Consider the following 134,764-nt stretch of genomic DNA (forward strand, 5'->3'; position numbering starts at 1 on the left):
TCAAAGAAAGCTAAAAAAATGAAGAATAAAAGTGATGAAGACAGTAGAGTATCAAGCAATTGAAGAATCTTTTGGAGAGGAATAAATAGTTTTCAATAGTTGAATAATTATTTTTCTTTTATTAGGATTTTATCTTAATCAACAAGATATTATAATACATTCATCACTTTTTTGATAATAATGTCAGAGTCTAGATCATTATATAGGATGAAGATAATGCAACTAAGACTCGGACCCCATTATGAGAAGTAGCATACATCTTTTACAATAAAGATGTGTTATCTATCACACATAAACCTTGGAAAATTATGATATAAACATGATATAAATATTCAATACCAAATAATCCAAGAAATAACCCAAACAATGCTCAAACAATATTTGCCTGAACTTAATTACTACACAGAAACACAAAAACATTCTCAAATAGAAAGCAAACTTTCATGCGCTGATAGTGCTTAGCCTCGAATATTGATCTGTTTCTAATAAAGTAAAATATCAAAGTTCTAATATACGAAGATAAAGTCAGAAACCAAATGAAAGTCAATATTCCTTCTGCCTAACACCGGTAATGCCTTCAAACAATCCCACCGCCTAGAGTTGCAAGCCCTTCTGAAGCCCTTATTCGTCGCAATAGCAGACCATTCCCTCACAGCCAAGTCAAAAATTGCCTACTCTGTAAGAATAACTTAACTCGGATTACCCTTTTTGCCTAAAGATTGAGCATCACAGACTGCAAGCCAGGTGGAAAAGGATCACTTACAGAATCAAGAATTGGAAAGCAAGATGATTGTCACATGTAGGGAGGATTTAGTTGATACGCTCTGTATTGACTACTTTCCAAGTGTATTGGTCCAAAACTTTCATCTTACCTAGCATCGTGTCGAACGAAATTACAAAGATTTGTAATAAGTTCTTATGGAGTGGGCCAGAGATGAAAAAGAAAATGCATCATGCAAGCAAGAAGTCTACATCTCTTACGAAGAAGGAAGGGGGTCTGAACATTTTAGATTTGAAGATTTGGAACAAAGCTGCCTATTGTGGCCTGGTGTTCAAGATTGTTTCCAAAAATGACTGCTTATGGTCGAAATAGATTTGGGTGCAACTCATAAAAATAAGTTTTTTTGGACTATGAAGATGCCAAAAGACTGCTCATTGGCATGGCGAAATATTTTAAACACTAGAGAAACTGCACAGAAGCTCATTGTTTACAGTATTGCTTCGGAACAGAACACATCCTTATGGCACGAGCCATGGTGTGCACATAGAATATTGTATGATGTGATGACCCAGTAGCAAGAAATAATATTCAGCTACCATTGGATGCAAAGGTCACCGGTCTTATTTCTAATGGAGAATGGAACAACATACTACAAGGTCTGACTCAAGGAACTCTCAAGGATTATATGACGATTCAGTTTAGTATGCACCTGAAGCAAGTGGTAATTTCAGCTCTAAGTCAGTATATGAAGCTTTAAATATTCCAAAGGATAAGGTGATATGGTTCAAATTGGTTTGGGGTAAACAAGTAATCCCGAAACACTCCTTCACTATTTTGGCAACTCTTTTCAGGCAACCTTCCAACTAAAGATAGACTTATTGAAAGGAAGGTCTTAAGTGCATCCTCATGTTTCTTATGCAATAGTTCTCGGGAGAATTTTAAGCATGTTTTCTTCCAATGCCCTTATACTTCAATTATTTGGTCTACTGTCAAGTTGACAATAGGACTACTTCTCAGCTCATTAATTCTAACAGGGAATGGATGATGTTAGTAACAAAAATAATGTTGAAGATGAGATAGTTAAAGTGTTCACATGTGCAACAGTGAGTTACATCAGAAGGGAGAGGAACTTTAGGTGATTTCAAGGAACATCACAACCAAGTCAAGTGGTTTCTGTAAGGATTCTAAGGGACATAACACTCTACCTACAAGGTCTACTCAAAGTGCTTGATGATACACCACAAGGGAGAGGGGGAATGAGCAAACTGGGCATCTTAGTCCAATTCAAACAAAAGCTATAGAAGCAATGTATCTGGATTAGACCTGGTGAAAAGTGGGTTAAATTCAATGTCGATTGGGCCTTATCTGACTCAAGGTCAAGATATGGTGGACCTATTCGAGACCAGGAAGATGAACTCAGGTTCCAATGGTCTGAAGTCTATAATCTTTCAGGAGTTACAAGCGATCCTCAAAGGATTACAAGGGTGTCTCATGCTCGATCAAAAGAAAGTGTACTATTAGTGGCCTCTGACTCGCTCATTGACACTCAGATTCTGACAGGTATCGAAAAACCACCGTGGTACAAAGCCTAGGCCATAGGTTTCAAAATCTCCAATACACACATATGTATAAAGAAACTAATCGGGAAGCATATTACTTAGCGAGTTTAGCTAAATAACAAGAATATATGTATTTTATCTCTCCTATTGATGAGCTTCTTAGCTTATATGTAAAAGAGGATAAGGAAGGAAAAGTGTACACCTATGGTCTTTCATCTTACCATAAAAATTAAACCACTAGGTATTAGCAGGTGCGTGTATTGATTTTACATTATATTGTCCATGTCATATATCCTAAAGAAAACTTTTGTTGTTTCAATGAGTCGGTTCCTGATGTTTCGACCAAGAAACAAACTACAAAGTGATTGGTCTACAGGGGTGCAATTTGCCACGTTGGGGCAAACAATAGGACCTAAGAAAGGAAGGTAAAGTTTCAATAGGAGTTCACATTGATCGATACGTCAAAATATATAAACAATGTCTGATAAATACTTTGTGTTTAAGAATTTATGGGAAAGGGGATAAAAATCTTCACCTATATCTTATAAACCTCTCCAGGAGTAGTGATCATGAACTAATCATAAATCATCATTCCATAAGTCTGCATTATTATTGAAGATGTAAAAGATATTAACCCCAACTCACATGCCCTCTCTCGAGTCCTTACTGAAGTCACATTTTTCAATTCATCTCCTTAAAAATGAAACGGTTTGTGGGGTTGAAGGTGGACTCAGAGTCAGGTTTTTATATCAATAATAATATACTAATTATAAAAGCAGAAAGTATGACTCAAGCATTAATGGAATAGTAAACATACTCTGATCATTTCAACGCTTTTAGACTGCAATTCTCTTAGCAAGTCTCTCTCTCTCTCTCTCTCTCTCTCTCTCTCTCTCTCTCTCTCTCTCTCTCTCTCTCTCTCTCTCTCTCTCTCTCTCTCTCTCTCTCTCTCTCTCTCTCTCTCTCTCCATTGACTATAAACAAGTGAGTTGTAAATTTAATAATCAATTCATTAAAACTATGAATGCAGATGTGATAAGTATATATTATTTGTATTAATCAAGCAAGATAAACCAAAACTAGAGCCAGTACATCTAATAGGCAAAAGAATATGAAAAATTAATTACTCTAGCCCTATAAAAAGAAGAAAGGGGGAATTCAGTGGAGATATATCTATAATCTGCATGAGGAAAATAGGACCTTAGTTGAGCAGGTGGAAGCAAAATGGGAGGAGGTCAGGAAGGATAAACTGATAAAGAAAGAAGATAGAAGGCTTAAAAAGCAAGTATCCAAAGTATTAGGCAGTGATAGTAACTGGGAGGAAAGGGAGGGGTGAAGGGTGGTGCGCTGGAAAGTTGATTGTGTTAGCTTGGTGGCTCTCTGTGGGATGCAATTGTTTATTTTCTTTTGCCTTTTGTGCCTTATTTGTTGTATTTCACCCTTAGTCCTGTGCTGCTGTTGCATTTTTTTTTTCTCTTTTGGTTCTAATTTGGTACCTTGGGAGTTGGGACTGGGATACTTGGTCTTAGGTTGTTAGCTTCTAGCTAACTTCCCAAGAATTGTTGTAATATTTGTGTGACAATATCAATTTAGTAACTATTATGGATCAAAAGAAGAAACAAAAACACAATATTGACTCTAAGTAGCATCATGAATAACTTCCTGAATTATTATACTCCTACAATTTTATTACTATCAATGTCAAGTTTTGATGTAGAACTGAACTTTATGTTGGAATGGTTGGGGTGGTTCTTTATATATTGTGTACTGGCTGAAAATATTATAATTCTGTTACAGAAGAGTTGGAAGTTCTGAGTGTGTTGCAGATTATTGTTTAATGCTTACTTTTGCTTTAATATGAAATTATCTTTGTTATATGGGCACACCATGTTTTAAAAATACTCCGTGTTGGATATGTATCCACGTGTCCGTGTCAGACACATATCGCACACATGTTGTATGTGATATTCCTCAATTTTTGGTATTTTGTCGTGTTAAACACTTCGTATCCGTGTTGGATACGGACACACGACACACGTATCCGTGTCAATGTAACTTAGGAAATTGTTAATGTTGTTGGTGAGTTCAAGTGGTGTTCTTATATTGTTTCAGTGACACTTTTTTTTCACTTTTCCAGGAATTGAGTCATTCTCGAAGTTAAGTGATTCTATGTACTTTGAAGGGGAGAGGAATCAACTTTACATCAAAGTTAATCTCAAGCTCCTTTGACTGGAAATTGAGAAACATCATGATATATCAAAAGGTGAAAGCTGTTGATCATGCCCTTAGAGTGACGTTCAAGTTCTCTAGGAATGATGTTCTTACACAGGGCACAAGGTTCAGTCTAGCATCCATAGTAGTAGCTGGATTGCTACAGAGTCAAAGAGCTCCCTCTTGCAACCAAGCCTTTCTTCCTAACACCAGTAATGACTTCAAACAATCCCACCACCTAGAGCAGAAAGCCCTTCTGAAGCCCTTATTCGCCGCAATAGCAAACCATTCCCTCACAGTTGAGTCAAAAACTGCCTACTCTGCAAGGACAACAAGGGCATTCGTAGCATCGACCGTCTCAACAGATCCTTATCTAAGACATTTTGCATTTGTCCATCTCTTCCATTTGAAAGCTGTCATAATCCTCTTATCTTACCAAGGGGATTATGTTCTTATTCGTCTTTTAGACCAGCGCCAGTCTTTACCCTAGTTCTTTTACAGCCTTTATTCCGCAAGTTGAATGTTGGAAATCCACCTCACAGGGAAAAAGGAGAAAACATTATTTGTACAATCATTCCCTCCATCAGAGCAAATTCAATAATGATTTTCTTCTAAGGCGAGCTGGCTAGACTCTTTCTTATGGAAATTGCGTATATAGAAAGAAAGAATCAATTCTTCTTCCTTTTGATAGAGAAATAGGACAAAATGCCTATTTGAGGGCAATAAATGAAGCATTGGTTATAGGAGGACCAAATTGGGAAATGGACTATTTTTTTTTTTTTTTTTTGCTAAAAGGTAATTGATTAAATGAATAAAATGAAAAGTTACAAAGAAAAAGAATAAGAAGAGTAAAGGTTGTCTAGTGTGAGTAACATCATATGTGTACCCACCTATTACATCCCAAAATTAAGTAGTGAAACGAAAGTAGGTAGTAAAATGGTTCTCTAGGTTTCTCATGAAAAGAGGCCTTGTGTCCCACCATTTACTTTCACCCCTTTGTAGTGCTACACCATGTCTCGAGCAATTGTTCGCTCCTAAGTTAGTTTCTCACCATGTTGCTGTTACATTTATCCATGTGCCTTTCTCCTTCAGCTGCTTCCATTTTGCTCTAACTTTCCAATGTATTGTGTCCTCTTGAAAGGCTTTAACCACTGAGGAAGAGTCTGATTCAACCCATATATATTTCTAGTCAAGATCCAATACTCTCTGAATTCCTTCGATAATGGCAACAATTTCTGCCATATAGTTAGTTGCAATGCCTAAACCCCCTGCTGCTGCCCCTAAGAAATCCCATTTGTAGTCCCTTAGAACTATTCCCCAGCCTGCCATTCCTGGATTTCCCCTTGAGCTTCCATTTGCATTAACTTTTATAATCCCAGGGGTTGGGGGGAGCCAATAGCATTCGATAATTTGAAGGGCTCTTCTGAGTTTATGTGGAAGATTGAAGGTGTGCAAAGCTTTCATGTCAATCATGCAATTATTCATAGTACCTGATGAGCTGTGATAAGCTCTGATGATGGCTCTCCTGGTGAGGAAGCAAATAGTCGAAAAACTGGATTTCTTTAGATCATAGAGCACCTTATTCCGATTTTTCCACAAACTGACCATGCTTTTCAGCGAACAAGCTTTCCACAAATCCAGGATCAATGAGCTATGGTGCTTGCTTTGTTGCATAATATCATTGAAGGATTCGATAGATGGTCAAATGCTGAAAATTTGCCGTGCATGATTCCAAACTCTCTTTGCCAGAGGACACTGATACAAAATGTGGTCAAGGGTTTCTTTGTCCTACCTGCAAATACAGCATCGAGAGGCAAGGTGCGTTTTCCTCTTTTGCAAGTGATCATCTATTCTCGAAGCCCCCCTTATTAATTTCAATGCAATGCCTTGCGTTTTGGGGAGTATCTTGGCGCTCCAGATGAACCTGCAACCCATATGTTTCACTGTTTTTTTTTATGTCCTTGTGGGCTACTGCGACCGAGAACATCCCTTTGCCATCAGATAGCCAGATTCTTTCATCCACCTTAGATTCATCAGGTTGTTGGAGAGACAGGGGATTAATACCGATTGCCTGCAGCACTTGTGAAATGTTGCTTGAGAATTCCCAGTGCCTACCTTGAATGAATTCATGTAGTCGCCCTTGAAACTTCCTGATAGTTTTACTTTCTGCTGGGAAAAAATTGCAAATAGGTTTCTGGTGTAGCTAGTTCTCTCACCAAATATTTATTGAAGAGCCATTACCCACTACCCATTCATGAAGTTCGGACATTTCCTTTAGGGCCCATCTGATGCCCCCCCCAAACTGTCGATGTCTTGTAATCAGTCCATGTGCCTGACCGATTTGTGTATTTTCCTCTCATAAACTTCGACCAATTATTCTCATCTATAAGAAGTCCCCACGCTTGCTATATGAGCATTGAGAGATTGATATCTTTCAGTCTCCGTATGCTTAAACCACCTTTCTCTAAAGGTTTGCATGTTTTTTCCCAAGACACTGTAAAGGATTTCCTTTCCGCAGGATTACCACTCTAAATGAAATTCCTGATGATACTCTCACATTCTTTGATCACTGATTGTGGCCATCTGTAGATTTCCATATTGTGGGCTGGAATACTATTTAGAACATGTCTCGCTAAAACAACCCTTCCTTGAAATGATAGCATTTTCCCCACCCAACCTGCAGCTCTTTTTCTAATCTTGTCTACTAATGGTGCCAATGTCGCTTTTGTCACTCTACCCATGATTAATGGCACTCCAAGATATTTCTCCGATAAGCTCCCTTCTTTAACTCCCATTGTTTCCTGGATCAAAATCTTCCTTCTGTTTTGAATTGGGCTTAGAAAAATCTTGCATTTCTCTTTATTTATTAACTAGCCGGAGGTGTCTTGATACCTATTAAGAAGCTTCACAACTTGCTTGATACTTCTCATATTAGCATTGCAGAAAAGAAAGATATCATCCACAAACATTAAGTGTGAAGGACTACAATACTTGAAATTTACCACTATATGCTGAATCTTTTTCTCCAGAACTAGTCTACTGATGCTTCTGCTTAGGCAATCTTCCGCAATAGTAAAGAGCAATGGAGAGAGAGGGTCTCCCTATTTTAGACCTCTTCCCGCAGAAAAATTGCCTTGAGGACCTCCATTTAGCATGATAGACATTGTGTTGCTTTGGAAGAGTACTTGTATCCACATGATCCATCTTTCATTGAACCCCACATGTCTGCAAACTGCCCACAGAAAATCCCAGTCCATCGTGTCAAAGGCTTGTGAGATGTCCAACTTAATTCCAATGCTTCCACCATGTCTGAGAGTCTGCAATTCATTCACCAGCTCCGATGCTAGACCAATGGCTTGTTGAGAATTTCTGTTAGGGATGAAGCCATATTGTTCCTTGCTGATGATTCTTTCTGCTATTGGATACAACCTTGTGGCAAGAATCTTTGTGATGACCTTGAATATGAAGTTAGAGAGGCATATAGGCCGAAATTTGCCTAACTGATTGGCATTTTTTTTTCCTTTGGGATAAAAACAATGAAGTTGGTATTAATACCAAAGGGCAATCTAGATTTTATGAAGAAGTAGCAGATGGCTCTTATAAGATCATACCCTACTATATCCCAACAGTGATGGAAAAAATAACAGGAGAAGCCATCGGGGCCTAGGGAGTTGTTTGGGTTCAAATGAAAAAATGTCGCTTTCACTTCCTCTGGTGTTGGAATGGAGGTGAGTAAGTCATTATCCTCAGTTTGCAAGTCCTGAGGCATATTATGAATCAGTTCCCAGTCCATGATATGATCCACCTTCCTGAATTTGTCAGAGTAGTGTTTGACAATATGTCTGTCAATCTCCTCCTGGCAGTGAAGAGTGATGCCCTCCTCATTCTTCATTTCTGTAATCAAGGACTTGCTTTTGTTTCTGTTGGCCATAGCATGAAAGAATCTTGTATTTCTATCATTGTTTTTATCCCATTTTGTTCTTGATTTATGTTTCCAAAACTCTTGTTCCTACTGTAACAGAAGCTCCACTTGATTTTCTTGATCCACCATGTTCATCATGAAATCCTCTGTAACATTTCCACTTTCAAATTGCTCATGCATCTGCTCTAACTTCGTGGTTTCTTCCTCTACTTTGAATCTGATATTACCAAAAGTGTCTTTATTCCACTTCTTCAGAATTCCCTTCAGTCTCTTCAGTTTCTGTGTGAGGATGTAAATTGAGTGTCCCATTATTGGCGCCTGCCAGCTATCCATCACAACTTTTCGAAATTCTAGATGGGAGCACCACATATTGAAGAACTTGAAAGGAATGTTATTGGGTCGAGGGATACAGATACTGCCACCCATAATAGGGGAGTGGTTAGAGCAAATTCTGCTCGCAACTTTATATTTCCATCTTGGGAATGTGGATCCCCAGTTTGCATTACATAACATCCTGTCTAGCTTGCCTAGAATTTTGAAATCTCCAACTTGCTTATTCCACCAAGTAAGTTGAAATCCACTATTGGGAACTTCCATCAGATGGTTATTGCTCATGAAGTCTCTGAAATCAGTCATGGAAGCTGCCATGGGATTATTTCCTCCTCTCTTTTCTGAGACACTTAAGTATGCATTAAAGTCCCCGAGAATCAGCCATGGTAGATTTAGTGAATTGATGGTGGATAGTTCTAACCAGAGATGTCTTCTTTGAACATATAGACAATGAGCGTGCACTATGGTTATGAGAACATTGTCGACCATCACTGTAATATGATGATACGAAAAATGGATCATAGTGGGAGTTGAAACTGAATCTTTCCAAATGATCCATAGATTAGGAACTCTGTTTGGATCTGAATTGGGATTGGAGTAAAGAGCACTACTCATTCCCAAAGATTGAAGAAAATTAATGGGGAGATCATTAGGATAAATCATTAGTTCTGCAATACCCACAATGTCCGGTTCCCATTTGTTGATAAGCTTGGACAGACAGTTCTGAGACTTGTCATTTGATATACCTCTAATATTCCAATATATGCACCTCATTGAGAATATTGGATATTTATTCGGTTTGATGATGAAAGTCACCTTATTCTTCCCGACCCCTAGTCCTAGATCTTGATCTGGACCTGGTGGCAGGCAGAGTATGTGGCTGCAGTTGCCATTGTGGTTTGTATCTGTCTTTGCTAATTTGAAGTTGGTCTTCCACTTCCTCTTCAATCATATCACTCCAGTTCGATGATTGTGGAGAGTTAGGATCAGGTGGTTTAGATTTTAGTTCCCTAACTTGTTGCTTTTGAACCAGAAGGTGCAGAACTTTCTCCGTTTCAGTGTCTGCTATGGTGATTCCCACTGGAGTCGTATGAATCTGAGATATAGGGTTGTCTCCATTGTGCGAGATGATCAGATTCTCCTTTCTAGTATGAGGTGGTGTTTCTACTGTTGCTAAGAGCTCCTTTTGAGTAGTCACTTCCTCCTCTCGAATCTGCTGAGAGCCAAAGACCTCAACTCCCGATTCCATAATTGCTTGCTCCATGATTTGATCTGTGGAAGAGTTCTCTTGCTCTTTTTCAGTGTGCTGATCATTTCCATTATAAAGGGTATGCGAAACTACTTGCTCAATAGGAATACCTCGAAGATCAGTTCCAATACATGACGGAATACTTGCCTCATGGTCTGAGACAATTTGTTCCTGGTCCTCTATAATGTGAACTTCCTCCACTTCTCCTAACCCTTCAAACCTGTTATGGACATCCCCCCCCTCTATTTTTCTCCAAGTCTTTTGGTCTCCAAATAGTCTCTCCTTGCTTGCTGCTCTCCCCTAAGTTTCTTTTCCTCCCCTTTCTCCTGCAAAAGTTTTCTCCACCAGGTTCCGAGGGGTGGGGGGTGGGGGGTGGCATCGACAACCACCTCCTTATCCTTGTTTACCTTATCTTTATCCTTGTTATGCTGCATATCCTTTCTAAGCTTCCTGCACTCCATGACCAAATGGCCAACAATTTTGCAATGCGTGCACATTTTTGGTAATTTCCCAACCTCCACTATTTGCCAGAAATTGAAATTCTTAGCCTTAACGTAAATTTGATCCGGAATTGGCTTCGACAGATCCACATCCACCAAAATGTTAGCATAGTATCTATAATCTCGATTGAGTGTTTTCTCGTCTATTTGCATTGGATAACCCACTCCACGAGCAATCAACATAAGGGATTCAGGCTCCCAGTATTCCTGTCCAAGTCCCGGTAAACGAATCTAGACCAATCCATGAGATTGTCTTTGACTGTCGGGGTTGAAATTAGGAGTCCATTGGCTGATTCTCATAGGATTTTTATCAAAGTCCCAAGACCCTTTTGCCCAAACTCTATTCAGGTCATTTGCATTCGAGAATCTTAAAAATAGAAACCCCTTACCAATAGGTGTAATGAGCCACTCACCTGTTGGTTGGCATATTTGATTTGCTAAAATTCGAACTCTATTAAGTGAGACTTTTTGCAGGTCTATGCATCCCACCAGACAATGTTTGCAGTAAAGCAACCCTTTCTCATAAGCCTTATCTGGTATGGTGACAGCGAGGCATTCCCCCATTTTTTCTGGAATAGGCAACTCTTGGAATTCCACTGGCGCCCTAATTTGTTGCTTTGTAGCATCCGCATAAGACAGCCTCTGCGTTTCCTTGTGTGCTGATTCTTCAGCTCGAACCTCATTGATGTTGGATTGAGATGGTTTTAGTTATTTCTCATTGGTCTTGTATGATGGATTCTCAAACTCATAGAGATCCATGATTGGAACTTCCTCTCCATAACTTTTACTGTTAACAACAAAGGATTTTACCTGAAAAAGGAAGTAATCATGAGCTTTGAGAAGAGAAGACAAATTCCTTAAGCTTTCCAGAACACCCACTGTACCTCAGTGGTGGATTTTACCCAAAAGCAAGGAACTTAAGAGAGACTCCAAAAAGACTAAAATTTCCAGAACACACATTGTTAATCAGTGAGGGATTTTACCCGAAACAGATGGAAATGAGAATTGAGAAGAGAGATCTAATTCCTTAAACTATCCATAACACTCACTGTTAATCAGTGATGGATTTTACCTGAATAGGAAGGAAATTTAGAATTGGGAAATTTAGAATTAGGAAATGGACTACCTAAGCATTCAAAATAATTAATCAAAATTGGATGAAGATTAGCGTAGTGTTAGATCTATCAAAAAAAAATTAATTGTTTTCGAGCTAAATTCTATATTGGATGAGGATTAGCATATAGTGTTACATCCATCAAACTTATGTTTATCGATTATGCCAATTTTTTTGTTTATCTATCCTTTAACATATTATTATTATCATGAGACTACTTTGAATAAGAATTAGATTGAGGTCTTGCAAATAATGCAATAGCTATACACACAAGAAAATATTAAAAAAAATGAATATAGTACCATACAGAAACCAGAGTAATTAAAAGTGGAGAATCCATTTGAATTATATTGTTCTATCAGCACCTACTAAGATTATTTAAAATACTGCAGGTAAACCACATGGATACCATAGATGTGGACACAACTAATTGCAAATCGATAAATGCTAGAATGATGATTAGTGAAACATTAACTAATGCGTGGAATACAATTGAGCAAAATAGACTCTGTTACAACAAGAAAAACAAGAATACTATTTCTTATGAAGACTACAAGGGATTGACATATGAGACGTGTGGTATAAGAATTTCAAATAAAGAATTAAATTAGTCTATAATGACTTATAACCTTCTCTGTAATGAGTTCTCCTATGCTCAGAGTTCTTCACTCAATTTTAAATCCATTAGAAGAATCTAGCAATTAAGAGTAGATGCAAATCTGCAACTCTTTCTCTGGAAATCTTACATGTACTATCCTAACACCAGATGGTTTGAATCTATCTGACAAAAGCTATAGCATGTGAGTCAGGAATAAGCCCAAGGGATGTGAATCTTCCTTTTCTCGATCTTATTGTTAATGTTCTATCTGAAATAGATTAATGCGCTTTGTTCAGGACCTAAACAAAAGCCGCACATGACACCATATGGGCGGAATGAAAGAGACGAGGAATGAACATTCACATCATAAAATAACTAGAGCAGATATAGTCGAGGAATAAAAAGGCTTCCTTGCATAGTTTTTAATATACATTAGATATAGTCCACAATCATAAAAAGAAGCTAGAGCGGGAATGAGTACGAGACTGAAAAATAGGATCTATCAAACTCTTGCACCAAGTTCTTGATTTCCAGAGGTCATGCTTTTTGAATACTTCCTACAAGGTAATAATCATGGCTTGCGCTTTATAAAGCTCATAAGGCTGACAAGGAGAGAAAGGCAGAGTTATGTGGGTCTTTCAGTAGGTTACATGCATGGAATACTGATTCTGCTCAAGGACACCATTTCTACCAAAGACAAACTTAATACCATAGCAGGGTCATTTTCCTTGCTTGGATCGATTGTACCTCAGGATGAAGGTGTAGTGAAGAAGTTGCGAAAAGCTGGATGGAAACTAAGAAAACATAAGTGTTGCTATCCAACAAGTCCAACCCTCTTCCACACATTCAAATCTAACGTATACTACACAAAGACAAAATAAAGTTTCAAGAGACTATCGGAAAAAATAAAAACTAAATATTATCTCCAATGTCTACTTCTTTGCTACACCAACCCATCCAACCTTTTCTCACATCTTCCTCATGTTCAGTTTCCTCATCCCAACTCACCAATCTTTCCTTCTACTTAAATCCATCTATAGAGAACCATCATGGCCATAAAAGACCAACAGTAACATTGAACCTCAAGAAAAAGAAATCTTGGCTCGACCCTTATGACTATGGAGAGGACCCTAAAATGGAAAGGGGCTTACTATATTATGAGGGAAACCCAAATGTAAATGCAGTAGGAGCTGGACTGATGTTATCAGAAAAATTCACACCAGATTGTTTGAATATATCTAACGAAGGGTATAACATGTGAGTTAGGAATAAGCCTAAGGGATGTGAGTCCTGCTTTTCTCAATCTTATTGTTAGTGTTATATCTGAAATAGATTAATGTGCTTTATTCATGCAGGTATGCTCAAATGCTTGATTGGTTGGGCATACCACGTAATAAAGTAGCAAGGAAGTATACAGTCTAATTCCCAGGCCTACTTAGAATTGGTTTAGCCCAATAATAAAAACCATGGAAATAACCTGACTTAACTGGATTTCCACCACCATAAGGACTTCTTCTACTAAAAGAATCCTATTAATACTGAACTTCCTAAACAAACCTATCTATATACAAAAGTAACGATCTGCCTAACACAAAACAAAAACACTAATTATCGATATATACAAAATAAGAATCCTATTAATACTAAACTTCTAATGACATAAGAAAACCTAATCAATTAACCTAAACAAACCTATATATATATATATATATATATATATATATATATATATATATATATATATATATATATATATATATATATATAAAACCAACGATCCTCCTAACACAAAACAAAAAACATAGGTAAACTTTCTGTTTTTTCTTTTATTATGATTTACATGTTGAATTCGATACATTAGTTTTACATATATAACTGAGTTCTTTTTCTTTTCTTCATTGCATACAATAGAAGATATTCAATCAAAGCTTCAGAAAGAGTTAACAAAAATGGATAAGGTAAGTTTTTTTTTTTCCAGTATCATATTTAATAATTTTGTTGATTTCTCTCTTATGATTCAACGGATGATAAAAACAAAAATGTTAATATTAAAGTTTAAACACATGAGATATTAGCGTAAGCCTGTAACGTTTTCTTTTTTATTATTCTTTTAATTCAAAATTATATTGAACTATATTGAACTTAAGACCTCACAGACTCCCTAACTTAATAATACCAAAAACATCATACCCCATTGATAACATTAGGCCACTCCAATACAAAGTCTGAACAGTAACATGTTAGGATTGTTCAAAGAGCCTTTCGTCGTCGTATTTATGGTTCTAGCTTCTAGCCTTCTTCAAAAATCTCCTAAAAATAAAATGTCATTGAACAAGCTTAAACGAATGTTATAGACCTTGCTCAGTGAAATCAACTATACATATTGTGCTAATTCTGAGGTGCAACTCTATATTAAAAGACTCCCTCTAAATTCAACCAAGTGGGCGATATGTAATATAAAAAAGTGGAAATTTCTACATATGGATTTCTAAAACCAAACATAATAGGTTCAAGGCAATAAAACGCATCTTTATTCTTCTCAATATTGTGAAATCAGTGAGACTGTGGGAGAGACAAGTCTCGAGTTGAACCTATTGAGTCAATCAATCCAACAACACAATTATTTTATCTTAAAAATCTTCATCATCAAATCTTCCATTATATCATTTTCTATACTCAACAAAGTGATAGGGAAGAGGTGCAACAAATAAAACCACTGCATGGGAGACTGAGCACCTATAGTCTTCTAAGAATTTTGTCACAAGATTAAGAGAATTTGCACAAGTGGCTCTCAATGCAATTCTCCTACTGTACATATGCAATTCCCACTACTTTGGGGAAGACCACGATGAAGACACTCTCTTAGATCTTTTTCTTTGAACTATAAAGCACCCACAAACAAAAACTATATAATTGAACCAGCTCTCTGGCTACTTTTATCACCATTATTGTCAGTTCTTTGGCTCCCACCAAACTCCTCAAAACACATATAATTCACTACATACTAATAAATAATGACATCTCCACTCATTTCAAAAGTCATTTAATGAAGCTAATTATTAACTCATTGAAGGCATAACTAAAAAACAATAGCATCCCCCACTCACTTCAATATCTAAAGTGGAAGCTTATTATTCACTCCCTCATTGCTAAAAAAAAAAGGTTCGCTTCTACCATATAGGCATATACAGGAAAAAATACAAAACTTAAGACTTAAGACCATACCAGTGCTAGCACAAGTTCTTAAGACTAAAGGAAGAGTGTAATACTTTGAGATGCTTTTAAAAAATTTACATGATTACATATTTTGTGTGTTTCAACTATAATTTTATTAGAACAAAACAACAATAAATTAAACCAAAACCTTAAACAGGTGCCAATCAAATTAAGGTTTTTGTATTGAGTTAAGGATTTCATACGAAACTTAAAGTAATGGCATACCTTATCTTCATCTTTGATTTTCTACATAATAGTCAGCATATTTGAACCTTAATAGAACACGAAGTGAGTTTTTGATAGTGAGAGAGTTCGAGGAGAGAGATAGTAGAGAGACGTTGTTTATACAAATCCTATACCTGTTTTAGTTTAGGATGAATCAACCCTATTTTCTGATGAGAGGAATTTTTGGGGCAATTTAGTGTGAAATGAAGCAAAATTTGCGTGAGAAAAAAAGGTAGCAGAGTCAAATTTGAATAGAAGTTGCCCACTTAAAACATATGTTATAAAATTTGTTGGGCCCTAGGCCCAATAGTAAAGGTAGAAGTTTCAAAACTCAATAACTTCTACTAATTGAAAAAAAAAAAAATGAGCCCAAAAAAATATCTAATTTAAGATAGGGTGATTTAGCTTTAGGTCCTCCAATAATATGGGTATTTGCGTTGGATCCAAAGTTTTTCGTTTCTTAGCTTTAGGTACCCTTACCGTTAGTTAACCGTCATTTATCAAGTTTGACAGTCTGTTGTGGTGTGTCTGCTGTCATGCCCTTTCAAAATGCCTTAAATATCCCTCACACGTTTTGCACGTGCCCACACCATAAAACTCAAATTCCATATTTCAAATTACCTAACACGTGTCATAATCGTGCCTCCTAATAGAGTGAAGGCTGCAAACAGGGAGAACCTCGCTGTTGAAGATTCTCTTCGGAAGTGGAGATCTAATCATGGCCAAAATATCCAAATTTAAGATATATACAAAACTAGAATCATACGAAAAGTGAACTTCCAATCACTTAGTAAAACCTAATCTATTAACCTAAAAAAAACAATTGCACTACACATATCGAAAAACCAGGTTGCCTATTTTATTCCTCTTCTCCGTTATTTATAATTATTTTCTGACTTCATTTTATTATGTATATTGCAGATAATGGCATATGAAAATTACATCTTATATAAAAAAAAAATTGCTAAAGGAAATTCTAGAAGCAGGACTTAACATTCAACAAGATCCGGTCTGCAACACAGAATTAAAGAACGGACAATTCAAAAGCACTGTAACATTAAAGGTACCAAAAGACTTATTCTTTAACAATGAAGACATCGTAGTTAAAAAAATTGATGGAAGCACTACATATTATGTTGCAAAAGCAGAGGATTCAGCAGCTTTCCACGCAATACAATTTATAAAGGATGAATGTGATATGGAAATTGAAGACTTCAATTTCAAAGAACTTATGAAGAAAAAAAAAGAGGTTGAAGAGAAACAGAATCAACTCGACATCCTCAAAAATATTATGCTAGATTGTTTGTTGATGATAAACACAACAAAGATAAGATATATTGTCTTGAAAAAAAATTAAAGGAATGAAGGACATGGAGAGTTCCATAATAAAGAAAAGAAAACTATGAGGATGAGTACTTGAATACCAAAATTTTATTATGTTGGTCACATAGTATTTTTTTCTATTAAACACTTATTCTAAACTTTATATATGCATTAATTTTATTTATTTACTTCATTTGTAGCAAAATAATGTTGTTTTGAAATAAGAATGTAGTTTGAAGTTTTGAAAGAAGAATGTATAGATATAGACTTGCATTTATGTCATATTCGTAGTTAATGTGCTATTCGAACGGTAGCATTTTTAATATGGAGAAGTAACTGTAAAAATAATGTCAAGCAATGAAAAAGAACATCATCTGCCAATAACTAAAAGGGTTAGTTAGACTTACCCCATTACTAGTTGCATCTAGATTTCTAACGAGAGATGAATTTTTTTCAGATGAAGAAATCTGACCGTTGGATCACTCAAATGGGAGGGGGTATCACTAATATTTTTGAAAATGGGGGGGGGTCTAACTAACCCTAACTAAAAAAAACTATATTTAAAAATATATGTGGGCCTAAAGGAATACCTAAAGATCAAGAATAGTGCTCTTTTATCTGTTTCGTCTTCAGAGATCTTGACCAAACCATTTTCCGTATACTTTACCAGTAGCCACGTTATATTAGTCACAAACCCATTTCCCCTAAACTCATAGTCCTCACTCTCTGCTCTCTTGGTTTCATATTCATTGTAGTCTTACTTATCTACTATCGTAGACACCATGGATGTGTAAGTTTTTTTAGTCAAATATTGTTTTAGTTCAATTGTTTAAGATACTTAAGAGACAAAATGGGCTAAGTTGTACATGTGCATATGTTAGGGACTTGGGTGTTCTCTTTCTCCTAATTTATGTTTTGGCTGAATTAAATATTTTATGTTTGATTTGACAGGTTTAGTATGAGTAATATGTTAGAGTATGGATAGGAAAGACACAGAAATGGATAGCAAATTAAAGTCCAAGGCTAAAGAGTTTTAGAGAGTTGGTGTTAGTTTATTTGTTTTTGTATGACACTTTTTTATGTTTTGACTTGTATGTCTTGATACTTTTCAAGTTTGTGTGTTTCAGTCAGTTAAATTATTTTCTAGCTTATGGTGATCACAGTGTAAAGTTTCCTGTCCCTTTTCTCTCTTAGTAGAAATCAAGAATATGTCAGGAGTAGATTTTTTCAAGTTGTTGTTGTGTTGTTGCAGGTGCCGACTAACAAAGTTGGTAAAACCTTTGGGTGATGATACCAGAGGTCTGGGGCTCAAATCCCGCCAGCATCAAAGAGCTACTGATCTAATTTAAAACAGGCTTACCAAACAAAAAAAAAAACTTTTGTTGCAAGTCTTTATGATTTGCTATCATAAAAACACATAAATTGTGGACTATAATTAGACTGTATACTATGCACATATACAGTCTATACACCCTTCATCTATACACATATGAGTATAGAGCTATATATTGTAACTATATACAACTTTTTGATGAGGTAAACCGGCCACATGGATACCATAGATGTTTATACGATCTATGGTATAAACACTACTGCATTAACCACTACTGCATTACCATATTCAAATACATTAGCTCTAGCTAGCTAGTACAATATATCATATTTGATTGTAAGGTAATGAGCATGGGTGTTGACGCAGGCCCGCTTGGCAGTTCTGTTGGAGTGTTGGTTCGTTTTGAGCCTGATAATTGTAGTAGGATCTTTATTCAGAAGGCACGTCCAAATTACTTGTTGATTCCCAATTGCATACCTTATCAGTTCAACTTGATGACAACACATATGATGTTGATCCTGTCCCGCATTTCGGTGGAATGTCATATGTTGGTCCTTGCAAGGGAGGCAATGGTGTGTCTGGATATGCATAGTTCTAAAAAGAGAAGTTTGCACCGAAGTTTTTTTACTTTTTTTTAAGTTGAAAATAGCTTATACAACCAAGAGAGCAGAGAGTGAGGACTATGAGTTTAGGGGAAATGGGTTTGTGACTGAGGTGTAAAGAATGATGAGGGAAGAACTTCTACACTTTCACCGAAACAAACTTCAAACATTATAAATTCTTTTTTTTTTTTTTTTTTGTTTAAACAATTAAATCTCAGTTCACGTCGTCTTCCAATGACAAATAAAAGAAATGAAATAAACCGAAAAAACAAAATTGAAAATAACCAAAGACCAAACCAAAATAACATAGCCCATTTCAAAGCTTATAGACAAGTGTTTACAATATGTCTTATTTTCAAAGCAGTAAATTTACACCGACCCACTTATTTAACATTTTAACCTACTATTTAAATCTACTGATGTATCAAAAGTCCTAATAAGTGCAAGTTTATACATCAAAGTTAAGGTAGTTGTTAATTCTAATAAGTCAAACAACCCACCATTCGTTAGACTTAAAAACCAAACTCATTCTAAGTATTCCCTGGTATAACAATGAGAATTTAATTTGGCCTTGCAAAACACTATTTATGTTTCACAAACGGAGAAATTATATGATAAAACAAAACATGTGGATAACAGTTACACAACCGGGAGAAGACAAAGAACCGTCCACATCAAAAAAATTTTGGAAAGCCAATATAATATTCATATCTCATATATAGCTCTACATAGTTACTAATAATTTTCATAATAATTTAATATATTCAACCACAGAACCACTCTCTGTTTTTCCATAATTTTTTGTCATAAATCAAATTAATTATATTTGTTAAGCTATTGTTTTCTTTTATTAATACTATATTGTAGTATTAGTGTTGACATCAAAATTTAAAACACTATAATATTCTATAGTTAGTGGAGTATTGAGTATTAGCTAAACTTCAACAAACATCAGTGAGAATACGTCACCCTTACTAAATTTATTTTTTTTTTTTTTTTTTTTGAAAAATTGATAATGTGGGGGAGTTGAACTTTGCACCTAAACAAGATAGTCCAAACTCCAAACCAACATGCTACTATGTGTTTCTTGTATAAGAAATTCATTTTGATATAAAATACCAATTAATATTGAATTAAAACATGTATTTATTCATTTTATTATTATAATTATTAAAAAATTTGTTAAATAAATATCAATCTTTCCGACCGAGTCGAACCTGGATGAACCATTTTAACAAAAAAATCGGTTCGGTTTTCAAAACATTGCTTTCGGTCGACTAGAATGATTTCTGGTCAGTAACTATATATGAGACAAAAATAACAGGAAATCTAAATTAAGGTTGCCTGTTTAGGGTGTACGGTTTTTATTAGGAGAAGAGCTAAGGTTGGTTTCTAAGCCAGCCTTCTTGGTCAATGAAACTTATATCAGCCAGTTGTGCTGCATCTTTGTCGCTGAGTTCTTTTATCCATGACACTCTCTTTGATCTGTTGGATCCACTTCCACTGCACTCATGCTCTGCGTAAAGTATCGTCTCCCTGATTTTAACATACATATTATCAAACAAATCACTTTAAGACCTAAATAGCATGAAAAAAAAAATTCTAAAAGTTAAAGGTTCAATTAGATGGATAGAAATTCGTACTCATTGCCTGTGAAGTTCCAAGCATCCCATCCTAGGGGAACCACAACGTTTGATATATCTGATTGGTAAAACATCACCCTTGAGTAACGTCCCCACGCCCTTCCTAGAAAGGTCGCACCACATCCAAACACTCTGCAACTCTTAAATACAAACCCAGTGTTCTCTTTTGGGCTGCTTCTACTTTGAGCCGTTATGAATCCTACAAAACCAGGACCTAGAACTTCTCCAGTAACATGTATTGAACAGCTCTGCATATGAATGAAAAGTTAAAAGGTTCAATTAGCATACGCAAGATTCTTAACCTCCCCGCTTAAGCGTGAAGAAAATCAAAATATTTCAGGAACATCTTTGATGGTTATCCTTACACTACATTCCTTGTAATTCTTCTGGACATATAAAATTATATCTACCACTACTGAAGGAATTACAGACCTCGTAAATTGACTGACCATTGCCAAAGATGAAATCAACAGCTCCTTCAATATAGCAAGACCTAAAATAATGGCGGCCTTGCTTATCGTATAAGGTGTCCTGCACTCCATAGAAGCTACATTTATAGAATGCAGACTTATCCCCTGCTATAAGAGCTGCCACAGCCTTTAAATGTCTAGGATTCTCGTTGTATGCAGTGTTCTGTTTGACATATACCAATGAAGTTACAAATATTTAACACATGGAAAAGCACCAGCAGATAGGGCTTCTTTTAGATATAATTTCTTTATTCACCGTACCTCTCATCTTACTTCCAAGGAAATAAATTGCGGCGTTTACCTTGAAACTAATGCTTTTAGCAACAAAATTGTCAGCCAACACTGCAAAAGTAGGCTTCTCAATATCGTCATAGTCATTCCAAAGGATTGTCGTGGTCGCACTCTCATCACCTTCAAGAATAATATAAGGCTTATCCTGTGGAATCACAACCTTCTCTCTACAGGCAATATTCTCTTTTAGCACAATAGTAACCAAAAATTTTTGATACGAAATCAGAAGAACAATAATTAAGTTTAACTAAAGTGGCATTGTATATCAAACTGAATTAATATAGGAGCAAGTCGGCATGCATGAGACACGAAATAATATGCTTAACTAAGGTGGCATTATACATCCAATGAGTATGAAATACTTGAATGTATATGTGGTAGATATGTTGCGAGGATTATCATCATCATCACGGGGATATCATCATCACCAATAATCAGCCTTTTAACTCATTGTGCATGTTTACTGGTGGAAGCATGACTGCACGAGTACAACCAAATTTACACAATTACACCTGTCCCCGCTTCTAATATGTATGTGTTCAGAAAGTATATAAAATTAGTACCTATAGTCTCCGCCCTTGACGTACACACGTATCCAATTATCATTGTTAGAAGGAACGCTATCAATCGCCGATTGTATCGTGCTGTAGTCACCATTACTGCCAACAGTGATAGTCTTTATAACTGTTTGATCAAGTTGTTTGGTAGGAACCACCCATGACTCGGCGCTCATCGCACTAAGAACAATAACGACAGAAAGAAAGACAAGCGCGGAGGATTGAAGATACCTCATTGTGAAAATCATAAAATTTAAGAAAGCAAAGTTATTTACTCACTTTGGGTCTTACAACACTGTATTAATGAAGAATGCGGAATATTTATGTAGTTTGATTTATAGAAGGAACTCTCCCCTATTACTATTTTCAAACCTTCCTAATCAGAAATCATTTAAACTGGAAAACTTCTTCTTTCATGGTTCTAGTTATGTATTGTAATTGGAATATGTGCATATTAGAATAGTAACAGTATATAATTGGATATATTATTGCACTATTGCACTACACCATTTGTGCAAACAGGAGGGATTAGGCCATTTATGTTTGGGCCAAAATTTTGAGACCGGCTTAACATAAATGGGCCGTAATCCGCTCCTGCTTGGCCCAAATGGTGTAGTGTTGGAGGATCAAGAAATGAGGCTCAGTCCCTTGGTTCTAACTCGGTTGAGTATAAACTCTCTCCCATCGACCCATATCACATAACTTCCCTATTATTTAGGTCTTGTTAAATAACCTTCCTGTTTTCCAAAAAAGAGATAAAATCTGGTCTGTTTTTATTTTCCATTTTATTTTATTTCCTTTTTTACCCTTTTGGGATTGAAAATTTTCCGACTACATATATATATATATATATATATATATATATATATATATATATATATATTTGCATAGTCATTGGAGCGATAAAAACTTAAATTTACATAGTAATTTTTGGGATTGAAAATTTCTCTCGACACCTGACATAATATATATAAATGTATTTTTATATAGTCATATATATGTAAAACTATATTTACATAGTCACTAGAGCTATGAAAACTTAAATTTACATAGTAACTTTTGGAATTGAAAATTTTTCGACACCTGACAAAATATATGTAAATGTATTTTTACATATATATATATATATATATATATAACTATAATTACATAGTCACTAGAGCTGTGAAAACTTATATTTACATAATAACTTGATCTATATAAATTTAAATTTACTCAGCAACTTTACCTATGAAAAATTAAATTTTCATAGAGAAAACAGGTCGATTATAACTTATGCAAAATTATTTGAAATGAACAACAGCCCAAAAAGATTTCATTTTTTAATTGAAAAAAACTTGACTTTCATATTCAAAATATTCAAAGAGATTTCATCTTTGAATTGAAAAAGTAGACAATTCTCAGATCCGGTTTTGAGTGGAAGAAACAAAATTTCTAAATCTTGATATTGTTTCTCAAATCTAATTTGTTTGGTTGAAGAACAACAAATTTCAAGAGAAATTGATTGAGAGAAAGAAAAGAAGAATTTCGTATTTGAAAAAAATGAAAGAATGAGAGAAAGTGAGAAAGGAAGAATTTCGATTGTTTTGTCATCTAATCTTCTATGTTAATTTGGTTTCGCAGGATATCTTGGGTTTACAAGAAGAGAGGATGCGGCGAGAAAAAAGAGAGAAGATAAATTTGAGATCTAGGGTTTTATGTGTGGGGGGTATTTTAGTCAGTTTGGATATTTTAGAAAAATAGGGGGTTTTTATGGGTTAGTACGTAATGAGGGGGTTTTTATGCCAGGTATGTATCAACCAGGGAGATTAAACCCAAAATCTGGTTGGAGGATTCCCAATATATTATCAATTAAGTGAAGTAGAGCGAGATCATATCATATCCCTCGAGTGACACATCAATAGGTCAAATAAGTGGGTCAGTGTAGCATTACTGCTTTTATATATACAGCCCTAAACATACGCAATTGAGTCAGAGTATATTCAGTAATCATTGATTGGATACTCCAGCAGACACAAATTGAAATATGCACCTACAAAATATACTCCACTTGTACAAGAAAGCAAGCTAACTAAAAGGTTCGTCAACAAAAGGGAGTAATGTATCTCTCTAAACGCAGATTATGAAGATCATATGCCCAAAACTAATAAGCTTATCAGGAAAATGTATCCCTCTAAATGCAGATTATGAAGATCATATGCCCAAAACTAATAAGCCTATAAGGAAAATGGGCCATAAGCAGGACTGGGTTCCTAGTTAGTTAATGTCTTAGGAGTTAGGACTAAAGGTCACATACACATTTTCCAGTCTACAGCCCTATTACACCCTCTATGTGTATATAAACTCCAACTTCTCAAATTATGGAATCAATGACCTGATAGAAGCAATTAAATGAGAGAAGTACCATGAAGGGATTTAATCTCGATTTAATATAATTTTGGATAACTCTAAAGGAGTCTGAGATACTTTGTTCAGGTTAGTGTTCTGACACCCCTGTAGTCTGATCTATATGGCCGTAAGTTTATGGTATAGAACTGAGTTTAGACTTTATACTGCATTACTGCCCCTCTATACCTATTCTAGTTCACCATGGCAATCTATTATATATTTCCTCCACATCCAGTGCCTACAGTACTGATATAGAACAATCAAAACCAATAGTTATATGGGATTGGGGTTGCTTGCTTATTGTTGATGGTGAAGCTTAGTTATTAATGTGATTCGTTAATTGTAGGTGTTCCATTCAACTATTGTCACTCATGCTTCCGATTTGGACATAATACCTACAAATGTCGAACAAAATCTCAGAGTATTCGAACAATATCACAAACTATCATGTTGCTTGATACTCCACCAATGAATCCGACTTCAACAACCATCAATCTTCTTGCAGAAGAGGAATATAGTCACAATATTGGGCTTTCCGGTGGAACGGCGATAATTCTCCAACCAGTGCATGGAACCCATCCCATGTGATGGACACGTAGCACTATCTGAAAATATCACGCAATCCTTCTTTGGATCCTATGTGGAGCAAGCTCCTAAACCGCCACTATCCGCCCTCTTAGGCAAGTCGAGCCCAAACAAATCAAAGAAGAAATTTAAAAGCCCAATAAACAAACAGCCCATTCACCCATCTAACCAGACCGACAAAACAATAGCAAAAAGAAATAAACTACTCCCAATTCCACCTCATTCCTCTCTCCCCAATATCACCACCAACAACCCATCTTCTTCAAAACCAAGAGCAAGTCGCAAATCAAAAGCAAAATGAATACTTTTTTACCCAAAACCACCAAAGAAAATAAAATTTCATCAGAATCCATATGGCACATCTACACCATCTACACCAATTCCACAAGGGTGAACAAACTTTCTACACACCACTCTCACCACCACCACAGCCCCCAACTACAAATCAACCAACCATCGATTACCTCAACTCAACTATCATTCCCACGGCATATCCTCTCAAAGCACTTGCAAATCTCGCACATATTTCCAGGGTCACGGATTTTACAATGGAAATAATCTGGGATCTATTCCATAGCCTTACAATCACAAATCTGCTTCAATCCCATGGTTACATGATACAACCCATTTGGAACACCCCAAACTAGGGAGCTGGGACCAACACTACCAACAATCACTCAAGTCCAATAGGCAATTTCTCCCTGCCTCCGATTCACTACCTACCAACACCGACTACATAGTTTAATCAAAGTTATACAAGCTATGAAGTTGATATGCCAAACTACACCCATTCTCTCAGCAATTTTCAAGATATAGAACAAAATTTGCCTTAGCTTCTCTAAGCATACCAGTGTTACTTCCGATGGAAACTGATTCACTAAGCATTATGTACGACCAGGTACACACACTCGCCCCATCTTTCCTTATCAATATCTACATCATTCATACAGATTATGCGTTCCTCAATCTCCATGACTTTTCTATTATGCTCTACCATGCTCGATATACATCTGTCTATATACACTTAGTAATTTATCTTTGGCCAGACTTCTATATTATCACCCCCGGATTTTGTTTCATATCCCCCTTACAATATTCATCCTCTGTAATATATACTATTGTGTTTCCCATGATTTTCTTTAATCCTTCTTTCTATAATGATGACTATTCTGGCTGTATTAGTAGTACTGATTACCTGAACTATAATATGTCTCTATGGTGTATAGTTTGTATAGCATGTTGTGTCCTAGTTACTTTGAATGTTACTTAAACCGGTTAGTGACTGAAACCGCACCGATCACCGATGGTTGTTATATGAGGACACTCTCTTGGAACTGTAGAGGTTGTAGTAATCAATCTACAGTTCTACATCTTAAAGATTTGATTACCAACTTAAATCCTGACATTCTTTTCTTATCTGAAACAAAAGCATCTCAGATCACCATATCATCTCTCGTACACCAACTTCACTACCCCAACTATCACATAATCCCACCTATTAACCTAGCCGGTGGGCTTTGCCTGCTTTGGAAATCCGGTGTAAATATATCAATCACCGACTCTACCAACAACTATATCACCACTGCACTCTTGTAAATAGAGGTCATCCAACTGCTTGGGTGGGTTGCTACTTCTATGGCATCTCATAAAAACCTTCTAAAGATATTAGCTAGAATCCTATAAGAAAACTATCCAATTTAAATCACCCAATCATCATCATTGGAGACCTAAACATTACTCTTTCATCGGAAGAACATCTCGGAGAAAAATCATATGACTTCAATGATGGGGAACCATCTCACACTATTATCAATGATCTGGGTCTAATTGACTTAGGTTATAAAGGTTACCCCTTCACCTGCTCAAACAAAAGAGCCTACCCCGACAATATTCAGAAGAGACTAGACAGAGTACTAGTAAATGATGACTGGATCCTCCTTTTCCCTGATTCGATTGTCCAACATAAACCTGCAATTTATTCTGACCACTACCCCATTCTACTTGACACCACTCCATTAACAGCTCACACCCCCAAACAATTCCACTTCCAGTCTACGTGGACCAAACACAATGACTACCAATCACTTATCCAATCAACTTGGCACCATCCACGTTTTACTCAAACACATGCCAACCATCCTCTTCCTATCTGCAAGAAACTTATCTCAAACAAAAATGCTCTAAAGTTCGGAAAAAAAAATAGTTTTTGGTAACATTTTTTACCAGATACCCATACATGATCTCAAAATCCAACTTCTTCACATCCAAAAACTAAATCCCACAAGCTTAAATCTCTCTCTCGAACGTGAAACTTGCATAAAACTCGACCGTCTCCTTGAGAGTGAGGAAAACATTTAGAAACAAAAATCGAGAGATCAAGATATAAAAGAAGGTGATAGGAATACAAAATACTTCCATATCAAAACCTTCCATCATAGAAAAATAAACAGAATTAAGTGGATCAAACGGAGTGATGGGTCTTGGACCCAGTCCCCTAAACTTATTGGTGAGCAATTTGTCAGTCACTTTAAATCCTTTCTCACTGAGATGAATCATGTAAATATCACACACATTCTGTAACGCCCGTATTTTTTAATACGTATTTTTCTATTTAATTAATTAATTTAATTAATTATTTATTTTCAAAATTCGTCGGATTGGACTCGGGATACGTGGGCCTGGTTTTGGGCCCGAGTCGGTGTTGGGCTTGGGTTTCGGACCCAAGTATATAAACACTTTTCTAGAAAATAGGGTTCATAAAATAATAAAATATATTAAAAATGGAGGCGCAGAGATGAAAGTTTGGATTTACGGAGGGTGGAGCCTTGACGGTTGGACGACGAGGATTAAGTAGGAGCCGTTCGCAATTGAGTAGCTATTTTGCTATATCACCGGATTTACTGATTTTATATTATATCGGTGTATAGATTTCTGTTTTTATATATTGATAAAACTTTCATTAAAATTGAATTAAAATCTGTTGAAACTTCGAATTTGGTCGTGGTCGACAAGCTTTATGGCCGTTAGGCGGTTAAAGCCCCATTACAAAATCGGCGATTTTCCTTATTTTCTGTTTACACTCTTTTTGATTTCTTGTGGCTTTGTTTGTTAATGGGGATCAAAACCCGGATTTGTGGATCGATGTTCATCTGGGGTATATGAGTTTGAAACTGTTAGAAAGTTCAAAACTCTTTGGAGCTTTGTTCATGGAGGCGCCAAATGAATGAATCCTACGCCATCATATTATGTTGTTGGGTTTTGGGGTATTTTGTTGGTTGAAATTGGTTGATGGGCGTCGGGATTGAAGTTTAGATACCGTTGAAGCTCTCAAGAGGCGTCAATGGCGGACGCCATTCTTGAGCTACATCAAAGTGGTTGTGTTGTTCTCGCTTTGTTGTGTTGAGTGTATTGTTGGAGGTGAGTGGGGGTTGAGTGGTCGTTGGAAGCTTGAGGCCGGCCATTAATGGCGGCGATAAAGCTTTTAGATCTAGTTTTGGAGGTGAGGAAATCGTGATTTGTTAGTATGGGAAGATTGGGTTTTTCCATATGAGTCAAACCGGGATGATGAGGGGATCTACGGTGAGGAGGAAATGGCTGGGCGCCACAAAATTGGTGGTGGTGGAGAGAGTTCCAGGAGGAAGATGACTATTTAATTTGGGCACGGGGTTTGGGCCTTAGTGGTCATTGGCCGGGCGAAATGTTTAAGTTCTTTGGGGCCAAATTTCTATTTCTTGTTGGGCCCGATTTTTAGTTAAGTTGTGGGCCGAAATGTTTTATTGGCTTGGCCGAAATTTCAATAGTGGTTGGACCGAAATTTCAGTTTAGTGTTAGTTGTGGGCCGAGTTCTATTCCGGATTTGGGCCAAACTAATTAGCTGTTTTTGGGCCCGTTTCTAATATTGTCTGAGGCCAGTCCATAGGACTTAAAATAGATCCAATTGGGTCAGGTAGAATAAATAAGTGGACTTTTAGACTTTCGGGTTTTAAGGTTTGGGCTTGGCCAGTTGGGTCCGAACCATGACCTTGGCCATGAGCCCATGAGCCATACACCTTTGTCCTTAGCCATGAACCATGGTATGACCTGAAACTTTTCGAACAAACTTGACGGTTTGACTTTGACTAGGGCAGTTTGACTTTGACCATCGACCGTTTGACTTTGGCATTGACTTTGACCTTTGACCATGGACGGTTGACTTTCACCTTTGACTTTGACGATGACAGTTTGACTTTGACCATGACAGGTTGAGTTTGACCTTGACCATGAGGTGTTGACCCTTGACCGTTGGCTGTTGACTTTGACCGTTGACTTTGACTGTGAATGTTGACTTTTCCAGTTTTTCATATGTTTGTTTATATGGATATATATAGTAATAAAATATTGTCCATATTGTATAACTTTGTGTGTCATTATCTAATTTAGATTTGACGTGAGTAGTGTGTAAAGCATATACATATTGGGCTTTGATTGTGGACTGTGGACTGTTTATTTGTGCTACGTTTTATGTGTATATTATATGGACACATATAGTAATAAAATGCTGTGGAAGCTTGTATAATTTGGTTGTCATTATCTAATAAAGATTTGACATTGATGTTGTGTATTTTGACACGTGACGATATTGAGATGTTAGGAGACATTATATTCCTAAGACGTTATAATAAAGATGTATGCGATACGTTGAAGCATTGTGACATGATATAATATGCTAGGATAGTTGTATTAATGCAATATCTTGGAGAAATGTATATACACTCCATTATTTTATATGTGAGATGCTAATATAGTATCGGTGAATATTTGCCCACGGGAGTGTGGTGTAGTGCAATAATATATTGGCACGTGAAAGAATGAAATTTGGTTATGAGATATAATTGAGATGTTTCTAGATATTATGGCTTAGTGCAATAAGGTAATTGACATGCACGTGATATAGTAGAAATGTTTATGAGTCATTAATGTATGACACTTGAATAAATTACATAACGAAAATCCTAGAACCCGACTACCACAACTCATGTGATTGGCCCCTTTCCACGCGTTGAGCTTAATCTGAATGGCCTTGGGCGTTCCTTACGGCGTTTGATTAAAATTTGAATGGCCTTCGGCGACCCTCCGGGCGAAAAATAGTGGCTTGATTATTCCGTTCGCAAAATAGAAATGATCGCAATATTTTTATGCCGAATAGTGGCGGTTTTACATAGATTTGGCTTCCGTGTGAGGATTTACGGTGTCGGCATCCATCCCGGGAGGTGGTTCGCACCTGAGTGGCTCATTATGTAAAAGGCATGTGGATGTACATGTTCGGCGTTGGGTTTGCGATTGTGGTAGCCGGAAACTAGGTAAGACATAGATCTGACGTGATTTTAGGGACACAAAAGAAAGTCTAAACTAATATAATTATGGTAATATGTTGGTAAATAATATATCTCTAGATAGATGATTGTATATGTTTGGTAACGTTAGTAGTTTAGTTATATCCTAAAAAAATACCTCGTGGAGGAACTAAATGCCTTATTGATGATGCGTATAGTTTGTTGTGTGGTTAGTGGGAAGTTAAGGCGCCTCAGTGGAGGAACTACCTGCCTAGATTATTGAACTTAAGGATGTTATATTAGTCGTTGAAAGTTAAGGCGCCTCGGTGGAGGAACTAACTGCCTTATGGACTGTGTATATATTTGTATAATTATATGTTGTATTTTAGGGCTACTCACACCAGCATTGTTTATAATGCTGACCCGATATGCATGTTTGCTTATCGGGTGTGTTCATTCAATGAACATAGTTGATAAGTTTTGACAGGTTTAGTGTTGAAGAAGGTTGGCTGCTGCTTGTGGTTTGCGTTAGCGTTGCATCTCAGGATAAGTTTTGTTTTCCCTTGAGGTGATATAGATTTTCAGTTGAGATAAGGTTATTTGCATTTTCAGTTGTAAATTGTTTTTGTAATGAAGATGACTGTTGTTTAAGTTAAAATTTTTATTGGTTTTAATTATCCGCATATTTTAAAATTGTTTATGGGTTTTTGGGAGTGGAGAGTGCGTCACACCTCGGAGATCGAAGAGTCGGGGACAAATAATGTTTTTTCCGAATTCTGTCGAAATTCGGGGTGTGACACATTCAATCTCTCTTTCCCTCCCCCATCTCCACCTCAGAAAATTCCAATATGCTCAGACCAATCGCAATGGAAGAAATCAAAGAGGTAGTCTTCATCATTGGTGCTCTCAAAGCACCGAGACCTGATGGTTACCCAACTTTATTCTATTAATCCTCATGGGATATCCTCCAAAAGGATGTTGTAAACTTAGTCACAAACTTCTTCTCTCTTGGTTTAAAGCTTGACAGTATCAACCATACTAATATAGCTTTAATCCCAAAGATTAAAAATCCGGAGCAATGTACAAATTTCAAACCAATAAGTCTATGTAATATTGTATATAAAATAATATCCAAAACTCTCTCTAATAGAATAAAATCAAATATCTACCCTTGCATTTCACCTTATTAGAGTGCATTTGTCACTGGCAAACAGATTTCTGACAATGTTATATGAGCACATGAAATCTTCCACACAAAAAAAAAAAAAAGGAAAATCTGGACTCATGGCTATTAAACTTGACTTGTCAAAAGCCTTTGACAAGGTCAATTGGTATTCTTTGCTTACTATTCTCAAGTCCATTGGTCTTGACTCACAACTTGTACATCTTGTTGAGCTTTCTATATCCTCTCCCAATTTTTCAATCCTTGTAAATGGTTCCCCACGTGGCTTTTTCAAATCTTCCAGAGGCTTCGACAGGGAGACCCTCTCTCACCCCTCTTGTTCATATGTTGCATGGAAGTTTTATCAAGATTAATAAACAAAAAATGTACATAACAAAACCATAAAATTAATGGTATTAAAATTTCTAGAGACAGTGACCTCTTGATTCTTGTCGGGTATGATGGAAGTTTTACCCCACAGCATTGCACACATCACTTGGCAAGTAGGTATAGGGAGTGTGACATACACATTTGGGAAGATTCATGGATTCCAAACCTAGCGGAGGGTAAAATACAAAACCATATACAGCCACACCACTTGTTTCTATCAGTGTCACAACTCATCAATCCCACCACAAAAGTTGGAACACATCCATACTTCACAATCTTTTTTACTCCTTCACAGCTAACCATATTAAAGGTATTTAATTGCCAAAAACAAATCTTCATGACAAACTCTTATGGAACCTCACCAAAAAAGGAAACCACACAGTTAAATCTATGTACAACATCCTCAGTCCCCCCACCAGCCGTCAGTGCCATCTCAAACTAAATTTAGCTTTTTAGCATAACAAACATTTACCCAGACACACCTTGTTTGCTTGGAAATGCTACTATAACACCTCGTTTATTTCTTTTATTTTTCCTAGACCATAATAATAATAATAATAATAATAATAATAATAATAGATAATAGATAATAGATAAAATAAAAATAGGATAGATATTAGTTAGGATTTCTTTCATCCTTGTTTTTCGGGGGGTTTTAAAACAAAAATGAGTTCACACGTAGAGTTTATTTTTACATAGAGAAGAAAAAATAGAGTTTTTCACATAGAGGAGAAGAGAGGTTTTTTGCTGGAGATTTACTGATAGCTGATATCAGCGGATAACAGGAGCGTCACAAGTGAGTAGTTATATTTTTTTTTTCTATTTTCACCGAACCTAGAATTTTACGGGTACGAAGAAAAAGCTTTCTGTCATAGTTTTTCGCTCAATATTTTTTGTTGTTCTGCTTATCCTTCTGTCGATATGTTTTTATCATCTTGTTAGTATTTCTAAAACTTGTTAATTTCTAAAACTTGTTAAATGTTAGTATGTTATTTTGCCAAATTACTATTGAAAGATTGAACTGTTGAAGCTTATGGTTATTAATGGAGGTGCAAGCCCAATAGAAAGAAATCGTCCTGTATACCTTTTGAACTCTTATTTATTGTGGGTTTGAACTCATATGGTTGTTGTTTTGGGTTGGTTTATGATTGGTGGTAGTGGGGGGTGATGGAGTGCTGGAGAGTGGGGTTGTTGAAGCTTGAAGGAAGCGTTAATGGCAGCGCGATTGAGTTTTGGAGTAGCGAAGGTTTTGAGTTTTGATTGTATCGAAAGGTTGGGTTTTTGGTGAGGGTTCAAACCGATGGTTTTAGAGGGGCCAAATGTGGGTGGTTGATGGTGGCTGATCGGTGGAGGGGTGAGCTATTGAGGAAAAAGAAGGAGAGACAGCGATCCTATTCCTTTCTCTTTTTGTTGGGCTTGGGCCAAAATCAGTTTATGTGGGCTTGAATGTTTTCTTTTTTCATATTTCACTTATGGGCTTGAGTTTTAGTTGGGCTTGGGAAAGGCTAAAGACTTTGGGCCTTAGTCTTTGGGTTTTTGGGTTAAATGAGTTTAGGACTGGTTGACTGCTGTTGACCAGGGTTGACTTTAACTAGTTGACCAAGTTTGACCTTTAACTCTGCTAATGATTAGGTCTATTAGGGTAGGTCTAGGGCTATTAGCGTGCTATATATGTGTGTACGTGTATTAGCTACTATGTGATATTTCAGACTTTTATGATATACAACGCTATGACACTTAGACATCGATATAATTAATAACGCGTAAACAATAATACAAGAAATAAGATACTCCTCTGTTTTCTAAAATAATATATGCAATAAAGTATAATAGTGTTCTCAACAAATTTACCACACCCTTTTAGAACTCTCCACCCCTCAAGTTTTGGAAATAAGATTTTATGACTGGTGATGTCATGTGATAGGTGGGCATTTATTGAATATGCCATAAATGTCCCGTTAGCATTATAAATGGGTATATTCATTGACTGTGCCATGAATGACTCGTTAGTGATATGAAAGGTATTCCTTGAATGTGGCAGGAATGACCTAAGGTATTCATTGAATGTGCCATGAATGACCTAAGTTTATATGCCCGAAGAGGCTATAAAATATGTGTATGAAAGCCTAGAGATGGCTATGATATCGTGGCATTCGGAGGGAGAGAGGCACACAAAAATGTGTGATTTGGCAAATGTGTGGAGTGCAAATCGTGGAATAGGTACTAAAGGGTGGGTGTATAAGAAAAGTAATCGATTAATTAATAAGAGAAATTGATTTGATTGTGCGGGTGTGCTTGGGCTTGCATTTGAATACTTATAGGATATCTACATATGTTATTTAGAATTTCTAACTTCCGTTTGCAGGAGGGTAGGACTTAATAATATTTTGTGTAGGGATGATGTCCTACCCTTATACAAAAGTGGATATCGGTAAGATTTAATTCAATTACTAAGTTATTAAAATGAGTTAGTATAATGAGTTAATAGAATGGAAAGTCTTGCTTGGGAAGAAACTATGCCGGTTGAAATGATAGAACTACCTATCTTCCAAGCTGAGAATGGTTAAGTTATGGGTACATATAAAGTGTTTGTTTAGATAATTAAAGTCTGGAAATATTTTTATGTTGTTAGTCTACTCATACCATCAAATTCCATTTTGCTGACCCATATATGTTTGCTTTGTTTTGGCAACGTGGGTGTGTTCTTGGGAACATAGGTGGAAGGTAGTGGAACCACGGCGTGTGATTTGGATTCTTGCCTAGAGCAGTCCGTTAGTTCTTTTATTAATTAGGTCCGATTATTATTGGAAGGATGTAATAACGTAGTTTACACATTCAGTATGACATGTGAATATGGTAGGAGTTGTTTGATATGTTTTTTTTTTTTTTTAAGATAGCCTATTAATAAAGTGATGGCGGATAAATATTTAGATTATTTATTTAAGTTGATTCTTTTATGATATGGCTTTTAAGGTTTTTGTATGTGTTGTATTCACCTCGTCATAGTCTGGGTTTTAGACAATTGAATATAGTGATGTTTGAGATATTTATATTTCAAATATTCACTTTGTAATAATTATTTAGAAATTCGGGTTGTGACAGCTACCATAACATCATCCCCACAAGACAACATCTCTCAACTCTTTTCTATATTCTTGACAAGACATGTCTACTATGCAAAAAATCATATGAAAGCTTACACCACATTCTCCTTGATTGTTGTTTTACAAGGTTGTTTGGTATAACACTCCTTGGAACTTCAGTCTAAACACTTGCAGTCACTTAACAACACAGGAATAGATCCACCACTGGTACTTCCCTCCGGCTGATTGGGAAATCGAGACTAACTTTTGGACACATACATGCCTTTTGATTTACAACACAATTGGCTATACAACAACTATACAACAACTCAAGCCCTTCTCTAGCAAAGTTTAACTTAGTAATGACTGATCATTTTGTGTAGAATGATAATTCCATGCAGGTCCAACTACAAATCCATAATGAACCCCAAGCAATTTGGAAACCCCCTGAAATAGGATACTATAAAATGAATGTTGCCCTAACTTTAGAGGGAAAGAGTTTAACGCTAGGTATGGCTACTTATTAAGAGATTCTAATGGGATCCTCATCACTGCAGGAATTGATAGAGGCTGGGCAACAGATGCTGAATCAACCGAATGCAAGGGTCTTCTCAAGGCAGTCATCTGGTGTAAGTAGTACCGATCCACAAATCTACTGATTGAATTAGATGCGCAAGCAGTTGTCTTCTTTTTGGAGAATAAAAATGAAAGCTTAACTCTTCAATGTAAAGCTACTCTCAGAGACACGTCTGCAACACTAGAGGAATTCACAACAACTGTTGTATATACAAGTAGAAGTGCAAATCATGTGGCGCACAAACTAGCTTATTTTGCTTTAACTATTTTACCTACTGTATGGATTAATGTAGTTCCAATATGGCTGAAAGAAAGCCTGGAGCACGACAAGGACAATGTAAACTCGTGTTGATATAAATAAAAAAAAACAAAACAAAACAAAAAATGACTAAAAAAAAAAAAAAAAAAAAGAGAGAGAAGAGAGAAGTTGTCTAAATTTCAAAAGCAATGACAAATTGGCTCGATCATCTAGTGGGGGGAGACCGTGGTTTTTTTGTGTGTATTTGTAACTAAATTGGGTTGACCGCGTTTTTTGTGTGTATTTGGCGGAGAAACACTAATTTCCCATCTAGTGGGAGGAAATCCAAATTGGCTCATCTAGTGGGAGGTAATACTCGTTAACCCAATATTCAAAACTATCAATTATTAGGGAAGGGTTCTAGGGACATATTTTATTTTGACACATAAACAAACTCAAAATCGTTAAGGCATTTAGAAGTTTTGGATTAGGCTAATATTTTGTAGATATGATCTCCTAATTATTCTAAACATTGTCACAAATAATATTTTGTAGATATGATATCCTAATTATTCTAAACATTGTCACAAATAACCAAAAAAATCAAAAAATTCCAAACTTGCCAAATGTAGTTAACAATTTACAAAATTTGGCTAATTGTAGACCGTTCATTTTCACCATTTTTGATACTATATTTGGCAAGTTTAGACATTTTTAATTTTTTTTTATTTGTGACAATGTTTAGAATAGTTAGGAGATCATATCTACAAAATATTAGTCTAATCCGAAACTTATAAATGCCCTAACGATTTTGAGTTTGTTTACGTGTCAAGATAAAATATGTCCCTGGAACCCCTCCCCAATTATTATTCACTTGCATTTTCTTCAAATAAACAATTTTCTACAATGATATCTTTGTGGTGTGCTTCAGTTTGCATGGTACAAGTAATATGTAATTAGCGAGTATTAGTTCAAAGCTCTGTTATCTGCTTCAGTTAAGGATGGTTTAAAAGCCAGCCTTCTTGGTCAATGAAACTTATATCAGCCAGTTGATCCGCGTCTTTTTGGCTGACTACCTTTTCCCATTTCACTCTCCCTGCAGTTTCGGATCCAATACCAGTGCAATTAAACTCGGCGTAAAGTATTGTCCCCCTGTTTCAAACATACACAGTAGCAAACAAATCAGTTAGCAATTCAACTTTAGCTGGTTACTTGTTCAAAGTCGATAATTAATTGTTTCAAGGTGGATTCGTAGGAATATAAAATTCTGAGGGATGACAATGGATAGGAAATCATACTCATCGCCAGCGAAGTCCCAAGCATACCATCCTTCACGAATCACAACCTCTGATAAATACGATTTGTAGAACATTACCCTTGAGTAACGTCTCCATGGCCTCCCCAAAAAAGTTTCACCAGTTCCATTCACAATGCAATTTTTAAATACAAACCCAGTTAACTCACTCGGGGTACTTCTACTTTGAGCTGTTATGAATCCTGCTCGAATATTCCCTGCAGTAACATTTATTGAACAATCCTGCATATGAAGAAGAAAAGGGGAAAGTGAGGAACTCAAAAGTAGTTCTGTTAGGATATGTAGGCAAGATTTTGAATTCCACAACTAGCTAGCTACTAGCAGTAAATTTAACGGTTATCCTTAAACGAAATTCATCTTTAATCAAGTCTTCTGGACTTATAATTATGTTTGCCACCAGTGCAAGACTTACATACCTCGTAAATTGAACGACCATTGCCAAAGATGAAATCAGTAGCTCCTTCAATATAACAAGACTTAAAATAATGACGACCTTCTTTGTCGTATAAGGTGTCCTGCATTCCGTAAAATCTACAATCATAAAATGCAGACATATCTCCTGCTATCAGAGCTGCCACGCCCTTTGGATGATCCGGATTCTCTTCGTATATAGTGTTCTGTTTGAGAAAATTATCATTCAAGTTACAAATAAAGATTCTAACTTGTAGGGCATAGATTCTAATTTTTTCATTCACCTCTTTAGTTGAGGGAAAAGAGCATTTTGTATTTACCTTGAAGCTAATACTTTTTGCAACAAAATTTTGAGCCAACACTTTAATAGTAGGCTCTTCTATGTCATCACAGTCATTCCAAAGGATTGTCGTGTTCATACACCCATCGCCTTCCAGAACAATATAGGGCTTATCATGTGGAATCACAACCTTCTCTCTAAAGACAAAGATATTCACTTTTTAGCACAAAAGGGTCCAACAAATAATATTGATTGTGAAATTTTAACAACAATCAAATAGCAATAATAGTAAATTAGTAATAACTAAGAAAGAGTTTATAACTATTTAGTACCACGTACTTTTTTTTTTTTTTCTAAATGGTACCCATATTTTTTTTCTCGCCTATTAGTACACCGAACTCTCAATTTGTTTCAATTTAATACTTCAGTCTCTTTTCCGTCTCAAGACGTCTAATTTCGCTAATGGCGAGCTCACGTGAATAGTCAATTTAAATAGTAAATCCATTAGCAAAATTGGACAGATTGAGACTGAGAAGAGACTGAGATACTAAATTGAAACAAATTAAGAGTTCATGGTACTAATACTAATATGCTAAAAAAAAATACGGGACCATTTAGAAAAAAAAAAAAAAAATACGTAGTACTAAATAGTCATAAACTCGAAAAATAATTATAATAACAATACTAATAATTGTAGTATATATGCGTCACATCTACATATTGTTGCTTATAGGCGTTTGTACACCCAAGTGCACACTGATCCCAACTCCCAAGCCCCAAAATGCATATATGTTCACATGTATATTAGAAATACCTATAGCTGCCGCCCTTTACATGTATACGTGTCCATTTATTACTCCAAGAAGGAACGGAATCGATTGCCGATTGTATTGTGTAGTAGTCACCATTGTTGCCAACAGTTATTATCTTTATAATGGCTTGATCAAGTTGTTTAGTAGGAAACAATCGTGATTCAACACTCATCACAGAAAAAACAACAATGAAGGAAAGACAAACAAGATTGAGAGACTGCAGAGAACTCATTGTAAGAGGTACTGAAAAGCTAAAAATCAACAAAGCAAAGTTACTACTTCGTCTTCTTTTTGGAACAAAACAAGAGTGTCATACTACTTGCGAACTGCAAAACCAGTGGTTTATATACAATGAACATTCAACATATATCTGAGCTATTTTGGTACAGTATATTATTTTGGCTGCAAGTTTTTTGTTTTTGATTTATATTAAAGGGAAATTTGTTATAACTGAATATTGCATTACTAAGCCTTCCTAATCATAAAAGATTTAAACTAGAATGGCCACTGTTCTTGCATGGCTCTAATGACATATTGTAATCAGAATCTTATATACTTCTATTTCTTCCCTCCCAAATCAGTTTATGTAATCACATTTTAACATTAATTTAGATACATTTTTTAAGGAATCCCAATTTTAGTTAATAACTAAATTAGCCAACCTTTTCTGGATCTCCTTTCATACTACTGAATCTCTTTAACCATTAAAGAAAATCACTACTAAAAATGGGTCTTTCATGACTGCCTAGAATCTGTCATAAAGACCATATCATGACCACTTTTGGATACAAAACAGTGTCATAAAAAACTGCCGTAGAAATCCCTTTCTAATGTCATAAAATTAGTCAAACACGTCATAAGAGTATCATCAACGCACTGCTAAAAATCATTTCTAATGTGACGGATAAAATATTTTTTGGCAATTTCGTTCACCAACGCTATGCCAAACACTCTTTTCTATCTCAGCAATTGGGCGGTGTCAAAAAAAAAGTTTATAGAAAATGTCATAAACAAAACTGCTGTAGAAATCTCTTTCTAATGTCATAAAATTAGTCAAAAACATCATAAGAGTATTATCAACACACTGCTAAAAATCATTTCTAATGTGACAAATAAAATATTTTTTGGCAATTCCGTTCACCAACGTGCTGCCAAACACCTTTTTCTATCTCAGTAATTGTCAAATTCTCAACCAAAATACTCAAAAATTTAGCAGCCACTTGCATGAGACAACTTTAGCCGTCCACATATTAGACGGGTCAAGTTTTGTTGTCTAGAATTTTTTCATTTTTTTAATTAAAAAATTAAAACAGCTCGATTTTGGACCGTTGGGCCCAAGATGTTGGACGGGTCAAGTTTAGCCGTCCAGAACTTTTTCAAATTTTTTTTAATAAAAAATTAAAATAACAAATTAAAACGGCTGGATGTTTTTGGGCCCAATGGATATATTTAGATCCGTTAGACTTCTACCCTATATATATGCATTGGTGCCTCACTCAATTTTCATCAATTCACTCATCTTTCTTCTTTCATTCTTCAACAAAATGTCTTCACAAAAGTCTAGAGGTAGAGGAAATAGGGGAGGTAGAAATAGCCAAAACCAAAGCCAAGAAAATAGCCAACATACCCATGTTCAAGGAAAGTCGTTTAAAAAATGTCACAGTCGTAGAAAATGAAAATTTATATCATAGTTGGATTTTTATTTCAGAAGATGCAGTTGTTGGAACTGGGCAAAATAGATTTGTTTTTTTTTTTTTTTTTAGAAAATTGCTCAAGAACTGAACAAGCTAAGAGATATGAATATTATATTGGTTACTCATTCAATTTTTTTGCAATGTAAAAACCCCACTTTCCATAAAAACGATAAAACCCTTTGACTTCTTTCTGTTTAATTGAAGTTTTGAAAGAATGCCCAATGAGGCAAAAATCATATTAAAGCTACATAAATAGCAAGGCATTTCCAATCATACATAAAGAGATATAATAAACACCATTTTAAATGCAAACCTATACTTGTCAAGACATTCCCAATACATATAATACAACAAAGTTTTGAGGTTAGCTCAATGTATTTGCATCTAGTTTATGTTTTCCAGTTAATTATTTTTTGATGTTGATTCAATGCATTTGCATCCAATTTCTGATTTCACGTTAATTTTTCTTTGAGGTTAGTTCAATGCAATTGTATCTAGTTTTCGATTTTCCGTTAATTATTCTTCTTTGAGGTTATTTCAATGCATTTGCATCCAGTTTTCGATTTCCAATTAATTATTCTTTGAGGTAAGTCCAATGCATTTGCATCAAGTTTATAATTCCAGTTAATTATATTTTTTAGGTTAGTTCAATGCATGTGCATCCAGTTTCGATTCCCCGTTAGTTATTCTTTGAGGATAGTTCAATGCATTGGCATCCAATTTCCGATTTCCCGTTACTTCTTCTTTGAGTTTAGTTCAATACAGTTGCATCCAGTTTCTAATTTCATGTTAATTATACTTCTTTGAGGATTTCCCGTAAGTTATTCTTCCTTGAGGTTAATTTAATATAGTTGCATCCATTTTCCGATTCCCCGTTACTTATTAGTTCTATTAGTTCAATGCATTTACATCTAGTTTCCGATTTTCCATTAATTATTATTCTTTGAGGTTAAATTAGTTCAATGTATTTGTATCCAGTTTTCGATTTTTGGCCAGTTAATTATTCTTCTTTGAGGTTAGTTCAATGCAGTTGGAATGAGTGAAGAACCATTTGTCGACGCATTGAGTATGAAACAATTAAGCAACCAACATACCATGACAGGGTTGTGGTGTTGGTTCTCATTGGCCCATGCAATATTTTGAGAGTAACAAATGGATAGGCAACGACTGCAATTCCAGTGACCAATAATCCTACCATGCAGATCATTATATTAAGGTTGTGAAAATTTGAGAATTTTGGTATGGAGTGATCGGTGTTTGGTCAATTTCCAATGTTAGCCAAACATGATTGTTGAGATGCTTATGAGGTATGATTTAATGGTTTCTATTAGATGAACTTGCTAATTAACTAATTCATGAGTGAAAGGCCGATTCATAGCGATGAAAATTACTCTAGTTTGTTTCGTCACTCTAATCAATTTAGTTGGAGTTTGCACCAATATATTAAACTAAGAATCGGACTATCTGATTAGAATAACCAAGATTCATGTCATTTATGATATATTGAGAGTTTGAGACCTTGATACCTTTTTAAAATTCCTTATAATCACTACCAATATATAAATTAGAAGTTTTTCATAAGAAATATAATTCCTAAACATATAATGTACCTTAGGATTGAGTATTATAGTCGATGAGTTGTTAATGAATTTGTATTATGAATTGAATTGCTACACACAACGACATCACTATGTGTATTTGCACATTTACAGTCTTTGCATACTTATGATACATTAATCCGGCTTATTGTCATAATCGTATATCTATTACTACTTTGGGACTGTTTAGAAAGAGAGAGAGAGAGGGTTTGGTTTCTTTGGTCTCTGAGTAATTGAGCCAGACTATCTATGTTGAACTTTTGGTAACGAATCTCGTTTGAAATCCATTTGTATATTTTTTTAGAGACATCTGCCATTAGAAGAAAGTCATGATTCAATTGGCAATTGTGCTAAATTTGTGCCATAATTAGCACCTCATGGGTGTACAATTCAAATACTAATGTTCTTCAAGAAACATGCTAAAATTATGAGAAAATGAGAAAACAAATGCATTAGTGGTTTAGTGTGCTCCAAAACTTCAAATGGGCAATGTGTATTTTAAGGTTAACATCCTTGAATATTAGGCTAATGGCTTAGTTAACATTAATCTTAGGTTAAACCCAAAATAATTTATTCATCATTTTTTTTTTATTTGGACTTTTCATAATTATTATTAGATGCCCAACAGATAGTATATATACAGTCTTGTTCTTAGACGTACGTAATTTTTTAACTTAAAATAAGTACGTAAGTTAAAATTTCATCTAGAAAATGAATTCAAACCTAATTTTTTGTGGATATGATTTATTCACCATAAATATCATATCCACAAAATTTTAGCTCATTTGGAAACATCTAATTTCGATAAAAATTGTTGTCATCTTTAAAAAGAAATCTAACGGTCTAGAAATGTTGAGTTTTTGCAATTATCTTTTGCCTAGGTTAGAAGTATCCAAATGATCTGAAATTTTATGGAGATGAGTTTTATGGTGAGTCCATCATATCTACAAAAAATCATATTTGAATTCATTTTCTAAGTGAAGTTTTACGTACTTATTTTAACTTAAAATAAGTATGTACTTCTAAGAGCGGGGCTAGCTATATTGGATTGGGCTTATGATATGAAAGCCCATAAATACAAATCCTATGTATATTTTGTATAAATATAACTCAATCATTAAGAATGTGAAAAAAAAAATAGATAATTAAGAAGGTGGAATGAAGAACATATTTGAACTCATGAACATAGTGTATTGAGATTGAAAGAAAGGAAAATTAATGTTTAAACTTCCACCGAATGGTTCAAGCCCAAATAAATAGTAGATATATTGGATTTTGTTTTAGAAGGCCACAGTCCATTCAATTATCTACTGATGAAGTAAAATTAGGCCCAACTTTCTTTTACTATGGGCCTCATAGTCACGAATTGCACGTGTCTTCAAAGTACCTTTTGACATTTGCACCAAAAATAATCCTTTTGATTACCAATTTATTTGTTTATCAATTGAGCTTCACAACCCCTACCTTGACTTTTTTTGTACGGGTTTCAACATTTTTTTTTCACTTGCTTGGTCTTTTCTAGTGATGTTCCTTCTTCTTTCTCTTGGTTTCTCTTTTAGAGCAGTGCATTTAACAATGAAGGGGATGGACCTCAATCGATTATGAAGGACGGATTGGAATTTTTTGTCTGAGTAACAATTACAACAGTTACAGGTATACTTTATTCTCTTATCGTTCTTTACCTTTTTTTATTATTATTTATTTATTATGATTGAATATTTTATTGTTATATAGATATCAAATATTTTTTTGATAAAGAGTGTTACGATCACGATAATCGATGATCGATATTGGGTTAATTCGAGGGTTTATTCACACAATTGTGCAAACACTTAAACAATTTCCATTTTGTCTTGAGACTCATTTACAATATATAGAAGCTACCCACGCACATAACTACCATAAGAACCGCCTACTTCTCCACTACACCATAACATAAACTACCCACACACGATATCCACTACTGATAGTTAGTTACACAAAATGCCTAGATAATAGGAACTACATGCTAACCTAGCTACACAAATCCAACAAATACCCCCATGAACACATGTACATATCATTGTTTATCAATCGGTAAGTTTATCAATTGATAAAGGCAAAAAGCTAGGTTGAGCACTATCAAGGCATGACAACTTGCTTTGTATTTGAGCATGAGTTTTCTGGTTCCGTGGTCATTAAGTTCAGGCAAATATTGTTTGAGCATTGATTGAATTGTTTCTTGGATTATTTGATATTAAATATTTAGATCATCCATATATCATCATTTTCCAAGGGTTATGTATGAAAGGAACACACCTTTTCAATACCAGACATAGTGTCATTCTTTTGCCTAAATTTTCCTGGGAACCCAATATAACATTTAACACAATCTATTATGTTCGTCTTTTGGAAATTGTGCTTTACAGTTGAGTAAATGTAAATTTGTGACGCCTTACAATCTTGAAACTATAATTTTGCTACAATCTGTAAAACTTTAATAAACAATTATGGTAGTAACCTAAACGTTTTTCCGTTAAGCAAATAGAAGGATCGAGTGCATGAGGAATGCTCTTTTTCTTTCTGTTTTTTCCTAGTGTCTTGCATATTTGAGGAGAGACCAACCTAATAGCAGACAAAGTTGCTAAGGTTGACTCGTCAAAATATCTTATGAGGAAACAAAGTGTAAAACTTGGGATGTACGTCCACATGTGTGTTGGATAAGGACTCAAGTCTCCAGTGTATCTAAAACACTTACAGAGATTGATCCGGATAAACAACAACTATATCTCCTTTTATGCCTATATATTGGGAATAGAAAACCCAACGTAGGTTATCTCTTTGATTCCTATGCTCATTCTCTCTTCTCTCCATTAATCATTGGCAAGCCTAACAGAGTTTTACTGTGTGAAAACAAAGTCACTATTCTAGTAATTGTGGCGACGACAACGAGACAGGATGTGTCTTTAATTGATACCGATTCCGCTTTCGTTGCCGAGCTTACTGCTCTATTTGGACAAAAGGTATGTGCACTATTTTGTCTTCACAAAGTGTCCTACATCTAAATTTTCAAAGGAAAAATCATGGTTAGATATGAATATAGTATCAATAACATTTCAATAGGTAATTTTTCAGTTGCATAAGTTAGTAATTGTTCTTGCTGATTTAAAAACCATCTAAAATGAAAACTCTTGTTTTTTTGCTTTATTAGAAACCTCCTTTTGGATCAAACTTGATCTTGTATCCCTTTCTTGGGGCTTTTGACCAATGTTATGTGATTCAATGGTTTGAAATTGGACTGGGAAGTTAATACTCACTTTCTCTAGAAAAGTGGTGCATGGTCAGTTTCTAGACGTGTATTGTAGCATAACTTAAACATGATTAAGTTCAAAGTTGTAGGTTACTGTAGGATTGTGAAGGGATTTATTGCTCCTAATTCCCTTTATATTAAGTTCAACAGGAGTATTTACATCACTTTTTTTATATAAAAACTCCTTTAGTTTTCCTCTTGTTTTGTTTGTTTGCCACATCACCATAGGAGATGTTCTGTTTCACTCCGTTGATCTGAAAGAAAACTCTTCTTGATCTTCTGTAATATATATATGGAATTAGTGCTATTTCAACATGCATGGAAATACACTTTGGACATATTTGCAAGCGATTGTTTTTTTAACTTATCATGCGTGAGCGAGGACGTGTGTTCTTGAACTCATGTTTGTAGCGTACATGATTGAGCAATGGGCTCAAAGCGTCAAAGTGCAATTTTTTTGCATAGGTATTATATTTTATACTTGCAATTAACTTGTTTCTTTTAACACTACTTCTTAGATTATAGAAACTCGTCAAAGTAAAGTATTGGAAAAATAACACCGAGTCAAAATTTTAACTTGCTTAGGAGAGCATTTTGTGTCATACTTTTAAATTTATGATTATATTTTTATATAATTAATTTTTCCAGGTGCCGGTGGGCCCCAACCATATACACTCCCTCAATGATTCCCTGTCAACAGAGGATGCTGCCACTAACTATGAGTTTGCATGGTGAAGGTTTGCACCGTTGGTGTGTCTGAGCGGAACGATTGCCCCAAGTTTGATCATCTCATCATTCTACTCATTGTTCCCAAACCACATTGCACTTGAAGAGCTAATAATTGAAAGGAGATAGTAATGAATCTCTAAAATCTTAATTCCGTTACTTTTTTTTTTTATTTCATGTGTTATTACTCTATAGGTTATATTTCCATTCTTAGATAATGATTGATCAGCCAGTTGGAAGATGTTGTTGTGCGCTATCTCGCTGGATTCACCTCTTTGTATTATGCTGTTTTTTGTATGTCTATATATTCTCCGTTTTGATTTCCTGTTATTTTATTTTTTTGTATTTTTGGAGATATTTTCAATTTATATTGGCTTGGGCTGCATGAAGAAATGGAACCTATGTCTAACAATGGACAAAGGTTTGTTTTCTTACTCTATATTCTCTGCTCTTTTCCCCTTTCTGTTCTAGCTATCTCGATGTATTCCAATTTTTGTATTCTGTTGTAATCTATCTCCGTGATGTATTCCGTTGTTTTCTCTATTTCTATATATTCCCTGATTTGATTTTTCGTTATATTGTCGTCAATGGAAGTTGGACTCAAGAAAGTGAGAAGTGGAGTAGTCTCAAGCATGAAGATACAGCTAAGCTAGGTTGTTTGAAGGTGCTTCAAGCAGTTCCCAAGTGCTTCCTGTGAGGTATGTGTAATAGCAAATTTATTTGGTTTTTCTACATGTCAAAGCTTGATAAACTACGCTTTTCTTCTAGCGAGTTATCTTATAGTTTGGTTACTTATTTGAAGTTGAACCAAGAAAGTGAGAAGGGGAGTAGGCTCCAGCATGAAGATAAAGCTAAGCTAGGTCATTTGAAGGGGCCTTCAAGAAGATCTGAAGAGCTTCAAGCTAGGTATGTGTATATTCCTATCTTCCAGCAAGTTCTTTTATAGTTTGCTTAATTGTTTGGTTCATTTAGGCATCTATGAATTGGTCTCTTGGTATATTTTCTATAGTCAGCATCTTTATAGAGATTAAGTATGTGAAGGTGACTTTGTTTATTTCCTTAGCAAGATGATAGAAATAAAGTCGAGAACTTACGAAATAATTATTATAAAAAAAAAAAATTAACTTAAAAGACATTAAAAAATAATTAACTTAAATTACAATAAGGTTGCTATTAAAAAAATGACTTTTAGAAAGTTATTCAGTAGTAGATTACTTACCTGCCCAAGCTTTTCCAAATCTTTTTGCACTTTTGCAAATCAGTCATAAGATCATGCAATTTAATCTCAAAAACTCTAGCAACAATTTCAGGAAAATCAACGTATGTATATCCAAGAGCAATCTTGTATCTCGTTTAAAAACAGGACCAATCAAAAAAAAAAAAAAAAACAATCTTGTTAATACATTTTCTAGGTCTCCACTACAAGTATTGTATCAATTGTCAAAAGTTTGATTTCTTCTCCATTCCTTAGTATAATATCCACTATTTTGATTAAATGCACTTTCAAGTATGTGTAGGTGTATTGCTATTGGGGACCATTGCTTTTTGGTCGACATACTTGCCTATTAAAAATTCAGAGAGAAGATTATAGAGATAAGCACTTGGTATCAAAAATACTTGGCATCATCATATATGTATCATAATATGATGTGGGATAAGTTTTTGGTTCTGTCACCGGTGGATTGTGGGTGGAAACATTCTACTTTGCTAAGTGTGAAGGTTTTCTTGAAGGAATAGAGGTTAGGGAAGCTTGGTAGGACTCATGTTTGAGTACTCAAATTTCAATTCAGGAAAACATTCACGGGTAAGTCAATCACCACTACTTTTTCAACTTTTTTTTTTTTTTTTTTTTTTTTTTTTTTTCAATTATTCTTTCCTTTTTCAATAAGACTCTTCTTCTTTTTCATATGTCAGGGGTTCTTCTTCTCTACTTTAGATACATATGAATGCTTGCATATACACGTGATGAGATCTAAGAAGGGCATGAGAAGGTAAGAAATTGGAAATTATCTTCAAGCTTAGATGGTTTGTTAAAACCACAGTCCGATTTTTGCTCATTGTAAGATGAAGAAGCACCAGTACTTGTTGACCCAAAAGAAGTTAAAGCAAGAAGATGGGGCTCAAGGTGGGTAAGTTGCACAACTTGAAGGATCAAAATAAAAGGCCACTTCAAAATGATGTATTATGGTGGAAAATATATTGTAATTGACAGTAGTTCATAAAGATATCAAATACACAAACCTTGAGTGGAAGCAATCTGTTTGAAGATAATGAGCACATTTGATTATATATGAACTTGACAGTTTCTAGAGTTTCTAAATATTCAAGCCTTTTGAAAATATGAAAGTGTGTGATTTAGATTAGGAATCTTTCGAGGTTAAATTTCGTTAGACTCATATTTTGCAGTTTTTTTTCTCCTATTTTTTCTTAATTCCCCTACTAACGTGGACAGCCCCATTGAGCCCGAAAAGGGATTGTTATTATATTTCACTAGTTTTCAAACCCGTCCTACGAATGGGTGTCGTTATATTAAATTATTCTAAAAAATATTATCAATTATACATAGCTATGAGATATATATAATAATTATATTAATTACTCATTCAAATTTCTTGCACTACTCTCAATAAAAAAAAAACACCAAACCTTGATAAAACCTATTGACTTCTTTTAGCTGTTAGGTTTAATAATTAAAGTTTGATTGAAGTTTTATAAGAATGCTCAATGTAGCGAAGATGATATTGAAACTACTTGAATAGTAAGACACTCTCAATCATAATAAAAGAATTATGATAAACACTATTTAAAATGCAAAACTATACTTATTGAGACATTATATTCCCCCTACAAATAATACAATTATGTTTCGAGGTTAGTTCAATTCATTTGCATCAAGTTTCCGATTTTCTGTTAATTATTCATTGAGATTAGTTCAATGTAGTTATTGCATCTAGTATCCGATTTCCCATTAATTATTCTTTTTAAGTTAGTTGATGCACAGATCAAGTTTTCGATTTCCCGTTAATTATTCTTTGAGGTTAATTTAGTGTAGTTGCATCAAGTTTATGATTTCTCGTTAGTTATTCATTAAGGTTAATTTAGTACAGTTACATCCAGTTTTTTATGTTTCTTTAATTAGTTTTTGAGATTAGTTCATTGCATTTCCATCCAAGTTCCAATTTCTCATTAATTACTCTTTCAGATTAGTTCAATACATCTGCATCCAGTTTCTAATTTCCAGTTAATTATTTTTAGAGGTTAGTTCGATGTTCAATGCATTTGCATCTAGTTTCAAATTTCTTGTTATTTATGTTTTGAAGTTAGTTCGACCAGTTACATCCGATTTCTAATTTCTTGTTAACTATTCTTTGAGGTTATTTCAATGCATTTGTATCAAGTTTTTGATTTCCTGTTAAATATTCCTCAAGATATTGCATCCAATTTCTGATTTATCATTAGTTAATCTTTGATTTTAGTTTTATACAATTGCATCCAGTTTCTGATTTTTGTTAATTATTCTTTGAGGTTAACTCAATGTAGTTGCATCCAATTTTTAATTTCTAGTTAATTGTTCTTTGAGGTTAGTTCAATATCAAGTTTCCGATTTTCCGTTAATTATTTTTTGAAGTTAGTTCAATGTAGTTGTATCAAATTTATGCTTTCCTGTTAATTATTCATTGAGATTAGTTCAGTGCAGTTACATCCATTTTTCAATGTTTCGTTAATTAGTCTTTGAGATTAGTTCATTGTATTTGCATACAGTTTATGACTTCCCGTTAATAACTCTTTGAGGTTAATGTTAATTCAATATATATATATATATATATATATATATATATTTTATATATATATATATTATATATTTTCTAGTTGTTAGTTTTTATTATTTAATTTTGATCCGGTTTCCGGTTTTTTTTTTGTTAACTATTCTTTGAGGTTATTTCAATACATTTGCATCTAGTTTCGATTTCCGCCAATTATTCTATGAGGTTAGTTCAACGCAGCTTTTATTCGATTTTTTTATTTTCTATTAATTATTTTTTAGATTAGTTCAATGCATTTGCATCCAGTTTTCGATTTCCGTTAATTATTATTTGAAGTTTGTTTGATGTATTTGCATACCGTTTCCAATTTCCGATTAAATATTTTTCAAGGATTTGCATCCAATTTCTAATTTATCGTTAGTTATTTTCTGACGTTAGTTTAATGCAATTACATCCAATTTCTGATTTTTAGTTAATTACTTTTTTAGTCTGGTTTATTGTATTTACATAAAGTTTCCGATTTTCTTTTAATTACTCTTTGAGCGCAGTTCAATGTATTTGAATCCACTTTTTGATTTCCTTTTAATTATCCAATGTGGTGTGTAATATCAACTTCAAACAGGACATAAAAATAAATTATGTTTGATTTACTATGTAGGATCATAAAAAATTATCTAGTTCCCGATTTTCAGTTAATTATTCTTTAAATTATACATGACTCACTATGTGGGATCTTTAAAGATTATGTACGAATGTGTGATGTTATATTAATTATTCTGAAAAATATTTGTAACAATATATGCAGAACTATTATATATGAATATTATATTAATCACTCATCCAAATTTCTTATAACGTGAAAACCCCACTATCCATTAAAAAAAAAGAACTCACTCTTGATAAAACCCCTCAACTTCATTTTATTGTTTAATAATAGAAGTTTAATTAAAGTTTTATGAGATTGCCTAATAAGGCAAAGTTTATGTTGAAGCTACTTGAACAGCAAGGCGTTCCCAATCATTCCTACAACATATAACATAACTATGTTTTGAGGTTAGTTTAATGATTCCTTCAAATTGGTGATCAAATTAAGGTCAACATAGATGGGGCTTCTAGAGGGAACCCAGATCCAGCTAGGTTGGGTGGATCCTTTAGAAATGTTCATGGTGATTTTGTCTTACTCTTGAGCAAGGGGTATCGGAATTGCAGACAACTATACAGCCGAGTGCATGGTTATATTGGAGAGTGTGGAGCTTGCCCTTTCAAAAGGATGAAGCAATCTCTGGGTGGAATCAGATTTGGCAGCAGCTGTCACAACTTTTAACTCATGGGGCAACCCTTGGCAACTCCTATGTAGATGGAAAATTTGCATGACGAAGGTGCAAAGCTTGAATGTGTAGCACAACTGGAGAGAGGCTAACCTAGTCGCAGACCAGGCGGCAAAATTTGGATCTTTCTTAGCTGAGAATGAGACTTTTGTATCAAATGGTAAACCTCCCATGGCTATATGAATGGGAGGTTCCATATGGTTGCTATTTTAGAATATCTTGAACCTACATCATATAGCATGTAAGTTCTACCACTCCTGTACAATTCTTTTATTTCGTTTTTTTCCTTAATTCAATTTACACTTACCGAGCAAAAAAAAATGTTAGTTTAATGCATTTGCATCCAGTTTCTGATTTTCAATTCCATTATTTATTTTTTTATGTTAGTTCAATGCAGTTGCATTTAGTTTTCAATTTTCCGTTATTTATTTTTTGAGGTTAGTTCAATGCATTTGCATCAAATTTCCTATTAATTGTTCTTTGAGGTCAATTCAATGAATTTGCATCCAATTTCCGATTTTCCATTAATTATTCTTTGAGATTATTTTAATGCATTTGCATCCAGTTTTTGATTTCTCGTTTATTATTCGATAAGGTTGCATTTGCATTTAGTTTCCGATTTTCCGTTAATTATTGTTTGAGGTTAGTTCAATGAATTTGCATCCAGTTTTCGATTTTCCGTTAATAATTTCTTGAGGTTAGTTCAATGCATTTGCATCCAGTTTATTTTTTGAGATTAGTTCAATGCAGTTGCATCTGGTTTCGATTTCCCATTAATTATTATTTAAAATTAGTTCTACGCATTTGCATCTTGTTCCCAATTTATAGTTAATTTTTCTTTGATGTTAGTTCAATGCAGTTGCATCCAGTTTCTGATTTTCTATTAATTTAATCATTGAGAGTTAGTTCAATGCATTTCCAACCAGTTTTTGATTTCCCTACAATTATTTTTTTATGTTAATTTGATGTATTTGCATCAAAGTTTTGATTTTCCATTAATTATTATTTGAGGTTAGTTTAATGCAGTTGTATCCATAGTCCGATTTCTCATTAATTACTTTTTAAGATTAGTTTAATGTTTTCATTTGCATCAAGTTTCCAATTTTCCGTTAAATATTATTTGAGGTTAGTTCGATGCATTTGCATCCAGTTTTCGGTTTCCCATTAATTGTTCTTTGAGCTTTGTTTCATGTAGTATTATATATATTTTAAAATATTTGTCATTATTGGTTTACCGTTATTTTTTTTTTAATTTTTTTTATACATGTGAGCTTGCATTACAATGAATGCAAAATTTTCTATTATATGTTTTGTGATGTTATTTTTTATATAATTTATTTTTCCACTATAATTTGTTTTGGTTTGGTGTATATATATATATATATATATATATATATATATATATATATATATATATATATATATATATATATATATTTTGCAAAACATGTATTTTGCAAAACACCAAACCAAAACATGTATTTTGCAAAACACCAAACCAAAACATGTATTTTGCAAAACATATATTTTGCAAAACACCAAACCAAAACAAATTATAGTGGAAAAATAAATTATATAAAAAATAACATCACAAAACATATAATAGAAAATTTTGCATTCATTGTAATGCAAGCTCACATGTATAAAAAAAAAATTAAAAAAAAATAACGGTAAATATGTCATTGTATATATATATTATAAAAATAGAAATTACATTATAGTATTGAAAAAAAAATTAATTGGAATATGTCATAATTACTGTGGTTTTTGAAATCATTAACAATGACTAAATGTCTAAATCCCAAAGTGGATGATGCCTTAAATCTATCCAACTTTATTTGTTTAGGCCCATATGGACATATAGTGCATACAATACAATTTTATTTGTTGTCCGCTTAGTTTTGAGTGTACACTGTTATTTATTTTATGATTAGTTGACTTTTATTTTTCCTTTTTGTCCCAGTCACATGTGTGGTTAACAAATGTAGAAAGTAAATATTCAAGCAACTCAACTTATTTTTTCCTTCGTTATTTCATTGTCTTTTTCTAAAAAAAATAACTTTGTTATGTTAAACTTCACCTAAGATTAGTGTGTAAACTATTATTCGTAGCGTAAGGGTTTTAGGAAAATCATTTTCGGTGGAAATTATTGTTTTTAGCAATTTAGTTTTTTGTCTCATATTTTTTCATAATTAGCTATAGTGTTTAGAAAAAATTGGAGAATCTATGAAAATCTAGATGGGATTGTTTACTTCTTTATATCATATTTTTTTACTAATTAGTAATAGAGTTTAAAAAAAACTGGAGTCTAGTGCTCCAATTGTCTGATTTTTCATATTAGTCTCCTATTTTTTAGTAATTAGTCAAAGAGTTTTACAAATATTGGAGACTCTGCGAATGCTCAAAAAATAGAGCCAAGAGGGTACAGCTATAATATATATCTAAAGATATGTCAAGGGTTCTTCTTCTCTACTTTAGATACATATGAATGCTTGTGTATACACGTGATGAGATCTAAGAAGGGCATGAGAAGGTAAGAAATTGGAAACTATCTTCAAGCTTAGATGGTTTGTTAAAACCACAGTCCGATCCTTGCTCATTGTAAGATGAAGAAACACCAGTACTTGTTGACCCAAAAGAAGTTAAAGCAAAAAGATGGGGCTCAAGGTGGGTAAGCTGCACAACTTGAAGGATCAAAACAAAAGGCCGCTTCAAAATGATGTATTATGGTGGAAAATATATTGTAATTGACAGTAGTTCATAAAGATATCAAATACACAAACCTTGAGTGGAAGCAATCTGTTTGAAGATAATGAGCACAGTCGATTATATATTAACTTGACAGTTTCTAGAGTTTCTAAATATTCAAGCCTTCTAAAAATATGAAAGTGTGTGATTTAGATTAGAAATCTTTCGAGGTTAAATTTCGTCGGACTCATACTTTGTAGTTTTTTTCTCCTATTTTTTCTTAATCCCCCTGTTGACGTGGACAGCTCCATTGAGCCCGAAAAGGGATTGTTATTATATATACTAGTAAACGGGCACATCGTTGCACGTGCTAGGAAAGAAAAATTGGGAAAAAGAATGAACACATGTAAATTATAATAGTAAATTAAAAAAATTCAATAAGGAAAAAACACTTCAATACACTAGTTGTATTCTTTGTTCGATTCGAATTATGATGCTTTACAATCAGCTCTTTTTAATTGTTGGTTTAAATAAGTAGGTAGCTTGGACAGATAAAGAATTTGTAGCTAGCTTAAAAAAACAATTTTTATTTATTTATTTTATTTTTATTTAGAAACGATCACATTTGGAAACAATTAGAAAAAATGCATTGGACACTGTTAATATTTGGAGTGAATTGAATGTGTAAATAATAGCTTTTCGGAAGATGGTTATGTAACAAGATTATAATTTAAAAGCTTTCAATATAATGTGGATCTTATTTCATGTGTATGGAGATTGAATGATTCAAATGTTGGAGTGTTGATTTTTTCAAACCATATGTATGGAGTAGCTAGTTGCATCGGTGAATTCTTACATTGGTTATTGGTCCCCATTCTGAAAATGTTATTAGCACCCAACGCCACATGCAGAACCATAATGCAATGGAATGTTAGTTCTTTGAGAGTCAAATTAAGTGTAATGACTCAGTAGTTAGGAGCAGGTGCAGAGTGCATGGTGAAGGAGTGCAGAGGCATTATAAGCATGATCCATTGTGCATAAGCACTATGCTATGCCTAGATGATTATAGAAACATTTTGTCAAACGGCAACAATTTGATTATAAAGACATCCTTAATATAGACGGGTGTGCTGGGAAAAATGGTAGTGTTCTTCGTAAAGAAAAAAAATTGTTGGACTGGTATTAAAAACTCTAATATTGCTTCCAATAGACGGAACTTTTGTATGTCAGAGGTGCCATGTTGAATAAAAACCTCATCTAAAAATGTCTTAAAACGAGGTTTTCTTCCATACGTTGGTTTCCTATCATTTAGTACTCTTGAGTCAAAATAAAGAGTCTTCATGTTCAACAAAATTTTCACTATAGATATAACTTGACCATCTTTTGATTCCTTGACTGAAGAAAATTTAAGGCAACAGAAAACAGTAGTATAAAAAGTAAGTTTATTTATAGTAGTGCAAAAAATAAACAAACTATATCACACTTATACATGCAAGAAGGAAATAATGAGACTGGAACCTAAGCATATTGGCAAAAAAAAAAATTGATGCGCTTTCTAAACCCTAAGTTTTACTAATAAATGCCCGTGTTTTTTATCAGTGCAGTGAGCAACACATTGTTTTTTTATAGCTAATGTGAAAATATGAACTTACCCTAAGTAAAACTTATTTAAAAATATATCAGTATATATCAGCAAAAGTGCAATGTGATTGACATATATCATTATGGATATTAAGAGGAAAAACTAACAACCTGATAGAATGAAATTGTGCAAAGGAGCACTTAATTCGTTGGTTAGTAAGTTGCTTATGACTTGTTACACATGATTGGTGCAGTAAGACATTTAGACCAATAGGTACCAAAATTCCTTGAAATGGTTTCATTTAATAATAAGTAATTACTTCAAATGTGTATAGTGTTAAAATATATCAATAACGCTTCAAGTATAAATCTAACATTTAGGCCTCAAAGTATTCCAAGTATTCAAAAACAAATATGAACATTGAGACGCATATCATGTCTCGGACAATTTTATGCTCAAGATGCTTAGTGAACATGCATCCTCTCTCACTTAATATCTTCATCAGAGAGTCTGTTAGATCTTGTCATGCAAGGTCAAGGCGAAAGATGGCATGGGACCGCGTGACAAACTCCATCACCAAAACCCATACCTTAATACCTTAATATATATATATATATCGGTTTGTCTAGAGTGCCACTCTAATATTGCCACTCTTATCTCACACTTCTCCTCAGCCGTCCGATCTAATCTAAGTTTCAAAAGATCTAACACTCCAAATTTCAAACAACAAAGTGGGGCTAAAAACGTCTTTTCCTAGCTCAAATTAGAAATCCACACTTTTGGATCTCTCTCTCCCCCATCTCGACAGCAAGAGAAACCGTGATTTCTATGTGTTTTCTCCATGGTCGTGGTTGGAACTCTCTCTCTCTCTCTCTGCTAAGAATCAAGTTGCTATGAACCCAATCAACACTGTCGGGGCTTATGTATGTCTTTCCTGAACAAGATTTGCGTTTGAATTTGTTTCAAGGGTAAATAAGCTCATCTTCCTCTTTAATCACTTCCATAATCCATCAATAATCAGGGCCTCGAGAGTCCTGTGATCTAAAATATTTTAGTATTTGAAGTATAGAGAAGCCTATAACCTTGCATGAGTCATCTTCTCAAGAGAATTGTGACTTCTGCATGTGTTCCTTCATTTGCGTGTTTTTATCAAACAAGTGTACTAGTTTTTTTTAAAGAAGATGTCATTTTTCCTAATTAAAATTGATACCTACAAAAATCAGTGTTTTGTTACGACGAGGTACTTAGGTCATTAGTAGTTGATAGGTCTGGTTTGGAACTTCAGTAGATGGAAATAGCCTATGAGGGACATTAATGATTTATTCTTTTAGTGGGAGGATCATCTTACGATTCACTATTATTGTTGAGGGAAAGACCATTTCATGATTTACTATTCTAATGAGGCATTTTGGAAATAACAATATATGCAATCGGTAGAATGTACACCAGCATTTCTGCAATTTGCTGCAGCCGCAGAGCAAGCATATGCTTTGTTGATCAGTTAAGAAGAACTCAATGTTCTGTTTATGGTCATTGTATTCTGAATTTTGATGCTAATTTTCCAATACTTGCAACAAATATTATATAAGTTTGAGCCAAATTACAAGCAAATGGTCAAACACTCAAACTACAAGCAGTTGCAGGACTCCGTATACCAAATCACTTTGTTTAGTAGTGTGAGAGATGGTCAAACTACAAAGCCAAATTACATAACAGATTCATTGGTGTAAAATTACTTCTTCTCATTAAATAGATCACCAAATTTGCATCTTCCCAGTTACGGCTTTGTGATCGAGTCTTGCATTGGTCGGTCCCAGATTACTGCAGTTTACTTAAAGTTTCAGTCTCTTGAGAATTTATTCGTCCTTCCTGGATTCTCAAAAGCTTCATACATTTGTAGTTCAAACATTTGGAAAACAATATTGTGATATAGCTCTCCATCTAAGAACCCCTACAAGCATTCTGCAACTTGGTGAGGATCAAGATCGTTAAACGTACCTAAAGAAACACTTGCCCAAATTAGCAAGGAAGATGAATAATTAATACTGAAGAAAGAAGGAAATAGCAACAAAAGAAGCTGTTGAGTCATAACTCATAAGCTCACCGTTGAACATCAATTCCGTAACAAGAAGTACGTCTCCTGTGTCTATCAAGCATGCAGCACGGCCCTTTAACTAGACAACACCACCATCATCAATATGGCCAAGCTTCTACAAAACCCCGAACGATTTTTTAGTTCATCACGAGTTTTGAAGTCGCACAATGAATACCGCAACTCTCTTTTTTAGACGTAAAAAACTTTAATTACTATTGGAAGAGTAAAAGATCTCATCAGAAGAGTGAATCACGAGAACAAAGCAGAAATCACATGGGTAGAGGATATATAAAATCAATGAACAAATCCTCAAGTGACACTGACAGTAATGCTTGACAAGCTAAAGCAGAAGTTTTTTCATACATGACTGACAATTTTTTCCTTCATACATTTCACATTATGCTAAATTTATATCTAAAACAAAGAATCACACGTGACAGAGAGACCTCTATCTCTATTTAGTTACCAACTGACAAACAAAGCAGCTGAACTAATAATATAGTAAAAAAAAAACAAATGTCTAGAAGAGACCTTCTGATTTCAAAATTCAAACTTCTACATGGGGGTATTTATATCTGTAAGAAAGTCGAATCCACTTCGATACGACTTTTTCTATCAATTGTAGATTGCCTCAAGATTCGCGTCCCACTTCTCGATGGTTTTATACATTGAAAAAAGAAAAATATGGAGAACCCTTAGAGATCAACTTCTTGAAGCATTTGGAATGAAAATAGGAAATTTTTACGCAATATATATATGTGGCTACTGGCTACAACATCATCATGACACTGACACCCTTCTCCTTCGACCTAAAAGATTCTCCTAGTGAAAAGGGATTTACTACAAGGAATTCTTCGAGGCAGCTAGCAATACCTGGTATTGTAAGTACTGTATTTTGGTTATCATAATAGGAGGATGTCTCGTTCACTGAAAGTTACAACTACATGATATTTTAACAGATTTGGTTGAGACGAGAAATTACGATATGAAAGTGCCTTTTTCTTCTTTTTTTTCAGTATTTTCTGCTCCCTCTTCTTGTATGCATGAGTCTCCCCCTCACCTTTTTCTCTCCTAATCAATAAGATACTAATTTACCCAAAATAAAAAGACATTCCAATGTGCATGTTTCGGTTCTACTTCCTATTAATAATTACAGTTTTTGTCTTAGATGCCGTGAACCATAATATACAAGTCGAATCAGTACAGAGCACAAAAAATGGAAAACTTACAACGACTTCATGAGCTAATACATAGGAATATTCAAAAAAAAAAAAAAAAAAAAAAGGAACATGAATCCACTTTCCTTGTTCTAATGTCAACAGATTAGCGCATGCAGCAAGAGCACTAACAAGGGTAAACTCATTTGGAGAAAATACAACAGATCTAAATAAATAATAATAATAATAATAATAAACATTAGATCTTACCATAGACAGTGTTGATTGGGTTCATAGCAACTTGATTCTTAGCAGCAGAGAGAGAGAGAGAGAGTTCTAGCCACGACCATGGAGAAAACACAGAGAAATCATGGTTTCTCTTGCTATTGAGATGGGGGAGAGAGAGATCCAAAGTGTGGATTTCTAATTTGAGCTAGGAAAAGACGTTTTTACCCCCACTTTGTTGTTTGAAATTTGGAGTGTTAGATCTTTTTAAACTTAGATTAGATCGGACGGTTCAGGAGGGGTGTGAGGTAAGAGTGGCACAATAAGGGTGGCACTTTAGCCTAACCGTATATAATATATATATATATATATATATATATATATATATATATATATATATATATATATATATATATATATATATATATATATCATAGTTACCAAACGTAATGACAGTAGGTCAGATACGGTTGTGTTAAATCCTAAAAACACCGACCTGTTGTACGACCATTGGCATAGAGAGAAAACACAGTCCGAATTGTAATGCTTACGCGATTGATCTTCCTTCTACATTCAACATCTCGAATACCTTTAATGTGCAAGACATTTTCCCTTTCTATGGTGATGAAGCTTTCTCTCTACCGGATGCCAACACGAGGTCGTGTTTTTCTCATGAAGGGGGGTGACTGATGTAGAACATCAAGCCCGCACTATCCAGCAAGTATAAGACCTTGCTAAAGTATTAAGAGATGTCCAGACTACTCTAGTCTGTGTTGCATTAAGTTAGTTACTTCATTTTCTTTCTGTCTATTCTTAGTCTTTTGTTTCCTTAGCTGTTACGTGACTAACGTGTAAACCCTTAACTATAAAAGGGTGTAGACTTATTTGGTTTAGACACCGACCTATTACTATTGAATCAAGATTATTTTCCAGAAACCCCAAGTTCTCTCCGATTCTCCTTGTTCTTGTTCTTTGACTGCGTCTTCTCCTCCTTTTCCATACTAAATCCTCTTCTTTTCTTGATCAGTGAAGATCTCTTCATCTTTTTTCGTCTATTCGAGATTCTTGAGTCATCACATGATCAGACTCATAATACTTTAGTTGAGTCTCAATGTGGGAGTTGGCACATGGCATGTCAACATGACACTCCATACACTGAAGCCGCATACACCCACACCAATGTATGTTTGTGGAACAAAATTTGTATCAAGAAACTATAAACTCTATTCTGATGTCCATCCAAGATGATATCTTTTGTTACAAACTTACAACTTCTATTTTATCTGGTTTATTTGAGGTTTTCTTTTGCTTGGAGCTTAAGAAACTCATGTTTTTTAGGCCTTCAGAGCTTCCATTTTCAGTAGCTGTTTTCGAGTAATAAAGACTTCGTTGTAATTAGCTTATTTAAGGCTTTGTTCGAATTTAAATCGATTCTACATCTATGGTTTTTATCATTCAATATTCAATAGAAAGGAACAACATCCACTCTAAACGTAGCAAATTGGCTATGCAAAAAAGTACATACACCAAAAGACCAAAAAAAAACACATTGAATAAGCATGTACGCAAATATGTTAGCCAAAGCCCCAGACAATGGATTACACACTGGGCTTGTGATCGGGTTCCGATTTTAAAGTGCCGCAGTATAATATATAATCAACATATGCGGTTGCGCATTCACCCAATACTAAGGACCCGGTTTTCTCCTCATCTTCACTAACCTTTTCTTCTAGTTCCGAATGCTGAGACCTGAGCTTGAACCTAACAAACACATACAGCAAGCATGTTGTGAATTCCCCGAGTATAACACTGAGCCAGAGGTAGCGAGGCGTGGGCAGTAATACCTCAAATCCAACGATAATTGAAAGCAAAATACAGTTGTAGGACGCAAATACCATGTAGAGTAAGCGGAATTGTCTGAGCTTACGGGAACTTTTCCCTATAGCCGTAAAGCCACAGTTCAGAAAGCAACACTCATTTGATGGCCGAGCCTCATAATCAACTCCAAATGTGCCAAACATACACAAAGCACAACCTAGTCAAATTATTTTATGCAGCCAATTTCACCTTGCACGAAACAATCTCATAGTCTCATAATTGTACGCACAAACTTACAGTACGCCTCAAGTTTTACCCTTCTATTCTAGACCTCTGGTATCATCACCCAAAGGTTTTACCAACTTTGCTAGTCAGCACCTGTCTTTGGTTATGCCTGTCAATTAATTGAAGAATGTTTAATATGTGTTACAATGTTTCGCAAAGGCAGGAGCACTCACTTATTTACACCATCATTCCTTATCATGATTCACTCAATACAGGTACTGTAAAATTGTTAGTAAGGCTGCATTTGTAACTCTTCTGGTACTGGTTTTTTGGAGAACTGTGGCCTTGCTTCTCTTCTTCAAGGATCTGAGTTTCCTATTGGTAGTGTGGTAAATAACATTGATAACTATAATGCATAGTTTTATTTTTGTGTTTCAGGGAAAATGGCTACCTCTACACACTCTAGCTGCATCAGGAGAGTTCTATCGATCTTGTGGATGCATTGCTAAAACACGCTATTGATATAAATGCAGCTGATAAGGTATATTTTCTTATCACTTGATGATAATGTTTTGTTTTGTAGACCACTATTTAGTAAAATTCATCTGTAGAACTCCAAGATTCTGTTGGTCATTGACTCATTGCATTACATCATTAGCTTTGGTTTTGAGTTTTGCGGTTGATAAACCAATTTCCTTTACAGGATGGTTTGACTGCACTCCACAAAGCAATATTATGCAGGAAGCAGGCTGTTACCAACTACCTTTTGTGAGAGTGAGCGAATCTTTTTATCCGTGATAGAGTAAGCCCGAGCTTTCGAAAGATCACTATTATTTTCCAGTATTAGTTGTCAGTGACGCTGCCATTTTCCTTATTTCCTTGCATTTCAATACTAATCACTGATGGTTATTATTGCGGCTTATAAAAAGAAGAAATATAAGAAGGAACCAAGTTACGATTGAAAACTGTTGATCAATTAATGAATTAGCATTATGTAATAAAAAAAAAAAGGAGAAAAATAAAGAATAGCAGTCAAATCTAAAACTTTCCTGCCTGATTCAAGAATGCTTATGCATAATGCATAATTGTGTCTTTGTAGTGGTTGTGGTAGATTCCTCTGAGGCTTCTTCAATTCGTGTTTACATTGTTATTTGAGATCATAGAAAAGATCAATATGTCAGATAGACTCTTTTGAAATGATTTTTATCCATTCAGTGACTAATATATTGAGAACAATATGCCTTTTAAAGGGGCAGCTGGGGAAACAAATGTATACACTTTGGGGTTTCTCAGGCACTGCTTAAGATGCTCTGACAGAGGAAGATATTATATCTGGATTACCAAACAAATACCACAATGTTCTCTTTCACCCTTTCCGAAATTGTAAACAAACATATATTTATGTCCACTGACAATTATCTCCAACTACAAACTAAGTGGGATTTGACAGCAAAATAGAAATATAGATAGGAAATCATCAACAGTTTATTTGAACTCACAGTTTTTCTGACAGCATAAGCATAAAGTAATTTTAAATATAAAGATACACATTACTAAATATAAAAGCAAATTCGACAGACGCTTGATTCTAGACGGAAAATAAAAGTAGCAAGGGCATACCATCTCCATAAAAGAAACCCAGTACACAGATGTACCAAGTCATTCAGCTGTCGTCAACATTCCTTCGCGGTTTTTAACGATTGCAACTACATCCATATTCCAAACAAAATATATGAACTTCCTCTAGTCGCCTTTCTGCAACCGACAGCATGTTGTACGGTGGTTGCTTGATGTTAATTCTGCTCAGTAAGAACCCAGTCCCAATTCAATATTCCATATCTGATTGGCTTCAATTACCAATGTACTGATTTCAACGTATTCTGATTCGCTCTTTACCTTTTTCTCTTAGTAAAATGCTACTTAATCTGAGTCTCTTCATCAGTATGTTATCAATTGTATCATGTATGAGAAACCGACATGAATACCACAGATTGGCATCACTTTCAATAGAGCCTCTCCATTAACCTGTAGTGGAACAAATTTACAGAATACCATTGTTGTAGATCGTGAAAGAAGCTTTATGCTGACTCGCGTGAAAGTATATAAATCCATATACAGAAGAAGTGATGTTTTATGTAATTTTTCCAAATCACGTTTACTGATTCAAAGCAGGTTAAGGGCTGAATCCAAACATGTAACCCCTGACAAAACCATTAGGATCTATTGGATGATCCAAACAGATACTTCATAATCCAAATGTAGATATATGCTCAGGAAAGTGAACATATGGGGCAAAAAAGGAGCCTACGACTGCATCATCGAGCCAGAAGGAAAAGCAACTTCCAGGTACTATCAACAAAGGACACAACCGAAAAAGAGAAAGTAGAGTAAAATAACTGTTTAAGCAACGAGCATCCGTAACAGGGGCCAAATTTGATAACATTGTCCGTAACCAAATCAGTGTAAGTTATCTGAATTTGGCAAGCCATAACTAAGATTAGCAGAAGGACATCCCATATCTTAAGGTAGGGTTTCATGTGAGACCAACCAACTAAGATGAGAACCATCATTGTGACTGGAGGTGTTGTACTCAGAAACAGCGTAGCAGCTAAGCAATAGGAGGATGACGAACATTGAGAGCAGCCAGTGAGAGAGATATTATGTTCATTCACAATTTCCAACACCAAGCTAATTGCTTTAAAGATCAAAACAAAAAGCATAGAGACATGAATCCTACACACTCGGGATTCATTTTTGTGTAGAAAATAGGCCCACAGAAAAGCCAAAGAGACATGAAGTAATAAGATGCAGAATGGAATTTTCTAATGCAATATCTTCTCCATATCAGCCCAGTTGGTAACAATCCCATGCTCAATTGGATATTTCAACATAAGAATACCTCTTTTAGACTGGGCTTCATCTCCCACATATGCATCTTTCTGCCCCATTGCAAAGAGAAGAGAACCATAAGTGCATGAGAGTTGCATCATAAACACACTTAAGTCGAATCAATGGAACATAAACATGGAACTATGAAACATTCATATGATCATGAACAAAAACAAAACAAACATACGATCCATTATCTAAAAGCACTGTAATGAAACTTACTTTGTGCCATTTTTCCGAAAGCTCGTTGCTACTTGCAAGAAAATGCAAGGTTAAACCTCCTGGATGTGATGGATTCATTCATTCATATCCAATAAAATTTCTTTTCTTTCCTGAAGAGTTGCTATCGAGCATGTTCCGTCATTCTTCCTATTATTTATGTTAACGAAACTATTTTCAGGGAATATTAGAAAAAAGAAAAGAAATCGACTATGAACATAAAGGTAATATTTGGCTCCTTGTTAAAATCTAGACACAAATGTTGTGCACTGTTTAACGGAGTTGTGGTCGTCGTAGATGTACCATCCTTATAAACAACGGTATGAGAATCTACAGAAATTGCAAGTGCCGAGTTATTAGAACGTGGCAAACTTGGTGTGGTCCTTTTCCTAAAAAACTGATCGCACACACAATTACCCTGCCTTTTGTTGAGTTTATGCCCAAGGATATTTTTTCAAAGGAAACTTGACTTCTTGGCCTCCTCCCTTGTAACATAGACCTTTGTTGCTTGAAGCAATCTGGATTCAGAACAAATACTGAAACAGAAATATCAAATGATAAAATTGACAATGCTGAACAAAAAAGAATGAACACAAATTCTATGGAACTAAGGAAACCACCATTATTTAAAGGGATAAAAAGTTGGAGTATATACTAAATTAAGCAAATCATTTGTAGTCTGAGTATACCCTAGATAACCATTAAGTTTGATAGAGTTACCTCTGTAAGTCTGTTCCTCAGTTGTTGAGCAATCACAGTGCTCCATATTAAAAGCACACTGCCATTTTTGAAATAGGTCGCAATTAATTTCAGGAAATATGTTGCACTATTTGGTTTGAAGAAGAGGATGCATACCTAGTTGCTAGTAGTCACATGTCATCGTTGATCATCGTCACCTTCGTAGTCACATGTCATTCTAATCATCAAACAACAACGATAACGATCGTGAAACAAAAAATATCAAATAGATGAAGATAATAAAGAAGGAAAGAAAGGAATTGAAGAGTTTCAGTAAATTCATCTATGAACTTGTTTGGATTCAATTAAAGAATTAGTTCTCTTCAAAACCCAGAATTAAGAAACGAATTCGTTTTCTTCAAAACTCCTAAATTCTACCCTTCTCTCTTCTCGTGGAATATATGTGAGACATTTTTATCAACAAAGTGATGTATGTCTAAACAGTTGATGTCTTTGAATTAGACCACTCCCTGGTCTGTTAGTGTACTGAAGCTTCATGGTAGAAACTCAGTCACTGTCCTCTGTTAGTAGCCCCCTTCCCCGCTCACTTGTGGCCATTATCAGAATCAAGGCCAAGTTGGTCCCAAAAAAATGAAGGAAGAAAGAAAATGAACCATAATTTGTTTCTGAAAGGGATTAAGGGTGCAAAAACATATTATGTAGCCCTGTCTAGTGCCTACTATATTAACCATGCAATGCCTATACTGTTAGTGAACAGTAAGCTAATGCGGAACTTGGAATAGTTGGAAAAAAAACATTTGGAATTTGGACATAATTCATCATTCAAAAAGAACAATCCAGTCACTAAAAACGTCAAAAACCAAAACTTCAATTTGGAACATTCGAGGCAATACCATATATTGCAATAAAATTTTCATCCCATTAATTAAACAATTTCTAAACCATCAGTGTAGAATTCATTTTTACATACCTCCTATTTGTGCTTGTTCAATTCCTTTCAGGGTTGTACCCATTCTCCCTCTTCTTCCGCTTTACAATAGGTTTAGAATATACCATAAGGTTGACAATTATTTCCCTCATCAACACATCCTTTAACAAACAAACAATAATAAAACATCAAGATCATCCCTGAAAAATTCATAAAAGAAGGATTGAGTTGTCTATATCTAGTAGCTACTCACCAAGCACCGTAGAGATGAAGTCTCACAAATAGTGAGTCAGCCGGTCGCTATATGTGAAACGGGCGTGCATGGTTTCAAAATTACTGAGTTGAATGGGAAGGTCCTATACAAAGAGTTAGAATTAAAGTCTAGAAGAGAAATGCAAACAAAGCTTAAAGCATTATTTTCCAAAGCTATGCAACATAATGTCTACTTGGGCATATATACAGCAACAACGCCCTATAGGAATTCAGTAACCACAGCGATTCTTGTAACCTGTAAATCAATAACCTGTAACCTTGTGGTATTCATTAACCACATAGGAATTTGGCCACGGAGTGCACAATTGCCAACAACAAGGATCATCAAGTTTTTAAACCCAGTAATATTTTGTGGAATTTCTTCTCTATGGAAATTCCTTGTGAGAATAAGAGTAGTTAGACTATGGCATTGCTGAAGTACACCCTACACTGTTTGACAAAGAGAGAAATGAGATGCGGGATTTGCAAAATCGTAAGGGATCTCCGCATGGAAATTATTCTTAGCAAGGCTAAAGGTTTTCAACTTCCTACAACTCAATAGAGTAGCAGGAAGGGGTCCCGAGAAATGATTAGTGAAGTTAGATTGGGCATTCTTGTAAAATTGGGACTGATATTCCCTGTAAGAGAATTGTTCAGCGTTGGACAAAACGATAGAGAAGAAGGTAAAAGGCCTGAGAAATTATTGGAGTGTGCACTGAACTGCTCTAGTTCTCTGAGATTTCCAAACACATCTGGAAGAGGGCCAGAAAATCTATTTCCATAAACAACTAAAGTTTTAAGTCTGAAAAAGCTTACTTAGTCTCTTGCTCAACTGTCCAGAAAAATTGTTGAAAGAAATAGATAGCTGCTCCAAAGATGACATCAAATATAATGCGTTTGGAAGATGGGCAGAAAGCAAATTGGAATGGACATGCAGCTGTCGAAGAGTCGTACTGCAATTGGTTAAACCTTCTGCAATGAGCCCTCCAGAGAAATGATTCATAGATAAATCCAGAATCTGAAGCGCATTTGAGGCGTCACTTATATTAAGTACATCAAGATTCGGATAAGCCAGTAAAGAAATTGTTTGATATATTAAGCGACAAGATAGATGTCAGACCACCGAGCACCTGTGAAACTGATCCAGATAACATGTTATAGCTGAGATCAAGAACCTCCAACTTCTACAAGTTAGAAAAAGAATTAATGTCAGGGATTTGGGTAGTAAATTCTTAGACAGAACTTCCCAAATGTCAGGAATGGAGAAGACGAACAATTTTTTTCCTCATATGTTATGACAGTAAATTCTTCAAATGTACAATAGAGAGGAGCGAACATGTTTATGAAGAAGGATTGCCTACAAATTGGAAACAAAGAATAACAAATTAGGAATTCAGTGAATTAGAATTTGATTAAGAAACTTTAAGAAAAAATAAATCATCAAACTAACCTCATCCATTGTGGTTCCAGAGTATTAAACGTTGGTAACAATTCGTAGGAAAAAAATGAGGGAGAGAGGATATGATCATGAAGATGGAGAAATTTGTGAAAGCCGGAGATAGAAAGATCTGAAAGAGGGGTGATTGGTCAAGGAGATTCTAACATTTTTGGGAGAGAATTACGATGGAAAATGGGGTCGAAACGGTGTCTTTTGTGAAAGCAGAATTTCCCGTGTTTTTATTCATTTTTTGTTGACTAACAAATTTACCCTTGTACATAAGTTTTTAAAAATTTTATGTGTGAAACTTTCGGTACCCTTTTGATTTAAAAGATTGGTTTAAATTGTAGAATACGGGGACTAATTTATAAGCATGTCTTCAGTGCGCGAGATGTATGGGCATTTAGATCAGTACTTATTTGTTGAAATACACCCTCACCTCTGTGTGTGAGTGGCCCAGATTTACCCTCACTTTCTCTCTCCTGCGCACCCTAGATTTACCCCTAATTTATAAGATATCAAAGACCATTAATACTGAGTAGTGGAAAATGCTCCCAAACCCACCCAAGTAGCCCCTTTTTTTCCTCAAACTCCACACATCGATTTTTCATAAAAAAAATTCTACCATTTTTTCTTTGATTTTAATTGTTCGTAACCCAAAATAGATAAAAACCTCTTTCTATACTCTTTTTTCAATTCTACAAAACACTTCCAACTCTCCAAAAAAAAATCATCTCTTCAAACCCTCTCTCTTATTCTTCTCTTCTTCCAATTCACTTGTATTCGAAAATGAACCAAAATCTTTCCACTAAATACCTTTTTGACTATTGGTTCAATCTTCCTTGTTGAGTTAGGAATTGCGTTCATACCATATTTTAATCACTGTTTGGTTGATTATTAAGAGTTGGTTCCCTCATATAATAAGTTTTAAGTTATACAAAACTGTTGATTTTTTGCTTTTTGTAGGATTTGAGTGTCGTAAGACTGTTGGTTGAGAACACATATGATATAGCGTAAGTGCGCACTGAGCTCAATGGAAGGAGAAGTTGTCTCTTTAGCGGCTCTGCTTATGGTGGTACCGAGAGAAGGTGACATCTTTGATTATGGTTTTGATGCCGATGGAGGATTGGCTTTCGAAAGACATGACAACCATCTATGAATGTGCTATACGAGAAGTGTTGTGTCTTGGTCAAAAGAGGGTTCATTTAAAGTGTCAAGAAGGAGGCTTGGATTGATGAGTAGAACTCATAAAAAGAAATTCTATGCTCATTGAGATTGAGTTGTTGGCTTATTCGATGCTTCATTCTTGCAAAGGCGACCAATCGAGTCACCTCACCGCTTATTCTTCTTTGCTTTCGTAAAATATAAATATACATAGGAAGATTGTAATTATTAAAAGTCATTTTGACAATTACCTTAATGTTAGATTGTCAGAAACAAAGATTATCCTATTCATTTAACAATTAATCTGGGAATTTAGAAGTGGTAAATGACATGAGATGAGGGACACCTAACTTATTCATCTGAAGTGAAAAATGGCCTAAGGTATTATCTGAATTTTAATAATTAAGCAAAGGAGCATAAAATAATGGTACTAAGGATGAGAAGACAAATCAAACATGGCATTTTGAAGGCAAAGTTATGAGGAGCAATGTGAATGTCTGGATGAGATAGTAACAGTTTGAACTATTGTTTAAGGTGTGCGGTGAAGAAGTTGTACAGCTTATTCTCGGTACCAACATTGATGTAAATGAAACAGACAGAGAAGGAAACTCGGCCTTCAGATTGCTACCTCTCAAGCACCGCTCCAATACTAAGATTCCCGTGTTTGGTGAATTTCATGTCTCAAGTGCATTGCTATCCTAATAGCAGTTCATGGTTAAAATCTCTCGTACATGACACATATTTTTTTCTTATACCGTTAAGATTGTGGCGTTTGCTTAATGATAATCGTAGGATTCCATTTCGCTTCAAACGTGGAGCCAATGGGAGCCGAGAGAAACAAGTTAATGTGACCCCTCCACCTTGCTTGTTTCCAAAGGTTATTTCCAAGCACTCTAGGTATAAGAGACTGCTCCCTCCAGTAGTCTTTTGCCCTGTAATTGGACAAGTCATACAAATATTCCAATACATTGAAATTGAAAATCAGTGTTCTGTTATCCCAAATATGTTCCAGATCCATCTCTTCAAACCCTCTCTCTTATTCTTCTCTTCTTCCCAAATTAAACTAATAATGATAGAGTGATGTCAAAATTAAACTACTAAGTGTTGGGAGACTTAATTGTGGAAACAGAGCAGTAAAAACCTTTCCCTCTCTCCCCACTTTCGTTCATCAACAAACGCTTTCTCTATGAACCGTACCACCGACTCTAGCACTGCTATGAATCGCAAGCAGGTTATTTATGATCATGCTTATTTAATTGTTTCGGTTTATTTTTTACTTCTTGATTTTCCATTTTCTTTTTGTCTAATTGCAACTTCAGAGTCCATTTAATCAACTCTAGATTCTTGGGTGAAAACCCATTTTCTCGAGCAATCAAAACCATTTGGGAGTACGTAATGCCAATTCTATTAATAAATTTATTAAGACATACCAAAAGTTGGAATACCTTGATCCCTTTTCATGTATTGATCTTTTACCAGTGTAACTAAACCTCGGATTTGGGTAATATTTCTCCGTTTGAAAAGACGTAGTGTTTAACTGAAATTCGTCATAATATTTAGAAATTATCCAATGTTGAAAAAGTTGAAATATCTTCTACTGATTCTTTGGTACCTTGAAATTGTATGCAAAATCTTGCAAATTGTGCTCTATGGTATACTCAATTTTTTTGGGAATTATTACCTTTTCAATTTCTTTCCATGTGTGTGTGTGTGTGTGTGTGTGCAAATATGGGGTTCCCACATTATTTCCGGGCTTGAGTCTTTACTCTTCTTCTCAGTCATCTTTCCATTTGTATCTAGAAAAATAATTTGATAAATATAACTGATGATGTTTCTGCAGTATCTACTATACAAGTCATTGAGGAAACGTCATTTGGGAAGTGTTCATCTCTGTCAAAAGCATATCCATGTGCTGAAGTTTATGAATCTACCAAATGTAAGCTGTCTTGAGAAAAGAATAACATTAGAAATGGGAAAATATCAATCAATGATTATACCAGTAATTTTGGTAAGTATGTTAATGGATCCGAAATTAAAATAATAATCACATTTAATTATTTTCTCAACAGTCTGCTTATTGCTATTCTCTTACGAGCTCCATCGGCAACTATGGTTGGTTGAAGGTTCTTCCCAGGTTTCGGTCCTGTATGTATTTAAGAACTTCTTTGTCTCCTTTCCCGCTTTTACTTAAAATTACTGTAGAAGATAGCCAATTAAGAGAAATCTAATGAAAAATTGAAAATCGATCATCTGCAAGCATGACATTGATGAGAAAAGGATAGTTGTGGATGGTGCAAAAGCCCCCAAATCAATGAGCTATACTGGTCTATTTGGTGGATGGCCTAATTATCGGCCACAACCATTTATTAGATAACTTTTTTAGTGGTGGTGCAAGTGGCAGCGGCTATGGTATGGTCAAAATAATCTTTTAGATAATGAGCCTGAAGATGTTGAAGGTGGCAATGATAATTTTTTTAGTGGTGGTGCAATAAGTGGCAACGGCTATGGTACGGTTAGAATGATCCTTTAGATAATGAGGATGAAGACTTTGCTGACAAGAGGGGATCAGAAATCTCTCTGTATAATGTGCGAAAAATGACTCGAATGCTCATAAGATTTGAATTTTTGTACCAAGTAGAGTGAAAATAAGGATATTAGTTGGTCGTGATCCCCCTTCTTTCTTAGTTAATGGCCACTCATTATGTTATGATCTTTATGTCGGTTTTAATGTGAGAATGTTTTGGCTAATTGGTCATATGTTGTCATGTGTACCAGATTTTATATCTAAATATGTCAAAGCGTAGTTACTGTACAGAGTAAAAACAGTTAATTGTGAACTATCAATGTAGCAGGTTTTCTAATGGTAGTAATTGTGAACTATCAATGGTAGTAATTGTGCTGGAAGCAGGTTTTCTAAATATTGGATGTTGCAACCCGAGTGTGGTGACACGTACAGTTCAACATTACGAGTATATACAAGAGTCTGGCTGTCCTTGAAACCTGAACACCAAGTATTCACAAGCTTACCTACTATGTAACAAAGAAAGCCAACTGGGAGCGTCTCAATAGAAGCAGTCTCACAAAACACATTACAAGATTACAGACTAGCTCAATAGATGCGGCATAAACATTCTACAAACAAAGATATTTACCTAAGTGCATGTCACAAAAACACAAACCAGTTATCTCTAAGCAATTGTTGCCCTATAAACACGAGCCTGTAAGGTGGGATGTAGATCCAGAGTCCTGTAAGAACAAAGAAGTGTTGAGCACCCTATAAACCTGCCAACATCAAGCTACAAGGGATGAGTGGAATACATGCACCAGCTAAGCACACAAATGAAATATAGACAAAGCATGTAGTCAACAATGTAAAGGTTCCCAGCTATGCTTTGAGGAATGAGGACCCAACAGAAAGTTCTTGAGCACCAACAAATACAATACCACGTAAAAACACATGCTTTCATAGCCTAAGGAGCCACCTTTGAAGTTTTGTTCACCTCAACATATTCATTCAAAATTATAGCGCGATACGTGTTGATCTTTCGGCTGCATACTAATGGCGCACAACAATCAAGACCAAAAATCCCACGAAGGCCGGTTTTACACACAAGGTTTATTGCATGGACAATTATCACAATACGAAAAAAATTAGGTATGAACATACAAAGGGTAACCTAATGCCTTATGGAAGCTTATATTAAACCTCCAAATCTGAGTTGCATTGAAAGTTTGTATATGGTGAGCTAGACGCGAATGATGAAATGAAAAAGAATTCAACTAGAGTATTGTATGTTATAATCACTCACTTGAATTAGAGTCATTCTAGGGCGATTGGATTTTACAAAATAAAACTCCACTGATACAAAATATATATTTACTTTTGGACGGTGTTTTGTCTATGCTTTATGATACTTTCTCTTTGCAATTGATAAGGTGAAAAAATGGATTGAGGTTATGTGATCTCTTTTGTTAAAATTTAATACATTGAAAGTTCACCCTTTTGGGTTATGGATGTCATGGAAGAAGCAACATTCACCGGGTCGCATTTAGCTTTATTTGTAGTGGAATTATTATACAAAATAAATAGCAAATGGTAAATTGGTAATGCATATATTGTTACTAATGTACATGAATTTTTCTGTTTGTTTCATGGATTGATGCAGTGAAGGCTTCCCCTGAGAAGGACCTAAACAAGTTTTGCGAGCTCATTGTTTTATCTTTCAGTGAATATCACTTGCATTGGTATACTTCTTCTTACATTTGTATTTCATTATTTTCAAGTACCTATCTAAATTTGCTCTCAAAAAGGAGTTGATCCTGTGGACTTGAAGGCAATAAGGCACACAGGAAGTTCAAGAGCAAAACATGATAGTAAGACCACCCTCATTTGGTATTCATTCTCTACAAATGCTTTGGATTTGGTACAACTAAATCCCGCTCAATGTTTCCCATTCCAATTGGGTTTGAGCAAACTCCATTTTTTGAAAATTATTCATTAAGTAATCTAGGAGATGTCAAACCTGAAATGAGATTTAGAATAACATTTTGTTCACAACCCAATTGTTTCCCAATTGAGTTTTTTTGGACCAGTAAACAGCATTACTAATAATGAAGAATAGGGGGGATAACATGAATTTATTCAATTTAAAAGAAAGTTTCAAGAACCGAGTTTTATATTTCAAAAATATGTCGATGAGCCTAAATGCAGAAAAATGTTTAGCTTAGTTCACATGTTAGTTGTGTTGCATAATTGTATTGTCGAGGATGCAACAACAACCAAAGGAGGTTTCTACTTTTTTCGTTATTCACTTAGATTCACTCAGAAATTTCTTCCTTGGTTCCCCCTTACAGAATGACCTTTTGCAAGAGCTTCTGAAATTTATTACAATGTCGTGTTAAAAATAAAATGGCTTGGATCTTGGGAAGAAAAAGAACCAACATCTTCAACTTCTACAAGTGTTTGAAGGTGTGCCTCTATGTCCTTAATTTTATTTCTTCTTTGTTAGTATAGTTTGTTTGGGTTTTCTTTCTATGAAAGTACATATCTGATTCATGTCTACTTTTATTACATTCGGGTGTATTAAGGGTTCTAGCATCCCATTAATAGAATGATAAAAGTAAAAATTGTTCATTGTGAACTATGAATGTAGCAGGTTCGGCCGCAGGCGGACTAATTGGTTAGTAAGATATATAAAGATTGATTTAAAAGGTCGGCTATGCAAATCATGTCACATGTGGGTGGGCCTTATCCATATTGAAAGCCCAAGAAGATTGTCTTCTTTGTCTTGTTTGGAGAAATTAACAGAAAAAACAGACAGAGACAAAAAAATGGAGGTAACTGCTCGTGCACCCGGAAAAATCATACTATCCGGTGAACATGCGGTCGTTCATGGGTCCACAGCTGTTGCAGCTTCCATTAATCTATATACCCAAGTTTCTCTCCGTTTTTCCAATGGTATTTTTCTAATGCTTAGAACAAGTTTGAAATACTATTCTTTCTGACAATGGCTATCCTTAATTAATTATGTAGAGAGTAATGATGGGTTACTAAAATTTCATCTCAAGAATATGGGATTCGAGTTTTCATGGCCAATCGAAAGAATCAAAGAGGTACTCCCTGAATCAGGCAGTCCTCGTTCGTCCACGCCAAGATCATGCCCGCCAGAATCTATCATAGCGATTACCAATCTAGTTGAGGAACAAAATATTCCAGAGGCTAAAATCGGTCTTGCAGCTGGCATTACTGCTTTTATCTGGTTATATACCTCAATCCACGGGTGTGTCTCTTAATATATATGTTATTTAACATTTAAATTCATACTTTGTTGTATTAATTTAGTTTCGTCTTCTATTCTTTTTATTCTATCTCAGTTGCAAGCCTGCTACAGTAGTTGTCACTTCTACTCTTCCTTTAGGGTCGGGGTTGGGTTCATCTGCATCATTTTGTGTCTCAATGTCGGCTTCCTTGCTTGCATCGTCAGATGCTGTAAATTTGGATTTAGGGCACCAAGGTTGGTTCTCTTTTGGGGAGAGTGAGCTTGAGTTAGTGAACAAGTGGGCTTTTGAAGGTGAAAAGATAATTCATGGCAAGCCATCTGGAATCGACAACACTGTAAGCACATTTGGTATGTTACACTAAGTGTTAGGCCATGGATGACTTTATGACTTCATTTTTCATACTTTTGTGAATCAGTATTCCTCAGACACATGTGGTGCTTTTTGTGTTCTCTATGCACTCATTCATCTGTCTCGAATATTTATTGGATGTTTTTCTTTTAGTACTCAAATATTTATTGGATGTATCTTGATGTTAAACAGAGTTCCACTCTCTTCAAAATTTCTGACCACTTTCCAACCTTTTGGAAATGCTCATACTGGGAACATCGTTAGTTAGTTACATCGATCTCTTTATCTGTATCTTTGTTCAAGGCATTCGTTCTTATTTTTCAAGTTATACCTCTATAATACTAGTCCTATTTGTAGTAGTATAAGGATATTCATTAACAATAACTATTCAAAATGGACATTTATTAATCGCCACCAATTGTATAAACATCTATGGAAAAACTTATTGGGCCTTATCTCCTAGTCTTGCCTTGTGGTAGTCTTTGTTTTGTAGATTTTCTTCAAAAAGTTGCATTAGCAATATCTTTGTATATTTCCTCATAACTTTGGAATGTATTTTTTTTCAATTTTCTAGTTTGTCAAATGATTTTTTCTATTCTTTTCAATTTTGCAAAAAGGTTGTTTTATGGGGAGTTCATTTGAATTTCGGTTAATGTAACAGGCAATATAATCCTGTTCAAGTCGGGCAAATTGACTCTCATGAAATCTAGTATGCCACTCAAGATGCTTATTACTAATACCAAAGTTGGGAGAAACACAAAGGCATTGGTGGCCGGTGTTTCAGAAAGGGCCTTAAGGCATCCAGATGCTATGGCTCATGTATTTACAGCAGTTGATTCTATCAGCAAGGAGTTTTCTTCCATTATCCAGTCACCTGCATCTGATGACCTCTCCTTAGTTGAGAAGGAAGGGAAGCTTGAAGAGTTGATTGAGATGAACCAAGGTCTTCTCCAATGCATGGGTGTAAGCCATGCTTCTATAGAAAGTGTGCTTCGCACAACTTTGAAATATAGGTTAGCTTCCAAGCTAACTGGAGCAGGTGGCGGAGGCTGTGTATTGACATTGTTACCAGCATGTATCCAACTTCTTATTTGGTTTATACCATCTTCTGATTTACTTGAAAAGTTACTTTTCCCATTTTTGCTAGTAGTAAGTAATATTGGTTATTTGTATGCTTGTTCTGCCATATTTAATATGCTCTGTGAACTGGATACAATGTGTTTAATGTTTCCATTCAATCACAGTGCTCTGATTTGTTTACTTTACAAGAAGGTTCTAAGTGACGAAACGCCTTATATGGCGTTTCTGCACATTTTTTGTTATATGTGCCATCTTACATTTTTCTTTAAACAGAAGATGGGGTGGGGAACAAATGTTCCTTTTTTTAGAGGGTGGCATGAGGGTTTTCTAATTCTACTTTAAAGAGAAAAAAAACACGGAAGTATAGTTTATCTAAATCTGCGGTAATTTATGAAAGGGCAATCGATAGAAGTCTACCATATTTCAGTACATTGAAGGATTATATCTTGCCGTTCATTTTCTGTATTTCCTGATTGTCTTATTATTGCTTTCTTCGCCAATGGATTCCTTGACCACATGTATCAGTGTTAGCTAAAACAGTTGTTGACAAGGTCATTGCCGAGCTTGAATCGAGCGGCTTCCAGTGCTTAATAGCAGAGATTGGCGGAAAGGGTGTCGAGATATGCTTTGATGGTTCCAGCTGACATTTCCACTGCATCACTAGATCAAAGTAAGATTCAATCCTGACTACAATGACGTTGGCCACTTTCTCAAGTTTTTGCAAAATATTTATGCTTTGACTGATTTTCATTCATCGTATGTGATCATTTCAATGTTGTATTGTCTTCATGCTGAATGTATACTCAATTTGTTGCATGTATGACCTTCAGAATTTGCTAATGCTGATTTTTTAAATCAAGGTTCATAGTCTGTCACTGGTGTTTGAAACAAATCTTGGTTGTGTTATTTGTTACTTATTTTCTTATGTGTGTTATTTATATCAATATAGGGACAATCTGCTATGTTGTTAACGTTTTTTTTATATCTATCACACGCATTTATACTAGTTTTCTTATGGGCAAACTAATCTTCTAGGATTACTTTTTTTTTTGAAAAATTAAGATGGGGTTAAGGTAGACCCCCACCTGTTATATTGCAAAAGGTTAAACCTTACAAATCCTCCCTAAGAGTTAGGTCATTAAAAAGAAGTACACAAAGACACAATAATAACTATAGGCTTCAAGCCTAACATACTTAAGACAGTACACTGACCATGCTACATTCGAAGCTAAAAAGTAGAGATAGTAGTCCTATTTCCTAGTCATGATTTCCTTAACAATCTTATGATGATCCTTCCTAAGATGATTCTGCGCTTTCTCGTAGCTGCAAAAGAATCCTTCGCAAGTGCAACACACATAACTAGTGAGTCCCAAGGTACCATCCCAATACTCTTTGGTGTAGTCCTCAAGACGTCTCATCTTTTTGTTTTTCGTTAGCGACTTTACCTTCTTCATCATTGCAAGCATAGACTCTATTTCTCCTGATGCACATTCTTGAATCCTTTTGCTTCTTTTTGGCTTCACAGTAGTCCATTGATTTTGATCCTCAAAAAACGTTACATGCCTTGATGAGCTCTTAGGCAAAACAAGTGTTGGGCCTACTTTATCTCCAAAGAACTCGGTTTCATTCTCTGAGAGATCATCCTCTATGTCCTCATCATATCTAACAACTAACCCTTCATACATATCTCATTCTCTACTATTCGGCAGTTGGCTTGTCGGTAAAACTTTATGTCGATAACTCTCTTTTGTAATTGCCACTCCTTCAATTGTGCGCATGTTAGCATGTGACTCATCCTTTAAATAGGCTTCACTAGAGTTCAAAAACAGTGGCTCATTCTCATGCTGCTCAACTTGTACCTCAATATGTTCCCTATTCACATAAGGAACTATGTCAGTAATCGGTGTCTCATTTGTTACTGGATTGGGCACTCCAAGATTTGCAGTGCCACTAGTTTCATCCCTTTCCCCTTCTTGAGGAGTCCATCTCCTTGTACTTCTAATGCCACATCTTGCCGTAGAATGCCCAAACTTATTGCACTTCGTACATGAGAGAGGCTTCCATGTATATTCCACCCCGACCACCACATCTTTCCCTTTCACTTTGAGACGAACTGTAAGTTTATATTTGTGATTCACAGAGATCTCTACACAAACTCTTGCAAATGAAAGTCGTTTTCTTTTTGCAGTAGCATCATCCATGAACATAGGTCCTCCGACTAAATTGGCAACATATGATAGGTCATCTAATGTCCATAGTTCTTTCGGAAGATAATTTAGTTTCACCCACATTGGAGCTGTTGTGAGCTTACTTCTCTGTGCTTCAATATTCACACTCCATGATTTTAGCACAAAAATCCTTCCTGCAATAAAGACTAGTCCAGTTTCCAGTACCATTTGCCGATCCTCATTACTAGTAAAGCTTATGTAAAAAAGCTCTTTATCTGTTGTTATCTCAAAGCTAGTCTTTAGCTTCCATGTTTTGGTAAAAAAGTCTTTAACAAAAGGGAAAGACAATCGCTTATCAAGAAAGTAGCCTACGAGATAATCATCCCATTGTTGGATTCCTTGGTCTACCAAGTCATTTGGGACCAAAACAACACCATCAAAGAGAATCGGTGTAAAGCTTTTGAGAGTTGTAAGAGTTGTTGCTGCACTAGATCCTTGGAAAAGAGAACTCCAAGAAGTGTGAGTGGAAGTACGAGCTACTAGCCAGATTACTTGATGAATTAGCCATAGAAATGAGAAATTGAAGAATATTTCTTGAATCTATATCCTATTCAAGTCCTAAACAGGGAAAGAACAGCGGAAACGAAGAGATAAGATAGGTTACCGACCAAAAAATTGCCAAACAAAGTAATTTTTGGGAGTATTGGATCGAGAAACAGGCTAGCTTATGTTACTCCCGGTCGCCTCTAATAGTCCCCATGAGCCTCGACATTCCCTTGTAATGAACGATAATAAATTATTCCTAAGTATCCATATAGTGATATTCACTGTTTCACAACTTCTGGAACTTCTGGGTGTGCAAATTGCATTGGGTGTGCAATTGCAAGTATTCCTTGATTGCGTTCACTTTACCCGCTTCTTGTTTAGTCGTACTGAATTGGCATTCCTAGCTCCAGTTCAGCTCGAACCATCCCACATATTGTTATTTCACTCCATATAAAGAATAATAATTGATTTACAATTCCACTCTAAAGAAAAATAGAGTTGCCATGAGTGGTGACAATGGTCTCCCACATGATTTTGAGTGGAAGAGTTCATGATAATTCAAACGCCTCTTCCGAATTCCGATGTCAGCCACACTGAACATTTTGCATTCTATGGACCGGATGATGGAAATCCACGCTGAACATTTTGCATTATGTGGACTCGTTGATAGAAATCCACACTACATATTATCGGAAAAAAAAAATCCGCACTACATGTTTTTTAGGTTGGTCTCAAGGTTTCGAGTTAAATAGTCAATTTAAAGAAATGAGAAATAAAACAAAATACATAAAATAAATCGTTCCTTGGGTGGATTTGGTGGAAGAGTAAAACCTTTTGAAACTCTGTTCCGATCCTGAATTTGCCCTTGTAAATCATTATTCGATTGATTATAACTGACCCGGGTTACATGCCGGCCTATTGTCTAATACAAACCTTTCACACCCTTACTACTTACTGACTTACTCTCTTTTCCATATATACATAATCAAACACCACCACTTGCTCGTAACGTACCAATTACCACTTATTACTACGAAATACTGACTAACTCCACAAAAAATGTTGTGACCTATTTCGTTAGTCCTTTTTCCTCCTCTCTCTTCTTCCTCACTTTTCCTTTTATACACTTCCCACTGCGGCCTTTCTAGCCATTGATCTTCTCGCCCATCTCTCTCTCTTCCTTCGACCACGTGGCCTTTTTTCTACCACACACTACACCGCCTACTTCCTTTATCCTCTGCCTCTCGTTCCATGATTCTCTACGGTGCCACCGGCTTGTTGGGCTTGGTGGACCTCTTTAATGCCCCTAACCCATTGGGCTTTGTGGACCTCTAGGATCCCGTAACAAAAAAGTAGACAGAAGAACACCAAAATCTCAAGTACATCAAGATCTTAAGCATTGACTATGGTAGCACCTGCAAATCAAAACAGCAATGTGAACAACCATCTGGGAACAAAATATGAAAAACACGCATCAAAACCAATCTAATCATGAACTTACCATTGGGATGGAGGACTTGGCCAGTGAAATAAGAAGAATCCACATTAGAAGCAAGGAAGACATATGATGGTGCAATTTCATGGGGTTGGGCCATCCTTCCCATCGGCACATATGATCGGAATCTTGAGGTCTTCACCGAATGAGGCTGGTATAAGTGGAGTCCAGACTGGACCGGGGGCTACACCATTGATGCGTATTCCTTTACCTCCTTGTGAAGGCTACAATTGCGCCTTTTGTTGAAGTGTAATCTAGTAATGTTGGGTGCCTCTTGTAGGCATTAACTGATGTAGTGTTGATAATAGAGCTTCCCTCTCCCATGTGCTTCAGAGCATGCCTGACCATGAAAAAATGAGAGAGAGTGTTGGTCCTAAACACTCTTTCAAGTCTAGTCTCATCGATATCCTCGATAGATGGTGCCTTATATTGCTCTGCAGCATTGTTCACTAGCACATCAATGCGTCCAAAAGCACTCGCAACCATATCAACAACCTTCTTGCAGTTCTCGTCATAACTGAGATCCATAGGTATTGTTGTCGGGTCCTTTGCATCACTAACTTTTGCTTGCTTAAGCATTATGAGAGTATCTTGTGCATCTTTATCTTCACAACCATGCACATGTATTGGTGAAGGCCACAGTTGCACCTTCAAGTGCGAAGTAAAAGCACACTCCCCTACCTATTCCAGAGTCACCTCCTGCCACTAATGCTACTATACCTTTCCCTGTACAACAGCAATATTGCTTATTATTAATTTTCCTTAATATATATGCATGCACTGGAAGTTTAAATCACATGGTATGTATATGTTCTACTACATATTTGCACTTGAAGTTACATCCATACATGAGATCTATGTCCACTATCATTACAAGCATGTTTAGCTAAAATACATTTAAAATTATTTGTACAATGCATTATGTATGTCTAGAGTCTAGAGAGAATACACAAAACTTGTTGGATGGCCTGTAGTTAGGGTTAGTGGCTTGTGAGATTGGGTTCATGACATATTCTTTCCCTGGTTGCTTCTCTTGCTTTTGTGGTGGAAATTGTTCACCACCTGATGCCATTCTCTTGAAATCAAATCTTCTCTGTGGTTGAGATACAATAAATGATTTCCCAGCTGCAAGAATTTCAGGTTTCCGGTGGCATTTGAAAAAATTGTTCCGACTAGAACAAAGTGAAGTAGATTTAAGTAACACATTTGAAGAAGGAAGTAGTGCAGCACAAGAAAAAAATCTATCAGTCTTTATGATGAAGTGAATCTCCGCTCGTAATATAAGAGAAGTCCGTCCTAGCTATCCACACGTATCACCTAAATCTGCAAATGTGTCATGTTGGTGATAAATTAGAGAGAGAGAGATTGATTTGAGAGAATATTTACTTGATTGATTTCTATAGAGATTACAAGTTCTTAAAATAGAAACTAAAATAACAAAGATCTAAGATCGGTACAAATACAAGCGGTGCGAATATAGCAAACAGGACTCGAGGCGCGGGCGCGCTCGAGAAAGTGCTTGAAGATAGTGCGGGCGCGCTCTGCACTTTGACTTGTGAATCAACTTCTAATACTGCCCCTCAAGTTGGAGAGTGAATATCAAGAACTCCTAACTTGCGAATTAATCTAAAAAAAGTGTCCTTGCCGAGAGGTTTAGTGAAGGCGTTAGCCACCTGATCTGAGGATGGAACGAACGTAGGTGATAGTAACTTGGCATGTATCTTGTCGCGTATGAAATGACAGTCCAATTCGATGTGTTTCGTTCGTTCATGAAAAACTAGATTTTGAGAGAGATGGAGGGCGGCCTGATTGTCGCAGAATATGTCCATCGGAGAAGGATGAGAGATGCCTAAGTCATGCAGAAGATACTTCAACCATTGAAGTTCACACGCAAGGGTAGCCATGGAACGATATTCGGCTTCAGCAGAAGAACAAGATACAATGCTCTGTTTCTTTGTTTTCCAGGATATAAGGCTAGAACCAAGAAAGGTGTAATAACCACTAGTAGAACGACGAGTGACAGGGCAGCCAGCCCAATCAGAGTCACAGAAACCAGAGATGTGTAAAGAGCTATTAGCTGATAAGAGAATCCCTTTGTTGATCAAACCTTTAAGGTAGTGGAGTATACGATGAGCAACATCTAGATGTGGAGTCCGTGGGGACTGCATGAAAAGGCTGAGATAATTAACAGAATAAGTGATATTTGGATGTGTAACTGTGAGATATAAGAGACGTCTAATCAAGTGACAATAGACAGTAGGATCTTGAAGTAACGTGCCATTATCGGTATGGAGGTTGATGTTTTGTTCCATAGGAAACTCAGAAATACGACCACCAGTGGTACCACAATTAGACAGAATGTCCAAAAGACATTTGCGCTGTGTAAGAAATAATCCTTCTTTGGAACGAGCCACCTCAATGCCCAAGAAATATTTTAGACGTCCCAATCCAATCTTCTTCTTCGATAACTAGTCCTGTCAGATTTGCTTGTGAAGTGGTATTACCTGAATCAAGCAAACTGAGAAGTTGGTTGTATTGTTCAGTGGAGAAAACAGGAGAATTGGAGTCCGTAGCAACTGAATTGGCTTGAGCAGGCTTGGGGGGATAACTATGCAGTTTGTAACATGTACCAATATAATGTCCAACACGGTTACAGTGATTGTAGAATGGACGAAGCCTTGGCCCGGTGGCCCCGGTGGCCCTCTATATCCGCGTGGTGCGCCAAGGCTGAAGGGAACCAAAGTTGTCTTTCGCGGGAGGTTTAGATGGGTCTGGTTTCGAAGAAGAAGCCCAGTTGGCCTTTTGTAAGTGAGTACTCAGGGCAGCAGCGTCTGGAGCAGAAGGAAGAGAGAGTGCATGAATCTCTTGTTGCTTCTCTTCTTGTCGGATTAAAGAATAAATCTTAGACATATGAGGAAAATGATCAATTAAGAGAATTTGACTGCAGATGGATTGAAAACAAGCATCTAGTTCTTGCATGAATGTCATAGAACGACCGTCTTCAACCTCCTTGGCAAAAATAGATGCATGACCACAAGTACAAGCAGGCATAGTAGACAAAGAACTTAATTCATCCCATAAAGATTTAAACAAAGTGAAAAAAACAGATACCGGACGATTGTCTTGCTTGAGAAGAGTGACGGAATCCTTTAGTTGAAAAACCTTGGGTGCATTAGTTTGTGAAAAACGATTACCTAGATCTTTCCAGATTTCGGATGCAGAGTCGGCATAAAGGATGCTTCTACGGATATCTGGAGCAACAGAATTGAGAATCCATGAAGCAATGAGGTTATCACATCGCGACCACTTGAATTTTTCTTTGGGACTGCTGGGAGTTGTGACAGAGCCATCGACAAAACCAAACTTATTATTTGCTTGAAGGGCTCTAGAGATAGACAGTAACCAAGTCGGATAATTGTCACCGGATAACAGAAGAGATACGAGAATAGTTGTGGGGCTATCTGAATGGTGGATAAAGAAAGGATCATCGGAACCTGGAGGAGAGTTATTATTGGTGTTTGAGGCGTCGGCCATTGGAAATTGAGAAGAGGCGGAAGCTTAGAGCGGTTAGGGTTAGGATTTGGATCGAAATTAGGCTGATACCATGATAAATTAGAGAGAGAGAGAGAGAGATTGATTTGAGAGAATATTTACTTGATTGATTTCTATAGAGATTACAATAGTTTATATAGAGATTACAAGTTCTTAAAATAGAAACTAAAATAAAAAATATCTAAGATCGGTACATATACAAGCGGTGCGAATATAGTAAACAGGACTCGAGGTGCAGGCGCGCTCGAAAAAGTGCTTGAAAATAGCGCGGGCGCACTTTGCACTTTGACTTGCGAATCAACTTCTAACAGTTGGTAAATGCATAGAGGTAAACGTGCCATGTTGGTGTGGATAGAACTAAAACTTGGACTAGTAAAATGTTAAAACAGCTAAAAACCTAAAGCACCAGGAAGTCGGGAAAGCATTGTCTTCCCCAGATCGAAATATGTTATGAAAACTTGGGTTATACTCTTCAGTATTACCGTAATAACCAGTCGCACGAAATGGTTTCGGGCCGACAGCGGCACAGATGTCCCGGGATTACCATACGACAGATGTAGTGGAAGTTCACAGGAAAACATAAACTACCTGTCTACCTAGCATATATGTATTGTTTTCACCACTACAGTTGGAACAAAAAAACAAGATGTCATTAAAAATGTTATTGCACTGAAAAGCCTTGCTGCAATTTCAAAATTGCAAAGTTTCAGCTGTCATATGCATTGCATTTTTTTATACAAGTGAACTGTCCTTTTTTTATTTCAAAAGCGTGCCCTATTAATTATATATTACTCATTTGTTGAGCATAACAGCCTATGCTTATGGTTTAGTGTGACTGTGTGACTCAGTAATACATTAGCACATTAATTTAACGCGTACAAATTTAGCGTATTCTGTCCAGCCCAATGAATCCTCACCGAATTCACCTTGATTGTGTTCGAAATAATTTTATCAATTAGTTGTTTCCATAAAGTATTGATTCATCATGTTTCTTCTGTCTGATTTTTCCCTCACCTGCATTTGATATTAAACATTCATAGAACTTCAGCTTGCCAGTTCCCCTGAACTGGTCGTGAAGGAGAACCGAGCAGTTGCTAATAAGTTTTAGCTACACTGATAACACCACTACCAAGTAGCAGCACAAATACACTATGTTCACCACCACTTATATCAGAAACTTAAGGCCATAGCTTTTATTTATCAACCGACTCTTTACCTACACACGTCATGACCACACTCAAAACCAACCAACTACATTCTACACACATAATATAACACTCATTTGACAATAGTGTATTACACCATGACACAAACCGAACCAAAAGCCATTAGGGTGGAACAGACATCAGTAGTCCACCAACCATTCACTATCACCCCACCTGCAAATTACAAGAAATGTAGTTTGAATGAAATTCACATACAGAAAAGGACAAAATAGAAACATGTCCCAAGAAGCAGAGGACCAGAGGTCAACATGAACCTACCATTAGGATGAAGGACCTGGCCAGTGAAGTAAGAAGAACACACATTAGAAGCAAGAAGACATAAGATGGTGCAATCTCATGAGGTTGCCCTGCCCATTTCATAGGCACTTCTGACCCAAATTTTGGGTCCTCGTCTTTGCTGAATGAGGCTGGTATAAATGGAGTCCAGACTGGACCAGGGGCTACACCGTTTACACGAATCCCCCGTTCAACAAGTTGTAGGGCTAGACCACTTGTGAAGTTGTGAATGCTACACTTGCACCCACCACTTGTGATTGTTACACTTGCACCCTTTGTTGACGTGTAATCAAGAAGCTTTGGGTTGTCTTTGTATGCTGTTACAGATGTGATGTTGATGATAGAGCTTCCCTCCGCCATATGCTTCAAAGCATGCCTACATGCATCCACATTTCACAAGTTTTAAATAAGCAAAAGTGTTGCCAATTCAGGATTGTTTAATATTTTAACTCTCAACTCAAATTTATCAAGTCCACTAATATCTTTCTCAAACCTTGAGCGATCACCATTATCTGACCATGAAAAAGTAAGAAGATGCGTGTTAGTCCTAAACACCCTTTCAAGTCGAGCATCATCAATCTCTTCTACGGAATGTGCCTTATGTTGCTCTGCAGCGTTGTTAACAAGTACATCAATCCGTCCATAAGTATGGACAACTTCATCAACCACTCGCTTGCAGTTCTCATCATAACCAAGATCAGAGGGTATAGCAATCGGGTCCTTCGCATAGCTAGTTTTGACTTGTTTGATCATCCCGAGAGTGTCTTGCGAGTTTTTTTCTTCTTCACTCTTGACATATGTGAATGCCACAGTTGCACCCTCGAGTGCAAAACAATGGCACACTGCCTTTCCTATTCCAGAGTCTCCCTGTCACTATTGCCACCTCTCCCTATAATAGGACAACATATATTCCAGGCCATATGTCAAATTCAAAGTTATATCTACTGATATTATGCTCATACTTGGGGAAAGATCAATGAGCATTACCATAAGTGGAGCTGTTAAAGGTTTCCATGGCTAGTGGATTCTGGAACAATTCATGTTAACCACATGAAGTACCATACGGTACGGTGAAGTACATAATGTGAAGGTAGGAGAATTCTATATATCTGTTCATCAATAGTTGTGCACATGAGCCTTGGGCTAGTAATGAGGCTACATACTCGAGAATAATGACAGCGCAGCACTATATGTTTGTATATAGGAGTCAAGCTTAGTTGAGCTTCAAATAACTGAGCTACCGGGCTTACTTCATTTTGCGTGTATGTACTGGGTTAGGAGCTGAGCCTGAACTTATTTTACAGCTCATTTTAAAAAACCAGAGTGAAGTTCGTACCAGTACCAAAGCTCGACTTAGCCTTGTACACCCTTGATCTACAATATCAATTGGTAATTGTATCCTTATAATTTTGTCTATTTGAATATCTATCTTGATGATCCTAAATTCCTGATTGTTTTCTTCTTTTTTTTGGAGAATAAAATTCCTAATTGTTTTCACATACATGTGAGATCTCTATACACGTCTTCTTTTTTCCCCAAAGACATGTATGTCACTCTGCATACTATGATCTAGTAAATGATTCATGAATCACATGGAAATGTGTACATATGTATGACTTAGAAAGAATAATATATAGGAAGCTGATGTGTTAGAATAGTTGTATGAACACAGCAACTAAAGTAGAACGAAGAAATAAGATAGCAATGAAGAAACAAGGACAAGAAGAATTAGGAATAACCAAGTAATTATCATCCTTAAGGAAAGATTTAAGCCCTTCCAATGGTGCGAGAAAGGCAACAATGGCGTCTTCCTCCGCGGGATTCAATGGTTAACAATGGCGACTTTGCACTAGAACAACGATACTACCTGGCTGAACGACAATATAACTCTCTCTCAAGGCGAGGAAGAAGAGAAGAAGAAAAAGGATCGGTTTGAGTTTTCGTTTCTCGAGTTGAGTTTCGATCAAGTCTATTTTCTCTATGGACTCACATCCTATTTATAGAGGTTAGGAGAAAGAGAGACCAACTCCTAATAGAACAATTGAAACTTGTTTGCTTTCGAAAAAGGCAAAACAAGTTTAAAGCTATTGGTCAAACCACTACCCACAATGAAGCCCAAGCCCAGGCCGAACCCTACCCGATGTGGTGGATAACCAATGTGGGACTATCTACTATGCACTAAAGTGGCGAGAATACCATTTGTTCATCTCCTCCACTTTGCACACACACACACACACACTAGTATTTAGAAATACACAAGAGATTCCAACAATCCCCCACTATTTCAAAATACTAATAGTCCCCCACTATTTTGGAATAGGATATTACAAAAGAAATGGGTTAATGAAATGCCAGAGAGAATCGAAAAAACAATGCATAAGATACTGGTGCTTTACGGGCTTGAACCAGTCATAGGGTAACATGTCTTATAATATGTGAAAGTGGTGGATTAAAAAATTTTTGAACCAACATTCCCTTGTAGTAAAATAGAGGACATGCACCCACATTGCTCTTTCATTATATGTATATTTCGTTAGCGATTTTTGGCTTTTTTGGCCCTTGGTGCATGTTATGTGAATGCTCTAGAGTACTTGCACGAATACTCATAAGAACCCACCAGTTCTACATTCACGTAGGTGGATATCCATCAAGTGTACATAGCGGTTAGAATACACTATCTCATAAAAAATAATGGACTATGGATTCCATTAAGAGTAAAATAACTTCGGCCTTTTCTCATTGCTATTCAAGTTATACAAAGTATAATCAATAATGCTATCTAGTCATAGTGGGGCGTCTCAAAGAAAGACAATAGCATACCGGAGCGGCGAGGTGACTTGTTTTTCCCTTTGAACCTAATTCATGGGATCTCCAATCACATAGGTGGGGTTGCCGTCGATTAATAAGCCCTATCTAAGGCAAAAGTCCCATCCCCTCGACGTATAACCACTTGCCTCCAAAGAAGTGGTTTAGACATGTGGCCAAACTAAATCCAACCTAACATAATCTCTAGCAACTGCTTGATTAAGTTATATCTCAACTTACATGTATTCTTTTCCCATTTGCACATAAGATAACATGTCTTAGCTATTGAATGAGGCGGTTTGCAAAAGCATATACATATCGGAGGTCATTTTAGAGCCAATGGGAAGATTTGCCAAGAGGTTGCTAACCCACTCAACATCATCACATGCCTTTTCTAAGGCGATTAAAACTTGGATGATATCCAAGACACTCAATTTCCACCAAAGGTAAACACATAAACATTCTTTGGATCCAGTTTATAACATATTACCCTTCTAACAATGATGGAAATCTACTAAATATCATCCATAATCAATGGCTCTGCTATAGTACTTGGATAATCTAACAATATACATCAAAGTTCCTTATAAGGACACAATGGGTTATCCTCAAGATATGCCATTAATGTAGGCAATGTCATGTCTCACATACATTATCCATCAAGTACAATTGGCTACCAATGATATTGACATATTTAGTATGAGAAAACACAAAGAGATTATTTTTCATAAGATGGATATTTGCCACAAAATGTGTTAACACATGCTTACTATCATAATACCCATACTTTTCAATGAAAAATATTTCTACTAAGTGCTATAACAATATAATGAGACCAACATGAGTTTTAATTCCTATATTCACCGGTCATTCAATTCTCAGTGCCGAAATTCCCCCATATACCATCCGGCGGTAAGGTACAACCATATTCAAACGTCAACATCTTGACAAATGAATATAGCGATTCTGAGAAATGAGTTTAACAACATAATAAACTATCATTTTCAATGACGGTTTATGATTTCAAATAGGAATTTCTCTGTCTCATACACATTCTCAATGCTAGCACTCATGATATTAAATCATCTAAACAAAGAGATTTAACACATATGTCTTGCTTTTCTAAAGAAAGACACATTTTTTTTTATCAACAACGGTACTTTGACATCCATATGACACAAATATGTTGTTGAATTGCTCATGCCATTTATAGGCTTTGAATCAACTCATACAAAGATTTAACTAAATTGTATACCTTCAAACTCATCACCGGTACTACTTGGTATTGTAGTTCCGCTGACTAACTACTCAACTAGAGTCTTTAGAATTCGTAGTAGAAATTCTAGTTATATGAGCAAGGTTTCAAAATAGTATAAATTTTGTCTCCTCATTGAAACCCCTTGGCTATTATTATTAACATTGTATTTTGCAATACAACTATCACGTTTTAATTTTCTCTTGAAGATCCAATTCAACCTATAGATCCCCCATAAATCAAGAGTCCGGTTTAAAGGAGTTGTATCCGTCAAAAAAAAGACACTTCTCATAGATTTACAACTTCCTTATAGGTTAATGAATCTTCCTTAAGAAACATATAAACATCATCACCGTTAATGATGGAAATACTCATTGATAGTCTTCCAAATTTCTTGTGCAAAATAATGGGATTATCTTATGTAGTTCATTATGAACATTCAACCACTCTATGCCAATTTCTCGAAAAGCACAACCTCAAATAAAATTAGCATATAAGACATTCAATAATAGTGTGGTATCTACAAAATTGTTATCACTCATGACAACTGAAAACAAACATCACTATTATGAGTTTCACCAATGAACATCTACTTGATAATTCTAGGTCTCAAAAAAATATATATATATTTCTTTTAGATTCATTCACAATAGCCTTGGCAAACACCCCCACATTTTGAAACATTTTTGGATAGGCCCAAGACCTTTCCATACTTTGTAGTTCAATTGTCTTTCCAATTATCTTGTGAGATGAACTATGGTAAAAACAATGTCATGCATATGGGTCACTACCCCCCACAGCTCAATGGTTACTCAACCTAATCAAACTTACATGCAAAACACATTATACCGCTACAAACACTAAAAAGAAACAACAACAATAAAATGCACTCTTATGACAAGAATATACTTTACTCAAGTCTATGATTCTAGATCATATTAAACATAGTCATATTATGTTCATGCTATCTATATGAAAGGAAATCCACAAGTGATTCAAATGAATTTTAAAGAATAGAAGAATTAGATGAAAAAGGTTTTACCCGAGATAATATCATTATCATCCTTCTTTTCATCATTCAACATTCCAACTGTCATAGGGGAGACAATCCACGACTTGTATATCACCTTGGCTATTTATCCATAGTCATAGGAGGATAATGCCTAATAAGACAATCTACAAGCGTTACATCTCCTCGCCTAAAATAGTCACTTGGAGGATATTGTCTAAGAAGACAAACCATTACCTTACATCTCCTTGACTAAATTAGGTTTAAGAGGATATTGATTGTTTCCCCATATTGTTTCCTCTCGTGAAAATAACGATGCTCATTACTTAATAATATATGACATGGTTAAACTTCATGTCAATGTTAAATAATGCATTCATGCCAAACATGGTAAATATCATATCATAGGTTCGGGAAAAGTAAACTTTAAAACTGTACCTCACAACAAAAAAGTATACAATATTTAAGCAAATCTAGCCACCGAATATGCAAAACAACCGAGGACTCCACCTCCTCTTTTTATATGAGCTCAAGTAAGATAGAATACCCTATCAACAAGACCTCAAAATACTACCACAACATCTAATGGCTCAATCCATTAATGTCTTCAACTAGAAAAATTTACCAATAAACTATTATCAAGTTTAAAGTAAATCCACGATGATTAATATCCAAAACTAGCATGCTACACAACTTTAACATATGCTATATTGGATATAAGCTACAAGTTACTTCATCTAACATGTATTTTTTCACAACAATACAATTATAACCATCGTCTAACAACACGTTCACTCAATAAAGATAAGCAATTATGCATTGAATACATTATAATTACTATCCAAGATTTGAGTGTGGTTGATATTAACTATCTTAAGGTCTCTCTTAGACCATCTACATACATCTATATATGTACAAAGAAAATTAATATCAAACTACTTCTAGTCAAACCAATTAATTCCTCAGTGATAAACACGTATAATTTGTTGACTAGGTTATTAAAGAAGTTTAAGCTTAGAGATTTCCCTCCTAAGAAAAACTAGTATGCAACTCAAGGCAATAATATCACCATATAATCAAACCAAAAGAATTGTAAAGAGTGAAAGAATCGATACCTAACCCGATTGAAAAATCGGATTACCATATTTTCCTCCTAGAAAAACAGTTCAAAAGAACTGTAATTCTGAACCAGCTCATGAAGAATTGGGTATCAAGCCTTATACCACTGGAAAGCTCTTTGAATCAGCTTTTCAACCCAAAAAGCAGATTGCAAAACCGAGTTCTGAGCTGAAAGTTATAGCAGTTTCGTAACGAGTGACGCTTGCAGTCAAAAAGACGAACTTTGACGTTTTTCTTGATAGAAATCTCATATTTGACTCCCACAAACGTAGGAGAAAGGTCTACAACCATATAGGGTTTGATAAACCACAAAAGATCAATAAATATTGAATCTTTAATTGGTTTCCCTAACAAAAACGAAATTATTAGAAAATTTCTAAAAAGTCATAACACAATAACACAAAAATAATTCAAAGTAAAAGACTTATCTTTTGATTGTCAGATTAAAACACTCTCCTTTGTTCTACTACAAAACTCTTTCCTTAAGATTGTTAGAATAGTTGTATGAACACACAAAGAACTAAAGTAGAAACGTAGGAACAAGAGAAGCAATGAAGAAACAAGGACCAAGATGGCAACTAGGAATAACCAAGGCGCCGGATTAGTCGCCCTTAAGGAAAAATTTCCCACCAATGGTGCGAAAAAGCAATGGCGTCTTCCTCACGGATTCAATGGTTAACAAGATGGCGACTTTGCACTTTACCCTCTAAACGAAAATAATAAACTCTCTCGGGGTGAAGAAAGAAGAAGAAGAAAGGGCCGGTTTGAGTTTTTACGTTTCTCGAGTTGAGTTTCGATCAAGTCTATTTTCTCTATGGACTCACGATCCTATTTATAGAGGTTAGGAGAAAGAGACCAACTCTAATAGAACACCAAACTTCTTTGCTTTCAAAAAAAGGCAAAACAAGTTTAAAATTATTTGGTCAAACCACTACCCAACAACAAAAGCCCAAGCCCAAAGCCCAACCCTACCCGATGTGGTGGATAACCAATGTGGGACTATCTACTATGCACTAAAGTGGCGAGAATACCATTTGTTCATCTCCTCCACTTTGCACACACACACACACTAGTATTTAGAAATACACAAGAGATTCCAACAGCTTGTGGGAGGGCTTGTAATCATCCTTTGGAGGATTGTGGTGTTGGATCCATTGCATGCTCCTTGCCTGGATGCCTGTCTTGCCTTTGTGGAGGGAATTGTTGGCCACCTGATGCCATTGATCTCTTGCTGGATTGTTGAATTAACAAGCCAAAGATGTTGTACCTAGCGCCTGAATGTCAGTTTTCCGACGACTGAAACCAATATTCCCTACGAAGTGAAGTAGCTAGTGCACTTGTAGCTAGATGCAACATGCAAGTACACCAAAGAGCATTTTGGTTATGGAAAAAAACGGTGCTGATTATATTAGAGAAACATAGATGGATTGTTTTAGCAAAAAAAAATATAGATGAATTGTAGTACACTTGTCGTGGAATGTGTAATATGTGTCTAGGTGTCAAGTTGGTGCATGCACGCAAAGCAGACGTGTCAATGTGAGTGTTTGGTGACAAGACAAATAAGGAGGTTCTAGACTCTAGTAGGTGAGACTAGTGCGAGCTGAGACAAGGGTTGAGTACTTGAGTCCAAATGCTCATCCACTCTCTAGCTTAATTTGGCACAAATGCTCCTGCTGCAGTGCTGCTTAATGTTAGTTTAAGAGTCCTCACTAGTGGTCAACGTGTCTGTAGGTTAGCTAAGAGATTGAAGCATAAATTAATATGATCTAACCATGGAACAACAGATCCGTAACTTAAGAGCATCTTCAATTGTTGAATTTTCCTGTTAGTTTTTCTAGTTGATTCTTAGCTAAAATCAGCATACAATGCTGAAAATGTTGAAGAAAGTGATGGATTGAAAATGCTCTAACAATTTAACTTGTTGCCAGGGAAGTTTTGAAGCAGTGAATAGTTGGGAGAGATTAGAAATTAAATAATTATATTGCAAGTAGGGGGCGGATCCAGGAATTTCGTTGAGGGTATTCAAGTCAGAAATTTAACAACCAAATTTTTTTTTTAGTGTTATATAAAAAAATTTTTAAAAAAATCAACAAGTAATTCTGTAAAATCTTGAGGTCACTAACAATAGAAGGTTCAGTATAAACATATGATTTCAAAATGAAAAATGATATCCGCGAGAAATTGAATTGAGAATTCGAGATAGTTTGAGAAATAAATCCGAGAAAATATCGAAATAATAGAGAATGTGATTGAGAAATCGAAAACGTTTGGAAAGCTGGAAAAAAATGAAATGAATTACTCATTGGAGTAAAAGTAAGTGTAAACTTGGCCTAAATTACATAGTCCATAATCCAAAATGTTAAAAAAAACTTGTGAACTAATGAGCCAAGTTTTTTTGGGCTAAATACTAATGGGCCAACTTAAATACTACCAGTTAAGCATGCTACTTTTTTTTTTGGGCAAACTTGAATACCCTAGTTGTACAGTGGGTCCACCCATGATTGCAGGGCAATTTTGACACTTAAATAAGCATTTAATTGGAAAGGAAAACTAGTACCACTAATCAGTGGCAGACAGGGACAGAGCCGGGATTCTAAGTCAGGGGTGCGAGATTATGTGGACACCCCACCCCACCCCACCCTACCAAAAGAAAAAGTATACAATTTTTTTATATTTTTTTTTTTATGTTAGAAAGTCTAAACAATAAATATCAACAAAATTATGTATTTATTTCAATTAACAAAACGAGTTTTTTTATGTTAGAAGGTCTAAACACTAAATATCAACAAAATTATGTATTTATTTCAATTAACAAAACGAGAGTGTGTTGACTACTAAGAATTGAATATGGACTGACGAAGTTAACTACTTAAACTATTAATTAATATTACTATGTCTATATATATCTACATAATCTAGTCCACAAGTCTACAACAATTCAACAAATTGTTAACTTCCTATAATGCTATAAGTCTATATAACTCTACTATTGTGTGGAGAAAACTATAAAGGAACAATTCAACAGATTGTTAACTTCCTATAAAATTATAAGTTTATATAATCCTACTATCATGTGGAGAAAACTATAAAAGATTAACATTGAAAATTAAAAAATTACCTCGTTTTTTTTAAACAGCAAATTACCTCGTTTAAAGTAGAATTTTTTTTTATAATGATAACGAATTTTACAAATAATTAAGACAAACATGCAACAAACTATGCCGTCAGTTTTCAGTCCTTTCTGGATAGCAAAATCCTATTCTTCTAAAAACAAACTCGTTAGAGCTAGTTGTCATAATGTTACTGTTTATAACTTTCTGAAGTCTCTTGAGGAGTTCAACAGACTGTTGTTCTAAGAAACCGAAATGATAACGTTTTTTTTTAAGTGAAAATTTTATTGATAATAATAACGAGTTTTATAAATAATTAGGACAAACATACAACAAGTCAATTCCTTTACGATTTTTTTTTTTTTTTTTTTTTTTTTTTTTTTTTTTTTAAAAGGTTGAGGTATGATGTTTGTTTAAGAATTGATAGTGAAAGAAATGAAGGATGATTAGAATTATACAAACTGACCGACTGGCCTTTGGGACTTTGGCTATTTGTTTGTCTTATTAACCTATCAAATATTTAAAGACACATTTGTCCATCTTTAATAGTTTTGGACTCAAAGTAAATTATAAATAATAATTTTGTAAGAGCAAAAAGAGAAATAAAAAAAACGTTGGTTTATTAGAATGTTTTTTATTAGTTTTTTTTTTCATACTATTTTTTTTGTTAATTATATTCTCACTATAGTTGTAAAAATTTGGAGTGCGGTAGTAGAAGTTTGCTAAAAAAATTGGGGAGAGCAAATCGTTATAGTTTGAAGATTTTTTTAGACAATTAGTTATGTGGTAGTGAAACTATTCTAACCTTAGGAGTACGACTGCCCCCACACGCATCCCCCTATATCCATCTATGGTGGCTGAGCCAATAATTGTCTCCAGGGGGGTCTAGTGCTTAGTACACTGCCAGAACCTAAACAAGTACTTATTTATTTTTTCCCAGTGTGTAACAATATACACTAAGGAGTCATGGTAAACGAAATAGTTATGTACTAGAAAGTAAACCTGTGCATACGCACCGGCTCTTTTAAAAATTTACTCAACAATCATAATAAATCGTGATTCCTGTTTTCGTCGCTAACCTATTTTAATTTCCTAACAAATTGTTTTAATCAAGTCTTAAAAATCTGTTTTAATTTCTTAACAAATTGTTTTAATTATGTTTTAAAAACCCGTGTTTTTTAATTGGGGGAGGGATACCATTTTAATTTGGAAATAAATGGTTTTTATACTACTATTTGAGTTTTGGTTTTAAAAGGAAAGGAGATTCCCGTTTGAAGTTGGATTCTAAAAGGAAAAAAAGTTTCCCATTTTAAGTTAACTATTAAGTTGATGACGTGGAATTTTAATAGAGCTCGAAAAATATCTCTTGTGGGAGTTTTAATATTAAGACTAGCTTGTAGGCCCGTGCATACGCACCGGCTCTTTTGAAAACATTTAGATTTTTTTTCTAACCCGTTGACTATCGTTTAGTCGCTAACTCGTTTTAATTTTTTAACAAATTGTTTTAAATAAAGTTTTAATTAAGTTTTAAAAACCCGTTTTTTCAATTGGAAAAGAGATTTTATTTTAATAAGAGAAAGACTCCCGCTTTAATTAGAAGTGTTTGAATTTGTTTTAATAGGGTAAGAATTCTCGTTATAATAAAAGAGAAATTCCCATTTTAATAGGAGATGACGTGGAATTTTGTGGGAGCTTGAAAAATACTCCTTGTGGAAACTTTAATATTAAAATATAGATGTGGGAAAGCAAAAGTCTTAGTAGTGACCAACAAAGTAACACTGTGGGCCTAAACAAATACTACTACTACTTTTTTTTTTTTTGTCACATGTTCTGGGGAGTCTACGCCCTTCCTGGCCTCCACATAGCTCTGCCCCAAGGCCACTTATGGGAAATAAACGATTGGGAGGACGGATTTGGACTTTTAAATGCTTAGTATAGAAAAGAACTAAATCATTTGGCGTCGGCCTTCGAATAAGTTGGAACGCAGTCAACAGACCAGAAGAATTCTAAAAACTTAGTTCGCTATAAGAATTTGTAATTGTTTGTCCCACTGAGCTATAAGAATCGTATTAACTAGCCTTGGGCACGTGGTTCCTTGTAGGTAGGTCTCTCTCTCTCTCTCTTCTTTGATTTCAAAAAAAAACATAAAACACTGCGTACACATTTTAGAAAATTAGCTATGGTTAGAACCCACAGACAGCTCCTTCGGGTAGCTCGCCCACGCTGCTTTAAAGGAGTAGAGATATATTATCATACAAGAATGTGTAACTTTTTGTAGCATTTTCACCTTACCACACTGAGATAATAAGTTAGTAACGTAAACACTATCACTGTTTTGTCCTTCAGAACCAATGTTAGTGCACAGAAATGTTGGATAATATGGACATATTTCTTACCGCGCGCTTTAGAGGTCAAGTCAACATGCTTTGTAATGAAACTAACATTGCATTTTTGACAACTATATTTTTACTGTCACAAGATGAGACAATAATACTACGAAACTTTGCCTAATTTCGCTAATTTGATGCCTAGAATGTGTTAAAGGATCCTACATTTACACAACATTCAAGCACGTACGCCATCAAATACACCATTAACCCTAAACTTTATTACCGTTCATTTCATACACCCTCCCATCAACCAAAATACATCATACATGCAATATATAGCCACACCAAATTGTTCAACCCCTTAATGGATAACTCCAGAGTTTACGTGTCATTGTGTCGTCTTTGCCATTGCAGAAATGCACTCCAATTGAACTAAAATCTACATCAATGCTTCAATAATAATCTGAATTCATTCACCATAAATACTAGATATCCTCCTTATTAGGAAATATAACAACCAGCCTAAGACCTTGCAACACCAACACCATTACCAAATTAAAGACTCCCAAGACTTTACCAGGCCATTTACTCTTCAGCCTTTTCAGTTGGAGTTTCTGTGACAACTTTCTCTTCTGCTTCAGCTGGTTTCTCTTCCTCGGTCTTAGTATCTTCGGTCAAAACAGTAGCCTGTGCATCAACTGATTCTGCAGTTTCTTTGATCTCCTCCACAACTTGATCTGGGTCTGGTTCTGTCACCTCTTTAGTTTCTTCTTTTGCTGTCTCTTCAGTCTCAACCTTTGGCTTCTCTACAACAACTTCTGCTTCTGCTTCCACCTCTTTTTTCTCAACCATTATAGGAGCTTCAACTGCTGGAGCAGCAGTTTCTTCTTTAGACTCCTCTGTTACTGTATCTGCTGGTTCAGCTGTTGGTGGAACTGGTGCTTCCACTTCGTGTGTTGTAATTGTCACTTCTTGGCTGCTGTCCTTCAATTCTTCAGTGGTTATTTCCTTTTCAGATATCGCAACAGTTGGTGTTACAACCTACAGCACAGATTTAGTTAGTCACAACTCACAACCAGTCATTGTGGAACATGATAACAGGTGCTTCAGCACTCAACCAAACTTAAAAATTACGTTTTAGGTTTTGTGCAATTTAATTCACCATAATAACTCGATGATCACATTGAGAGGCCTTCAAGCAATAGTTAAAATCATATGGACTTGTGTCAGTTTGGAGATCATGACCACATATAACATAATCATTAGATAATGCACACTAATATAAGCAATGATAAAGGTTATGATCCAAATCACATTTGTGCTGCAACATCAGAAATAACTAATGATCCAATTGACATTAAACAGAATGATCGAGCTAGCTTATTCTATAGTTACCTCAGCTGTGGCCATTGAATCAAACGGAGGTTTGAAAGGAGAGGATCTAGAGTAATGATATATAGATGAACAAGGAGAAAGAATGAGTATGAGTAGGGTGATGAATGAGGTATTTATAGTGGCTATCAAGTGTGAAAGAAGTGAAACAATTGATTAGAATTTTGACAGCTATGACATAAAATAAAAAAATTAGGCATAAAGGAGCTTAGCATGTACCAAAATTATGTTAAAGAAAGACTAGGTGATGAGGATTTCTATTGTTGATTCTAACTTTGTGTACTTTGTATTGATTTGCAAATGCTGGAGGCAACTTTAGCACATGCTATTATTGTATTATTATTATCGATCATCATTTTGTTTTCGTATTTTTACCATGGCTGGGACGTTAAACCTCCCCTATTGATGATCGGCAAACATACTTAAAAAAAATATATCATAAAACACAATAAGATATCTTGCTTGCAAAATTGGCACATCAAGCTAGGAAATACATAAAAATGTGAGGTAAAAAAATGGTCCAAACTCTCATCGACTCAATTTACCAAACGTTTATACAATATACATTTGTCATCAGTTAAGATTTTTGAGTTAATCTGTCTTAATCCCCAAATTACTTATGTGACTAGACATCGACGATTGGACATAGATCACACTCCAATAACAGGAGGAGAAAATAGTAGGCCGGTGGTGATGTGTGGCCCCTAAATCCCTAATCCTCTACTATCTTCCATTATCAGTACCCTCCAACAGGTAAATATATCTGCCTTTCACGTCTCTGCCTTTCTCTGATTACACATTTTTGCCCCTTTTTAGGGCATGTATAACAAAGAAGGTGGGCCCTTGACAGGTAGGATTCTCGTGACAGTGGGGCCCACTTCCAAAGCAATCTACTCCCCACGTAGGACTACAGTCAATTGGTCAGATGCTATGTTCAAACTGCACTCGTTAATTTGTGGACCAAAACCCGAAAAGTTTATTTATTTGATTTTTTGGATGATAAAACTCGAAAAGTCTGATACTCTGATGTACCATTGGTGGCATTGGGCTGAGCTAAAGCCATATATATTGCTTTGGATTGAACTCGTTTTTTTTATGCATTGAACTACTAGGCTTCTGGACGTTTTCGTAGTGTTTTCTTTTTATTTAGTACTGAATGACTGTTAAATACTTAAATCCGTTTTCTTCTTGCAATCAACAATTCAGTAGAAATTTGAGCTGATTTCTGCTGAATGACATTAAATACATGTGACAATACCACAGTCAATACACAAATCAGCGTCTCAACCAACAATCGGAATTTGAAACAAATACATTGTGCAAGCGTTCCCAAGGGATGTGGTGCGCTTGAGCTTAAGAAAAAACCCCCAAGGCTAGTACCTAGTACTCTAGTAGTGATGGTTGTGAGGTGCCTTCATCCTACTTAAAACTGGGATTATAAGTGCCTAAATACCACATGAGTTGAGGCCTATTGAAGCCCAAATATAGAATCTCCTGTGAAACTGTTCGACTATGCAAACTGTAAACAATGTGAGCATGTGCCTTGCAAATTTGCAGTGGCTGGACGAAGGCAAGCGAAACAGGTGTGAAAACCAAGCAGCAACAAGCACAGGAATGGGCCCCCCGTTACAAGAGTAAAGATCATCAGTTATAACTAGAGGTAAAGAATCCGTAGACTAGTGCAAATGTTGAGACGAGTATGGCTGACAAAGTAGATTTATGGTGGAGGCAACTGGTAATACAGTCAGCAACTTTTTGAACAACAAGAACACTACTATATCATGGACTTCACAACTACTACTTAATGATGCATTAGATATTTTGACTTCATTAGAAGATGTAAATATTCAGTGGGTTAGTCGTACAAAAAACTTTGCCTGCCCACTCTATTGCCTCTTATGGCAAATCTTTACCTATGATGGCAGAATGGATAGATAACCCACCTCTATGGCTCAGACACATTCTGGATAGGGAAAGATCCTTTGTACTTTCGGTTTAATCTATCTATCTATATATGCTGATGATAATCAAAACTGATAAATACAAAGGCCCTACTCCCCGAAAATCTTACAAAAAGTTCGTTGTGAGAAAAAGTTTCTTCATTTTGGAGTTTAATCCCGCATTTCTTCATTTTTGAGTCAAAACCTCGATACTCGTCTCTCCAACATATGTTTAGATCAACATATGTTGGAGCGCTGTGACGTTGTTGCATATGTTTAGATCAAAAGCCATGTTTTTTATAGAAAGAAAACAATTAACAAAATCTAAAGATCGATAACGGAGCAAATATTGCTATCTACTTCTTTCTGACAAATAACTTGGTCGAATTCAAATCATATAATCTGCACGTCAAGCTATTAACGCATTCCCTAATTCTCTACTTCTAAACGTTATTTCATACCTAAAAAACATCACTAGCATGGGCGAAGCATATTGCCCATAGTGAACTACATTTTCCTCAGCATCAAATTATTGGAAAAAAGTAAAAGAACCTCAAATACTAATTGAAGCAAAGATCATGCGGAGCAATAGGCATATTACTACCACCACTATATTGTGCTGATGTTGAGATATGATTCTGACCCACAAACGATTCAATCATCCCAACATTTTGATCATCCAAAAATGCTGAAGGAGAGGAACTTCTCATCACCATCTCTTGGTGTTTTCTAGCCACCTTCATCCTCAAGTCTTCCAGTGTAAGTCTGATCTGTTCCAATTGATGCAACCCCAAACCATCAGTTGGTGCATCCCACCAAAACTGAGGATTGTTATTTATATTACCACCAAGTTCACTTCTTTTCAACTGTTCAATTGTTTCACCTCTTTTTTTCTCTGCTTCTAATTGACTAACCACTTCCGAATACTGCTGTTGTTGCTGTTCACGTGCACTTGCATTAGCAGAACTAACAACATGATTGCTCATATCATGTTGGTTTAGAAACCTATCAACAATAGACTCAACACAAGGGTGACCAAAAGAAAAGGCTTTACCAGCTGGTGAGAAAACTATAATGGCTACTTCTGCACCACATAGGATGCAAAGTTCACTAGCTTTCTTAAAAAGACCGCTACGGCGCTTAGAAAAAGTAACTTGTCGATACTCAGAACGTTGTATTTTCTCTATAGGGATCCTCTTCCGACCCATGCTGCGCTTGTTCTGCTTGGGACACATTGGTTTCATGAATTCAAGAAGATGAGGATTGAGAAAGAAAAGTCTGAAAAATTGAATTGAGTATGGTGATTGATTGTGTTAAAGAGAATATATATATTAATGGATTGTGATAAATATATAGTAGTGAAGTTTCCATGTTTAGAGAGAAGAAAATCTAAAGGATCCAAATCTCTGTATGGTATTTTCTAAAATGCATTCTTCGCACGAGCTTTTAATGGCAACTTTATACTCGCAACTTCTAATTGATCGTAAGCTTGAAAATGGAAATTACATACATTGTTAAGCTATGGTCAACTTCCCCAGATCATGCCACGTGGAATATATTGCAAAATGTTAAACCATAGGGCTATATAGGCTATAGAATATAGATAAATACGAACTAACGAACCCACTCCCACTCCCTTGTATACGCCTACAACTCAAAAAGTCGAAATACAATATCTGAAACAGAAAAAACATAGAACTATTGAGAGACCTCTTAGATTTTACAGTATATAGGTACCATAGTTTTACAGACACGTACTATACTCCCAGTAGGAATGCCTCAGATGACTGAACAAAAACCAAAACCCTAATTTTGTGAGTCAACGATATAGTTGGGGGTCTAATATTATGACGTAGGGTTGTCCATGGCTTGCAAGTAATCCAATATTCCAATGTTCACATCAAGGTCTGGGAAGGTTAAATTTTCCACATGAAACTTGAAACTTACTTAAATTTCTCATAGTTTAATGAAATACACTAGCACTAGGGCATGTCAAATATATAGCTACATAAATTAGTTTTTAATGCTTAAATACAAGCCTACTCCTCATTATCAGAATCCCTATGAATATTTGTCAATTCATTCCGGGATTCGCATAAGAACCTCACCGAACATTGTGTATTATGCTAAAACCAATATCACATTACATTGCAGAGTAACTTGCATTGTAATCACCATTCGAAAGTATAAGTACTTTCTCAAAGGAACTCGTGCACAATAATATATAAATATATGATAGAAATATATCTCAAATACACCATAAACAATCCTAGCTATCAAAGGAAAAACAACAAAAAGATCAAGGACGATCCATGAAAGACAGCTGCTGCTACTAGGTAGAACCGTGTTGTAAGAGATGGAGACTTTGTACAAGTGGAAAAAGTATGAACTCTAAACAAAATTGGCTGATAACGTGAACAATGCCAACGCAGGACTACTGTTTTATTGAAAAGCAAGAAACGGCAACGAATTTCAGGCTTGATTTGGAGGATAACTGTTAAGCCGAAGATAAGTGAGCTATGAAATACAAAAACAAGTACAGTGTGGGTTAAAAAATGACTTCCACTTCTACTATGAATTATAAGCCTACTGAGAACTTCCCAATTGTTCCACTTCTACTATGTTGGCAAACCTTCCACTACCTGCTGGTTATCTATTAATGCACTGGGGCCTTAGTTTACCCACTGGGGCTGTTTTTTTAATGCTTTAAGAAGTTCGACATCAACATAGCTATCCAAATGGCCAAAAAGTAAAATATACAAACTAAAAATACACGAACTATTTAATAAAAAGAAAATATATACATATATATCTTCACTTCATAAGGTTAAAAAGAAGCAGCTCAAGAGTGAGGCAAATGAGGACATTTTACCAGGTTACTGAAGCTGAAAATAAAAACAAGGGGAGCAGGATTCTCCAGTGTTCTGTTTCATGGTGCACTCCTCACATTGCTGGTAGAGAGATTTGTACAATAAGGAAATGATCCACACAGATTGCCCACCACACCAAAAGCATGATTGGCCAATATCTCCAGGTTAAAGCAGATCTAAACTCTCAAAATAGGACAAATTGAACAATCATGTCTTTAGTTACAGGAGGTTGAGTTTTCTAAGTGTTATCACCATGTATAATTCCTAGCCTTTAGGCAGATAACCCCGTAGGCAACTCAAATTTCATCTCCGTGAAAACGAAGAACATCCTGCAAAAGTAGGAGACAGTAAGCCAACTTTATAGCTTCTAACACAATTAGGCACTACATTTACTATTCAAGGCTTTAAGCTACTTTTTCAGAGAGAATTGTTTATGCTATTTTTCCTTGTATACACTTCTTTCACATTCTCGTTTGTGGATGCTCTACTTTTTTGTATTATTAAATTCAATGGAACATTTAACTCATCTCACTTCAAGGTTTAAGCACTTATCAACCTGATTCCATGTGTAAAACCAACTACAATAACCTTACTTTTTTTTTCTTATTTGCAAACCATATAGCCCTTTATGGAGATACAAAATAATACAAGGAGATTTGGAAATATGCACCATGAATCCAGTTGCAAAAAAATAATAATAAAAGTTAAAATTGATAATAATAATAATAATAATAACATCATCATCAACAACAACAACAACAACAACAACAACAACAACAACAAATAATAATAATAATAATAATAATAGTTAGTAAAAAAAATAGAATATTAAGTAAAAATTCAATAAGAATAGATAAGTAAGCATTCCATGTGGAATTGTTGCATACCTTAACGCGAGTAACTTCCACACGGCCTGTGCTAGAAGAAAGGCTGCCAGGGATATGGGTATGCGAGTTTGAACTTGTGCCATGTGTACTTTCCAGATTTACTGCATCAGGCAACTTTATGACACCTTTCCCATTTTGAGATACATTTGAGGTCCCCTCAGCACGACCAGAAACAGGACTAGAATTTCCACTATTCTTCGAGGTAGGATCGAGGCGCTCCACCATTCGGGCAACTCCAGCAATTCCTGCACTAACCTCCCGCTGAACTTCTTTGCTCAGCTCTTTGACTGAGTTATTGCGTGCTAGCAGTTTCTCCTTGAAACCACGCGTACTTTTTGTTAATGATTCTTTGTATCTGTTATTGATGAAAAATACATTTAACCAGTAGAGCTAGACAAGGAGTGCAAATAATATCCATATTGCATTCAGTTACCTTGCTGAGGCAGCAGAAAATTTTGATTTAAGAGTCTCTGAGAAAGAGAGTAACTCAGATGGCCGTGATCTCTGTGGACTTCCTGGCAATGTATGGCTTGCAAAAACTCTGAAAACAATATATAAAAGGTTAAGATATTAATTTGACATTAAAAATGAAGGATGCAGAAGCTACAATACTACAATAGAGCACGGTTCCATGTCTACAGCTCTGTCTAGCAGAGCTGTAGACAAACCATCCTTGAAAGTTGAGATTAAAAGTAAGAAAAGGAATGCACTTTCAATGGTGGCACAACTGTATAACACATTTATTGATAGGATCACCTTGTGTGGTCAATACTTCACCGCAACAATGTGAGAAGTGCAATCCATAACGACAATATCGTCAATCGATACCGATGCCAATAACAATTTAACAAGCAGGGAGACCATATAGTCTTACTATGTACAAGAAGCCCCACTTAACACATAACTCAGGAGTTTTTCCTCTTCTTTTAATTTTTCTTCAATAATATTTTCAGATGGACAGAAGATTCTTGTTATGCAGGACAACTATATACATAAACAGCACAAATGTACAATGATATTGGAATTAAACCAAGACACTGAACCTCAATGCAAGATTAAGTAGTCTGAGAGGATACCCAGGTCTTAAAGGACTGTGTCGGTCGTCCCTAATGTTTGAGCCAGTATCTACAGGAGGAGAAAGCACATATGTTGTCGGTTGAAAACCTATGTCGGTAGATTCGATATCTCTTTGAGTGTCACTGTCTGGGGATGTAGGATTGCTTGAGCTATGACTTTCAACAGACGTAGTTGTATATGTTTGCTGTATATTAGAGTTATCTGAAGAAGCAGAAAATACATGAAATCGCGAAGGATCCATCCCAGAAGATCTGTGCCTCTGCCTTCTGCTGAAATGACGGGCCCTGCTCAATGCTGCAGCTGTCAAATGTTGCATGATATGCTCATTGAAGTCTGAGTCTTCTGCATATGAGAGCTGAAAATACCCAACAGTAGATAATCTGCGTTAATAGATAATCAAGGAAGTTTAGAATAAACCAATCAAAAGAAAATTGGGCTACTGTTCAACTCTAATCACTAACATCATCAGAATCAGAGTCTTCAGAGGGGATGCGGGCAAATGCAGATGAAGACGAAGATGTGCGCCTTCCTCTAGCGTTTCTTTCAATCCCCACTGCCGCTAGAAGCTCTTGGCTGTAAAGAGAAGTTTATACATCAACTAAAGTACTAGACCAAAAGAATATCGTTGAAAATATTATCTTCACTTGTGGTCACTCGCTATTTTCATGGAAGTAACATATGGAGCAAACGAGAAGCTGGATGGCTCATATTATCAAGTGCAATGGTATAAGATTCACTTTCTAGATAAAAGAAGTACCTCGCAGGATCCTTCAATACAAGTAACTGCCAGCATATTGGGCACTCTTTGCTTCTTTGTGACCTAGAGGAGAAACAAAACCATTTGATCCCTCAACATTACTATAAGAAAATGACAACACTATTCTTAGGTATTCCATACGTTTGCAAGAATGTGTTTTAAGAACTGAAACTGCATTTCAAGTCAAGTACTTATAAACACTCAAATATCGTACAGACCACTAAGCAAAGAAACTTGCATACCATTCAAGGATACATTGTAGATGATAATCATGCTTGCAATTGGTGACCTGAAACACAAAAAGCATAATTTTACTTCAAAGTATGCATCCACACACTTAATCCAATAATTTGTAGGTGTAAAACAACATGCCCAGAACTAATAAGCTACTGTAACATAAATTTCAGAGTAAAAAAATGATCTTTTTCAACAATTGAGTATATATTATCAATAAATTCAACATAATAGAAAAGGGTACATGCAATTTAATAAAAAAAAAAGAAGAATTACAGTGGCGGGGTCGTTTGAAGAGAAAGGTTCCAGACAAATGCTACACATGTCCTCATCTTCTTCTTCTTCTTCAAATATGAAGTCATGACGGTAATTAGATGATGATGAAGGTGAAATGAAGATGGGTGTGAGTGAATTGGAAGTAGCAATTTCTGCCATTGAAAAAACTGGATGGAGAAATGGAGAAGAGTGGGAGGAGTGGGAATAGTGGTCAACTTTGTTTTAATTATATTAATTAATTTTATAATATTTTGGAGAGAGTGGTGGGGAGTGATTAGTGAAGAATAATGATCCGATTCAGACGGCTTAATTAGTTTTGTTAATCAGATTAGATTAGATTAGATTAATAAGGGTTTAATTTGTCACATATGGCGGAAGTTTGTTTATCTACTTTGACAGTATTATTGGTCCTCCCTTTGCAGCCGGAGGTTGTCTCGTGTTGACACGTGTCGTTTTATTTGGGCCGACCAGAGTCAATATTCAGTTACCGACATTGAAGTGAAGATTTTTCCCAGCTTGGAAGTTTCAATGAGTTTTTAATTGGTTCAAAAACCTTGAGCCAATGGAAGACTGACTGTATGAGCACCTTCAAAATCTATGAAGGGAAGTTTAGCTGAAGGGCCTGTACAAGACTTAGCAGTTACTCAGTTAGCACCAAACAATTTGCTGAACAAAAAAAATCAGTATTGCAGCCACTTTGCAGGAAATCAGGATTGCATATACATTTTCAAGCCTCATGTTGTATCATACACAAGATATTCAAATTGTACATAAGAAATAGTTCTCATGCTACAAAATGCATGTATAATAATGGAGATACTTATGGCTCTTATTTCTGTTTACTGCTCATTGGCTTGTTTGAGGAAAAAAAAAATAAGTGAAAAAGGAAAATAGAAGGAAATCTTATATCACTAGACCATCTTTGATAGTTGAGTTCTTCAAAACAATTGTAATGCCGGATCGTATGTAGAACCCTTCTGAAGATCTGTCTGCTTCTTGTATGCCCTAAATATAGCCAAAAACATAAACAAAAAATGATTGAAAGCCAACCAAAGGGTCAAACATCCCCGTAATATGAAAACTTAAGAACTGTAGTTGCTTTAATAAACCATTACAAAAGTTATGTATCGAGGACGAGGACGAGAGATAACAAAGTTTAGACGGTGGAGTGAAGTATAGATGTTCTTCCAGCATTTGCTATACATTATGTGTATGGTAAATTAAGTCAGTTTTATGGTTGAACAATGTGACTACAAACTATTTAGTGTCATACTGATAAGTTCATAACGATGTTTTAAAGGATAATTCTAGGTGATCTGGTTGTATAATTCTACTATGACCTGCAAATTCCTCCCCTTTTTAGATCATGCGTAGTACAGTATTGGGTAACAGGGGATATTTTCCAATGAATAAAGGAATAAATAATGACTTCCCTCTAGAAACGAGCTAGATCTGTTATGTTTCTAGTAAGTGGTTAAAAAGATGCACCTCGGAATTGGCAATAACGACATTCTTCCCAATTCTTGCATTCTTGTCAATGATGCAACCACTGCCAAAAATAGAACAAAAAGAATTCTGAGAATTAGAATGACAGGAGGATTGAGGGGAGGGGGGTTGTCATTTGACTTTTTCGTACCTGACTTTCGAATTCTCTCCAATTCCGAGTGGAACCCTTCCTTCGGTCAACAGTGCTGCTACTTCTTCATCAGTCTCATAGTAGTCAGCACCGAGCATGACAGTGTCCTGCATGCATTTCAGGTTATAATTTAGTCTGGACCTCTGAACTAATTTGAATTTACAAATATCATACAGGAGCTTCTGTTGTCTTCAACACATGAAACCATATTTGCTACTCCAAATGAACATGTTCAGCAATCAGAGGACATGCAATCAAGATTTGGTTGTAATATCCAATTTAAACAGTGTGAACAGTACAATGTAGCACATACAAATAATTAAACCAACCTTTAAGTACACGCTAGAGTTTATTCGAGATCGGATACCAACAACGCTATGCTCTACGATGCAGTTGTTCAAGAAACTTCCATGTGATACAATTGAGTCAATAATCTGGAAAGCAAAGGTTAAGTATGATTGCACCGTTGATTGCGGAAAACAATAAGGACGATGATGTCAGTAAAAATTAACTGGATAGTCCTTAATCAAACTTCTATCTAATAATAGAAAGCAAGAGAAAAAAATGATGGAAAAGAAAAAAAAAAGTAACACATTAAAAACACAACATTTAGATTTTTTGTTATTATAGGATGAACCGTTCAGAATTATTTCAGAATCTCAAGTGGAAAAAGAAGAAGCTCTTCCTTTCCCAAAATCCTATGTTAATACAAGGTACATATGCAGATTGTAATTTGGATAGTGCTATCTAGCAGGTTTCCTAGGACGGCACCAGACTATGGCCGTCGAACTGCCATTCACCTACTGACTGTATCATCTACCACACTGAATCTTCCCTTCATCTCTTTAACTTGCAATTCTGAAAAGTCTTGCAGTTATGAATTAGTTAACTAGCACCACAACACATTTATCAAGGAAATAGTGTTAGTGAAAGTAATGCTCATATACAGCCTACCTAACTGTATTTGCCTTAGCATATATACCGAACAAAAGCCAGTAGAATATCTGTTTCCCGTATGGATATCCAAGGAAAATGAAACAGTAAAATAGGATAAACTTACCTTGCTTTTGTCAATCTGTGATGGTGGCAAGTTTCTTCTTGATGTATACATCGGTTTGGCTGCATCATAAAAACTGAAGCTTGATGTCTGCGAAGAACGAAAGGAGGCAATTTAGAGACCAACTCCTACAGTTTATTTTGAGTACATTTCAGAGGTTCATGGTGTCTTTATAATCTCTTTTCGTGGGAAAGAACTTAAAAGTTAGATATGCAAATTCTTACTTGTGACGTCAGAGCAAGATTTGCCTCGAAGAAGGATTTTATTGTACCAATATCTTCCCAATAGTCATTAAATAGATATGCCTGCAAAAAAACATCTTATACATGCATAGATCGTTAACGAATGCCCAGATAAATTTTAAATTAAAACATCATGCAAATACGGTCTGAATTATTTCAATTGAAAGTAAGGACGTTCAATATAGAAGAGTCAAATGCATTCTATCAGATGAAATACAATGTCCTTAGTACTTTAGTAATGAACTCAGAAAAACATTGATACATACCTTTATGAAGAACTCATTTGCTGATGCAGGAATTATTTCTGATCCAAAATCATTTGCAGTAGGAAACCTCCATCTGGACCAACAAGTGTGTATAATACTTGAATTAGCACTTTAACGTTACTATAATTCTTTCTAGTTGTTTTCTGAAAGAGCTTCCCAGTCACACTTGTAGGAGAATACCTCACCATCTTCTATTGTCATTTCCATAGCAAATTATTTTGTTACTACAAGTTCAAGGCATTCTTACAAACAAGCATTATGAATCACGACGACCGGGTAAAGGGCTCACAATAAAATTTTCACCGGGTTAACTAAAGTGAATGCCTTCTCTTATGAGTTTCTTTCTCTTTGCTACATTTATTGCTGGATCAGCAGCAGGGGACCCAAGAAAAAAATTAATAACAAATAAGTACATGGTGTAACTCATAACAAACTCGAATGGTTATTATATACCTCAAAAGATTCAAAAGTATCTCTTTCTTGAAGACATAAACTCCCATGGATGCAATGTATGGCTTCTTCTTAGCCTCTTCTCTTGAAAGCCCCAGAACTGTCGTATCTACTTCCTGGATAAGTGAATAACATAAACAGATTAGTCTCTCAGAACAGCTTGCTAAGCATTATATGTATCGGCATTACATGATTACCATTGCTTTTAAATTGTTTCCCTTTGGCTTTTCACTAAAAGAAAGGACCCTTCCTTTACTGTCTATCTTCATCAAACCAAAATCTGATGCGCGGCTGTGATGAGTTTAGAAACACGATTTGAATAGTTAAATGTGTAACTACAAATAGTACTCCTTAAAAAAAAATATTAATGACTGTCTAGTCAAAGAAAAAAAATATAAAAGAAAAGAAAAAAATATAAAAGAAAAGAAAAAAAGACTATTACAACCATATAAAACAAAATGTTCCTACTTCAGTGATTAGGTACTTACACTGGTAACTAATTCCAATTATTAAACATTCCATGTAAAGAAACTCAATTATCATTTTCCTTTCTATGATGTAGCTACTGATCTAAGTGCATAGATGAGGCTTACCTATGCTAATAATTGTTGAGCTCATTTTAACCATGTATCTGACAATAGAGCCAATAAGTAATGTTTCTTGAACAATCTTACGTTAAAATTTGAATGAACCAATTACCTGTCATCCATGGGCAGACAGGAAAGAGTAATATCAGCACCACTTTCCCGGTGATTCTGAATTCATAGCATTAAATTTCAGAATGTAGGTAAGTAGATTGTCAAGATCGAATCTATTAAGTGAACAGCCCTAATGAACTAACCTATGTTCAGTTCTATACCTGTATGAAGTCCATATAGTCCATTCGATAAAGATGATCCCCAGATAGGATTATGATATCTTCAATCTCCCTGCTTCTGGCATCCTATATAGTCGAAGTAAAATCATGTTGAACATATATGGCTTAATTCCACAAACATGAATCATATGGAAGTTTAGAACATCAAGAAAATAATTCAAGAATCAGGGAAGACCATTTAAAGACAATCATGAGGAAAATAAGTTGATATTTAAGCTTTCTTTCTGTTTTTCTATCGGAGATTCTGTCTTAAATAGAATGAACAGTTTAGGTTGGCAAATATTTAGCATACATAAAAATTGTGATGTATAACAATTGATGGACACGTACTTTAGTTTCGGACAATGGCACAAAGTATCGAACACATTGTCCTCCGTTAGCATGTATGTTTCAACAACATCAACTACAGAACTAACAAATATTAGGTTGTACACAGAATAGAGAGTCACCTAATGATTTAAATCCTAGTATTTTCGTGCATATAGCGCAACTGAATTGTATAATGAATTAACAAGTTACCTCAAATAGCCAATGAAACTGACGAACGGCATCTGCAGTCCCTTGAAACCATTGTTTACCCATCTCACCAGGAGTCTGAGTGGCTGCAAGAGCCTGGCACATAACAAGACTACACTAATTTTTTTGCTTCTAGAAAAACAGCTTTATCCTAAGCTCACTCAAGTGGAGTGATTATATCTCAATGAGTTAAAAGAGGTGTAGTAGTACCTCAACAAAGCCATCACCAAAGCTGATTCCATTTCCAAAGTTGTAAGCGCGAGCAAGATGCCTATTAAGTGATGCAGAGTTGTACTGTGTGAGAATGTAGATTTTATTGATCCCACTGTTTATGCAGTTGCTCATTGGCACATCTATCAGTCTATATGCACCTCCAATAGGAACCTGTCAAATGAAGTAGTATACATCAAATTTGTTTTGTTTTTCTTTTGATTTCGCTGGATTGAGACATAAGACGCATACAGCAGGTTTAGCTCTTCGCTTTGTAAGCGGAAAAAGGCGAGTTCCTGCTCCTCCTCCTAATATAATTGCCGCCACTGTTCTTGGGTCTCGTCTCTCTAGATCCAAGTCTCTCAACTACAAAACACACCACAGTCAAAAATGTTTTCAATAACAGTAATACAACATTTCGTAATAACACGGGATGTATCATACATACTCAAATACAGATTTAGGAAGCTATGAAAATTGCAACAAAATCAATACAGTCGAGAGATTTTTTTTCAAAATGCGCCTATAAAAATTGTAATCTTAGAGACCAGACCTTTTCTTTTTCAATTTAAGCTCACTGGTGTTATCTTAATGCCGAAATAATCTGATTAGTCTAGCAATATAAATGATCAAAATTCCATGTCTAGAGTTTGTCATATAAACGTTCAAAATGGAGAGTGATTTGGACCCTGGCACTACCAAAACAACCAGTTTATGGTGCTGTCCATTAAAGAGGACGTGCACACGGCATGTTGCACTTATACTATTGGAATATAGTAGAGCTTGTCTTGCTACGTACCTTGGTCTCAGCAGCAACATTATTAGTGAGAACGGACATGCACACAAAACGACCATTACTATTTCCACTAGCCTTACTATGGTGAAGTTGACTCAAGTTCAGTAACTTCTTCCCCATAAGCTCTCCATTAGAAAACTTCCCAAGCCTTCCATTTCTTCCAGCCAACCCAGTCGTGGTAGATAACGATATCCCACCGTCCATCGGTAATGCCATTTTAGCAAAAACTTGAGGTGAAAAATGGAATGTAGTAATAAAAATGAGTTCTCTTAGAGCTTATAAAGTAGTGATGGAAAGGCCACGAACTTGAGAAGTTCAAGAGTCTATTGCATATTTTTTGGACACTTGTTGCACTGGAGATTTTGAATCTGTTATCCATGTCAAACAACGTCCACCAGTTTTATGGACTCTTTGTGGCCCAGTCAAAGCTAAAATGTAGAATTACACCAGACTCCCTAATGATTTTATTTGAGTATATTGAGATGACGGATCAAGGCATATTCCAGTGAGGCAGTCATGCAAGATTTTGGTGGTAGTCGTACTGAACTACTGAACTAGTACCTATTTCAACATGTTAAAATAGCATTTCCAAATGGGTGCAAATATGTAGGACTTTTAACATGGATGTTGGTTCCCCAGTTCGAGCCATTTTAGCAAGTATATTTCATCGCAGAGCAACACAAGGCCTAAAATATCCCGAGATATCATCAATATATCTCGTTTTTTGGGTACACCAAAATGAAAATATCTGATATATCTCAACCGAATATTGAATATGTTTTTTTCTAATATATTTTGTAATTTCTGATATAACGATATATATCGACCGATATATATAATATATCTGATATAAATTGTTGATTTTGACCTAATATGATTGATTTTGACCGATATATTGACAATATTTCTGATATAATTGATGATATATCCGATATATCGATATACAAAATAAAATTTTGACTGGTTAATAAAAAAAAATTTTTGATATATATGATATATTTCAGTTTTTGGATATATCGAGATATTAACCGAATTCGATATTTTAGTAATTGGAGCAACAAGCCAACAAATTCCTTTGGTATACTAATGTATTTTAACATAACACTTTATTGACATAGTATACAATGTACTATACATGTTTTTGCACTTTGGATACTATACAATTTTCTAGGCACTAAACTACATTGTACTATCAAAAAATTATCACTTTGCGACTTGGAAGTATTTCCGATCAATTTTTGCTGATGTGGCCACCGGCCTATGCCACGTGTCCGACCATCTAGACATGTGGCATTTTTGAAATACACGTGACCTGGTACCTCAATTTGAAAACTTGAAACACTAACTCTCAATTGCAAGTTTAACCTTCTTCCTCAATTTGAAAACCCTAACTCTCAATTTGAAAACCCTAACTCTCAATTTGAAAACCCTAACTCTCAATTTGAATAGTTCAAAATATCGTCCACCTCTATCAATTCGAATCATTCATGCTTTTGTGGAGAGCCATCTCCTTTGGTAATGTCAAAGACTGTTGGAAATTTGGGAAGAAGATTTTTTGGTTGTACAAATTACAAAACTCACGATTGTGGCTACTTTGATTGGGAGGACAAAGTTCCAAAATCAACAAAGCAAAGGTTCATTGATTTGTACAAAGAGATTGACGAATTGAAAGAAAGTTTGGAGGAAGCTAACATGAAAAAGGTGGAGTTGCAAGGAAAATTGAATGTAATTGTTCACTCGAGAAGAAGAAAAGAAAACGAGTTGAAGAAAAAAGGTGACGACTTTGGAATGCCGAATTATAAGATGAAGAAAACTTGTTTTGATTTTGGTCATTGTATTCTTGCTTTACAAGTATTTGTTTGGTTAATAAGTGAAGTGCATTGTGTTTTACGTAATGTTCTCAGTAACATGGTTTTGTAATGTAATGAGTTGAATGAAAATGGAATGAAATTATAGAGTTCTCTGGTTTTACGTGTTCTTTGTAATGTTACGTAACATGGTTTTGTAATGTAATGAGTTGAATCTCCGGTTTACGTGTTTTACGTAATGTTACGTAACATGGTTTTGTAATGTAATGAGTTGAATCTCCGGTTTTACGTGTTTTACGTAATGTTACGTAACATGGTTTTTGTAATGTAATGAGTTGAATGAAAATGAAAATGGAATGAAGTTGTAGAGTTATCCGATTTACGTGTTTTACAGAATGTTACGTAACATGGTTTTATAATGTAATGAGTTGAATGAAAATGAAAATGGAATGAAATTGTAGAGTTCTCCAGTTTCTGTGTTTCTGTCACTGTATGTATGTAATGAAAAATGCATTTGATAATTTAACATAGCAAAAGCAAACATTAAACATCACTACACTACATCATGACTTGATAATTTAACATAGAACAAAACAACCAAGCTAAAAAAACATCAAAACATAGAAACAAGAACAAGACACAAGACACTGCCTAGATAAACCTAACATCAGTTCACTTCAACACTTCAACACATCAAATAACACATCAAACATCAGTTCACTTCTTAGACTTAGACTTCTTAAACTTCTTGGACTTCATACAAAACCCAGGATAAAGGCGGCGGCAAAGAAGACCCGGATAACCTCTTGAACTTGCTGCTTGGATGGTGTTGGTGTTGATTCCCTCACTGCTGCTTCATTTACTGCTGCTGCTGATAACCTTGGCGATTTCCTGAGCTTATGTTCAATCCGTGGAACTTCGGACTTGGTTCTCTAGGTCGACTTGACTCTCCCTCTTCCAACAGCTTTCAATGATGCACACCCTTCCACAAATATCACAAGGCTTCAAATTAATGACATCATTCTCATAAACAACCTCCATGAACACTCTCTTCCCCTCCTTTGTTTTGATGAGGTCCCAAACAGTAACCAATGCTCTTTCAAAAGTTTTGGGTTCTCCCTTACCCTCAACATGGATCATCCGACCCTTGGGCATTGTTTTTCGAATCTAAACCTATTGCATACAACCTCTACCCCTCTAGGATGGTTTTATAGATTGCATACCAAACACCATTAATTATCACCAACTATAAAGTCCAAAATTAAAACTATAACACTATTTACAAGACATTAGTCAAATCAGTTTTCAATATGTTCATTAAAACATTCTTTGACTGACAAAAAAAAAAACTTTTCTTACATTCAAAATATGACACTTGTTCTTTGCATGACCATGTTTGAGAGAAACATACAAAACGTGACACTTGTTCATTAAAGCAACAAGTTTGAAACCATTAACACTCTTAAAACACCAAAATGAGCTAGATCAATTTTACCAAATAATTCATGGGATGCCTTATGCTGTACTCTTTGCAATACTTGATTCCTGAGTTCCAAGTGGTGTATTATTTGACCCTTGACTACTTCCAACTTGATCACTTGCACTTGAAGTCTTCCTTTGTACAACTCTCCTTTCTTGTGGTGGCTATATAAGAAATAAAGCATAATTAATAAAAACTTACCAAACTAAACTAAAGAATAAAGACATAAACTAAACTAAATTTTAAATTGCGGACACTTAAATGAATAAAAACTTAAAGTAATAACTTACATGAAAATATTTTCTTCCAAATGGAGGTAATATGTGTACTCCACCCATTGACCACGAGTTACTCTTGGTGCAAGTGGAGCGACTAATCTTGAAGCGATCTACACATCCATGCACAATGAATAAGCCAATGCACTCAAACTAATTTATTGAAAAAACTAAACTAAAACACTCACATTGATGTCGACTTCTCTTTCAATAGTATTAGTGTTTACACCAAGTGGAACGATGAATTGGCTCATTGCTTCCTCTTCCTCTTCCTCTTTCACCCCTAGCCCTTGTACCTTTACCCCTTGTACCTCTACCCCTTGTACTTGGTTGCCGATTAGTTGCACTCTCATCCATTAAAGTACTTGGCCCTTCATTACTTGGAGATGGTTCATTTGAATTCAAGGGTGTCAATCTTGAAGCGATCTACACATAATACACTATGAATAAGATAATGCACAAAATATAATAAATGAAAAATACATTAAATATATTAGAAGACTCACATTGATGTAAGTTTCTCCTTCAGGACTAGTGTATACTCCAAAGCCTATAGGGACTTTGGTTCCTTCTTCCTCTCCCTCTTTGACCTCTACCCCTTGTACCTCTGCCTTTTTGCGCCTACCTTCATTCTTGGCATTCTCGGTTTGTTACATTAGTTGGCCCTTCATTAGTTGCATCTCGGTGGGACATTATTCACTTCTCCTTTCTTCTTCCTCACCTAATATTATATTAACATATTTAAATATAGTCAAAACCACTTGTAAAAATAACTTATAAAAGTAAAAGACAAATGCATACTCACTTGTTTCTTTCTAAGTGGTGGAGTCCGTAGACTTGCATGACCTTATGTTGTGTTCCTCACTATTGCATCTAGAACAATGCATTTTCCTACCCTTCCTCATAGTTGGTTGAGAGAGCCTTGTCTTCGTCACTCTTCCAGTTCCCAATTGCTACTCATTCCTTCCTTCTATTCTTCTTGGAGTCGCCCGGGCATCCTCCTTTGCTATGAGAGGCAAAATAGCGTGCCTTTTTTTGTCCTATGCCACATGTTTTGACCATTCAAAGGTCAGAACAACACATGACTATATATCTTCTTGTACTCTGCCACACTATACCAACTAGATACATGCTGCAATGGATCAATGTTGAGATAATACATAACTGAAATGGCATGTGGACATGGGATGCCATTCAGTTCCACATTTTTTTACAAATGCATCTCATAGCGGTTGCATCCACAATGAAGGCCTCATATTTGTTCTTCCCGGCCTCAAATGAGTTGCTTCCATTGTAATGTGCAGCCCAAAACCTATGATCTTTTTATTTTTTTTTCTAACTTTTGCATTATAATAGGACAAAAAAGGCGCCTTCCAGATTAGCCATTCTTTGCAATCTTCTTTTGCATTCTAGCCATTACTTGCAATCTGATATCCTCAAGCATTTCTATGATGTTCTTTTCCCTTGCTTCCACTATTGTTGAGTTAAATGTCTCTCATATATGTTGTTGTCAATGAGAATCCTAACAAGGAAACATGCTAAAAAGCTCTTGACCACTGTCTTGGGTTTTGCTTCACCATGCAAAGTGGTGATATGCATCCTCGAATACTTTTTTTCATTTCATCCATGTTTTGTTCAAACTCTTGAGGAGTCCCACATTTGCTAGCCTTCCAAAAATAGAAACTTATAATCGTAAACCACGGAATGTCTTCTTGAAATTGGCATATACATGTGCGGCACAATTTTTTCATTAACGACAAAAGGCAAATAGTCTTTTATCACTTGTACAAGACCCTTTGGCTGGTCACTAATAATAGTCAACCCAAGACCCGACCACTTATAACCCAAGTCTTGCATCAAAAAATCCAAAACCACATCCAACTATCTCGAAGTTTTCCACTTCTACAACTCCGCCCATGCTATTGGGAACATTTGATTGTTTGCATCTCTACCAATGGTCGCCAAGAGCTCCCCGCTTGCGATTACCCTTCAAGAAACATCCATCAACTCCAATAATTGGTGCGCAACCACTCTTCCATGCATTTATAAGTGCAAAGAAACCCTATATACATGCTTGAACAACAACTGCCGGTTCATTAGGTGTAGGATGAAATAATTCTATCTCAATAGTACTCCCGGATTACTCCTTCTTAGTTCAAATTGGTAGTCCCACAACTTTGCATATACACCCGACCCAACCTATTTTCCATTTGATCTAGAACTTTATGTTTAGCTCTGCTACATAATCGACACAATGTCACATCAAGCTTAAACTTGTGCATAATATGCTCTTTCAAATCCTTCAATTTCATTTTAGGATACTTCAGTATCTTCTCTCCATATATCCTAGCAATCCATTTACAGTTAGCAATCTGGACATCAAATATCCTTGAACACTTATGTTCTTCTATATAGGACTTTATCTGGAAGCTTCTCTTGCTTGTCATCCAACTAGCATATAGTCTAAATGGGCAATCCTCAGCACATAATGCAAGGATTCTTTTCTGGTTGTTTAACTTCAACCAAAGTTGGTACCCATGAGCAAACGCAAAATCCTTCAAACAATCTTTGAAATGATTAGGGGATGCAAACACCATCCCTAGTCTTGGTTGCACATGAAATACATCGATCTTGGGATCAAAACTAGGGTACCTAAACTTCTTGGTTTTTCTAATACCATCATCCTCATCAAGATCCGGACTTTCATAATCACTTGAATCTATATAGTCACTATCAACATCCCCATGGTCAACTTCATCATCACTAATAAACACATTGTTGCCTTCATCAACATAAAGCCCATCCATCAAGCTAAAGACCAGATCCTAGCGTTATTTGCTTCAACATCATCATCACCTTCAAAGATTCATTGCTTGCTCGCCGAGCGATTACCATTCACTTCGGTTCATGATCACCATCATCCCAAATTGATTTCATTCTTTCAAGTCTTTTTTCATTTTTTTCCTTTCTTCTATCATTTTCCTAACTTCAATAAGCTCCTCATCATTATCGGACAATTCGGGCAAATCCTCAAACCTAAAATCTTCCTCATCCGACTCATTATCATCCGAAATACAAACCTTATCACTCAGAATCGAAGTTTGTATCTCAATGTCTTCTCCATTCTCTAACTCAACTACTTCAATATCATGCACAACATTTTGTTCACTTGAATCCACCTCAACATCATGTTCAATGTATACCTCAACTCTATTCCAAAACTAGCTTCTTGCGGATTTTCATAATACTAGTATCATCAAAATTAACATATAACCCTTACTGGCGGCTTGACCATAGTGCATTTTACTTACACATTATAATACCCCCAACTCCTCCACCATTGATTTTAAATCAAAATATCCAAACCTATCCGGATCAATATTGTCCAAGTATTCTATCCTACCACCAAGGTAATGAAGGTCCGGACTAGTAATAAATGAACCCCCATGATGGAGATTAATTACAAACCTGTTTCCATGCGCAGTAATTTAGCAACAATATATCAATAATATAACAACAATCATAGTATAATATTCATGTATAATAGTCGACAACAATATGACAAAAAACAATATAAAAAACATTAACTTAAGAATAAAAAACATTAACTTACTTTAATCTGGACTAGATTCCTATGGATTAGTGTTTTATATAGGTTGGGGTTTGTGTGAATTAGGCAATTTAATCTTAAAGACAACAAATTTTGGTCAATTAGGGTTTCTGATGAAATCTCCAATTTTTGGGCGCTAATCAAAAGAGAGGAAAAAGTTGGAGAGGAAAAATACGGGAAATGTTTGTTGGCTATTCAGCTTGTGTGGCAAATGTCAACACACGTTTTTTATAATAAATAAAATGACATGTCTCCACGTAGGATTATAAAACCTCCAAATTTGGCCACGTCAGCAGATTTTGGTCAGAATATTTGCCGAGGTCGCAACCTGAATTTTTTTTTATAGTACAATGTAGTTTAGTGCCTAGAAAATTGTATAGTATCCAAAGTGCAAAAACATGTATAATACGTTGTATACTATGCCAATTAAGTGTTTAACATAATATATTACATACTAATGTACAGACGACAAGTTCATCGAAAAAAAAAATGTACAGACGACACAATTTTTGCTGCCCATACTACTCTTTCACCATACGCTAGAGAAAAAATTGCATGGGCATTTGGACACGGAGTTGGTTAGTACTTTTCAACTAATAACTGGTCAGTTGGTCAGTGACTGACGGTGAGTAGCAAGTGCTAAGTGGGAGCTTGCAAGAAACGCAAGCAAAGTATAAAGAACTATAAAGTTTCTTTCCCATTCTCATATTCTTTGATCCATTCCAAAGCAATGGCTGCTACCAAGCTTCTTCTTCTCTTTGTGCTTCTTCAAACAATTCTCTTGTTCTCTTATCATGTCAAAGCTGATGGTAAAATTAACTTCTTCTCTTTACTTTATTTGTTTAATGGGATGTTTTGTGACCAACATGTTGTTTAGTGATTTGAGCTCTTGACTTCATGAAATTTCTTACAATGAAAATGTCTTTATTTTCTTCTTATCTGTTTAATTTCTTGAAGTTGCATTTAGTGTAAATTTAATGCTGCTCTTTTGTTCTCTATCTTATGCTTTTTGAATGTGTGTTTGAGCTTGTATTAGAGGGAACTACTTATGTTTAGTGGAAACATTTTTCTACAGTTTAACTTGATTTCATATGATAAGGCTGTTGTTTGTTGATTCATATAACTATATATGATAGACATGTGAAAATTGTTGTTTTGTTGTGAAAGAGACTTAGATTAATAGCTGACTACTTCCAATTAATAGCTGAAAGAGACATTCATCACTAGATGCAAAACAGTGGAGTGAAACCTAGATCTAGATCTAAACAAATCAAGATCTAGAGTTAAAATTAAAAAATTAAAAATTAAAAAAAAAAAAAGAAAATACTGTCATCCTCATATGGAGTTGTCACTAAAATTTGATTACTAAAACACATTTGATGTCCTCAAATGTATTTTAAGATAATGCACTCTTTGGACACCTATTTAATTTCGTCATCATCTGCGGCGATATGACATTTTAATGATTTTATCTATCATTTACCAATACAGACATACTTTGCAGCCAAGGCTTACGATGTGAATTCTTCAAATTTGTTCCTCAATTTTCCACCTAATTCTACCATTGCAACTTGGGAGCCTCTCTCGCTAATTGTTTAGCGATAACAGCACAACACTTTCCTTCTGTAAAGGGATGTATGTAGCCCATAAATATCATGAGTGTTTCAGAGTTTAGATCACTATTAACAACTGCTGTACCCAAGTTCTCTCAACTGTATATAAACTCTTGCATGTAAATCTAACTCAACCCAATTTGTCATTTTGATAGTTATGCCTTTTCTATTGTTTTTTACAGGTACTTCTGTTTTTATGTCTTTTTTTATAATTATGTCTGTGATTTGCTTCCATTTTGTCTTTGTATTGGTTCTTCATCCTGTTTTTTTGCCTTCCATTGTCTCCTGCAGAAAAAGATGACCTTCTTAATGGTATAAACAGCTATCGTTCATCCCTAAATCTTTCAGCTCTGAACGAGAACAACAATGCTGATTGCCTAGCAGATAAAATTGCTGACCAATTCAAAAACCAGCCTTGCACCAAAACCACTGGCGCAAATACTGTCCCAGGCACAGAGAACCAATTCTCCAACTTCCCAGATCTGTTGGGGAAATGCCATCTCAATTTAACCAATACCGTAGACGGTACAATAATGCCTGCTTGTGTTCCCAATCTGGTTCCAAGTGTTGTACTCACCAACTTCACCGAATCTCAGTACTCTGGGAATCTCAACAAGCCCAAGTATACGGGCATTGGGATTGGTTCTGAAGGTGACTGGATTGTTGTTGTTCTAAGCACAAGCAATACTAATGGGAGTTTTGTGCCTGCTGCTAATACAGCTAGTATAGCTAGTCATGTTCCCAAATTTAGCTTGATCTACCTGTTGTCCCTATTTTTGGGTTTTTTCTCGGTTTATTACTTGAACTGAAGTGGATGTTCACACATTTTATGGCGGATTGATGTTGTATGCCCCCTTTGAATATTGGGCAGTTGTGAGAGATTGAAAATAATTAGAGACGCGAACCTAAAATAAAAACAGTGATTGTTGTTAAGCCATAACTTCTGTTGCTATATCAGTGAAAATGTTGTATTTATTCTTCACTCTTATTAGGATTGTATTACTGTAATTACTGTTATACCCTTGTAATTATCACTTATACCTCCTTGATGAGAAGAATTTATACCTCCTTGATGAGAAGAATAAACACTAGAATATTATTCTCTTCACGGTATCAGATTAGGTTTTGATCCCCCCATAAACCCTAGCTGTCACCTTCTGGTCACCTCACCACTACAGATACGGATGGGTACTCTTCTGATCTAGGGTCAGGATCTTATCCTGTCGGACATAGTCATGACCTTTAGTGCACACTGATGGAACAATTTGGTACCCTCTCCCTCGTGCTTTAGCTGCCCAGCTTACCTCCTCTATCGAGGAACCCACTTGTTATTCACAAGCAGTTCGGTTTCCCAAATGGCGTTAGGCGATGACTGACGAGTTAATGTTCTTCTGAAGAACAAGACATGGACTCTTGCCTCTCCTCCCAGAGGTGAGCTTGTTGTACCAAACAAATGGGTGTTCAAACTTAAGCTGAAATCAGATGGTTCTGTTGAGCGACCTAAGGCTCGGTTAGTGGCTAAAGGCTTTCATCAACAACCTAGAATTAATTATGGTGAGACATTCAGTCCAGTTGTCAAACCTACTACTATTCGGACAATATTGAGTCTGGTTGTATCTTATGGTTGGTCTTTGCGATAGCTGGATGTCAAGAATGTTTTTCTCCATGGTTTTTGAAGTTTTAATAGTGGTTTGTATATTTCAAAAGAGTTCAGACTAGAAATTGAGTGTTTTGACCCCCACTTACGTGACAAACGTCCATTAGTAAGGGTCTTTATTTTATTCGTTTAATCGACAGGGCTAAAGCCCAATTTGCAATACCATGGATCAATATACAGGCCTATTAACTCATGTGTCTAAGGCTGAACCTTAGCCACATGGCTTGCCACTAATGTACGTTAATTTATGTCCAGATTCGTTTCTTATCAAAGAGATAATTATCAGTTGAGAGTTATATTCAATCACAATTACTTAAGCTACAAGAATACTTGAGCTACAAGAAGTCTCTACTCTACCTATATAAATACCAAACTATTTTTCACACAGAACTACGTTCTTGAGACTTGATCTCATCGATAATTTGGGTACGTAGGCAACCACAAGGTACAGTCTCATCATTCTCCCGATTACCATCAATTTTCTAACTACTTTTCTACGTTCTTCGTCTCTTTTGTCATCACTTAGTGTTTTGATCATATTTGGTAGAAACATAATTGGCGCCGTCTGCGGTTCTTATTCAAAACCGACGATCACGTTCTACAAAAGTTATGACGAATACTCGACGAGCCTAACTTCTCGATGCACTTACTGACGATCATCACGAATGTGAGGTTCAAGGTCAACTTGGCGGTATCGGACTACTCCCATTTATTCCTTTTCAACACCAGATTGCATGCGACCCGACTACCGTTCCACTGATGCGCCAAATTATTCGACACTAAGTTATTGCCTCTGACGATTCTTCGTCATCAGTTGCGGATAATGTCAATCATATATCTCGAGAAACACTTCTTCAAAAGTGTACGAGTGTACAACAAACATAACAACTACTACAAACGTCGTCTGAAACGAACCATTCCTCTCAAAGATGATATTGTATCTGTCACACCACAATGTAACACACGCCAATGACATCGTAGCATGTGGGATCGTTTACGTGGTGAGGATGAGATTCCTGTTATTCGCAACGTATGTCCTCCACGAGTTCTCGAAAATGGTGTTGTATCTGTCACACCACAACGTAACACATGCCAACAACATAGTTGCGTGTGAGATCGTTTAAGTGGTGATGATTAGATTCTCGTTGTTCGCAATGGTTACCCATGAGTTCAAGACAATAAATACAGACTTCGCAATGGTTACTTTTCACGAATCTCAGCAAAGCGTATCTAATTCATATTTGTCCATTGTCGTTTGATAGTGACGATGGTCGTCTCATATTATTTGTTAGTACGACTCTTATATCAGCTGAATGGAAGCATTCTTGCTTTGAGAAAATTGCATTGGCCTTGTTTTATGCCGTCAGACATCTTAAGTTTATTTCAAAGAAGGAATAGTCGAAGTTTATACTCATCGAATATCCGCTGTGCAAGCTTTTTCGCAATGTCTACGAATTGAGTCGCAAAATGGAAAAGTTACCTTAGCGCTTACAATATTGTCTCTGACACTCATACAATTAAAAACAGACAAACTTTGGTTTCGCTAATGACTGATTTTCTTATCGATGATATTCCTATGTCGAACGCATTACTTGATGAGGAACGCGTCGATCCTTAATTGTCATTACCTCATGGGGGCAATGACTTGAAATATTTATCGGATATATCAACTGATTGTTAGATTTATACCGATAGTTTGTATAATAAGTCTAGCTCCGGTATTGATTTTGTCGTCTTGAACACATAATTGGGAGGTCTTTACGTTTGGGTTTTGTCGCTTCACATAATATGGTCGAGTACAAAACTGTCATTTGTGGTATACGCATAACTCTTCAGCTGGGGGCGACTAAGTTACGATTAATTATTCTAAGTTAGTTGCTAGCCATTTTGAATGATAATATGCGGCTCGCGATGATAGAATGGACGTTTATTTGGACTTAGTTCAACGAATTGCATGAAACTTTGCATCTATCAGTATTGTGTCGTATCAGTGTTATGATGTAAGACATCTTGATTTTATCGCATACTTATCTGTGGAAAATCAAACCATCGCTGTCAAGACTACACTGGATCAACAACTTATGATGTCAGATGATTCCAACGAGCTTGACACTAATAATGTCTCGGTATCTACCGACGACGATCATGCAACTGACGATGCTTCAGAATTCCTGATGACCAAAAACTCTATCGCAGGGGCACAAGTCTCATTCATCTCCTTTGTTGTTTGAGCAGAACGAACGATTTACTAGGCCTCGAAGAAATTCATTCAGGACTATGTGCGCATCACTCCCGGGGGCGAAGTCTCGCTCACAGAGCAGTGACCCAATGGTATTGGTGGCCACACATGCCAAAGGATGTTAAGCGTTTGTCCGAGAAGTATGTGCTTTGTCAAAAACATGATATATGATATGTGTCAAACTTCCCGTGATGAAGTGTCATCCAATCCATAAACTTTAGTCATTTGCGAAATGGGGCCTTAACATTGTTGGTTTATTTCTGATAACCCCTGGCAGTGTTCGTTTATTGCTCGTCGCAATAACTTATTTTACTAAGTGAGCGGAAGGCCCGATCCATGCTTTAGACGTTAAAAATTTCTTATAGCGTGACATTATTTGCTATTTTGGTATTCCATTATCGTTGACTTCTGACAATGACAAATAATACGTCATCAAAGAAATTTGACAATTTTGTTTTGACTTTAAGATTCATCATAATTTCTCGTCACCATACTATCCTTTATTCAATAGACAAGCTGAAAGAAAAATCGGACAAAACTTCGTTCGTTTGTTTCTCGTTCAGTAGTTTATTTTCCATTATTATCTTTGCACTTTTCAATATTTGGTGATCAATAAAGAAGTATTTCTTTCACTTCAGTTCCAATGGTATAATTATATTTCCATCGCAACCTTATTATCATTACAAAAAAATCTGACGAAGTTACCACGTTTAGCTTCGTAAGTCTAAGTTTGAACGCTTTTACGCTCGTTTAGTACGTTATTATCGCTACGACAAAATCTGACGAGGTTACCACGTTTAGTTTCATCAGTCTAAGTTTGAACGCTTTTACGCTCGCTTAGTACGTTACTATCGCTACGACAAAATTTGATGAAGTTACCACGTTTAGCTTCGTCAATCTAAGTTTGAACGCTTTTACGCTCGCTTAGTACGTTACTATCGCTATGACAAAATCTGACGAAGTTACCACGTTTAGCTTTCAGTCTAAGTTTGAACGTTTTTATGCTCGCTTAGTTCGTTACTATCGCTATGATAAAATATGACGAAGTTACCACGTTTAGCTTCGTCAGTCTAAGTTTGAACGTTTTTACGCTCACTTAGTTCGTTACTATCGCTATGACAAAATCTGACGAAGTTACCACGTGTAGCTTCATCAATCTAAGTTTGAATGCTTTTACGCTCGCTTAGGCTGAGTCCAATGGCTCCCTATCCCTTTAAAAATAGTGTTAAAGTCAATAAAGTAGAGCTAAAGTCAATAAAGTTGAGCTAAAATAGAGATAGAGAAAGTAAAATATGTTGACTTTTTATTTTATCTACTTTAAATAGAGAGTAAAATGACTTTAGCTCTATTTTAGCTCTACTTTATTGACTTTAGCTCTACTTTATTGACTTTAACACTATTTTTAAAGGGATAGAGAGCCATTGGACTCAGCCTTAGTACGATACTATCACTACGACAAAATCTGACTAAGTTACCGCGTTTAGCTTTGTCAGTCTAAGTTTGAACGTTTTTACGCTCGCTTAGTACGTTACTATCACTACGACAAAATCTGACGAAGTTACCACGTTTAGCTTTGTCAATCTAAGTTTGAATGTTTTTACGCTCTCTTAGTTCGTTACTCTTGCTATGACAAAATCTGACGAAGCTACCACGTTTAGCTTCGTCAGTCTAAGTTTGAACGTTTTTACGCTCGTTTAGTCCGTTACTATCACTACGACAATATCCGACTAAGTTCCCGCGTTTTGTTTTGTCAGTCAAAGTTTGAACGTTTTTACGCTCGCTTAGTCTAATTTTGCCAAGTTAAGTTAGCATTGGGGGTGTTTTTCTCTACATGGGGGCGTCTCATTCTATTTCATTTCAACTACATACATAAATTGACAACATTGTCAATTTTCCGCAGGTATGGTATCTGACACAACAACAATATTCAATAGCAAACCCATACTTTATTTTTATTTTTCATCAAAAGAAGTTTTATCTCTATGGTATTACACTAGCTTTCGAACCCGTCATACGAACGGGTGCCGTTACAAAAGTATTAGCAACTATGCATAACTATGAGATATGAATATTATATTGACTACTCATCCAAATTTCTTGCAATATGAAAATCCCACTTTTAATAAAAAAAAAAATAACCCACTCCTGATAAAACTTTTCGACTTTTTTTGTTGTTGTTTAATTAGTAATATAAGTTTGTTTGAAGTTTTGGGAGAATGCCCAAGGAGGCGAAAATCACATTGACGCTAATTGAATAGCAAAACATTACGATAAACACTATTTTAAATACAAAACTATACTTGTCAAGACATTCTCATTATATATGATACAACTATGTTTTGAGGTTAGTTCGATGCATTTGCATCCAATTTCCGAATTCCCGTTAATTATTCCTTGAGGTAAGTTCAATGCATTTATATCCTGTTGCCAATTTCCGATTAATTATTTTTTGGGGATAGTTCGATCAATTTGTATTTAGTTTATGATTTTCCGCTAAATATTTTTTAAGATTAGTTCGTTGCATTTGCATCAAGTTTCCAATTCCCCGCTAATTATATTATTTGCGGTTAGAATAAACCTTCAATCATGAAGAACAAATTCTTTAGAATAAATATTTAATAACAATCATCTAACGATGAAGGCCTAGCTGCCTTTATATAATAACCAATGTTTCTAATTCTATTTAGAAACCAAAATAGAAACCTTACTAATTAACCTAGATATAGAACAAATAAGAAACTCTATTAATAAATTATATAAGACTACTAATAATATAATTAGAATTTTTTATGCCCATGCATCATACTCTCCGGCTTGAAAGAAACTCGTCCTCAAGTTTGGCTGCATGTAGATTTGTAAATATTCCGCAAAACTCTTGTACTTATCATCATAGTTCCATGCAGTTGTATCTAGTTTCCAATTTTCCATTAATTATGCTTTGAGGTTAGTTCGATCCACTTGCATCAAGTTTATGATTTCCTGTTAATTATTCTTTGAGGTTAGTCTGATGCATTTGTATCCAGTTTCCGATTTCCAGTTAATTATTTTTTGAGGTTAATATGACGCATTTACACCCAGTTTATGAATTCCCGTTAATTATTATTTGAGGTTAGTTCTATGCAGTTGCGTCCAATTTTCGATTTCTCGTTAATTATGCTTTGAGATTAGTTTGATGCATTTGCTATCAGTTTCTAATTTTCCGTTAATCTTTTTTTGAGCTTAGATCAATGCATTCACATACAGTTTTTGATTTCCTGTTAGTTTTTTTTAATGCATTTGCATCAAATTTTCCTATTTCCCGCTAATTATCTTTTGAAGTTAGTTATATGCAGTTACAATTAGTTTTCAATTTATCGTTAATCATTCTTTTAGGTTACTTTCATGCATTTGCATTCAGTTTATGATTTCCAGTTAATTATTATTAACTTTGAGGTTAGATTGATGCATTCACATCCTGTTTACGATTTCTCATTAGTTATTCTTTGATTGAATGTTAGTTCAATGAATTTACATCTAATTTCTGATTTCTCGTTAATTATCTTTTAAAGTTAGATAAATGCAATTTCATCCAGTTTTTAATTTGTCGTTAATCGTATTTTTAGGTTAGTTCCATGCATTTGCATTCAGTTTTTGATTTTTCGTTAATTATTCTTTGAGATTAGTTCAATGCAGTTGTATCTATTTTCTGATTTCTCGTTAATTGCTTTTAGAGGTTAGTTGGATGCATTAGCAAGGTAGTGAAACTGGGATGGAAGTATATATGGGTGGAGTCGGATTCCACTGCTGTAATGAAGTCATTTAATAACAACCAAATGCATTGGTGAGTGTGAGCGACATGGAAAAAAGTCAAGCATCTAGCCGATTGGATTCTAATCACCAACACATGTCGAGAGGTAACTTTGGAGCAGACATTTGCTCTAAAACTGTTGTCACCTTGGCAAAAGGGGAAACAAATGGTGGGTCGATACTCCTAATTTTCTATACAGGGTAGAAGACAATAATATGACCTACATATTATAGATTTGTAAATTAGCTATCTGTCGAAATGAAGACATGATACTTATATTAACTTTAACTCTTTTTTGAAACTTGTAACAGTTTCTTAATCAATACAATTATCTTTAGCAAAAAAAAAAAAAAGATTTTCCGTTAATTACTCTTTGAGGTTTGTTAAATGCATTTGCATCTAGTTGTCGATTTTCTCTTAATTATTTTTAGAGGTTAGTTGGATGCAATTGCATCAAGTTTTCGATTTTCCATTAGTAATACCAAATTCTATTAATCCTTCTGTTGTTTTCTTGCAAACATGGCTTTAAAAAATATCATATAAATACATGATTCACAATGTCGAATCATAAAAAATTTCCAATTAATTATTATTTAAGGTTAGTTTATTACATTTCCATCATGCTTCGGATTTTCCGTTAATTATTCTTTGAGGTTAGTTCAATGCATTTGTATCATATTGCCAATTCCTCGTTAGTTATTCTTTAGGATAGTTCGATTAATTTGCATATAGTTTTTAATTCTCCGTTAAATATTCTTTGAGGTTAGTTCGATGCATCTAGTTTCCAATTTCTTATTAATTATTCATTAAGGTTAGTTCCATGCAATTGCATATAGTTTGTGATTTTCCGTTGATTATGCTTTGAAGTTAGTTTGATGCATTTGCATACGATTTTCGATTTTTCTTTAATTATTCTCTGAGGTTAAATTGTTGCATTCGCATCAAGTTTATAATTTTCCGTTAATTATTCTTAGAAGTTAGTTCAATGCAGTTACACCTAGTTTTTTTTTTTTTTTTTTTTTTTTTTTTTTTTTTTTTTCTCTTTAATCATTCTTTTAGATTTGTTCAATGCAGTTGCATCCATTTAATTTTTAAATTTTCCGTTAATTATTTTTTGAGGTTAGTTAGATGCATTTGCATACAGTTTGTGATTTTCCATTAGTTATTCAAGATTTCAAGGTGGTGTGTAATACCAACTTCTATTGATTATTCTGTAGTTTCTTTGCAAACTTGACATAAAAAAAAATATTATACATGATTCACTAAGTATGATCATCAAAGAATATCTAATTTTTTATTTTTCGTTAATTATTCTTTTAGGTTAGTACAATGTATTTGCATCCAGTTTTCGATCTCATGTTAATTATTCTTTGTTGTTAGTTCCATGCAATTGCGTCCAGTTTTCAATATCCAATTAATTATTTTTTGAGGTTAGTTTGATGTAATTGCATCAAGTTTTTGATTTCATGTTAATTATTTTTTGAGGTTAGTTCAACGCAGTTGTATCCAGTTTCTAATTTCACGTTAATTATCCTTTGAGATTAGTTCAATGCATTTGCATATTGTTGCCGATTTTTCGTTGACTATTTTTTGAGGTTAGTTCGATTCATTTGCATCTAGTTTTCAATTTTACATTAATTATTTTTTTAGGCTAGTTCAATGCTGGTCCAACCACTTCATGATTTTCCGTTAATTATTCTTCGAGGTTAGTTCAATGCATTTTTATCCAGTTTTTGATTTTATGTTAATTATTCTATAAGGATATTTCAATTCAGTTGCATCCAGTTTCTGATTTCTCGTTAATTATTTTGCGAGGTTAGTTCAATACATTTGCATCCAGTTTCTGATTTTCTATTAATTATTTTTTGAGGTTAATTCCAAGCAGTTGGGTCCAGTTTCTGATTTGGCGTTAATTATGCTTTTAGTTTAGTTCGATGCGTTTGCTTTTAGTTTTTGATTTCCTGTTAATTATTCTTAGAAGTTAGATCGATGCATTCACATCCAATTTATGATTTCCCATTAATTATTCTTTAAAATTAGTTCAATACAGTTGCATCACCTACTTAGCTTGCTCATGTCACTGATAGAATGATCTTCCAAGAAACCCTTCTCTTTCTCACTGATCCAAAATAAAATCCCACCTTACACACAAATCTAAACATTCTTGGAGCATTATGTGATTGTTCCCTTTTTGGTATAATATTTTAATAAGTTATGGACTATCACTACATAATAACATAAGATTAGTATCGATAGTCTATACAGTACAAAGAGATTTGGGCCTTCTATAGATTTGAGAATAATGATGTTTCGTATTTTACCTAATATATGTTTTGCAAGGTCTACATGTCTTAAAAGTTATCATTTTCTCATAACAATCATTAGATATTTTCATTATTATCGTGTCTAGTTGTCATCATATAAAAACACATGATTGACATTTTCCCTTGACATTGAGGATATAAAACATGATATTGCTGCTAAAAATATAAGTATCAGGACAGTGAAATCACCATGTCACAAACATGATTATCTACGTTATTGAACTTGGCTTTAATATTTAAATAGTAAACACTGTCCAGGTTGAATGTCTCTCCAGCATACTGCTTGACTTCTGTAACCTTATTACCTATTACTGTTAGAACTTAAAAGTTGGGTACTCGAAACTCGTTTATAATTGATCAAACTTTGTTAACAATAATTTTTAGTGCAAAAAAAAAAAAAAAAAAAAAAACTCTCTGATAGGGGTTTTGTTTCTTTGGGGTTATTTTCTACGTGGGTTTTCTAGGGTTTATCCAGCTAAAATTTCTAATTTAAAAGAAAAATTGAGAAAGAGTGTTTTTGTGGGACTCCTTGTTGAACCCCCATTACATGAATAATGGAAATTCCTAATTTGGAATTCATTTTTTTTTTCCCATAATTAGTATTAGAGTTTACAAAAAATTGGAGACTCTGTGAAGCTTTGAAAAATAGAGCCAAGAGGGTATAACTTTACCTATTACTATTAGAACTTAAAAGTTAGGTACTCGAAACTCATTTATAATTGATCAAACTTGTTAACAATAATTTTTAGTGCAAAAAAAAAAAAAAAAAAAAAAAAAAATCTTGTAACTCTCTGATATGGGGGTTTTGTTCTTTGGGATTATTTTCTACGTGGGTTTTCTAGGGTTTATCTAGCTAAAATTTATAATTTAAAAGAAAATTTGAGAAATAGTGTTTTTGTGTGACTCCTTGTTGAACCCCCATTACATGAATAATGGAAACTCCTAATTTGGAATTCATTTTTTTTTTTTCGTAATTAGTAGAGCTAATTACTAAATAGTTAATTTAGTAATTAATTTGTGGGTTTTTTTGTAATTAATTTGGAGACTCTGTAAGGCTTGAAAAATAGAGCCAAAAGGGTATAGCTATAATATATATCTAAAGATTCATATAATTACCTAATCAATTGTCTCTGTCAATTGTCTTACGGTCGCTCGATTAAATTTTCGTTTTTTTTTTTGAAATATGTATTCACCGAGCACTTTCGGTTAACTATCTTCCGCATTCATTATTTTTTCTAAGGCATTGCGCCGCTCTTTCTCAACGAAATTTTCCGTCAGTTTCATTATTTTTTCTAAGACATTGGGCCGATATTTCTGAGAGACACTTTTCGTTGATTTTTTGAGCGAATTTTTTTTTTTCGATTTCTTTATTTCTTCTACGGCATTGCGGCGCGATCACCCTTAGCAAAACATTTCCGACAGTTTCATTATTTATTCTAAGACATTGAGATCATTTGAAGCGCAACTTTTCTTCATAGACTTTTCGTGAATTTCTTTCGCCCGTAATACCGCCGTTTCAACCTGTGGCAGAAAAAAAATTAGTTTTTCGTCGATCTTTCAGACTTAACCAAAATTTTCAGATAACTAATAAAAAATAATAATATACCTGTTTCATGCTGTAGAAAATCATTGATACGGCTTTATTCATATCCTCGAAAAAAATTCGTGTGTTTTGATCACAATTAAAAATTCCTTCCATTGTACAGGACTCGTTTTCTTTCTCCATTGCTTTTCCGATAGTAGACTTCACATTCACCCAATTTATCTCTCCTGTTACCTTCTCTCTTTAGGAACGCAATTCTTTCGTTTTTTTTCTTCATTTACAATGATAACTTCACTTACAATGATAACTAGATTAATTTATTTTTCAAACAACTTGTATTAATAAACTAAACCAACAACTTCAGTTCACTTACAAATCGCTTCAATTAAACCAATCTTCAAAATTTTCTCACACTGCGTGTTTCTATTCATCGTTTTCATTGCTCTGTATCCTGGTTCCTATTGGGCATATTTTTTTTCCCCGTTATAAACTTGCTGCAACACATTCCAACAACTTTACTTTGATTTGTTTCTCCAGCCAATATCTTGGGAGACCTATTTTTCCCAAATAACCTTGGTGAATGTTAAATCTTTTTCTTTGGGCATGGCCTTAGACAATTTTCGTTATATGTGGCCCTCTTTCCAAACATATCAAATTCATACACGCATTCAAAACACTATCATAAGTAAGCTGATTCGCCTTAACACCCAACCTATATATTCATCTCAGCATAAACTCCTAACCCTTCCTTAAAATACCCATTCAATTACCTTCAATGATTCGTTGATTTCGTTGCCAAGTTATGCCAAAACATAACTTGTTAGTTTTTACATGCCGAAAGGTCCACACACTAATTACAATTAGCCTTAAACCCCTGGTCATGGCAGAATTTCTTCCATCGTCTAGTAAGAACGTGTGCTTTTTTGCCCCATAGCTTGTAGATCATGTTATATCTCTTCCCTGTATGATCATAAGTCGCAACTTCGATTCCTTGGTTAATATTATCTTCATCTCTCAACAAAGGGTTGATATGAGACCTGACAAAATCAATTCCTATAATAAGCCTAGCTTGACCGTTTTCCAAGTCGGTTTTTGTCAATTTTTTTTTTGTAACATGAACTACATTGCCCAACTAGTCCGTGTAGCTTCTCAATTTGTAGGTCTTTACCTTGCTTTTCACGTAGTATTGCTTTCTTTTCGATGTCCAAAACTTTAACGCATAGCAATATCTCTAGACCCAGACGGATATACCCTCTATACTAGATTCAATCAATTCTTTTTAACACTATACGACATAGCATGTGGAAAAGACTTGAAGATTTTCCTCTTGGCAATTGTTTTCCTATGGACGTTGTCAGTAATTGGATCCTATTTCACCACGATAAATCTTCTATATCGCATGCTGCCTTGCCACGCCATATCTCACCCTTGTATATTTTTCTCTACTTAGTTTTTTTCTGTCTACTGTTTTGTATATAGAGTTTACTGTTTTGTACTAGGATATGCCCGTGCCTACGGCCCACGAGACATCGACGCGCCCTCGACAACTCGTTGCGCCTTTAGTGCAAAGCTTGAAATATTTATATGTGCTACATTGCCACAGTCTATCCATTTGTTGAGTAATAGCATCTACTAATGACTAAACTGAAGATTTTGTCTTTGAATATTAATTCTTTCGTTCCACATGTAGGAAAAGGATAACATTAAGCTTTCAATTTCCAAAAAATATATAGATATACATTTCAAGTCCGTATACACTTGAACAATTGTACATGCGAATTATTGAAAGTAAAACGCGACTCCTAACTCTTAAGTATATATGATGGAAACTGAACCCAATTACCCAAGTCTAGATAAGTCAGAGTTGAGCGCCAAACTCCTCAAGTTTCCTGTAAAATTGCATCTGTGGGATTGTAGATAGTGATAGTTTATCTCAGCATTTGCAAGCTGCAAATATTAGAACGACTAAGAAAAGAAAATGTTTACTTGGTATCACTAATATTTTGGATTTTTATCATCCCATAATAACATGGTTAAGCACCGTTAACCTCCGCATTACCTAAAGAGGGTTGAAACTTCTTGTAACCAATATCAGGAGATATTTGACATTGTCACCGTGTGGAACCAATACCAATTTAATTGGAATAAATTAGTCGGAAACAAAGTCATCGAAGTTTGGAATTACAATAGATATGAAGGGATGTAACCCCCTCCCAAAAGTTCTAGAGCCTATTGCTTCAAGCACGGAAGGGAATACAATTCTTCTGGATCATAATTTATCCATACATAAAATAAATAAATTCTCAACCCTTGAGAGTTTTTCTCCCTCAACTCTCCTAACTCTGTACGCCTGCATTCATCCGACCGTATCTTTCCATGACTTTCCTAATAGCCAGTGGTGCTGCCTCACTTGCCCTTAGTGTTCCGCTTGCTATGATTGCAACAAACTCACGACCGATCTCTTCTTGAATTTTTGATGTCGCATTTCCAAGAGGTCACCAGCAACACCATCAACCTTTTTATTTGGTTCCCCCTACTGTTGATTTTTTAGTAATGGTCTTTGTGTCATTCGAAGTAGATAATTTTTCAGACGCCTCTGCAAAATCCCCAACAGATTTTACTGGAACCTCTGCAACACTACCTGATTTTGT

At 35.4% G+C, this 134,764-nt stretch overlaps 10 protein-coding genes, 2 long non-coding RNA genes and 2 pseudogenes across 29 annotated transcripts; 3 read left to right on the forward strand and 11 right to left on the reverse strand.

Moving 5' to 3' along the window:
* Positions 1-20,282: 20,282 nt before the first annotated feature.
* Positions 20,283-22,040, reverse strand: LOC147499548 (putative pectinesterase 29). Its single transcript, XM_086563499.1, has 5 exons — positions 21,871-22,040; positions 21,318-21,474; positions 20,979-21,179; positions 20,547-20,794; positions 20,283-20,439 (listed from the first exon to the last, which is right to left on the reverse strand). The coding sequence occupies exons 1-5, from the start codon at positions 22,038-22,040 to the stop codon at positions 20,283-20,285; spliced, it is 933 nt and encodes a 310-aa protein (XP_086419625.1).
* Positions 22,041-36,593: 14,553 nt separating this feature from the next.
* On the reverse strand, positions 36,594-38,648 carry LOC147499549 (putative pectinesterase 29). Its single transcript, XM_086563500.1, has 5 exons — positions 38,419-38,648; positions 37,645-37,801; positions 37,330-37,530; positions 36,924-37,135; positions 36,594-36,750 (listed from the first exon to the last, which is right to left on the reverse strand). The coding sequence occupies exons 1-5, from the start codon at positions 38,646-38,648 to the stop codon at positions 36,594-36,596; spliced, it is 957 nt and encodes a 318-aa protein (XP_086419626.1).
* A 6,997-nt stretch (positions 38,649-45,645) lies between these two features.
* LOC147499550 (uncharacterized) lies at positions 45,646-48,043 on the forward strand. Of its 2 annotated transcripts, XR_015195918.1 has the most exons (6): positions 45,646-45,851; positions 46,078-46,144; positions 46,318-46,421; positions 46,526-46,629; positions 47,241-47,527; positions 47,638-48,043. It is a non-coding gene; the product is annotated as an uncharacterized LOC147499550 (long non-coding RNA). The 2 variants fall into 2 exon arrangements; XR_015195917.1 differs by lacking the exon at positions 45,646-45,851 and having other exon boundaries at positions 46,005-46,144.
* Positions 48,044-56,650: 8,607 nt separating this feature from the next.
* Positions 56,651-58,891, reverse strand: LOC147499551 (uncharacterized). Of its 2 annotated transcripts, XR_015194489.1 has the most exons (3): positions 58,608-58,891; positions 57,190-57,295; positions 56,651-57,083 (listed from the first exon to the last, which is right to left on the reverse strand). It is a non-coding gene; the product is annotated as an uncharacterized LOC147499551 (long non-coding RNA). The 2 variants fall into 2 exon arrangements; XR_015194488.1 differs by lacking the exon at positions 58,608-58,891 and having other exon boundaries at positions 57,190-57,327.
* Positions 58,892-62,068: 3,177 nt separating this feature from the next.
* LOC147499552 (receptor-like protein 42) lies at positions 62,069-67,290 on the reverse strand. Of its 15 annotated transcripts, XM_086561323.1 has the most exons (10): positions 67,043-67,290; positions 66,867-66,949; positions 66,723-66,776; positions 66,409-66,610; positions 65,594-65,696; positions 65,383-65,501; positions 64,569-64,629; positions 64,434-64,491; positions 63,717-64,249; positions 62,069-63,544 (listed from the first exon to the last, which is right to left on the reverse strand). In XM_086561323.1, the coding sequence occupies exons 2-5, from the start codon at positions 66,879-66,881 to the stop codon at positions 65,674-65,676; spliced, it is 294 nt and encodes a 97-aa protein (XP_086417449.1). In that variant the 5' UTR covers positions 66,882-66,949; positions 67,043-67,290; the 3' UTR covers positions 62,069-63,544; positions 63,717-64,249; positions 64,434-64,491; positions 64,569-64,629; positions 65,383-65,501; positions 65,594-65,673. The 15 variants fall into 15 exon arrangements, 3 of the variants coding, with proteins under 3 accessions (XP_086417449.1, XP_086417451.1, XP_086417450.1); XR_015195927.1 differs by having other exon boundaries at positions 63,717-63,863; positions 64,136-64,231; positions 66,409-66,949; positions 67,043-67,289; XR_015195926.1 differs by having other exon boundaries at positions 63,717-63,863; positions 64,131-64,231; positions 66,409-66,949; positions 67,043-67,289.
* A 6,105-nt stretch (positions 67,291-73,395) lies between these two features.
* Positions 73,396-76,273, forward strand: MK (mevalonate kinase). Its single transcript, XM_086561326.1, has 5 exons — positions 73,396-73,652; positions 73,728-73,974; positions 74,069-74,322; positions 74,985-75,398; positions 75,929-76,273. Exons 1-5 carry the CDS (start codon positions 73,430-73,432, stop codon positions 76,045-76,047), a joined length of 1,257 nt encoding a protein of 418 aa, XP_086417452.1. The 5' UTR covers positions 73,396-73,429; the 3' UTR covers positions 76,048-76,273.
* On the reverse strand, positions 76,067-82,256 carry LOC147499554 (glucose and ribitol dehydrogenase-like; annotated as a pseudogene). The gene is made up of 2 exons (XR_015195932.1): positions 80,564-82,256; positions 76,067-80,338 (listed from the first exon to the last, which is right to left on the reverse strand). The product of XR_015195932.1 is annotated as a glucose and ribitol dehydrogenase-like (transcript).
* Positions 82,257-82,315: 59 nt separating this feature from the next.
* Positions 82,316-83,146, reverse strand: LOC147499555 (uncharacterized). The gene has a single exon (XM_086563501.1). It carries the CDS (start codon positions 83,144-83,146, stop codon positions 82,316-82,318), a length of 831 nt encoding a protein of 276 aa, XP_086419627.1.
* Positions 82,383-92,635, reverse strand: LOC147499556 (NADPH-dependent aldehyde reductase 1, chloroplastic-like). Its single transcript, XM_086561327.1, is given in 8 exon segments — positions 82,383-84,543; positions 84,649-84,702; positions 84,705-85,042; positions 85,184-85,534; positions 85,536-85,555; positions 87,857-87,860; positions 91,956-91,984; positions 91,986-92,635. Coding segments are annotated over 8 exon segments (969 nt in total). The 5' UTR covers positions 92,076-92,635; the 3' UTR covers positions 82,383-84,460.
* A 3,915-nt stretch (positions 92,636-96,550) lies between these two features.
* Positions 96,551-97,841, reverse strand: LOC147499557 (uncharacterized). The gene is made up of 2 exons (XM_086561328.1): positions 97,690-97,841; positions 96,551-97,335 (listed from the first exon to the last, which is right to left on the reverse strand). The coding sequence occupies exons 1-2, from the start codon at positions 97,702-97,704 to the stop codon at positions 96,880-96,882; spliced, it is 471 nt and encodes a 156-aa protein (XP_086417454.1). The 5' UTR covers positions 97,705-97,841; the 3' UTR covers positions 96,551-96,879.
* A 2,216-nt stretch (positions 97,842-100,057) lies between these two features.
* On the reverse strand, positions 100,058-101,020 carry LOC147499558 (agamous-like MADS-box protein AGL61 pseudogene; annotated as a pseudogene).
* Positions 101,021-102,407: 1,387 nt separating this feature from the next.
* LOC147499559 (E3 ubiquitin-protein ligase RHF1A-like) lies at positions 102,408-106,062 on the reverse strand. Its single transcript, XM_086561330.1, has 8 exons — positions 105,728-106,062; positions 105,460-105,506; positions 105,218-105,280; positions 104,922-105,033; positions 104,460-104,815; positions 103,817-103,924; positions 103,384-103,738; positions 102,408-102,825 (listed from the first exon to the last, which is right to left on the reverse strand). The coding sequence occupies exons 1-8, from the start codon at positions 105,884-105,886 to the stop codon at positions 102,793-102,795; spliced, it is 1,233 nt and encodes a 410-aa protein (XP_086417456.1). The 5' UTR covers positions 105,887-106,062; the 3' UTR covers positions 102,408-102,792.
* A 361-nt stretch (positions 106,063-106,423) lies between these two features.
* Positions 106,424-112,130, reverse strand: LOC147499560 (glucose-1-phosphate adenylyltransferase large subunit 1, chloroplastic-like). Its single transcript, XM_086561329.1, has 15 exons — positions 111,781-112,130; positions 111,234-111,347; positions 110,982-111,155; positions 110,775-110,867; positions 110,238-110,321; positions 110,078-110,133; positions 109,576-109,669; positions 109,382-109,494; positions 108,929-109,001; positions 108,645-108,725; positions 108,424-108,510; positions 107,693-107,797; positions 107,364-107,470; positions 107,216-107,276; positions 106,424-106,732 (listed from the first exon to the last, which is right to left on the reverse strand). The coding sequence occupies exons 1-15, from the start codon at positions 111,991-111,993 to the stop codon at positions 106,631-106,633; spliced, it is 1,557 nt and encodes a 518-aa protein (XP_086417455.1). The 5' UTR covers positions 111,994-112,130; the 3' UTR covers positions 106,424-106,630.
* A 7,375-nt stretch (positions 112,131-119,505) lies between these two features.
* On the forward strand, positions 119,506-121,667 carry LOC147499561 (putative GPI-anchored protein At5g19250). The gene is made up of 2 exons (XM_086561331.1): positions 119,506-119,759; positions 120,855-121,667. The coding sequence occupies exons 1-2, from the start codon at positions 119,681-119,683 to the stop codon at positions 121,370-121,372; spliced, it is 597 nt and encodes a 198-aa protein (XP_086417457.1). The 5' UTR covers positions 119,506-119,680; the 3' UTR covers positions 121,373-121,667.
* Positions 121,668-134,764: the final 13,097 nt, after the last annotated feature.

This window comes from Coptis chinensis, chromosome 5 (assembly GCF_015680905.1).
Source record: "Coptis chinensis isolate HL-2020 chromosome 5, ASM1568090v1, whole genome shotgun sequence".
Lineage (NCBI taxonomy): Eukaryota > Viridiplantae > Streptophyta > Magnoliopsida > Ranunculales > Ranunculaceae > Coptis > Coptis chinensis.

Excerpts from the sequence above, each read along its gene's own strand:
- LOC147499548 (XM_086563499.1), bottom strand. The coding sequence starts at position 22,040 with ATGAGCGCCGAGTCATGGGTGGTTCCTACCAAACAACTTGATCAAACA. Across the intron at positions 21,180-21,317 it reads CTAAAAGCATTAGTTTCAAG|AACACTGCATACAACGAGAA; the intron begins GTAAACGCCGCA and ends TATGTCAAACAG. Across the intron at positions 20,795-20,978 it reads ATGGTCAGTCAATTTACGAG|AGCTGTTCAATACATGTTAC; the intron begins GTCTGTAATTCC and ends ATTCATATGCAG.
- LOC147499549 (XM_086563500.1), bottom strand. The coding sequence starts at position 38,648 with ATGAGTTCTCTGCAGTCTCTCAATCTTGTTTGTCTTTCCTTCATTGTT. Across the intron at positions 37,802-38,418 it reads GTAAAGGGCGGCAGCTATAG|AGAGAAGGTTGTGATTCCAC; the intron begins GTATTTCTAATA and ends CTTTGTCTTTAG. Across the intron at positions 36,751-36,923 it reads GTTGTGATTCGTGAAGGATG|GGGGACAATACTTTACGCCG; the intron begins GTATGCTTGGGA and ends TGTTTGAAACAG.
- LOC147499552 (XM_086561323.1), bottom strand. Across the intron at positions 66,611-66,722 it reads TATCTGGATCAGTTTCACAG|ATTCTGGATTTATCTATGAA; the intron begins GTGCTCGGTGGT and ends AATGCGCTTCAG. Across the intron at positions 65,697-66,408 it reads ACAGTTGAGCAAGAGACTAA|GACCTTCCCATTCAACTCAG; the intron begins GTAAGCTTTTTC and ends CTCTTTGTATAG.
- MK (XM_086561326.1), top strand. The coding sequence starts at position 73,430 with ATGTGGGTGGGCCTTATCCATATTGAAAGCCCAAGAAGATTGTCTTCT. Across the intron at positions 73,975-74,068 it reads TTATATACCTCAATCCACGG|TTGCAAGCCTGCTACAGTAG; the intron begins GTGTGTCTCTTA and ends ATTCTATCTCAG. Across the intron at positions 74,323-74,984 it reads CAACACTGTAAGCACATTTG|GCAATATAATCCTGTTCAAG; the intron begins GTATGTTACACT and ends TTAATGTAACAG.
- LOC147499555 (XM_086563501.1), bottom strand. The coding sequence starts at position 83,146 with ATGGCCGACGCCTCAAACACCAATAATAACTCTCCTCCAGGTTCCGAT.
- LOC147499559 (XM_086561330.1), bottom strand. The coding sequence starts at position 105,886 with ATGGCAGAAATTGCTACTTCCAATTCACTCACACCCATCTTCATTTCA. Across the intron at positions 105,507-105,727 it reads CTTCAAACGACCCCGCCACT|GTCACCAATTGCAAGCATGA; the intron begins GTAATTCTTCTT and ends TTTGTGTTTCAG. Across the intron at positions 105,281-105,459 it reads CTACAATGTATCCTTGAATG|GTCACAAAGAAGCAAAGAGT; the intron begins GTATGCAAGTTT and ends TTTCTCCTCTAG.
- LOC147499560 (XM_086561329.1), bottom strand. The coding sequence starts at position 111,993 with ATGGCATTACCGATGGACGGTGGGATATCGTTATCTACCACGACTGGG. Across the intron at positions 111,348-111,780 it reads ATGTTGCTGCTGAGACCAAG|TTGAGAGACTTGGATCTAGA; the intron begins GTACGTAGCAAG and ends TGTGTTTTGTAG. Across the intron at positions 106,733-107,215 it reads TCGTTATTGCCAATTCCGAG|GGCATACAAGAAGCAGACAG; the intron begins GTGCATCTTTTT and ends GGCTATATTTAG.
- LOC147499561 (XM_086561331.1), top strand. The coding sequence starts at position 119,681 with ATGGCTGCTACCAAGCTTCTTCTTCTCTTTGTGCTTCTTCAAACAATT. Across the intron at positions 119,760-120,854 it reads TTATCATGTCAAAGCTGATG|AAAAAGATGACCTTCTTAAT; the intron begins GTAAAATTAACT and ends TGTCTCCTGCAG.